The sequence below is a fragment of the Carcharhinus amblyrhynchos genome, chromosome 1 (assembly GCF_965287045.1).
Source record: "Carcharhinus amblyrhynchos chromosome 1, sCarAmb.v2.hapA, whole genome shotgun sequence".
NCBI lineage: Eukaryota > Metazoa > Chordata > Chondrichthyes > Carcharhiniformes > Carcharhinidae > Carcharhinus > Carcharhinus amblyrhynchos.
The window spans coordinates 116165020-116309198 of record NC_137324.1 but is presented as its reverse complement, the minus strand read 5'-3'; the positions used below and the strand labels follow the sequence as shown (position 1 = coordinate 116309198).

Below are 144179 nucleotides of genomic sequence, written 5' to 3'. Positions count from 1 at the left end.
GAACCAAAATGAAGAAGAAACTGTTATCCCAAAGCTTAAGCTGAATTTTATACAAATCTCAGAGGTGAAAGGATTGTATGCTAATACCATCTGTCCACCCAGGTCTCTGCTGCTAATCATTAAAAATGTCAGTACTCTTCCTTTCTCTTACTAGGCACAGGGCCAGTTTGAGCTTATAATAACTATTTTTCAGAAAAGAATGCAATGGTTAGCATTGACAATGTGTGTGGGCTGCTCGCTCCTTATTCCAGCACAAACTTAATCACCCATAAACTATTGCATAATCTTGTTTTGCAACAGTGAACAAAAATGTTAATGATCTGGGTGCGTGGATACTTGTTACCATCTGCACTAGTGCTAACACCAAGAAAAATTAATATATTTCTTTGGTTAATGTCAGTATAATACTAACAGACATTGTTGATTTCCGAAAATAAGTTTATGCTCTCATTTTTCTTTTACATTGCATAAAGAAATTCAATGGTGACTGAGAGAGCATGTGACTGACTCATTTCCAGATCTCTGTTCTTGTGTCACTTATCGTAAAAGAGGTCTGAATATCCTTCCTCAGATTTTGTCTCCTTCTCTGTAATAGGGCATCAGCTAATTGCTCAGTATCTCTCCATACCAGCACATCTGAGATCAATATTTCAGCAAAACTGATGCTCCAACATATTGAGCTTCTGTGGGACTTCCAGTAAAGTGAGTTAGATTGTATAATTATATACGTAGAACAATGTTTCTATGATTGCATCTATTACGTACAAAGTTAAAGTTCAGTAAATAGTACACAGATAATCTGCAAGACTCATTAGGTTAAATTTTGTTTCATAAACCAAATCCAGTATGGGCCACGCAGTTTGCAAAGAAGAAGGTTGGCCTTGACCTGGATTTTATGGAAATATAAGATTACATGTCATCAGGGGTGTACCTGCCACTTGCTTCTACCTTGCAGAGGAAGCATCGGCTCCACTAAAGGCTCATAGCTGCTACCACTCAGAGGGTGGGAAAGGCCAATCATATCCACCTTTATCTCTGCCTTGTCCAACATGCCCCCCCGCCCCAATCCTTTTACCAGTGTAGGCTGCCAGTCTTACCTAGACTCCTATATTAAGTAATTTGCACAATTGCAGCATAACTACGGAAGTGTAAATGAAACCAAAACTGAAATGTGAATAAAACAATCCATTTTTCAAAAACTCTATATAGGGATCTTTGAAAGGTCTCTATTGAGAAGTCCATACTGAATGTTACACAAATTTTGGATGCCAGGTACAAGTAAAATTATCAGTATAATTGCAAACATTATGGAATTAGATGATTTGGGTGCCTTTCAGTGTTCTATAAATGTGAAACCAGTTCAATGCTGAACTATGGGAACCATGGCAATCTAAATAGTATCTACTGATAACAAGACAATGGCTTCCAAAGCATCACAGTTGTCAATTAATACAACATTGAATATTCATTTTTGTACGAAGAAATCATAAAAACTGACATCATTACATCTGCTAATTATTTCAAAATTTCTGTGAGTGAAAAAACATGGGGTAGAATTTTTTGGCCAGTAATGGGACCATAAATGAGTCGGGAATCCATTCATATCTAGAGCAGGCTTTACTGGAGCTTATTGACTGAGCTATAGTATAAGCATCCTGCCTCTGGGTTTCTCTGCTGATCAAGGATGATACACTTTCCTTTCTATTCATTTACGAGATGTGAGCTAAGCAGTGAAACCATCTTCCGAGAAGAAGTGCCGAGAATAGCAGTCTTTCACCTGGTCATGGCTACAGCTTTTAGGGCAGCACGGTGACACTGTGGTTAGCTCTGTTACCGCACAGCACCAGGGACCCATGTTCAAATCCAGTCTCAGGTGATTGTGCAAATTCCACACAGACATTCTCCCCATGACTGTGTGGGTTTCCTCTGGGTGCTCCAGTTTCCTCCCACAGTCCTAAGATGTGCGGGTTAGGTTGATTGACCATGCTAAATTGCCCCTTAGTGTCAAAGAGATTAGCAGGATAAATACAGAGATATGCGGGGATAGGGTTTAGGTAGGATTGTTGTCAGTGCAAGCTCAATGGGCTGAATGGTCTCCTTCTGCATTCTATGGATTCAATGATTTTTCCATTTCACTGATCAAAGGCTTCCCAGTTTATCAGTTTCACTGAAGTAATACTCCCCACTGTGCACTCACTTCAGTGACCCTGGCCAGTTGCTGATAGTCCAAGATGTAGGCTCGTTGACTGTTAGAGACATAATTTTTGGTGCAAGCACAAGTTATTAAGCTATTTGACAATTTTAATTACTTATTCAACAATTGCATGGGAGAATCCACTTCACCTTCAAATAGTGTCCCCCCCCCCCCCGCACTCAAGGTATGAGTTCCTCACAGAGAATATGAAAAATATGAACTATTGCATCCTTAGACAATTGAACATGTCCGTGGCACTGTCTTTTGTACATCTCAATGTATGAGCAGCATCTTCTGGTTGTGTCAAATGTCCTTGTGGATCTGGTCCCTCCTCGTCTGCATCTTGATCTTCCTGGGGTAGCACTGGCTCTTGTTCCTCAGGTTGAAAGTTTTCCCTGATGTGTACCAAATGGTGACAGGCCCTTCTTCTCCTCATTCACATCAAAGCTATCAAGAAGGCAGCACTGCCTGCAGCCTGAAATCTCAACTCCTACTGGTTTCTGTGAACTGATACAATTGAGTAATCAATGTTAGTTCTCATTGATTTGTCTTCCTCAATATACAAGGCCACCTATGCATTCTCCAACCCTTGACTTTTCCTTAGCCTGCTTACCAAGGCCACCCCATGAAAGTTGAAATTATGAATCATAATCATAGAATCATAGAATCCGACAGTGCAGAAAGAGGCCGTTCGGCCCATCGCGTCCGCACCAACCACAATCCCACCCAGATTCTATCCCTTTAACCTGATGCATTTATCCTAGCTAGTTCCCCTGACACTAAGGGGCAATTTAGCATGACCAATCCAACTATCCTGCACATCCTTGGACTGTGGGAGGAAACAAGAGCTCCCGGAGGAAACCCAAAGTTTGCTATTTCTACCGACTGCTTATGCTGCATACAATCTAACAGATTATTAATTTCAAGAAATGAATCTTATTTTTGACCAGTTTTCTTCACTGTAGCCATCAGTGTCTGCCATGAACTTTCCAATGGGACGAAAAAGATAGTGTACCATACTCTGACAGGGCAGTGACAGAGCTGTTATTTTCCCTGGGTAAGGAATCTAGAATATGAAGACCAAGAGAAGGGGTAGCCTGCTTAGGGCTGAGATTGAGAAATCACAGAACCCCTACAGGGCAGAAGGAAGACATACGGCCCATCAAGTCTACACAAACTCTCTGACAGAGCATCTTACCCAGGCCCACCCCCACCTTATTTCCTTAACACCATGCATTTACCCCACTAATCCCACTAACTTGGATATCTTGGGACTGCGGGAGGAAACCCGACCACCCAGAGGAAACCCACGCAGACACAGAGTGAACATGCAAACTCACATTGACACTCAAGGCCAGAATGGAACCTGGGTCCTGTAAGGAAATTTGTACTCAATATGTAAGCATGTTAGTACTTAGAGAATTTGTACTGAACAATTGTACCTAAACTGGGTATGAAATATGGAATCACGGATAGTATTAGAGTGTCTTCCTTGAAGTAGAATTAGGATGGGTAATCAAGTATAGCTGATTTGTAACCTAATATAATCAAGTGTAGCAAATGTGATCAAAGCAGGAGGCCCAGAGAAGCAGTATAGCAGTTACTTATTAGCAAATGCAAACAGCAGTCACTTGGGGAGACAATGGGTACTATACAGCTGTCCAGCTTAATATATGATCGTAACAAGCAAGAAAGAATAAAGTGAGCATGTTTTTCTTCACATTCGGCCTAAGTCAGCTAAACCACTGTTGTTGTACAAGCAGAGTCGTAAAGATAAGGGCAAAGGATGTAACCACCATGGTTTCGAGAGGAAAAGAGACGTAACAATGGGTGACCAATCTCAAGCAAGGTAAATAAGGGGTCAGTACAAAAACAATGGTGGCTAAACGAGGTCGCATTGTAAAAGCGAGATAAGAATCTTGAGATATGGAGCTGAAATGTGCATAAAAAGACTGTAAGCCGAGGGCTCTGTGGAGTGTTCCGGACCTCCCGGCTTTATTTCTCTTGTACTGGAAAATAAAGTCTACTGCTTGGAAGATTACAACTCAGACTCTCTGTTTCAATCGGGTTAAATAAGTTGTCGTCTTGGGGAACCACGACAGTCCTTGGCACTGGGAGACTGCAGGGCTAACTAGTGAGCCGTCCTTAAATCTCTTCACGCAGAAAGTAGTGAACCTTTGGAATTCTCTACCAGTGGATTAAGAATGTTCCATCATTGAATGTAGATATCTGATCTCTCAGATTTGTGAGCAAGTGAGAGAGGGGAGAATGACGGCTGGCTGATTTTTCTCTCAGAAATGAATGTCCATTCACAATGAGGGTGTTCGTTTGAAACTAGTTCTAGTTGGTTGTCCTCAAGTGGCCTTTACAACAGTTGTGGATATCCAGTCTTTGCACTTCTGTCCTGACTGTAGGCATGGCCTTTTGAATGACACGATCAATGTTGTGGGAAGATGAAGGCCCAAACTGTCCCTGTGCAGGAGACATGATTATTCCTTTTTGGGGACTATCCATTCTGACATATACCTGCAAGGATCAGAATCCAATTAAGGCTATGTGCAATGCAGTACCTAAACCTAAAGGATTGCCACCGACACAAAAAGGAGACAGACTCATTCATGTTCCATGAGGTCCTCAAGTCCAGTACTCAGCTGAACATGCTCTCCATGATTTGAGCAAGACAGTTATTGAGGGCTCCTTCAATCAGTTAAGACTTGCATTGCTGAACTCCTTCCACACGCCCTGAAACCTTTCCCCAAGTGATTATTTTCAAACTTTATTTTTGAACTGTCATTGGAAGATGAGTTGAAAAATGGTGCTGCTGGCACCTGTGGGAGACCAGCTTCCAACCACCCACTATAACCCACAAATTCCATCCCATCCTCCCCAATGCATCCTAATTCCTTTTCTTGCTACTGCTATCCAGCCTCCCCCAGAACCCTTAAACCCATCGTTACACACGTAGATATTCCTGTTCTCACACAGAACTCAGTAATGTTGACGTCCCTATGCCCTTTATCAACCTGATTCCTCCCCTTCTTAAGTCCACCTGCACCTTGACTTTCCAGGACAGCCTCCATGAGACATTCTGTAACTTTTCAGTTCTCAATTTACAGGATGTAGATGCCCCCCCGCCCCCCGGCAATTATGACCATATCATCTGCCTCACAGTACCATTCCTCTAATCCCCAGGACTAAATTGCTGAGTTGACTGACTGTGCCCTGCGCACCATGATGTGCACAATTGTCACTGCCTTTTCTCCATCCAAGACAAGAATCAAGACATGCGTGCCATGCAGCATCCTCTGATATGGCCTGCACAGCATCAGGACACTCTGTTCATGCTGCCCCTGAAAGCATGGTTTGGATTCCTGGACAATCCATTCAATATGCCTCCCAAAGTGTGCTTTCAACCCCAGGACATCCTCTGTCTCCTTGGATAGTCTGTTACATTCTGTTCCTTGCCCTCACCATCATTCCTCCTGTCCTGCTTCCATCTTCTACCTTCCGTCCCATGCGCAGCCACCACCCCTGTCCGATCTCGGTCTTCCTCCTGGTCTTGCCTTCTGTGCCCAGTCTTAATGCAACTTATGATGCAAGCACTCAAACTCTCACAACAACATTGATAAGGTAGGCAATAGTAATGTTCATGTATCTCAAAATCATTGATGATGAAGTGAAGCTTATCCGCTGGCGGATTAATTGAGAGGTAGAATGTAATTCCAGCCAGTTGGCCTTTTAACAATCAATCATGAAATGCAAATGTGGTTCCTGACATAGGTCAGTGAAGGCATGCAGCGTTTCAGTGGCTCCTTAATGTAGGGGTTGAAGCAAATGATGAATGTTATGATCTCAGGAGAATCCTAAGAGCAACAATGACAGTCTTGTCCTGCTCTGTAGCTGCAGGCCTGGTTGGGAGGGGTCACCTCCTTGTGAAGTATAGCCGCCGCAGATACTTCTTCAGGTTGAGCTGGAAGTAGGAGGTGCATGGTGAGATCCTTCACGCTGCTAAACGGCTTTGTATATTTGAAAGAGTGCATCAGCAGGATCTGAGTGGTCCAAGATGGCAGATTAGGCATCAAACTAACATTAGATGCTGACCGATGTCATGATCTGCCCACTTTGCTTACAACATACGCACAGGATGACTGCACTTGCCCACAGTCCAAACGAAGTGCTAGTTAGATGCATTGGCCATGCTAAATTGTCCCTCAGTGTACCCAAACAGGAACTGGAGTGTGGCAAATAGGGGATTTTCACAGTAACTTCATTGCAGTATTAATGTAAGCCTACTCATGACAATAAATAGAAACTTAAATTTTCACCCTATCAAAGATGATGATCGGCACATTTTTCAGGCTCTGCTATCAAAATCAGTTTAGCCACTGAACCTAATTTTGCAGGTGAGACTTTATGAATCCTTGCTCACTACCAATGTAAATGGGAAAACTGTGGCAATCCTATCTATGATTTTTCCAAACTGAGTTGCGAGCAGGTGAGGACTCAAATTGTTTATTCCAAATGTTAATTACATAAAGAGGGCGTTGTCAGACATATTAAGTTGTGAAAAATGTGCAATTTGACCACTGACATCCTGCACAATTTCCACAAATATTTTTATCTCCCAGCAACCACCATGGTCAAATGTGAGTTGTCTGCCTTGGTGAAGTTAGTTCCAGCTGTATCCTGTTTATGCCACCTAGAATAGAAGAGTCAATACTTCAAGAGTCACGAAGAGTTACTAAGATTTTTTAAATGTGCAACACGTTCAGCAATAGAAAGTGTCTTTATTTCAGCTGTGCATGGGTAAAATTACAAAAAAGCAGTACAAGTATGCTGTGTTTTCTGGTGCATGTGAAACTTGTTCATACTTCCAACAAAGTGTATTTGTCAGAGGTTGCCAGAGTCAGTCAAATTAAATGTTGATTTACAGTCATTAGCTGGTAACTATTAAGATTTTGAGACAAAATAGCCAAGGGAGTTTAGAAATAAAACAACAAACCAGGCCAATAATGAGCCTGCAACCTAAGTTATAATGAAAATAGCCTTAAATATGAACTTTGGGGCTATTCATTTTTCCAAGTACAGGGTGGTACCTAACTGGCTTATTGTTCGATGTGCCATTTCCCTCATTTGAATTTCTGTTGGTAATTAGTTTCTGGCATATAGAGAAGCATGAACTTCTGGCAAGCAGCGGATGTCTAAACGGGAAAACTCCCTGCAGGTTGCTTTCTTCTTTATAGAAGCCCATTGTGAAAACCCAACATTACTTCCAGGTGCTAAACTGCTGCTTCTGTACCAACTGAAAATAAGTTGAAAATTAGGAACTGAATTAGGAAGTGAGCACAAAAAAGCAAAACTTTTGAAAGAAACAGGAGCCTTAACTTCCTGAATATCTTCTGTTTCTTAATATTTTCAGCATGCATCCTCCAATGGACAGCTCCAAGGAAACATTTTTTAAAAATTAACCATTTGGGATTTCCCCACATCTTGTCCCAATTCACAGCTGTAACTTCAGTGGAAGATTGGCAGGATATCCAAAGAAATGGTGGAATTACCTAAAACCTGCCATTTATACCAATGTTCCTGACATTCCTCTGTTGAAATTAAGGCAGCACATCTAGGAGGACATCCAGGAAAATTCCCACCTTATGTATTGAAATTTTTGGAACAAAATTCCTGATCCTGAATTTCTCCTTGTGGAAGACCCAGGAAATAGTTTGGATCCAGGAAAGTCCAGGTCACGGCCTATGCTCTGTATTTCTGGAAGCTCCACCCCAAAATAAGGATACCTATGTCAAAGAGGCTTGGTGCTCCCAAGTTGGGTGTTTCCTCTGCACTGAACTGAGAACTTCCTGCAAAGTAAGAAAAAGGAGAACAGCCTGCTGGCCTTCAGATGTTAGATCCATCTAAGGTTTTCTAGCCATCACATACTCTCTCTCGCCCACCTGTTTCACCATGGAATGGCATTATACAAGTTAGCAAAGTCATTAGAGCTTTCAGGTTAATTTCTCATTTTTATTTCATTAGCAATAGCTGCAGACACAATTACAAACTATTTTGAACAGTTATCGATCTCCTGGGCATTGTATATGATGTATCAAGACTAGTGCAGAATTCAGATAAAGCAATTAAAAAAAACTGACATTATTGCTCCTAGGTTGGGAGAAGGAAGATAGAAAGGAAAGGATGAGAGGGGACAGAGGCAGATAATGATAAAAGCAGTTAATGATAAAAGAAGAGAGAGATGGAAGGCAGTACGCGGGGTAGAATAGGAAAGGACAAGGGGGTGTAGAATTAATAGGGAGATGAAGGGAGCAACTGAAGACAAGTACGGGGCAATGAATCAGGGTCTGAGGCTGTAAGAAAGGGATGGGGGGTAAAAAGTGGATGAGGAGAGGGAGAAGATGGGGAGAAGTGGATTAGGTAGAGGAAAGATATCAATGATAAGTAAGGAAAGGTCGATATGCACTGCTCAGGAAGGAGGCCGATTCGTATATTTTAAGTAGCATTTAAATATGGATAGGCCATTCGATGCTGGATTCTTCCAGCTCCCAGGGCCTTCCGATCTTTGGGTGCAGCACAAGACCGACGAGAATCACTAGTGGAAGCCAGACGTGATGGCCACATCGGAGGGCTGAGGTCACTGAAATCCACTGGTGGTAGGGACATCTGGCAATGTCTATCTGGCACACTGACAGTGCCGGTTGGGCATTGCTATTGTGACATGGACAGTGCCAAGGGGGTGGGGCCTAACTGGCAGTATGTTGGGGGGCTATGCAGGTGGGTTATGCAAAGAGATGGCCATGCAAGGATGGTTGTGTCAGAGTGGAGCACAAAGGGGGAGTTGTGCAGGGGTGGAGCATGCAGGGGGGGCCCATTGGAAGGCCCCAGTACCCGGATTGCCAGCAGTGTCATGGAGGGGGGGTGGTGAAACATGCTGCCAATTGTGGGGCAGAGGTGATCCTGATATCCATGGGGGAGGGTGGGGGTCTCCCACAGCACTGAGAGATTGGGGTGCCCTTTCAAAATGGCGCCGATCACTATGCAGCCAGGCTTACCAGCATGCTTAGGCTCCCACCCCTCTCCCCTCCACCAGAACTAACATGAAAGTCATCCCTCAGTGTGAGATGATTATTGTCCGAATCTCGCTGGTTTGGGTATGTAGTTCTTTTAACTTTTACTGCTTATAAACATATACTTGTATTGATTTTACAATAAAGACAAAGTACTGGAAAATCTCAGTACGATTGGCAGCATCAATGGAAGGAGAAACAGTTAACACTAAAGAAGTTATATTGGATTTGAAATGTTGGGCTGAATTTTCTAGTCTCACCAGTAACCGGTTTCATGGTGGACAAGAACAAAAAATTTGGAGCAAGGCCAAAGGTCGGATTCCCGCCAATGAAAAAAGCAACTTGGAACTTCCCCCTCACCACTTCATGGCAGGATGATGGCAGGTTGGCTTTCTCACTTATCCATATCAGGAATGCCATTTGCATGTCATAAATACCTATTAACTTGCCAGAATCACATTTCCCCTCCCAATTCATGCCACGCCAAAAGGAAATTAAACCAGTCTAAATCACAACCAGATATAAATGATGTCCAGCTGTCCACCCTCACTTCACTTCAAGGTCAGTGCAACATTCAAATTCTAACTGTAACAGTGCTCTCTGGGCCTGTGTTAGCCCACACTGGTTTTAGGAGATTTCTGCTGTCAGACCCTCACCTGCACTGATTCCGTGGCAGGAAAAGTGGTAGAGTTCGATAACTTCAGTCTATTTGGCATAAATAGACTGAAATGCCTATCTGAGTTAAACTCTTACATTAACATAGCTGTACCTCATTCTCTCTGTTCCTCCCCTTTCAGTTCCAGCCATGGTGTCTGGTGAAGTTGCTCACAATGGTTGCCTCGAGTGTTCAGCTGATCTGCTCACGGTGGTTGTTTTAGGGCTGCTTGCCATGGTTGCCATGCTACTATGGCAGGACAGCCTTGTGTCTGCATGTACCATAGTTCTGCACTGGCGAAAAAGGAGAAAAAAGGAACTAGTCGCTCATTTTAACCCAACTTTCCTGATCCATATCCTTGCAGGTTATAGCACTTTAGATGCAAATCCAGGTATCTTTTAAATGAAATAACGCTGGATAAAGTCAACATGTCTGGTAGCATCTGACATCTGTGGAGAGAAACAGAGTTAATGTTTTGGATTTAAATGATCATTTTACAGAAGTTCTTTAGAAGGATCATTTAGATCCAAAACATCTGTTTTTGCTGCCAGACCTGCTGAGTTTATCTGGTACTTTTTTTGTTTTTATTTCAGAATTCCAGTATCCAGGCAGTATTTTGCTTTTATTTGACCTTTTAAATGAGTTCAGAATTTCAACTTCAACCACCAATTTAGGCAGTGAATTCCAGACGCCCACCAATTTCTGGGTGAAAAGGTTTGCAACATTCTTCTCAGAATGTTCCCGTCTATCTGGAGATTTAAAAAAACTTCTAAACCAGAAAATGTATTCTGATGGAGCCAATCAAGTCTACTGAGCTTTCTTTTCAAAAATATGCTCATAACGTCCTGCAACACGTATATAATTCATGACAAATCCAAAATATTCATGTGTGACGCTCTGCATCTCCTAACCCAATACATTCATTGAAACTATGACTATACCATGACCTGCAGGGTTGCAATCTGTGCTTATTATTTCAAGATTATAATGGGAGGATTAAGTTAAATTATCTGGTTATACTGCTTACTTCCAACAGGGATATCAACATTTTGCAAAAAGTGTTTGGAGGCAAAATATTCATCCCCTGCCATTCCTCCCACCCCCCACATCGGAAACAAAGTTGGCTGGAAGTCAATGAGATCAATGCCAGCCTGCCCTGCAGCCACCAAGTGCTGCAGTGGGACTAAATTGCCCTTCAATAGAAGGACATCCTGTCCTCAGGAGTTTTCAACAGCTCCAGCAGTCCCAGCAATGCCAAAATCTCCTTAGTGGCACCACCAGGACTGCAACCAATCCTAAAAAGGCAGCCAAGTAGATCTTGGAGTATGTTAATTCCACAGTATTGGGCAGGGAGGGTTTGATCAGCTTCAGGAAAGGGGACATGGGTTGTGCTTGGTGGGTTTTGGAGAATATGAAGAATGGAGAGGTACTATTTTAGAGGGGCTGCCCATGAGGCACAAAGGGTATATCCCAAATACAGTATACTTGTTCCTGCCCTTTTAAAATGTTTTGTTTAACATAAGTGGCCTGCCCATTCACATCTGACTGCCCACACCAAATGCATTATATGGGCAGTATAGTATTGCGTATCAATTGGCTTGTTAACCCTTGGTGTTGACCCTTGATTATTTTTTTAAATATGACAGAAGGGCTGCCAATTATAGTGCCTGCTTACCAACTGTGTTGTGGGGGTGAGCTCAAGGATGGGTGGGAAGTTGCTGGGGTAGGCTTTTGCCCCATTTTATAAGCCCCCCTGCCAAAAACATGTCGAGAGGAGCATGAAAATTCCAGCCGAGCATTCTGAGTGATTAGTCATCCCTCAGGTGCAACCTCAGGCCACAATCACTGTCAAAAGATTTTCATGGCAAGAGAATGGGAACAAGAAGGACCTGAATCTGCAGTGCCCTCAAAAATTAATGTGAAGGAGGGTGGAGCTGATCTTCTGGTAATGAAAGCGAGTAGGGCTGCAATACTCAGCATGTGACAGGGGTGGGAATTGGGTGTATCCAGAATCAAGCACAGTCAGAGCTGGAACAGTCGGATTGATCTAAAGAAAGTGGAGGTTGGGTGGAAAGAGTTCAGAGCTTGTATCATGAGGCACTGATAAAGGCAAAAGGAGGAACAAAACAACAAACTTATTGTGGTGAATGAAAATTGGTTAATTTTTAATGGTTGAATTAACCATATTTTCTCAGTGAATCTCTTATGTTGCCAGTTAGTCTCATAATATCATACAATTTTTCAGACTGAAATTTAGTATTGATTGCACTCAGGTAACAACCCTTTAAGTATTGTACGTAACTCATCATACTTTGAAAGTCTTTTCAACAGACTTACTTATGAGGTGAAAAGGAAATGAATCCTAGGCTAGAGAGCTGATAATTGCACTATCCCAGTTGCAGGCAGGTGAAAGTTAAAATGGCCAGTGTGATGCTGCTGCTTTCCCATGGGTTGCAATGTAATCATCTCTTGTGTGGCTTCTCCCCCATTACAATTCAGCAAAGATGGAGTCTCATTGTGAGCTGTGAGAAGCAGGAGCGATTTTCTTGGGTTCTGCGGAGCAACCTTATCCTGGGCATCTCTATCCTATCCGGCTAATTGTCTGCCTTCCCAATAGTCCCTCCCGAAGGTTAACTAGCAGTTCCAGTAAGGAGACTGAGTTTTTGTGGGCAGGGCCAGGCATTTATGTGGCAGAAAATGTCACAGTTTAGCATCGACTTCCACTTTTATGCACACAATTTCTGCCTGGATTTAAAATAAACTTTTAAGAGATTCAGGGATAAACAATTGGCTGGTTCATGCTCTAATTTCCTCTCTTTGCAAGTTGGAATAGGCCAGCTTTCAAACTCATTTGCCAGCTCTCCATGATACTTATTTGCTATGTACTGAATCATGGTACAATCCTAAATCTTGTTGTTGCCATGAGAAAAAAAAACACTACAGCAGTGTGCGAAATAAGTTATCCAAGACTCTTTGTTACATAAAATTCCTGTCCAAGAACATTTTTAAAGGGGGCAATGGATTCCTGAGTATAAAGAGGCAATTGAAGAAGTGGCAGATTTAGAGTTTGTGGGCCCTGTATTCAGATTCATTTTCACCCCTGCTCCTCAGGCTGAAGCCAATGTAGACTGGGTGGTTGTGTGAATGCTGGTATGGTGCAGGTGCACATGGAGTCACATTAGTGTGGGAGTTCTCACCTGGGCACAGATAGACACACAGCAAGTAAGAGCTGCTCAGCATTAGCAATGGTTGTCAGTTATTACAACCCAGTACTTCAAGGAACTTAAGTATGGTCTAGGGGAGATCTCATGTGCAGGCAGCTCCACAATGAAATTATGAAAGAGTGGCCCAAGTCCTCAAAGGTACTTCTCTACAACCTCTGCACATACTTCTCTATGAGAGAGGAGCATTCAAGACTGACTAATACTACATGGCCAGCAATACATCATTCCCATCTCTCTGCAGAGATACTATGCTCAACAACTCCACAAGGCACCCAGGGCTGGAAGCAACCAGATACAGGGCAAAGGGATCCCTATGCAGACACTTGATGTATGCAGACATAGACGGCGAGGTATGTAGGTGTGTACCATGCAATGTGCTTAAGCTGCATCAACCCAAAGAACCACTGCACCGACGTGAGTTCCCAGACCTCCCACAGTCACCCACACCAGTTGATATCTTCAAGTGGAATGGTAAGTAACACTTAGTCCTGGTCCACTTGTATTCTGGTTGGTTTAGAATCGACCACCTGCCAATACAAAGAGCAACACGGTCATTGGCAAGCTCATGACACCTCACCAGACATGACATCCCTCAGAGGATAATGAGGAATAATGGGCAGAATGGGTGGTACGCTCTGCCAAGCACCTATTTGGGATATATACCCAAGTACACATGGATTTTTATGCTGCACTCTTCAGCCTACAAAATGTGCCAAGACAGGGTCTTCCCTCAGCAGCACAGTGAATGTTCTTAACATGCACTAGAACCATAGTCCCTGTTGCCAAGGTGCTATTGTAATCGAAAGTCAAAATCAACGTGAGTGATGTCCTCATCAAATGCCAATGAAGGGAAAAGAAGTATTACAATCAAAATGCACACACACTGCCCCTTAGAACCTTGACAAATGGCCAGGATCCAGACCACACATTGTCATGACAAACTGGTGATGATACACAGCCATGTCCCATAGCCAAACAGCAGTGTGGTTGCCTTGGACAATGTTCATTACATACTGTAGGTATCACCTACTGTAGGTATCTGAACCAGCACCATCAACCACTACAGTACCCTATACATCTGGCCTGTAATCCAACCCAACTACACCAATGGAATTCTCCAGAGACTAACACAGCAAGCCCTGCAGTCACTGGCTACATGGCAAGGATAGCGGATGCAACCACATGAGTAAACCAAATACAAGGTTCAAGGACTATGTGATGAACTAGTCTACAAATGGACTTTGTTTTGTTTTAAATGGGGGGATGGAAGAAGTGGTAATCCACTAGCTACAACAGCTCAGTTAGTGGGCCCGATTTTACCATTGTGATTCTAAGTGCTGAATCTGGACGTAGTACAGATCCGAGTTTGAAATCTGCTTTGCTTTGCGCCCATACGCTTTCAGCCGGCTCCAGTCTGATCCGCGCTGTGGGCGGGGGGTAGCGCTGCTGAAACGGTTGAAGCCCTGAACTGCACATGCGCAGTTTGAAAAAAATTTGAAAAAGCGTGTTGGGGTTGGGAAAAAAAAGCAGAAAGCAGAAAGAGTGGCTCTCTGACACAGATCATCCTCTTGTTTGTGTGTGTGTGCGTGTGCGTGTGCGTGCGTGCGTGTGTGTGTGTGCGTGCGTGCGGGGGGTGCTGTGTGGGGGGGTGGGGGCTGTGTAGTGGGGCGGGGAGAGGCGGGTTCTTTGGGGGGGGGTGTGGGGAGGAGGAGAAGGTGGGTCAGATGTATCTCTGGGGCGGGGGGCGCGAGAGGGCTGATCATTGTCTGCTGGTGGGGGGGGAGGCCTGGTTGCTCACTGATAGGGGAGGGGGGGGGCGGCTGGATCTCTGGTGGGGGGGGCAGGGGTGTCTGCTGACACTCTGCGGGTGATCTCTCCTTCCCATTGGAGGAACGAATCCCTCCTCCTGGAGTGGCCACACGTCCAGTCTGGGAGGAGGGATTCATTCCTCGGGTGAGGAGGAGGGATCGCCCACAGAGTAGCAGTGGACACACCTGCCCCCTCACCTCCCTTCCCAACGACTGCCCTAGAGTTGCAGTGGACCCCCCCGCCCCTCCCCACTAGAGATCCATCTGCCATGCCCCCCCACCCCCAATCAGTGAGCGACTGGATCTCCCCCCTCACCACCAGATAACGATCAGCCCTCTTGCACCCCCCCATCCTCCAGAGATACATCTGACCTGCCTCCTCCTCCCCACCAGAGGATGCTCTGACGCACCCCCTCCTCTTCCCCCCCCGAGAATGCTCTGACCCACCTCAGGCTTTGAAGCTGCTTCGAAGGTTCCCCTGCAAAATAAAAATCGGCTTTATTTTGCAGGTCACTTACAGCTCGGATCTGGAATGGACCAGAAGAAGGTAAAGTGGAATTTGGTGGGAGAGTTGGGCGTGCAGTTCATTAAATCGATTTAAATGCATGCTAATGCATTTAAATCATCAGGCTGCCCGATTCGGGCGCGGACCAGATCGGTAAATTCACAATTTGCTCAGATTTAGGTGCAAATTGCATTAAAGGCCTGATGCCCAAATTTACCGCGATTCCGCACCCGAAAATAGGTGCAAAGTGTTGGTAAAATCAGGCCCAGTGTTTTGCATAATGTAAATACCTATGTGTTGTTAGCCCTGTTCAATTTTGTATGTTGTAAATAGTTAACGCCTTGTGAACGTTCTCCTACATTGTTGTATCTCAGTACTAATGGTTGTCCCAAGTCAAACACAGAAGTTGTAGACTGGGTGGTCATGTGGATATTGGGTACAAAAGGGGGCATATGTCTGGACCACAGGAGCTCTCTCCTGGGCGCAGGCAGACACACAGTATGCAAGAGCTGCATTTTATCAATAAATCTTTATTCAAGTCCCTGGTCACCAGTTATTGCAATGCAGTGCTTCTACAGCAATATTTACCCTTAAGACAAGTTATTCCTTTTACATCTCCAAGTATGAAGGTAGCATGCAATAACACAAATAGGTCTATGAGCAAATAGAGCAGCTGCTAAAGTTACAGTTCCAGTGCCCTTGTACTGATTTCTGCTTCTTATCCTTTACATTATTGACAGGTAGCAAGGTCACTGAAACTGGTTTACATAAACCAACATAAACCTTGCCATTATCAATCAGATCCTCCCAATTGATGTGACAATTAACCACCGCTAAAGGGAAAACATTTAGGTAATAGTATTAACTCTTAAGTATCCAGGTATTATTTATCTCATACCTAGAGTCCCTTGCATTTCCACCTCAACCTCAGGACCCCACTGTGGTGTCCATCCCCCAATGGAGAAGAATGAGAGCCTAATGGGAATATAGCTAAGATTTAAACCACAGCCCAAAGCTGCAATAATATTTCAATGAGAAATGTAAAATATAACATTGATTGAAATGCTTATTTAAAATTGCCCATATGCAGTATGGTAGAATATATGAGAAAAATTTACCATCAAGTGAAATTAAATCAATGACACATCCTTCCTGGCTTGACTTCAGGTGTCAACCAAACTGCATTTTTCAGCTATTTCAACCTTCAAATTCTCCTCATAAATAACTGGCTTAAAAATCAGAGAGCTCGACAAAAAGCAATAAGGTTAACTAAATTAGTAATAAGACACAGTAAGAAAAATGTTATGTTATCATAGACAAGACCAGTGCAGTGATCAGTTCATTAACTGGAACTACCTCGTCCAACCAAGTTACTATGATGTAAGACTTAAAATCAAGCCCACATCCCTGCCTTCTGAATCAAACAGGTCTTGGAACTATGAGGGGAGTAACTCCAGTTACATTAAACCAATCACTAACAAATAAATCATCCTGAAATACCCCCCTTCCCCTCAACTATTGACAAACTGCTTCCAAATAAATTTGCAGTTTGAGTATTGTAATGCAGTAACTCCTGTCACTGAGTGGAAGAGAAATATGAGCTGATACTCCCAATAAACAAATCAGACAGGACCAGAATTTCTAAAACAGAAACATGCTTGGGGCAAAAAGCAACACCAAATACACCTTGAAAATTATAAAACAAAGCTTCTTTCATGTAACTATCACCAAATTTCCAGGAGCCAAATTTAAACAAACTGCTCTCTGGGCTGTTTTGAACTTCATCCAAAAATGTGAGGAGTGATGTTTTTAGCTGGAATTTCATTGACAAATAGACTTGCAATCACTATATTCAAACATGTGCCTACATGTCAACAGAAGCTGCTATCAGCATTATCTCCAATCATGTTTATTACTGTGACACACATAGCATGTTTTATTTAAAAACACAAAAGCATATCTTTAAATTACACAACTCAATTAAAGCTGTACATTGACCCGGAAGAGTGGTTTTCCAGGTTTTTACACGCAGGAGAGTGTTTTCAATGGTATTGCACCTTGATCTCAAAGCAGTGTTACAAGGAAACTAAGGGAGATCTGAAGAGGTTTCATAAAAGAAAATCCATTTTAGATGACTCAGGAACAGGAATGAACTTTGACACCAGTGTCAGAACGAAAACCTTAAAATAGTCAGGTAGACCATGATTTAAGACCGGAGAAGTAGATAAAACACTAAGACAAGCAAATTGCAGAAGCGAAACACAGACAATCATGGAATTAAAATGAGCTTGCTGGCTATAAAAACCTATAATTAAGATTAGCAGTACAATCACTCCAGACAGTCAACAAAATCCATATGGTACACAAGCAATTAAATACAGACCACCACATTAAGGTTATAAAATCAAACTGAAGGATACAAGGACATTAACACAATGGAAGGTATCTAAAGTAGGAATAGTTCAGTTATCTAAGATGAATATCAACAACTCAGGCATCTAAAGCTCAAGCTATCCTTCTTAATGAGAAGAGACCCAATGAAGGTAATCTGCCCTGTATTTTACGGCCCCTGTTGTTTGGGGGACTTTGTGCCTCTGCACATGACATTTCGTGGTAAGTTGGTCACTGAGTTGAAGATTCAGCTATTTGCCATCTCTGTAACAACCAAGGTCATTCTGAAGGCCAAGATGAAACTGCAGGTGGAATTTTGAGTCCTTGTTTATGCTGACAGTAGACAAGGGCTCAAAACTCCACAAGATTCAGGAAACAAGATTCTTGCCAGTGAAATCTTGTTTCCCAACTTTTCCCTCACCCGAGATGTAATGAAGTTCCTGCCCAGGAAAGCTGGGAACCTCAATTTAAAACATTAGCATCCAACGGATGTGCAATGCTACCGGTGCTTCCACCCTCTCTCAATATTTGTTATATGCCAGTGTGGTTCACAACACCTCAATAAAAATATGAGCCTGGAAACTTCATCTCAGAAGAGGAAATTAGAGGCAAGCACACAGATCGCCATTACTCATCATGGAAACCAATGGAGTGGGGGCATCAGAGAAGGTATGGAGGAACCAGTTAAGTTATTCTCTGGGCTAGGCACGTTAGAGTCTTGTCAGTTTGGATGAGAGGGAGTTTGCAAAGAGAGGTTTGCTGTCGCAGGCATTAATGGGCCTTCATTATTGTGGACCCCTAGATCTCCAAAGGGTCTGGAGCTTGGTGTGGAGTTAGTGTTTCTCAGGTACCCTTTGCTAATGTCTAAGTGATAGTTCATCAGAGGGAAAGCCTGGAGTGGCAGCTGGAAGTAGGTGGGAGCGGGAGAAACCACAGGGAGTAGACGTAGCTCCTCCTCCAAGGCTTGATCTTATTTGCATCTTAGCCAAAAGGCCGAGATGCCGCTTTTAAAAATTGCTTCAAATGAAGCTGAAATGTACCCCAATGACTTCAACCAAGCGCAGCATGTCGATATTACACTTGATTTTAGCCCAGACAAACAAAAACTGAGTATAATTATCATAGCTACCTATCCTGACATGGCTAAGTGTTGGTTTTTAGATCTGTCACTTTCTAGTACTTATGATTTGCATATTTTATTAAATGATGTGGGTTGTGTTCATAAAAACTTTGCTGCACTTTTTCTGTGGAATTCTCGAAAAATGTACTTTGTTTGTGGAGGAAAATAGAAAAGCCACAATGGTGTTGCATGTAAGACACAATAATGTCCTTGAATTAGATTACATCATTGCATCTTGTGCTTGTGAGTGAATAAATAAGTTTATATTTACACACATACTATAATAATTAAACTCATGTTACTTCTGAGAATGTTGAAAATTTATTTTTAAGGTAACATGTTTAAAATGAACTAGTTGAGAAGTTTGTGAACTTTTGATTTTTTAGATACATTCAAATTTATGAGGTTACGTTACCAATCAAGAATTCTAAACAATGGTCAGGAATATCTAACAATTAACAGTTTGTTTCAAGTGCAGAGGAAGTTAATTATTTCTAAAACATTTAGATAGCTTTCCTGTCATTGAATTTTCATAACTGTGCTACACCCCATCCTGTTTAACATAGAGGTGTTTACATTTTAGAGAGTAGGACAGTGTTCAAAAGCCAGATGAATATGTTGAGATAATTTGTGAACTTTTCAGATGACTTTCTTCATTTTTTTTTCATTTTCCTTAGTAACTTAATGTTAAGGATTTTCTACTTTGAAATTTATTTGTTGATGTTTTCCAATATTTTAGAAAATGTATTGTTATTTCTATCTTGATATCCATTCCTGCATTATATATTAAAATCATTTGACCATTGGCTCAGTATCACAGTCTCATGCAATAAAAATCTTTTAGAAGAGCAGATTACTTCTACTCAATGCCAATGCATATACTTCTCATGACTCAGAGAGAAAGAAGATGTTGTCAGTTCCACTGGTGATATTCATCACACAGGTGTTAGGCAAGCTAACTGTTGACATAAGAACATAAGAACTAGGAGCAGGAGGAGGCCATCTGGCCCCTCGAGCCTGCTCCGCCATTCAATAAGATCATGGCTGAGCTTTTTGTGGACTCAGCTCCCCTTATTTGACTGCTTGCCATAACCTTTGATTCCTTTACTGTTCAAAAAATGTATCTATCCTTGCCTTAAAAATATTCAATGAGGCAGCCTCAACTGCTTCACTGGGCAGGGAATTCCACAGGTTCACAACCCTCTGGGTGAAAAAGTTTCTCTTTAACTCAGTCCTAAATCTGCTCCCCCTCATTTTGAGGTCATGCTCCCTAGTTCTAGTTTCACCTGTCAGTGGAAACAATTTTCCTGCTTCTATTTTATCTATTCCCTTCATAATCTTATGTTTCTATACAATCTCCCCTCATTCTTCTGAATTCCAATGAGTATTGTTTCCTTAGTAACTTAATCTTAGTAACTACTCAGTCTCTCCTCATAAGCCAACCCTCTCAATTCCAGAATCAACCTAGTGAATCTCCTCTGCACCCCCTTCAGTGCCAATATATTCTTTCTCAAGGAAGGAGATCAAAATTGTACACAGTACTCCAGGTGTGGCCTCACCAACACGTTATACAGCGGCAACAATCTGTTTTTAAACTCCATCCCAAAGTTCCATTTGCCTTCTTAATTACCTTCTGCACCTGCAAACCAACTTTATGTGATTCATTGACATAGTGTCTTTCTCTATTTCTTACAAAAAGCTTTTTACATATCAGTGGAATAGTTGTTAATTATACTGCCAGTATTTTGCTATTTATTCTGAACCTTTCACTAGTCAACAGAGGATTTATACATTTTGTAGTTCTATAAAGAATAAAATCTATTGTACCAGTAATGCAAAACTCTTTTAGTCACTAGAACTGTACACTAAATTCGAGCTGTGGCCTAATACACTTCCATTATTACATCCCTGCTTTTGCATTCAATACCTCGCCTAATAAAGGAAAACATTCCATATGCTTTCTTGACCACCTTGTCTGTTCCGCTACTTTCAAGGACTTGTGGACATGCACTCCATACTTCCTCAACTCATTTCAATATCTCCCCATTTACTCAGTATTGCTTTACTTTGATGGGTTTGTGAGTGTGTGAATTCAGACTGATGAGAAGAATGACTTATCCTAGCAAAAAGGAGATCATTCATCCTCTTTCAGCACTGGATGGCCCTTCAATTTTTTATATCAGTGCTGGATCAATGTCAAAGTTAGCCACCCCAACTGCATTTCCTTGCTTGTTTCTTGTATTCTTTAATACCTTTTCCCTCTTAAATATGATTGATTTTACTTTAACAACCGCCGACAGCAATGCAACCTATATTCTAACAACCATCTGTGTAGAAATAATGGTTTTAACTTATCCCTTGATGCATTTTAAAGACTCCCAGGGAATTTATTAGTGGTATTGACATAATGAAACAACTAGACTGTATACATATGGAGACATTGTTTCAATTAGGTTATGGTGAACCAGGGATCATAAATATAAGTTACACAAGGATGAAATGAAATTTGATGTCTGGAATATGTTGTTATGTTATAATGATATTACTACTGGACTTACTGACTCTACAAGTCAGAAGGCACCAATCACTCATCAGGAATTGGATAAACATGTTGTGAATTCATTTATTAAAGCTAGGCACATGAGAAGAGTTATACATTGATGTAAATCTTGAAGACAACAGGGATGTGTGTTTATGTGCTCTGCTTAAGATAAAAGTGAAACTAAGATTGGATCGCACAACATATTTCCCTTCTATCATGCTGATACCTCTTAAATCCATATTACAACATGTAGACCTACAGAACACATTGTTGGCTTGTGCCTTATGTTTGAATTCTTTAGGCGAGCGCTGGCCTGATATACAAAAGGTAAATGAGATATGGATTGGGGAAGGGGGGTGGTGAGGGATGGAACTTCAATCTAACCCATCAGTCAGGAAAATAACTTGATCAGTTGTAAAGATGATTTTACACCCACCAAATTTTATCCTCTATTGAGATTAGACAGTAGAGTTGTGCAGGCTGCAAAACAGGCATTCCACCAGCTGCCATATGTTTCTGACTAGTTAGGTTGAAGTTACCTCCACTGAATCATATTTCATCATCTGAACCAGTTTTGATCACCTTAAGAGTTAGAAAGGAATTTATTGGATTTTATTGCTCCCCAAATCAGCCTTTTATGCTTCTACTAGAAGATTTCATAACTGTTGAGAAACGGTGTGTTGGGACCCATGGTGCAAAAGACATTGGGCTGAACTCACTGTCGTTGATGGGCTGGAAATCCAAGGGAAACCCCTCCACAGCTCTAACTGAGAGTTTGGACATGATTCTGTGTCCATCAGGCAATTAGCTGCCTGGTGTCTGGCCAACCATTTTGGGTGGAAATCCTGCTTCAAGGGCAGCCTGTCAGCTGGAAGACTGGCAGTTCTTCTGTCTCAGCAGTGCCAGCAGGAACATTGGTTACTCCTGGAACTTCAAACAGTCAAGGGTAGCAAGAAAGGGCATGAAAAGGCAATCTCAGCAATGAAAGTGCACATGGTTGAGATCATTGGGCACGTGAGGCAGGCTCTGAGGAGAGAGAGGGAGGCTCATTGGTCAACATGGGGGTTAGGTGTCTCTCCAAAGTGGTAGACCTAGCTGCTGAGGGATCCTGTGTGAGGGATAGGATGCCCAATCAGGAGATCCCATGTCTGGGCTCTCAGGAGACCACCAGTTCGGTTGAATTTAATTAGGACAAGAACAATGGTTTGGTTGTTTCACTTCTATCACTGATTTGTACTACACTGCTGCCACTGGACACTTGTACTGCAAATGAATAGCATTTGTCAAGAGACTTCAGCTATCTAAACAAAGAAACTTCCAGTATGGAATGAGAATCAAGTCAGAAGCATTCACTTTCAGAGCCCAACTATGATGATTTTAGCAACTCCATATCCAACAAATAGTTGTGTGCGAGGATTGAAGCTGATCCCTACTGGCCCAAGGCTACACTATTATTACCTGCAATCTTACCTTCACCAATTTTTAAATTGGTTAAATAATCCCACTGCAGGTAAACAAGGATCTAATTTAAATTTAAATTCTGCTGCAACACAATTTTCCTGATAACTGTGGGGGTGGCCTGCCCCATATCAAAGCCGCCAGTGATATTAGTTAGCAAGTTTCTTAATATTTAATAAGTTCTTGTATTCCAAAATGGCTGTAGTTTTTTTTAATTTCAGATTGGTATGGGATTCATCCTGAAGTTGTTTTCATCTCAGAAAATCTGTAGGGACACAAGTGGTTTCTGTCAGTCATTGACATGACCCGACCAGCAGGCCAATTGTGGCTGGACTCCAAGAGAATGGGAAACAGTGTGAAAGTTTCACAAAAAAAGACAAAGAATATACTTTGATGATGGAATTAAAGGGGATATCACCCCTACCCTTTACTGCCTTTGAAGTGGTTCAGTGATTATGATCAATGTGCATATCAAGCTCAGTAAATTGTCCCAATCTCCTTGACAATGTAGCTTGAATCCTATGAAATAACATTTTTTTTAAAAAAGCAACAGGAAGAGCTGGGAGGAAACTAACAAACATAATTACTTGCAATGCTTTGATTTTTAAAAAGAATTTTGCCAATAAAGCAACCCTTCAGCATTTGTTAAATGAGCAAATCAGAAAGCTGATATGCTAGATTTTCAGATGAAATCAATTTAAGCTAGTTACATGCAACCATTTTTGATTTGATGCAAAATGATATGAATGCACATCAAGGCAATAATGACAACCTTGTCGGAGCTGGGGCTCAGCTGGTAGCACTCTCATCTCTAAGACAGAGGGTTCTGGATTCAACATCTACTCCAGAATTCAAGCACAAAAACAAAATAGAATGTTGACTGTTCAGAGCTGAGAGCACTGCTCTGCTGGAGGTATGTTCTCTCAAATGAGATGTTAAACAGGGGTCCTGTCTGCCCTCCCAAATGAAGAAAAGGGATACTATAGCATATCCAAAAAGGAACAGGAAATTCTTCTTAGTCTGCTAATCAATATTTATTCCTCAATCAGCATTAGAAAAACAGATCACTTGTTTGCATTATTGTCTGTGAGAGTTTGCTGAATTCAAATTGGCTGCCATGTTTCCTACAATAGGGACTGCATTTCAGAAGTAAGAGATCTGGTGGTCATGAAAGGAGCTGTCTAAATTCAAGCACTTCTATTTTCTTTTTTACATGTCTCCAGAGTGAAGTCTATATTTGACAGCAGAATATATTGAAGCAGGACAGTATGAGTCCCCTCTAAATGGTGCCCTACACCTTCTGGGCTAAGTACCCACTTCAGTATAATTCTAGTAAACAATGAAATTGTGCTTAATTTATGCTCAAGTTGCATCTCTGGAGCATTTTATTAACTTTGCGCTGAGTCGTTTGAATTATATGAAAACGCATATGCTGCTATTTGCACTTTCCTAATATTAAAAATGTCGACAAGGAGTGTAAAACTCTCTTTCAGCGGGCAAAATGCAATTCATAACCTGCAAAGTAATTTATGCTTTTCACTACAGCCAGTAGAGAATAGGCAAAAGGAATGCTCAGGGGCAAGTCAAATGACAAAATTTGTTACACACAAAATTCCACCTGTAATTGGATTATGAATGTTATTGTTTACCCCGCATCAGAGCAACAGAACCACACATGCATTCTAAAGCTGCAGTTTGATTGCACCTCTGACTTGACATTGGTGGATATTTTTGCTTTATTCATGACAACAAAAAATAACCAGAAATACAAAATTGAATATTAAGGGAAAATTGTCTTATCAAAAACACAATGCATTTCACAGGGCACAAAACATTATCCTTCACTAAAATAATTTAAACTCTAAAATACCTGACCTGGACTCAGACCACAAGACTGCCATAGAAACACTCTAATTAGCTGCATGGACATGTCAGGTTGCCAGCTGAGTTAATCTGTCAAGCGTAAAGTGGCGCCAGTCTGAGCCAACTGCTTGATTTACTTGTATCCTGTACAAGAATGTGCAACTGGGTGAGTGTGTGGCAAACATCAACAGCTGAGCATGCCTGCTGATTTATTTTCCCTGAATTAGAGACTGACACAAAACCAGGGATAGCATTCCAATGACATGCTGATTCCGGGCTGAATTAAAGTACAAGTCTTGGTAACCTTGAAATATTTCAATAATTGCAGTCCTCTGATTGGGAGCCTCAATTAAATGAAGAATCAGAGATTGTGATGGCTGAATCCTCATAAAAATAAAATGCCTGACATGAATGGAATGCCCTTTTGAAGCCCTCCACTTAGGGAAGAAAGCCGTTTCCAAACTGAGCAACGTTAACTAAGACCACCCCACAACAAAAACATGTTGATGCTGCAAGTGGCCAAAACAAGCTAAGGGTCGGATTTCTACTCCTCAGTAGGAATGTGTGGGGTGGGGCTGTCAGGTTTTGGAGGCCAGGTGGGGAGGAACAAAGGGAGGTAACATACTGGGGGTTCACCTGATGCACTCTCCAAATGATTTGACTCCCAACTTCCCCCGTCTTCCTGTCTTTGCAAAAACTTTATTTAAAAGATGACTCTCAGTCCTAAATGGCCAATCTCTTCTTTTGAGACATTCTCCTAGTTCTAGACCCCCAATCAAAGGAAACATCTCACTATAAAAGCAAAATATTGTAAATGCTGTTAATCTGAAATAAAACCAGAAAAAGCTGAAAAAAACTTAGCAGGCCTGGCAGCATCTGTGGAGAGGAAACAGTGAATGGTCAGGAATTTACATGCTTGCTCGACCCGAGACCCGTCCAAGGTCAACGGACCTTTCCCTTCTCCGCCCTCACCCGCTCCAATTCCTGTGGTGGGCAACATGGTAGAACTCAGACCTAAAGAGAGAGAAATGTAATGATTTATATACTGTGCAAGAGGGGGTGGAGCAGCTGAAGCAGAGTAGAAAGTCAGTGATCGGTGAGAGCTAGGAAAGACTTCAATGAAACTTTGTAGAGCATGAGATAAACAAAGCTTTGTTAGCAGTATGAATGGCTATAGGAGATCCTGATAGTTGCACAAAGTTAAGATAGTAGAATTTGTTAATAGGAGAACAAAGGTCGGTGCTCAGTGAAAGGGAAATATCTTTCTTGTGTCTATTCCTCCAGTCCTGTGAGAATTTAATGTGCCTCCATAAGAATTCTTATTCTTTTACATTCTAGAGAATGTAGCCATTGATTGCTTAACCTCTCCTCATCGGAGAATTCCATCTTTCCAGGGATCAGTCTGGTGAACTTTTGTTGCACTCCCTCCAAGTATATCCTTTCTTAGGTAAGGAGACCAAAACTGAACTAAAAACTCGAGTTGTGGTTTCACAAACTCTATACAATTGCAGCAAGACTTATTCACTCAAATCCCCTTGCAATAAAGACCTATATACCATTTGCCTTCCTAACTGCTTGCTGCATTTGCATGTTAGCTTTTGGTGATTTATGAAGAATGCCTTGGTTCATGTCGATATTAACACTTCCCAATATCTCACAATTTAAGATATACTCTGCATTTCTGTTTTTCCTACCAGTATGGATAATGCACATTATATTCCACGTCTTATCTTCTTGTCCATTTACTTAGTCTGTTTAAGTCCCTTCGAAGCCTGTTTGTGTCCTCCTCACAACTCACATGCCCACCTAGCTTTGTGTTATCACCAAATCTGGAAATATTATACTTAGTTCCCATATCCAAATCATGTGGATTGCGAATAGCTGGGGCCCAAATACTAATCCTTGCAGTATTCCAATTTTATGGCACTAGAGCTGGATTAATGGACAGTAGTTGGCCACTTAAAGGTCCTCAATAGGTGTAACGGCAAGCAAGCCGGTAGGCGCTTTACCCTATCCCCATATTATGAGGACCAGGTTGGGGGCGGACAGGAACACGTTGGGCTAACATGTTTTATGGTCTCCCAGTCCTCATCGCACCAAAAGTACGATTGGTAGGGTGTCATAAAATACGGCCATACACGCATTCTGATGATCAGCAGAATTTTGGGTGGTGGTGGTGGGGGTGGGTGGGGGGAAGAAAGCAGTTTGAATCTGTACACTAATAGATTAATTAATATGTTAATGAGATATGATGATTGATGACTTTATTGAAGTAACTGATATCAGTAGTCAAATGACCGAGAGGCTCTAAGAAAGCTAGGCACAGCACAGATTGTGTTCTGATTAACTTTGTACTTACTGTGAGGTCTTTGTGAATAGTTTGTAATAAAAAATTTTAAGTTCAATAATACCAACTATTTCAAATCTGTCTAAAAGGAGCAGATCCTTATCAAGGTTAGGTAGGCCAAAGCAGCATAATATTAGTGAAACCTCGCTAACACTTGGTAACAACACCAAAAGCTATCTAGGCTTGGATAAAACAGAATTATTATTCTTCTCAGTAATTTTAAGAATTCAGAAAATAAAGCTGTCCAAAGAATAGAAGACTAATATTATGCAACATAAAATGTTCATAGAATAGTGCATAAGGAGGTCTTTTGGCCCATCAAGTCTGCACCAACAACAATCCCACTCAGGCCCGATTCCTTCAACCCCACTCATTTATCTTGCTAGTCCCCCTGACACTAAGAGGTTATTTATCATGGCCAATCCACCTAACCTGTATATCTTTGAGTGTGGAAGGAAACCAGAACACCCAGAGGAAACCCACACAGGAGTTTGCAAGTTGTCCCCATGCCTGCATAGGTTTCCTCCAAGTGCTCTATTATCATTAAGAATGTAATACAATATAATTGCCTCACCAGCTCGCCCATTCTTTAATAGAGCTGCAAAAACATAGTATTTCACTTTAGCTGTCTAACCCATAAGATCTAGAAGAACATATTTATAATCTTCTCACATAAATAAACACTAACGAGCTCATCAAATGTTTTATTGTGGACTTTAATATTTTGAACCGTGCATCTATGTGAACCAGGCAGAAGCTTCATACCAACTACATAAGGGCTCAACAAGTATCAGCAACAACCAAGAGATTAAGACACATCCTTCCTCTTTTTTGAATTTCAGAATAAAAAGCATAATAATAGAAAGACTGCAAAAGAGAAAAGTATGTGGAGAATGGCAGTCAATGGTGGCGAAGGTGGAGGACAGACTGGAAGAGAAACAAGAGGAACAGTATGTTGTGCTTGGAATCTGGATATACTGTATTTTACCAAGTAGTTTGGGTAGTAGTGGGTGAACGAAAATTAGATTTGGCAGGGATGCTGTAAACCTGTAGTTAAAAGTCAATACATTCAACATCTGTGTAAACAAAGCCTGGTTAAAGATGGAAAAAAAAAACAGGAATGCCTTAAGAAAAGGTGAGTATTGAGAGGATAACTGGAAGCTGAATGGTCAGGAATTGAACTAGAATGGGATGAACTTTTTGGAGGCAGTGAGTCTGATGAAAGCGGGGGAAAGCTTAGGAGATGCCACAGGTAAAAGTCAACTAGAAGGAATTGCAAGTGGAGAGAAGTGAAGATGACCATGTATATGATCTTACTTTTGAAAACAAATTAATCATTTAGCTCTTCTGTTCTTAGGATCAGAGCTGTAGATGCAAGAGATATTTTGACATAAGCAAAATGATACTAGAAAAACGAAAAATTGGTCACAGAAAGGAAAAGGCATTACTACTTGAGCTGGTAAAAGCAGGCTTGGCAGCGAACAGCCAGACTACATACATTGATCAGTTCGCTGCATCCTTGTGTCCTAGAAGGAAACTAATTGCTGAAGTGGCTTCAAGATTCATGCAAGAAAATATAGTACAAAATAATGATTCAAAAGATGTTGATCTATCACCATAAAATTCACAAGTATTTGCTTTAGGAAGTGGGGACAGGTGGAAAAAAGTATCACTCCTGCACACCGGAATTTGACAGTTCACAAAAGATTGCATTTTTGGTACAAATCAGAAAAGGTTTCACTCTTTACCTGCCGTGCACCTTGCTACCAGTGGATCCTGTATGTTGACACTGGAGCTGAATTTTAACCTATTTGTTTGTTGGGTTCCTATACGGGCTACAGGTTAAAGTACCATAAACAGTCAACCTTTCGGAACCTTTAGTTGGCAGAGACAATTTCCACATTTAATTCAAATACATTCATTCATTGGCAAGCGGGAAATACTACGGTACAATTGGGTCTGATATTTTCCTTGGTTGCCATGTGCATATCTTCTGCAATACAAATCCTTTTTCTTCCCTTTCCTATTACTTCAATGGCCGTAGGGGAACCCCTATAGCTTGAGTACAGCTAGAGGCAGGCTACTCATTTTCCTGTTCTGACTACTCAGATGCTTTGGTTGACATGTTTTGGGTGTTGGACCTTGTTTGGGTCCTGCCAAAGTCTGCCGACTTGCATATGTGCAGGGGCAGACTCTGCCATCAAGTCAGGAAGCAACATGTGGGGCTCTGACAGGGGAAAGAAAGACAAGAGACCAGGAATGGGAGCCACTTTAAGCAGAGTTCCCTCTTCCATCCACCCTTTATTCATTTTTGCTCCCCCAAACCCCCAAAAAAGAAAACTGCCTTGCAGGTCAAGAGCTAGAAAACACTTTGCTGCACTTCAGTGAACAGTTGAAGGACCATAATGAGACTTTCCTCTATTTAGGGTGGCAGCCTAAGTATACAGCTAGAATAATTGCCATGTTTGGTGCTTCACGGAGGTGGCCACTTTTTCATGGATGCAGGCATCAGTACGAAGACTTGAAACATCATGGTGCTCATTTGGACTCCTCTAACCTCTCCAGTTGCGTACGGCACTCTGTAAAGGCTAACAGGATCTCATGTATTTTCTGCCATTGCTCCACAATAGTTCTCTTCATTGATCCTTGAGAGGCACCACATTTGTATCCAGGTCAGCAGAGTTTAGAGTTCTGTGCCCTCTGACAGCAGCTATTCACTGCTGTATCTCTCACTTGAGATGCACACTTCAACATGTGATAATCTAACTACTTCTGTTTCTTGCCCATTAAGGTATCCATAATGAAGCTAGTGGAGGGAGCATGATTTTTGTGATGCTGCTTCCTCAGACTGAGTGACCTCCTCTCACTAGTTTTGTGCTTTCTTACTTTGCAAGGAGAGATAGAATTTAAAGTTTTGAAGTTTATTTATTAGTGTCACAAGTAGGCTTACATTAACACTGCAATGAAGTTAGTGTAAAAATCCCCTAGTCGCCTGCGTGGGTACACTGAGGGGGAATTAGCATGGCCAATGCACCTAACCAGAACGTCTTTCAGACTGTGGGACGAAACCAGAGCACACGGAAGAAACCCACGCAGACACGGGGAGAATATGCAGACTCCACACGGTCACCCAAGCCGGGAATTGATCCCCGGTCCCTGGAGCTATGAGGCAACAGTGCTAACCATGTCGCCTTACAGATAGAAGAGACCTCCTGATTCTCACTGTTTTGAGGGGGTGGAAGCACATTTGTGGAGCATCACTGGAAGAATAGATGTGACATCTGAATAAGATCAAGGTATCAGTCAGCGACGGCTGCTTACTTGAGGATGTGTGGAGATGTTTTGAGAGAAAGGCAGGGGTTCACCTTTAAGTGAACCCCTGCTAGTCTGGAGTGATTTGCATGAGAAAGCTGAGAAAGGCAGAGAGGATTTGCGCTTGAACGTGGATTAAACATAAGAACATAAGAAATAGGAGTAGGAGTAGGCCATCTACCCCTTCAAGCCTGCCCCGCCATTCAATAAGATCATGGCTGATCTGTCGTGGCTCAGTTCCACTTTCCCGCCCTCTCCCCATAACCCTTAATCCCCTCGCTTATCAAAAACCCATCAACCCGCGTCTTAAAAATATTTAGCGAGGCAGCTTCCACCACCTCAACGGGCAGAGAATTCCAGAGATTCCCCACCCTTTGAGTGAAGAAGTTCCTCCTCAACTCCGTTCTAAACCGCGCCCCCTTTATCTCGAGGCTGTGCCCCCTAGTCCTACTGTCCTTTCTGAGCGGGAAGAGTCTCTCCACCTCTATCCTATCCATCCCATTCATCATCTTATATGTCTCAATGAGATCTCCCCTCATTCTTCTAAACTCTAACAAGTACAAGCCTAGTTTATTCAGCCTCTCTTCATAGCTCAACCCCCCCAACTCCGGTATCAGCCTAGTAAACCTCCTCTGCACTCCCTCCAAGGCCAAAATATCCTTGCGTAAGTACGGCGACCAAAACTGCACACAGTACTCCAGCTGCGGCCTCACCAATGCCCTATACAGCCGCAGCAAGACCTCCCTACTTTTATATTCAGTCCCCCTCGCTATGAAGGCCAGCATCCCATTTGCCTTCCTGACCACCTGCTGCACCTGCAGGCTGGGTTTTTGCGACTCATGCACAAGGACCCCGAGGTGCCTCTGCACCGTCGCCTGCTGCAGTTGTTCGCCACGTAACTAATAGTCCTTCCTACCATTATTCCTACCAAAGTGGACCACCTCGCACTTGCCAACATTAAATTCCATTTAATGGGCCAGTTCCTGGCCCATTCGCCCAGCCTATCTAGATCCTTCTGCAGACTCTCCACACCCTCCACGCAATTTGCCGTTCCACCAATCTTGGTGTCATCAGCAAATTTCGACACCATACACTCGGTTCCCTCCTCCAGATCATCTATATAAATGGTGAATAGCTGAGGCCCCAGCACCGAACCCTGGGGCACTCCACTAGTCACCAACCGCCAATCCGAATAGCACCCATTGACCCCCACTCTCTGCCTCCTATTTGACAACCAATCCTCTATCCACGCTAACACCCTACCCCCAACTCCATGCCCCCTTACCTTCTGCAATAACCTCTTGTGAGGTACCTTGTCAAACGCCTTCTGAAAATCCAGAAAGACCACATCCACCGGCTCTCCTCTATCCACCGCCCTAGACACATCCTCATAGAACTCCAATAAATTTGTCAGACACGACTTCCCCTTAATGAAACCGTGCTGCATCTGCTCTATCAAGCAATTCCCCTCAAGATGCCTCGCTATAGGGATAGTTTAGAGAGGAATAGAGAGAGGGAAAGTTTGAACTTGTGGCTGAGGGGATGGTGCAGGAGGGAGGGGTTCAAGTACTTGAGCAATTGGGGCTCATTCTGGCGAAGGTGGGACCTCTATAAGAGTGATGGTTTACATCTGAACCAGAGGGGAACAAATATCCTGGGGGGTAAATTTGTGAAGGCTATGCGGGGTGGTTTAAACTGATTCAGAGGGGGGGTGGGATCCTGAGTAGAGGCGGTGAAAGTGAGGGGGGCATAATTGGGGACTGCAATGCACGGCATTGTAGGGGTGGGGCGGAGCAGGGTTTGAAATGCGTATACTTTAATGCGAGGAGTATTCGCAATAAAGTGGATGAACTTGCAGCGTGGATCAGTACCTGGGACTTTGATGTTGTGGCCATTTCAGAGACATGGATAGAGCAGGGTCAGGAATGGATGTTGCAGGTCCCGGGGTACAAATGCTTTAGTCAGAGTAGAGAAGGAGGTAGAAGGCGGGGTGGGGTAGCATTATTGGTCAAGGACTGTATTACAGTGTCAGAGAGGAAGTTTGATGAGGACTTGTCTGTTGAGGTAGTATGGGCGGAGATTAGAAATAGGAGAGGAGAGGTCACCCTGCTGGGAGTCTTTTATAGACCTCCAAAAAGTTCTAGAGAGGTTGAGGAAAGGATTGCGGAGACGATCCTGGTTAGGAGTGAAAGTAATAGGGTAATTGTTATGGGGGATTTTAACTTTACTAATATTGATTGGAATTGCTATAGCTCTAGCTCGTTAGAGGGGTCAGTTTTTGTTCAAAGTGTGCAGGAAGGTTTTTTGACTCAGTATGTTGATAGGCCAACTAGAGGTGAGGCTATATTGGATTTGGTGCTGGGTAATGAGCCAGACCAGGTGCTAGACTTGGAAGTTGGTGTGCATTTTGGTGATAGTGACCACAATTCGGTTACGTTCACCTTAGTGATGGATAGGGATAGGCATGAACCTTGGGTCAGTAGTTTTAGCTGGGGGAAGGGTAATTATGAGGCTATTAGGAGAGAATTAGGAAGCATAGGTTGGACTATGAGATTACAGGGACTGGGAACGTCCGAAATGTGGAATTTTTTCAAGGAACAGCTACTGCGGGTCTGCAATAGGTATGTCCCTGTCAGGCAAGGAGGATTTGGTAGGGCTAGGGAACCGTGGTGTACTAAAAAAGTTGATTCGTTGGTTAGGAAGAAAAAGGAGGCTTATGTTCGGATGAGGCTTGAGGGCTCAGGTAGTGCATTAGAAAGCTTTAGATTGGCTAGGAGGGAGTTGAAGAGGGAGTTAAGAAGGGCTAAAAGAGGACATGAGATGACTTTGGCTGATAGGATTAAGGAGAATCCTAAGGCGTTCTATAGGTATGTCAAGAACAGAAGGTTGGTTAGGGCAAGATTAGGGCCAGTTATAGACAGTAGAGGGAAGTTGTGTGTGGAACCGGAAGAGATTGGAGAGGCATTGAACCAATATTTCTCTTCGGTGTTCACGCAGGGGGACATGAATGTAGCTGTGGAGGACACTGGGGTGCAGGGGTGTAAAATAGAAAGTATTGCAGTTGAAACCGGGGATGTGCTGGATATTCTAGAGGGCTTGAAAATAGATAAGTCCCCTGGTCCAGATGGGATTTACCCTAGGATTCTCTGGGAGGCTAGAGAGGTGATTGCAGAGCCTCTGGCTCTGATCTTCAGGTCATCGTTGGTCTCTGGTATAGTACCGGAAGATTGGAGGACAGCGAATGTTGTCCCATTGTTTAAGAAGGGGAACAGAGACTTCCCCGGGAATTATAGACCGGTGAGTCTTACTTCTGTTGTGGGCAAGGTTTTAGAAAGAATTATTAGGGATAGGATTTATAGTTATCTGGAGAGTAATGAATTGATTAGAGACAGTCAGCATGGTTTTGTAGCAGGTAGGTCGTGCCTTACTAACCTTGAGTTCTTTGAGAAAATGACCAAAGAGGTGGATAGGGGTAAGGCAGTTGACGTGGTATATATGGATTTTAGTAAGGCGTTTGATAAGGTTCACCATGGTGGGCTTCTGCAGAAAATGCGGATGTATGGGATTGGGGGTAATCTAGGTACTTGGATCAGGATTTGGCTGGCAGATAGGAGACAGAGGGTGGTGGTTGATGGTGAATATTCGTCATGGAGTTCGGTTACGAGTGGTGTGCCTCAGGGATCTGTTTTGGGGCCACTGCTGTTTGTAATTTTTATTAATGATCTGGATGAGGGTATAGTTGGGTGGATTAGTAAGTTTGCTGATGACACCAAAGTCGGTGGTGTGGTAGATTGTGAGGAAGGGTGTCATAGTTTGCAGGGTGACTTAAACAGGTTGCAGAGCTGGGCCGCGAGGTGGCGGATGGAGTTTAATGTGGAGAAGTGTGAGGTAATTCATTTCGGTAGGAGTAACAGATTTGTTCAGTATAGGGCTAACGGGAGGACTTTGAATAGTGTGGAGGAGCAGAGGGATCTAGGTGTATGTGTACATAGATCCCTGAAGGTTGGGAATCAAGTAGATAAGGTACTTAAGAAGGCATACGGTGTCTTGGCGTTTATTGGTAGGGGGATTGAATTTAGGAGTCACAGCGTCATGTTGCAACTGTACACAACTCTGGTGCAGCCGCACTTGGAGTACTGTGTGCAGTTCTGGTCCCCACATTACAGGAAGGACATTGAGGCTTTGGAGAGGGTGCAGAGGAGGTTTACCAGGATGTTGTCTGGTATGGAGGGGAGGTCATATGAGGAGAGACTGAGGGATTTGGGGTTGTTTTCGCTGGAAAGAAGGAGGCTAAGAGGGGATCTTATTGAAACATATAAGATGATTAGAGGTTTAGATAGGGTGGATAGTGATAGCCTTTTTCCTCGGATGGAGAATGCTAGCACGAGGGGGCATGACTTTAAATTAAGGGGTGGTAGTTATAGGACGGATGTCAGGGGTAGGTTCTTTACCCAGAGGGTGGTGAGGGATTGGAATGCCCTGCCTGCTGTGGTTGTAAATGCGTCTAGTTTGGGGGCGTTTAAGAGATCTATGGATAGGTTTATGGACGAAAAGGGATTGGTTTAGATTAGTGGGTCAGTGTTTTTTTTTAAAAAAACTGGTCGGCGCAACATCGTGGGCCAAAGGGCCTGTTCTGCGCTGTAATGTTCTATGTTCTATTTCCTCCTTGATGACGGATTCTAACATTTTACCTACAACAGACGTTAAATTAACTGGCCTATAATTCCCTGCCTTTTGCCTGCCACCCTTCTTAAACAACGGCGTAACATTATCTGTTTTCCAATCTTCCGGCACTTCCCCGGAATCCAGCGACGTTTGGAAAATAACCACCAAGGCATCCACTATCACCTCCGCCATTTCTTTCAGAACCCTCGGATGCATTCCATCTGGTCCTGGGGACTTGTCCACAATCAGTCCCTCCAGTCTGTCGAGCACCGCCTCTCTAGTAACAATAATGTCATTGAGACCCTCCAGTCCTACCACCTTTCCATCGCTAACACCCGGCAAATTATTCACGTCTACCTCCGTGAAGACTGAAACAAAAAAGTTATTCAAGACCTCAGCCATTTCCCCATCCCCTACCACTAAGTCCCCCCTCTCATCCTCTAAGGGTCCAACGTTCACCCTAGCCAGCCTCTTCCTTTTTATATATTTATAAAAACTCTTCCTATCCTTTTTTATATTAAGCACTAGCCCAGCTTCATAGTTTCTCCTACCCTTCTTTATCAACTTCTTTGTCAATCTTTGTTGACATTTAAACCTCTCCCAATCCTCTTCTCGCCCACTACTCTTAGCTACTCTAAATGCCTCTGCTTATAATTTAACACTTTCCTTCACCTCCTTCGTTATCCGCGGCTTATTACCTCTCCCCCTACGGTCCTTTTTAACCATCGGAATAAATTTCTGCTGAGCACGAAGAAAGATCTCCTTAAAGATCCTCCACTGCTCCTCAGCAGACCTACCTTCCAACGCGCTCCCCCAGTCAACATTCGCCAATTCTTCTCTCATCCTACCGTACTCCCCTCGGTTCAAACAAAGGACGCGTGTCCGGGAACCCACTTTCTCCTCCTCCATCTGCACCAGAAACTCCACTATACAATGATCACTCTCCCCAAAAGGATCCTTCATCGCAAGGTCCCTAATTCTACCCACCTCATTACATAACACCAGATCCAAGATAGCTCGCTCTGTCGTCGGCTCCAACACACACTGTTCAAGGAAACTATCCCGGCAGCATTCCAAGAACTCCTCCTCGAGCCCACCGCGTCCAACATGGGTCGACCAATCAACATGTAGATTGAAATCTCCCATAATTATGGCCGTTCCATTCCTGCACGCCGCACCTATTTGCGCGTTAACAGCCCACCCCACCTCCAGATCATTATTCGGGGGCCTATAGATGACACCCACCAGCGTCTTCCTCCCTTTGCTGTTCCTAATCTCCACCCACAACAATTCCACGTTCTGCTCTTTGGTTCCTATATCATCCCTTGCTACCACCCTGATGCTATCCTTAATCATCAGAGCTACACCGCCCCCCCCCCCCCACTTTTTCCTCCCGCCTATCCTTCCTAAACACTTGATACCCCTGGACGTTCAGCTCCCAGTCCCTGTCACCTTGCAGCCACGTCTCTGTAATGGCCACCAGATCATATCCATTTGTGCTGATCTGCGCCACCAGCTCATCCACTTTACTCCGAATGCTTTGTGCATTCAGATAGAGTGCCTTCATCCCAGCCTTCACCTGGACCCTATTTGCCAGAATGCCACCAACCATACTCACGCCCCCACTCCCTTTATTATTGGGACATCCTCGGCCTCTTCCCTTACCTGTACCCTCTCCTTAACTTTAGACCCCGTAATGTCACCTACCCTCGCACCCTCCCCCCCGCCAATTAGTTTAAAGCCCTGTCTACAGTCCTATTTACACGATTCGCCAGGACTCTGCTCCCAGCACGGTTCAGACCAACCCCATCCCGCCCGAACAGGTCCCACCTACCCCAATACTGATGCCAATGCCCCATAAATTCAAACCCATTCCTCCCACACCAATCCCTGAGCCACCCATTCACTTCCTTAATCTTATCAACCTTACGATTGCCATTCATCTACTCTGTCCTTGTCAAATCAATAAATCTCTTATAACGCTGAGTCCACATGCAAGGCACGCTCGTGCTATCGACCTCCTCTGACACACTCCCACTAGAGCTCCTTGTTCTCTGTGGCTCCTTCCATCTTGCAATACATGGGGAACAGGTCGTCCCCTCACTGCGTTTGTCGACTCACAGCATGATGTCCAGAGATGCATTTGAGAATTGTGGGCAGGCTTTACAAGTTAACCCTTCATTTGCCAATTTTATGGTTCAGTTTTGTCACTTCTAGAATGCTTCTCTTCACACTATCCCTTCAAGTAGCAGAATTGAAACAAGCAGCAATGGGTCACATCATGCCCACCCATCACAACTGGTTGGGAAACCTGGAAGTCAGATGCAAATACTGTGGCTGAGCTAAAAGTTAATTAACAAGCAGGCTACGGAAATATCTGGGTTCCCAAGCTGGCTTCCTCCAAAGTGGGCAGGTCAGAAGGGTAAAATTCAATTGTGGGTGTCTGATAAGGGAATATTTTCAATTGTCTAGCATTTATAAAAGTCTTGCTGAGTCCAATAACCTTTTGGCCTCACTGAAAAATGTATTGCATTAACCTGGCATTTGCAATAAAATGTTTAAAAACATCCAGTGAAGGTTTTCCTGCAATTACAATGACTACATTTCAATAGTAGCTCATTGCATACATCCTGAGGTTGTGAAAGATACTTTAACTGATCAAAATGAAACTTGAGACTCAGGTTTGGCATTAGCTGCCAATATTACAGATGCGTTTTGTTTTGGTGATGGAATGCCTGAATCACAAAGAGTGTTCTTGGTAATCATAAAAATCAAACAAACTACAGAAATCTAATTTTCAGGTGAAAACAGAGACATTTTGTCAAAATTTGTCAACATATCTGACACAGAAAGAAGTGACAGCATTTATTCTGTGGAGAGTTTCACTCCACATCAACTAATTTACTTTTGTCATACTCAAATAAAATGTGACTGTGACTTTGAATATGAACCATTATGAGCCATTCCAGCACCTCCCCACTTCTTTGATTGGAGGGATCCCTACAGTTTTGGATAAGCTGACATTTTCAACAGGTAAAAGATAAGCGGCTAACCTGGAAAGTGCAGGAAAAGATGAGTGGAAACACCATTTAATTGTTTCAGAGGCAGATATATTGAGGTAGGAGTGGTGACGTGATATTACAAAGGTCCAGGTAGGTGACCTTCCTTGGTTCAGCAGCTGAGCCACATGCTAAAATAAAAAGTATTACAACATTGTCACTGTTGCAAAGATTATTTATCCAAGGCACATGCTCATCGTATTTGATGTATCCAGTACCATCTAATTGGAACCGTGATCTCAGATAGCTATCCATCTGGTGACTTTGGAGGTGATTACAAGTAATTTTTGTGTATATATTGGAAAACAATTATTATGCCTGTTGTCAGAAAGGAAAACTTCAAACTCTCTGTGGCTATGTTCTGGATTCAGTGGCTAAACATATATCTGCTTGGATACAAAACCATTTCTGTATTGTAACATTTCAAGAACAGAAGGAAGCCATTTGGTGAATCAGACACACAACTCTGAAAAAACAGCTACTTAATCTCATGTGCCTGTTTTTCGCTTACAACCTTGTCTATTGATAAACATAAATTGTTTCATTTAAAAAATATTTAAAAGTATATACAAATTAAAATTGTTGAAATTGAAGAAAGCTTTTTTAAAAGCTGTGTTCAAATTCAAATTAAATCACATGTTCTGCTATATAGCATATGTACAGTTTAGTATACTGGAAAAAAGGAAAAAAATGTTTATCAATAAAGTTCTTGACCCATACAAACATCTTTCAACATGAAAGCAATAACAATTTATCTAGAGATAATAATCCAAACAAATTATCCAGCAGGAAGAAGGAGTGACTGCTCTGATCACAGAGATTTCCAATCTTTTTTTTCCCTTCGGCTTGATCTTTGTGTTGCAATCACCGAGGTTTTTTCAACTTGGTTATTATACTGTCAGGGTGCACCCATGCTTTTCTTCAGCATGGAGTGAAGTAGGCAAATCAGGAATTGGTTCCTCATCTCTTGGCAGCATTAGTTTTGCACAACACACAACAGAGAGCACATCACAGGGCAGCATGGTGGTTAGCACTGCTGCCTCACACCGCCAGTGACACAGATTTGATTCCCAGCTTGGGTGATTGTCTGCGTGGAGTTCGCACATTCTCCCCATGCCTGTGTTGGTTTCCTCTCATAATCTGAAACGCATGCTGGTTAAGCACATTGGCCATGCTAAATTTTCCCACACTGTAGCTGAACAGGCACTGGAACGTGGGGACTAGTCCCAGTAACTTCATTGCAGTGTTAATAATGTAAGCCTACTTGTGACACTAATAAATAAACACTTTAAAAAAAACCAAACGCCTGATCACCGTTCTCCTTTTTTTTTCCTATTGGCTATGCAAACGAGGAAGTCATAGTGGCGTGCACACATATCCAAGCTTAGGTTGTACCTAAGACAGAAATTGCGATCCATCCCAGCACCTCCCCACTTCCCTGGGCAAAGCAAGCGGGGCACGTGACCGGACGCAAGCAGCTGGAATCAGGTGGTGGTGACGCAGCGGCGGTGCTCTCGAGCTGGGACGGTTGGATGTGACCGGTGCTTTGCGCCGCCCCGCTCGGAAAGCAGGAGTCTCATTGCATCTTCAGGGAGGGAGCCGCAGAACTGGGGGCGCCGTCAGTCTCCGTCAGCGAGCCAGCCAGCCAGCTTAGGCGACGGGAGAAGCAGGGGGCCGCCGTTTGTCAACTTTTCTTCGTCAACTTTGATAACCCAGCCCCCGAGTTGCTCGCCCACCCGAGTTAAGTCTGTGTCTCCCTCCCCACCTCGCCACCCACTCTGACCTCAAGGAAACATGACAATGAAGGACTGCGGTGGTTAAGAGAAAAAGCCGCCCGATGGGGAGCAGCTGCTTTACCTGAAAGGAGAGGGAGGCGGAGGGGTGAGAGCGCGAGGCACCTGGTAGCCAGCGCGCGGCCGCGAGCTGCTTGGCTCCGCCCCTGATTGTTGTTGCTCGAGCCGCTCCCGGGACAATGGCCTGGGTGAAGCTTCTCCTGAAGCCTGGCAGTAACCTGCGGAGCGCCTACCAGCCGGGCAGCATGTTGTCCATCGCCCCGACCAAAGGGCTGCTCAACGGACCTGGGGAGAACAGCTGCTTCCTCAACAGCGCTGTGCAGGTAAGGGAGGGAGCGGTGCACTTTTAACCAGACATTGGGGCTGCTTGCGCTGAAGTGTGCGGCGACAGCCATAGCAACAGCAATTGGTTCGGCGCACCTTGCAAAAAAAAAGCGCTGTCTAAAGTTGGGGAAACTTTTAACTTGTTGCGGTGCTCCGTCTGAAGGCGCTGTAAACTGTTAAAACTCCACCCTGCTGGCTCCCGATTTGAGGAATGCAGTGACACCCTGATTGTATGTCGTCTTGTGTTTACCACTTCGGATCCTTGTCCAAAAGAATGACTCCCAGGGTGTAACTGACCGCAAAAATTCGCATTTTTTCTTCCCAAAAAATTGTGGAGTATTTAACTTTTTGTTGTTGCAGATCAATAGAGTTGTTACCGTACCTTGTAACAGACATCCTATCAGTACTATCCCGATTGCAAAAACGGCCCAGATTGTTTTCAAGGGTTGACTCTCATAGGCGGTCCTAAGGAGGACAGGAAGAAGTGAAAATTGACAGGTGTGATGGGGACACACTTTGTCATCTGATGTTTTAATGTGGAGATGCCGGTGTTGGACTGGGGTGTCCACAGTAAGAAGTCTCACAACACCAGGTTAAAGTCCAACAGATTTATTTGGTATCATGAGTTTTCAGAGCGTGCTCTTTCATCAGGTGAGGATGAAGGAGCGGTGCTCCAAAAGCTTGTGATACCGATAAACCTGTTAGACTTCATCTGATGTTGAAATGGAAACAGTTAAATCTCAATTCTATAACTCTCAAGAAGTACACTGCAGTGTGGTTTGTTAAGAGTGAAGCATTTTTTCTTCCCAAAATACTACAGGGCAGGTACTGTTTGAGATGAGAGTCAATTTTGTTTTGTTTAATGGCTTCTGATTATACTTGGTTTTAAAACTTTGTTTTTTCCGTGAGAGATTGGCAAGCACCTAATATTATACTTGTCTAATGACACAATTCAGGAGTGTGCATTATTTTGTATTTTGAGGGTCTCTGAAGTGTTTACTGTTCTCCTTTTGGGTTATAAAGTTTAATCAATGTACCCATTAGTTTGCAAATATCTAAAACTGCCAAAAAATCTGGAACTTGCAATTTAAGATTTAGTCATCACTGAATAAAAATAACCTATACCAAATTTACAAACCAGCAGCTTTGAACAAGACACTTAAGCAAAAAGAAATGCTAGCGTATTGATAAACAAGTTATACTTCAAAGTAGAAGTTGCTTATATATTTGAAAGTTCAGACTCAACTAAGACCTTTAGGGTTATCAAAAGAGCAGCAACTCAATTTAGATGGTTGGCAATAATATCGCAAATATCATTTTGGTTGACAGTATCAGTTGTTTGAAAAAGGACAATCAGTTTGAATTCCAATTAAATGAATAGGGTTAGAAATTAAAGATCAAAACCCACATGTGTATTTGTCCCCAATTTGGACAGTATACATAATTTCAAAGAATATGCTTTGATAATCAGGTTTTTAGACATTGTCTTAATTGCTTATCGTGAGCTGCACGTCACAATTTTTAAAGACCTGTATTGAGGCACCTCTCAGCCTTCCCCTTTCGAGAGAATTGAATCTGTTCAATCTTTCCTGGTAGTTTCAATATCATCCTGAAAGATCTTTTTATTTTCTCCTCCACTAGTGCCTATAAATAATTTATACAATATAGAGATCGTGCTGTGGTCTAACCAAGTTTTCATCTGTGTTTAACATTACTTCCCTGCTTTTGTTATTTTCCCCTCATTGAGAACCTGTATTTATCAGTTTACATTTGAGTGAAAGTTCCTTAAAGTTTTTTTGATATTTCCAAGGGAAGGCTTAAGCATGTTAAAAGACTGGCAAAAACAATATAGAGAACAGTGGGGCATAAAGTGTATTTTATGAAATATATGGTGAGTTTAACATATCTCTTTATAATCCAGGTGTAAGTTTTGCCATTTTATAAATTGTTTCAGTTCAAAGGAATTGGCAGTTTAGGTGTAGGTTAATCAACTTGTATTTGCATTTGTATTAAAGCAGTGGAGCCCCATGGACAATGTTCTGGCCTTGTTTAGTAATATTTCAGTTTACTACTTCTGTTTAAATAAAACTACAGAAAAGGTTTCTGGTAATAGAAGTAAAGTATTGTTTTGTATGGCAAAGCATTTGTTGAAAGCCCTCAGTCTGTGCTAGAAAACTTTTCACTTTGTGCTCAGGGGGATGATATATCTTCCATAATAAGCTCTAACTCCCTCGAGTTCACAATATTTTTACAAGCAAAACAGCCTTTGTGTAATTCAGATTTTGACTGCTGTAGTTGGTGCTATTTATGGGTTACTTTTTGGTTAAAAACATTTTGAAGACCTATGCAAGATTTCCGTGCAATTTGAGAGAGAGGCATCACTTGCTGGACAATTCATTGGAAGGAAGCACTTTGTTTAAACAAAAGGGAAGTGCATAAAATTATACTATATTGAATGATCTGTTTTATTATTTTACTCTGGATGAGTTGTGCACTAGAACAATGAGATTTGATGGTACAAATTAATTTTTTTCTGCTCTGTTTATTCCCTTGTGTAAATGTACTGTTTCAGTATTTCTCTCCCATCAATGTTTGACTTGATTCATTTTTTGCTGTGGGGTAGGACAGATTTTTCAGTTTAAATAACACTGCTCAACTGTAATTTTGATAGGTTTTTTAATCTTGGGTGTAATAATACACTTCTTAAACTGTTGTCTATTCAGAAACATGCTGAACTAACCACTTTGTAGCAGGTTCTGACATGAAAAGGGAATTCTGAGCAGGACAAATCTAATCCAGCCAATTAATGTACCCTTGGTCTGTCCCTGTCTATTAAAAAGGGAGATGAATTAAACAATAGTTGTAGCCAGTGATGCCTGCTCACTGGCATTCAGTTCAGGTTCTACCAGAACCAAGCTACTTCTGACCTCATTAGTCTTGAAACGGACATTAATTGAATACCAATGGAAAGGAGTGAGAATAGTTGCCCTCAAGATCAAAGTAATAATCAACTAAGTCCAATACAATGCACTGCCAAAACAAATGTCAATAAGAAAATCCTCCAGTCCCATGTTATTTGTTGCAAACGAACATGTTATGTTTAATAGAGGCTAAAAAACACAACCTTTGAGCATTGTTGTTAGAGTTCCTCAGAGCATCCTTGGCTTGACCATTTCAACAGCTTCATCAATTTCCTTGCCTCTGACCTCAGATGAAAGGAAGGAATTAATCTCAGAATAAGTCAGTGGTTCGGGCTGAGATGAGGAGAAATTACTTTAAAAGACTGAGAGTCATTGGAATTTTTAACCCCCGAGATCTGTGGACACTTGGTTGTTGGTTATATTCAAAGCAGTAATCAACTAACTCCAAAACCAATGCATTGCCAAAACCAAATAAAGGCTCGAAGATCTTGAACATTAACAAGAAAGAATGCATAATGGCAGTGCAATGTTCCTGGCTGTGGCAAAGATGTTTGGAACAATAGCAACCACAGTGAACTGCAATTGAATATTCTGGCAATAAACAATAGCTATCCAGGTGGGAATAATTCCCTTTTGTTGTTCTGAAGGCAAGACTTCACCATCCCCAGTGTTTGATTGTCAGCCCATTCCCTGTTCCTCCTTTTTTGTTAATGATATTTTGGTACTCAAAGATTGTGGCTTGCTCATAGTTTCTTGATGATATCGTAATTTTGTATCCGCTTTGAGTTCAGAAATAATATTTGAAATGCTACAAAATTACATGGGTGCTCTGGAGAAATAGGCCAAACTGTACAAAAGCACAATGTGAGACATTTCCTAAAGCACAAGGAACAGGATATAAAAGTTAAACTGCATCAAGGCCAGTAGGCAGCAGAAGTTCCTGTGCACAATTGTCTAAGGAATGTGGTTTGCTCATGAAATCATTTCAAACAGGCTAGATTGATTTGTGACGTAAAAGCAACATATTGTGGATGCTGCACATACGAAATAAAAACAAAAATTGCTGGAAATACTTGAGTCAGGTGGCATTTGGGGGAGAAACAGTTAACGTTTCAGTTTGAGATGACTATCAGAATAGTTGGTGTTGCTTACAGGAGAGATCAAGCATGTGAATGACATTGAGAATATTTTATATTTTAGGATGCATCTAGAACAGTTTGAAATGTTCTGGATGTCTTGGGGACATCTGTATTTATAGCATGACATTTAGAATTTATGGAATCCATGTGAAATAGGTTGAAGTCAGACACTTAGTGAGAAAGGAAACATGGTTATGGAAATGATTTTTTTTAGATAGCTGATCAAACAAGAGAAGGGAAATGCAAAACCAAAAAAGTGAACAAGAATCAGGGACCTGCCTAGCAACGGCAGTAACAAGAATTCAAAAAGACATGATAGAATGCGATTTGCCCTCCAACAGGTAGAAATCTGCGTCACTATAGCAGTAGTCAGCATTCCAAAGACGTGATGAGATGCAATTTACCCAGTAACAAAATACCAGGCATCTAGACAGTCAGGTGCAAACTGTCCTAAAAGTAGAATCAGATTACCTTAGAATCAGAGTGGATATGCTCATTTCTAGGGTCAAGAGATTTGAGACATCATAGAATCTCTACAGTGCAGAAGGCGGCCATTCATAACATTGAGTCTACATCAACCACAACCCCACCCAGGGCCGATTCCTGCATAGGAAATCTGGGAGGACGCGTGCAATCTCCAACACAGTCACTTGAGGCCAGAACTGAATGTGGGTCTTTGGTGCTGTGAGACAACAGTGCTAGCCACTGTGCCACCCTGCTGCTCTTAAATATGCTTTGTTAGTTCGTTACATAAAGATTGGATTGTTTTCTCACTGGATTTTATGCTGCTCCTCACATTAATCCAAACAAAAATACAACACTATGAGCCAGTGTTCTGAGTTGGGACACTTTAATTCTAACACCAATGTAGATGAGACAAATGGAAATCCTCTTTTAGGTAAGAGCAGAACTTCAAAAGCATTCTTGGAAGAGCAGTGACAATGAATTAAATACTAATGCAATAGCAAAGTGCTGCCAATGCTGTAAATCTGGCGGCATGAAAAATCGACTTGATCTGAAATAACTCTTTTTCGAAGGTGCTATCTGGCATGTTTCTAGTCGATGGGAAATTAAGGAGCAAGTATGTAGGGAGATAGTGCCAAGAAAAATAGGGTGGTGATAGTCGGGGTTTGTAAATTTCCCAATATTGACTGGGAAAGCCATAGTATTAGAGGGTTGGATGGAGAGAAATTTGTTCAGTGTATTCGGGAGGAATTTCTCATTCAATATGTGGATGGCCTGACTAGAGAGGGGCAAAACTTGGACCTCTTGGGAAATAAGGAAGAGCAGGTGACAGAAGTGTTAGTGAGGAATCACTTTGGGACCAGTGACCATAATTGTCTTAGTTTTAAGATAGCTATGGAGAATGATAGATCTGGCCCAAAAGTTAAAATTCTAAATTGGGGCAAGGCCAATTTTGTTGGCATCAGGCAGAACTTTCAAAAGTTAACTGAGAGAGTCTGTAGGAAGCTAAAGGGATGTCGGTAAGTGGGAGGCTTTCAAAAGTGTGTCAACCAAGGTTCAGGGTAGATACATTCCTCTTAGAGTGAAGGGTAAGGCTGACAGAGGTAGGGAATCCTTGATAACTCAGGGTATTGAGGCCTGGTTAAGAAGGAGAAGGCACATGACATGCATAGACAGCTGGGATCAAGTGAATCCCTTGAGTATAGGGGTCATAGGAGTAGAGTTAAGAGAGAAATCAGGAGGGTAAAAAGCAAATGTGAGATTGTTCCGGCAGATAAGGCAAAGGAGAATACAAAGAGCTTCAACAAATACATAAAGGGCAAAAGAGTAACTATGGAGAGAATAGGCCCTCTTAAGGATCAACACAGTCATCTATGTGTAGATCCACGAGATGCGTGAAATCCTAAATGAATATTTTTCATCAGTATTTACTGTTGAGAAAAGCATAGATGTTAGGGAACTTGGGGAAATAAAAAGTGATTCTCGAGGAGTGAAAATATTACACAAGGGGGTACTGGAAGTCTTAAAGTGCATCAGGGTAGATAAATCCCTGGGCTCTGATGAAGTGTATCCCAGGATATTGTGGGAGGCTAGGGAGGAAATTGCGGGTCCCCCAGCAGAGAGATTTGAATCACCGATAGTCACAGGTGAGGTGCCTGTGCCCTTATTTATAAAGGATTGCAGGGAAAAGCCTGGAAACTACAGGCTAGTGAGCCTCTCATCTGTGGTGGGTAAGTTGTTGGAAGGTATTTTGAGAGACAGGATCTACAGGCATTTAGAAACACAAAGACTGATTGGGGACAGTCAGCATGGCTTTGAGTGGAAAATCATGTCTTGTAAATTAGTTTTTTTTTGAAGAAGTAACAAAGAAGGTAGATTAGGGCAATTGCAGTTGATGTTGTCCATGTGGACTTTAGCAAAGCCTTTGACAAGGTATCGCATGGTAGATTGTTGCATAAGGTTAAATCTCATGGGATCCAGGGTGAGATAGCTAAATGAATACAAAATTGGCTTGATGACAGAGGACACAGGGTGGTCATAGAAGGTTGTTTTTCAAACTGGAGGCCTGTAACCAACAGTGTGCCTCAGGGATCAGTACTGGGTCCACTGTTTTGTCATTTATATTAATGATTTGGAGAATATAGGTGGCATGATCAGTAAGTTTGCAAATGACACCAAAATTGGTGGCATAGTGGACAGTGAACAAGGTTATGTCAGATTACAACTGGATCTTAATCAATTGGGCCCGTTGGGCTGACAAATAGCAAATGGAGTTTATTAGATAAATGTGAGGTGATACATTTTGGTAGATTGAACCAGGGCAGGACCTATCCAGTTAATGGTAGAGCATTTGGGCGAGTTACAGAACAGAGATCTAGGGGTACATGTTTATAGCTCCTTGAAGGTGGAGTCACAGATGGACAAAGTGAAGAAGGCATTCAACATGCTTGGTTTCATTGTCAGAACATTGAATACACGAGTTGGGACATTTTGTTGAAGTCATGCAAGACATTGTTCAGTTCTGGACACCCTATTATAGAAAGGATGTTATTAAACTAGAAAGAGTGCAGAAGAGGTTGACTAGGATGCTACCGGGACTTGAGCTTTGAGTTATAAGGAGAGGCTGGATAGACTGGGGCTTTTTTCTCTGGAGCTTGGAAGGCTGAGGGGTGATCTAAGAGGTCTATAAAATAATGAAGGGCATAAATTAACTAGATAGACAATATCTTTTCCCAAAAGTAGGGGAGTCTAAAACTAGAGGGCATACGTGTTAGGTGAGAGGGGAGAGATACAAAAGTGTGCAGAGGGGCAATTGTTTTCACACAAAGGGTGATGAGTATCTGGAACTAGCTGCCAGAGTTAGTGTTAGAGATGGGTGCAATTTTGTCTTTTAAACTGTCTTTTAGACAGTTACGTGGGGTATGATGGGTACAGAAGGATATGTGCCAAATGTGGGTAATTGGGATTAGCTTTGAGGTTTTAAAAAAAAGGATGGCATGGGCAAGTTGGGCCGAAGGGCCTGTTTCCATGCTATATACTTCTCTGACTCTTCACAGATCCTGCTTGATCTGTCGAATGTTTCCAGTTTTTTTTTGTTTTTGGTTTGGTCTGATTGAGTTTTTTGTGGAAAATATGATTTTGTTTGCTCCAAAACTTTGCTACAGCTGTTGAAATCTTTCACCTGTCCAATTCTGGAACCTGGCCATCCAGCCTACGCCATCGAAAGGTAACCACAAATTAAACAGTTTAGAAATAATTTAAAACTGAGCAGAAAGGGCATCACATCTCACACATTAAGCAAAGAGATCATTACCATTTAGACATCCACTTCATATTAAATATTCTGGAGTATTACTGTCAATTCCAAATGTCGATTCAATGCCATTCATTAAGTCCCTATTACGGAAACCTTCAGCCATTGCATATTGCTAAGATCTGCCAGGAATTGCATTTTAAAAATAACTTAACCAGTGCTGATTTTAGGGAGAGTAGAATCCATTGTAGTGTATTTTATACTGTTGGTGGGTCTGCAACAGATAGTAGTCATTTGCAAGACACAACGACAGGATTCTGTATGGATTTATAAAGGTTAGTGAACTCCTGTGCCTCCAGCTTAAATCTGTGCTTGCCACTTGTGTGGCTACTGCATTTATCAAGTGTACACGTGTTTAAAATATACTTGAACATTTCCTCCTCTACCAACATTTGACTAGCTGGTCTGTTTTCAGATTCTGTGTCTGATTTCTTTTGGGATAACATTTGCCTTCCTCCAATTCTTGGCTGCATACTCAAGTTTTTATGGAACTAAAATGATTGCTTGTTTTGAGCTTTTAGGATGTATTCCACAAGTGACTTGTGGACATTTTGTTTGTTGAATTTCTGAATGCTTCAGTAACCTCTGCATAGTTCTAGATTGAATTAAAATGAGTACACTTACAAGTTTGTTCGTTTAATTTTCCACAATTTATTGCATATTTGTAGTTTTTGGAGCTTCTCTACGTAACTTCTAGATCCTTGAAATTTTAAATCATAAATTTTCTATATTGGTTGGACAAAAACATGTTTGTTGGGTTGCACTAGCTGGAGAAAAGAATGTTTGGATTTGTACATATTCTATCAGTCAAGGGTCAACTGTGTCTCGGTTGATGGCACTCGTTCCGAAGAGCGCACAAGTAATAAGAGTAAGCCTCGAGCCTGATCCATCATTCAGTGAGATCATGGCTGATCTTCTACTTCAATGTCATTTTCCTGCTCTATCCCATATTCACTGATATTTTTAATACTGAGCCACTGCAGCCTTCTGAGGCAGAGAATTCCAAAGATTTGCCACTCTAAGTGAAGAGATTTCTCCTTTATTTCAATCCTAAAATACCTGCCCCGTACGCTGAGACTATGTCCCCTGGTTCTTGACCAAATAACCAGGGAAACATCCATCTTGTATCTGCCCTATTGAGCCTTGTAAGAATTATGTTTTTGAATGAGATCACATCTTATTCTTCTGCACTCCTGAGAATAATGCCCAGTCTATTTAATTGTACCTCATTCCAGGAATTAATTTAATGAAAAGGGCAAAGTACTGTGGGGCTGGAATCTGGAACCTAAACAGAAAATGCTGGAAAATCCCAGCAGGTTTGGCAGCACCTGTGGAGAGAAAATGGAGCAAACGTTTTGAGCCTGGTTGACCCTTCAGGCTCTGACTTGAAACATTAGCTCTATTCTCTCTGCACGTATGCTGTTAGACCTGCATCAACTTAATAAATCTCTGTATACTCCCTCTGTAGCAAATATGTAAACACATAAGTCTAAGCTGACACCCTAGTTACTGAGGGAAAGCTGCACCTTTGGAGACGCTGTCTTTGAATGAGGCTTTAAACCAAAGCTCCACGTATGCACTCAGTTGGATGTAGATTGCATGACATTGTTTTGAGGAAGAGTAGGTTTGTCATCCTTGGTGTTCTGACCAGTATTTGTTCGTCGGTCAACATAATTGAAAATACATTACCTGGTCAGTATCACATTGCTATTTGCGGGCGTTTGCTATGCACAAACAGATGTCTTGTATCCTATATTATGACTGTGACACTCCATTAACTGTAAAGCACTATAATATATCCCAAGGTTGTGAAAAAACACTATAAAAAGAAAGTCTTGCATTCATATCAACCTGACACACTGCTGCAGTGGAAATGACTTTGTTTTGGTGTTGCACTATATCTCATATGTGAAGCTGCATGTTAATAGCTATCATCTTAGCCTGTTGGATGCAGCTATACCTCTTCATGTGCACGTTGACTGAAATGTATGTGCTTTAGAAAGTGAATGTATATTTAAATAAAAATATTTGAAACGATGAAAGATTGTTTTTTTTTGTCTATTTTCATGGCATGAATAAATAATGACTTGAGTCTGAGTGGTACTATTTAATTTGTACATGTAGTTGTGAAGGTTGGTATACTCCTAGTCAGTCCTGCAAGCTATATTCTATGTTTAGCTTCAAATTTGAATCGAATGGTTGTAGAAATTCTTTATTTTCTATTTCTTTTGGCAAAAAGTACTCAGGCAAAACAGTCTTGGATCTCCAATCATCAGCCTTATTCTTGATAAAGCAAAACAAACTGTTATCCAAAGTGACATGACTGGTACTTCAAGGGTTAAGGGGCATATCTTTTTTTATTCTAACTAGCTAAGAATAGAAGTGCAAAGTTTAACTGCAATTTAATTAGTCAATTGGCATTGATGCACAACATAATAAATGCCACAAGGTTTAGAACATTAAGTTAAATTGGCTGATGGGGAATTAATTTTTTGTTTGAAGGTTTGAAAATTTTTTGGGTATCAATTTATAAAATTCCGACTGACTATGGAATAAGAACTCATAATTTCTTGTCCATTTTATTCCTTTTTCCTTTATTCTAGTGCTCTTTATGGATTTAAAAAAATCACGTATGCCATATTAACTTTGTGAACCTAAGCTGAGTATTGACAGGCTATTTGGGTTGGCGCATCAAGGCTGAATTATAAATGTGATATTAAAATGAGCTTGCTTCTAAGAGAGCTTTACTAGACATCAATCTGATGCTGCAACCATTGTTTATCTTTGTAATTTATTGCAATCTTATTGAAATGATTCAGAAGCTATACTTCATTAAATGTATGAAAGTATTCTTCATATGACACACTGTTCATACACATTATTTGTTTAGCATGGGTGGGAAATGTTCTACTTAAATATGCTGAAACCATTAAAATTCAGCAACTTAATATACTTACATAATAGATTTGCTGTAATGTTACACAGTAAATGGCTTGAGTATCTGTTTGTATTTCTCCATGAAAATGCAATAGTGACTTCAATTCCAATAGTTCAATTTAATGTTGCCACCTCCTTGAGAGTCTGGTATTTGCTCCCACATGGAAATAAGTGGATGTATTAGCAAGAGGCAACATGGTTTTGTGAAGGGGAGGTTGTGACTCAGTAACTTGATCAAGTTTTTTGAGGAAGTGACAAAAATGATTGAGGATAAGGCTTCAGTAAGGGCTTTGATAAGGTAGACTGGTACAGAAGGTGAAGTTGTATGGGATCAGAAGTGAGCTGGCAAGATGGATACAGAATTGACATGGTCATGGAAGACACAGGGTAGCAGTGGAAGGGTGCGTTTTTAAATGGAGAGCTGTGACAAGTGGTGTTTACAGTAAGATGTCTCTCAACACCAGGTTAAAGTCCAACAGGTTTATTTGGTAGCAAACGCTACTAGCTTTTGGAGCACTGCTCCTTCGTCAGGTGAGTGGGAGACCTGTTCACAAACAGGGCATATAAAGACACAAGCTCAATTTACTGAATAATGATTGGAATGCGAGTCTTTGCAGCTAATCACGTCTTAAAGGTACAGACAGTGTGAGTGGAGAGAGCATTCAGCACAGGTTGAAGAGATATGTATTGTCTTCAGACAGGACAGTTAATGAGATTTTGCAAGTCTTGGGGGTTTCAGATAGCGTGACATGAACCCAAGATCCCAGTTGAGGCCATCCTCATGTGTGCAGAACCTGGCTATCAGTCTCTGCTCATCAGCTCTACGTTGTGTGTCGTGAAGGCTGCCTTGGAGAATGCTTACCCGAAGATCAGAGGCCAAATGCCCGTGACTGCTGAAGTGTTCCCTAACAGGAAGAGAAAAGTTCTGCCTGGTGATTGTCGAGCGGTGTTCATTCATCTGTTGTTGTAGCGTCTGTATGGTCTCCCCAGTGTACCATCCCTCGGGAGATCCTTTCCTGCAGCGTATCAAGTTGACAACATTGGCCAAGTTGCAACAATATGTACCATGTATCTGGTCGATGGTGTTCTCACGTGAGATGACATCTGTGTCGATGATCTGGCACGTCTTGCAAAGGTTGCTATGGCAGGATTGTGTGGTGTCATGGTCAGTGTTCTCCTGAAGGCTGGGTAGTTTGCTGCAGACAATAGTCTGTTTGTGGTTGTGCGGTTGTTTGAAGGCAAGAAGTGGGGGTGTGGGGATGGCCTTGGCTAGATGTTCGTCTTCATCAATGACGTGTTGAAGGCTCCGGAGAAGATGTCGTAGCTTCTCCGCTCCGGGGAAGTACTGGACAGCGAAGGGTACTCTGTCCACTGTGTTCCATGTTTGTCTTTTGAGGAGGTTGGTGCAGTTTTTCACTGTGGCGCATTGGAGTTATCAATCGATGAGTCGAGCGCCATATCCTGTTCTTATGAGGGCATCTTTCAGCATCTGGAGATGTCTGTTGTGATCCTCCTCATCTGAGCAGATCCTGTGTATAGGGTTCATGTCACACGATCTGTAACCCCCACACGACTTGCCTAGACTTGCAAAATCTCACTCTGTCCTGTTTGGAGACAATACACACCTCTTTAATCTGTGCTTAATGCTCTCTCCATTCACGTTGTTTGTACCGTTTAAGACTTAATTAGCTGTAAAGACTTGGATTCCGATCATTCTGTAAATTGAGTTTGTCTTCATATGCCCTGTTTGCGAACAGAACTCCCACTTACCTGATGAAGGAGCAGCGCTCCGAAAGCTAGTGGTGTTTGCTACCAAATAAACCTGTTGGACTTTAACCAGGTGTTATGAGACTTCTTACTGTGTTAGACATGGCTGCCACCGGGGTTCTGCCCTTCATCAGAGGCGTAGATTTAAGTGGAAATGATTTCAAAGATGGATATTTTCCAGAACACATTAAATGTGTGACCAGTTTGAGATGGCTGAAGCTGAACTGGACAGGACTCTGCCACTTACCAGAGGAATTAGCTTTTCTTCAGAAACTGGAACACTTGTCAGTAAGTCACAACAGCCTGACAACGCTTCATGGGGAGCTGTCTAGCCTGCCACACTTGTGGGCCATTGTTGCTTGAGCTAATAATCTAAAGAATTCTGGTGTTCCTGATGACGTTTTCCAGTTGATCTCTCTGTCCTGGACTTCAGCTAGAATCAGCTGACTGAGATTCCTCGGACTGGAGAATGCAAAAAACATGCTTGTGCTTGATTTGAGCCAAAGCAGTATAGACAACATTCCAAACCAACTGTTTATAAATCTGACCAAATTGCTTTAACTGGACCTGAGTGATAATAACCTGGAGAGTCTACCTCCTCAGATGAGGTGTCTGGTTCATCTCCGGACACTGATTTTGAATAACAACCTGCTTATGCATGATCAACTGTGGCAGCTTTACAGACATTGCATCACCGGAATACCCAATGCACATGGAGCAACCGGCCCACAAGCTTGGGAAAGCCTTTCCAATTTGCTAGATGTGGACTTATCCTGTAATGATCTTAGCTGGGTGCGTGAGTGCTTGTATACCCTTTCATCTCTATGCCGGCTGAACCTCAGTACCTCCCAGATCTCTGAACTTTCACTTTGCATTGATCAGTGGACACAACTGGAGACGCTGAATTTGTGCTGTAACCAGCTGACTTCCCATTCCTGTATGAATGTTAACTTCAGTATTGATGTTTATTTTATTCAATGCCTGTCTTTTGCTCTGGCTGTTTGCGGGAAAGATAACCTCAGTCCAACGTCGGCATCTCCACATCATGACAAGTGGCATCCCTCAAGGATCAGTGCTGGGACCTTTTGCTGTTTGTAATATATGTACGTGATTTGGAGGAAAATGTAACTGGTTTGATAAGTTTGCGGACAATTCAAATGTTGGTGGAATTGCGAATGGTGATGGGGACCATGAGAGGATACAGCAGGATGTAGGTCGGTTGGAGACTTGGGTGGATAGATAGCAAATGGAGTTTAATCCGGACAATTGTGAGGTAATGGAAGGTCTAATACAGATGGAAAAAATGCAGTAAATGGCAGAACCCTTAAGAATATTGATAGGCAGAGGGATCTGGGTGTACAGGTACACTGGTCACTAAGTGGCAATGCAGGTGGGGAAGGTAGTTAAGAAAGCATACGGAATAATTGCCTTCATTGGCCAGGGCATTGAATTTAAAAACTGGCAAGTCATGTTGCAGCTTTATAGAACCTTGGTTAGGCTTCACTTGGAACATAGCATTCAATTCAGGCCGTTGCACTACCAGAAGGGTGGGGAGGCTGTGGAATGGAGACAGAAAAGATTTACCAAGTCTTTGCTTGATATGGAGGGTATTAGCTATGAGGAGTGATTGGAGAAACTTGGGTTGTTATCGCCAGAACGATGGAAGTTGAGGGGCGGTCTGATAGAAGTCTACAAGATTGAGGGGCATGGGCAGAGTAGGTAAAAGTTTTTTCCTAGGGTGGAAGAGTCAATTACTTGGGGGCATAGGTTTAAGGGGCAAGGTTTAAGGCAGATGTCGAGGCAAGGTTATTACACAGAGGTAGGTGTCTGGAACTTGCTGCCGTGAAAGGTAGTGGAAGCAGGTATGATAGTGACTTTTAAGGAGTGTCTTCAAAATACATGAAAAGGATGGGAATAAAGGAATATGGTCCCCAGAAGGGTAAGGGGTTTTAGTTCAGACAGCATGATCTGCTGTAATTTTCTTTTTTCTTCTATTTATCAGTGCTAGCGCAATTGATGTACAATCTACCTTATTGAGAATTGCGGGCACGATTGTGTTCATTGAAATGGATGGAACATGAGGGGAAAATTGCTCATTCTGGTTTGTTTACAATGGAAAGCCTACATGATGAAATTGAAGAGAGACACTTGAAAATCTATAACCTTTAAGCAGTAACTTTGAGAGCTTTAGTTGGTGAGTGGAAAAGTATTTCAATGGAACATAAATTCTTACTGTAAAAATGTAAGAACAAGAGTAAGCTATTCGGCCTCTTGTGTGCTCTGTCATTGAACTAACTCATGCATGACCTCCTACTTCATGCCTTCTTCCCACACTATCTCCATATCCTTAGACGTCATCGGTATTTAGAAATCTATCAATCTCTGCTTTGAATTCTGAAACTGTATCCCCTGGTTCTAGTATGTAACCCCGCACAAAGAAAACATCCGTCCTGTAGTGTTGAGTCCTGTTAGAATTGTTTAACTTCAAAGAGATCATCCCTTATTCTTTTAAACTCTAAAAAAAATACAGGTCAAGTCTCCTTGATCTTTCCTCATAGGTGAATCCTGCCATCCCAGGAACCTTTGTTGCACTCCCATTATGATCAGTATATCCTTCCTTGGATAAGGAGACCAAAACTGCACATGCTACTCCATGTATGATCTCACCAAAGCTCTATACGTTTACAGCAATGCTTCTTTACCCTTTGTACTCAAATCCCCTTGCAATAAATGCTAACATACCATTTATATTCTCATTTGCTTGTTGCACCTGCATGTTGGCTTTCAGTGATTTAGGAACAAGAACATCCAGGTCCTTTTGGATGTCAACACTTCCCAATTTCTTTCCTCCATGGAAGAAATACTCCACATCTGATGAAAGTGGATAACTTTGCTTTTCTCCGTATTTATATTCTATCTGCCAAGCTCTTGCCCATTCGTTTAGTTTGCCTAAATCTCCTTGAAGCCCCTTCACAACACTCATTCCTGCCAAGTTTTGTCATCAGTAAACTTTCTAAATATTGCTTTTGGCCTCCACATTCAAATCATAGATATAGATGGTGACTAGCTGGGGCCCAAGCATTAACCCTTACAGAACCCCACTTGTTATAACCTGTCAACCTGAGAATGATCTACTTATCCCTACTTTCAAATCGTATGTGTCATTTTTCTCCGATTTCATTGGTCTTTCATTGACAGGACTGTCAACCAATGGGATATGAGATGTGATAGAACCCAGCTACCAGTCAGCTAAGGCATAGCCACAAACCCCGAACCAATTGAATGGGAAGGGCACCTACCAAAAATCAGCCATTTTCTCCAGGTAGGTACTGATGTACTGAATTATCTTAGCTCCCATTACTTCCAAATAACTGCCTTTTCATTATATCAGCCTTTGTTACCCTGAGTGTCATATCCTGGATCTGTCTGTCTGATTCTTTCATCTTGTGCTTTATTCCATTTCTTGCAATATTCAATAAACCATCACCATTTTTTTTCTTATTCATTTGGTCTTATTTCTAAATCTGATGCTGCTGAATTAAAATTGTGCTAAATAAATTTCTTCAGTTTATATGGCTTCTGAAATGTAGAATAAAAGATAGTAGACGGATGTAAAAGGGATTGACAAAAGTGCTGTAGAGGAGAGAAAGGAACAGGTAGAGAGAAAGATGTCTTTAAGAGGAAGAATTAAGTTACAAAATGATGTGGAGGTGAGAGAGAGGCAAATAAACTATTGAGGATAGATGGACGAAAGATTGAGATGTTTTTGAAGAAAAAGACTTCCGTTTGATCTCAAGTCCAAAAATGACATCTCTTCCAATGTTGTAGGCCCATCTTGTTTAAGTTAGAGGCATAAATTACTGAAGAGCAATTAGTTTATCATATTTGTTGAGATTTGCTACATATGAAAAGGTTACATTTGCAGGTTTCCTGTGAGGAATTCATTTATGAAATGCCAACAGGAAATTCTGGAAATACTTAAGTCAGGCAGCATCTGTGGAGAGAGAAAAATAATTAACGTTGCAGATCTGTGACCTTTCATTGGATGAATTTATGAAACTAGTTAAAATATTACCTAAAGTGTTACATATTAGGATAGATTGATTGTTAGCATTCATAAGTTACCTCTGACATTTTAAGGTACAGATGAAATGCATTATATAAACTTTTTAAAAAAAAAATCAATCATATAAATTTAGATATCGACTTTCCATTTTCCTGGAGAAAAGCATTTTGATGTTTGAAATGAACTGCTAGTGGGTTCAAGTTGCTCACTAGTGATGGTAATACTCTGAACAGTTTGAAGTAAAGAAGGATATTCTAAAACTTTAATTCATATTTGCTTAAGGGCAACTTCCCCGAATTTTTTTCACTGCAGCAAAAACAAATGTAAATTTTTTAGTGATTGTAAGACTTGAATGTGAAGAAGAAAAAATGGAAACAGAACTTCTGTACTTTATGAAAAAGGAAGCCTGCCCATCTTCGGACTGCACAATTCCGGTAAGTTTTAATCTTTATGAAATTATTTTTGTTTCTTAGTTTCAGCTATTAGCAATTCATAGAATGTAAATAATATAAAATGCAAGTTGTTTGAATTTTATTCAATCAGTAATAAAATTTGTTTTTATTCAGTTTATGTACTTTCCATAATAATTTAAGCTTTGGCATTCTCCACAGGTGGATTGCTCACATCACCTTCTTTGGGTTGCAGTGACAGCAAGCCATTCTGACTGTGAAGAAAAACATCTCTGTTGTATGACAAAATGAACCTGAGACTGAAGAAGACTTTGAAATGAGTGATAAAGTATTTGTGGAAAATCCACATTAGTGTGTACTTGGGAAATATAGCAGCAGAGGTGAGGGATTTATCTGAGCAAGCCATGAGTGGTGTTGATTTTTTTCTAAGTCCCAGAACATGCAGAAGGCTGATGTTTCATTTTCTATGCTTGTTGTATGGTGAGCTTAGTACAATGCATAGATTCATAAAATGTATTGCAAAATCATTTGTATAGTGCAGCTTAGTTTTTACAGAAGATAATCTGTTTAATGAATGCATTACATGAACAGAGGGACTCTAAACTTGTACTATTGAGGATAGATGGACGAAAGATTGAGATGTTTTTGAAGAAAAAGACTTCCGTTTGATCTCAAGTCCAAAAATGACATCTCTTCCAATGTTGTAGGCCCATCTTGTTTAAGTTGGAAGGCATATTATAACAATGAACAAAATTACTGAAGAGCAATTAGTTTATCATATCTTCACTAGAGTTGACTGTATCCTTCACTAGAGTTAGCTGAAGTTAATCTTGAGGGAGGAATATGACCCTGTGGTTGATGTGCTGTTCCTACTTGAGTGACCCTGTGGAAGGTAACTGCAATGAGGATTTTTCCCAGAGGTCCTTTTGCGAGGTGCAAAACACATGCAGAATTTCATTTAAATACAAAATACATTTTTAACTTGGAAATAAATTATATTCTATTACATTAGTAAAGCCATTGCAGATTGTATTGCTGTAACATTTTAAAAGGCCTATTATTTCTGAAGGTGCTGCACTGACTGGATCTTTATGTAACTACTGATCCATGTCAATGTGTATATGTTTTGCACCCTGTTTGTATTTTATGGCAATAAAAATCTTGTTTTATCCACTTTTGTTTATTGTTGCAATAGTTTTCCAGTTATATATTTTCAGTAATTTTGAACCTGGGCTTGGCATGTTCACAGACTTCTTGACTTGTGCACACATTTTGCTGGGGATTCGTTCACATATAAATATTTGTGATTGTACCGTTTCACAAATGGTTATTTATTGTGCAGTTTTTATGCTAGTAATCTCGATGTAAAGATATTTTGTACAATTGTAGTGCAACCATAGTATTGAGACAGTTGATCATAAAAATGAGAAGACTTAGATGTCTTTGATAACCCCAAAATATTTTCGAGGAATAACATTTTGTCATGGACATTCTATGGTCGCAGGAATTGCAACTTGATTATGGTTCCAATCTTGCATAACATAATTCTTCAACTTTTATTTATACTTTCAATATTATTAAAGATACTTTAATTGCTTGAGTTCCTGATTGGAGGGGTATCTTGTATTTCTTTTGGATCACATGTCTTGAGGCATTAACTACAAAAGCAATTGATGGTATTTGGACAACTGCCTGGAAGTAGTACTGGTAATTCAAGATAACAGGAGATCCGTCAGGAACAATCAGGGCCAAACAGTGGAAGGAGGGATAAAAATGACAAAGAGCAACAGTGAGAAGTACAGGGACAACAAATAACTTCAATTTCTGTGGCTAAGGGACATCTGGAAGCTATTAGTGGTGGATATCAAGAATTTAAAAAAAGGATTGAAATTTGAATTTAAGTTCAAAGGAAATGGGTTGGTGGAAGCTTTTGAATTCAGAGGCAAGTGATGGAAAGAAAGTAACAAGATGGGTTTGAGGTAGTTGGTTCTGAGACCATGGTTCTGAGCCTCAATAGAGGTACTTATGGTATGAAGTACAAACTCGTTATGATGGACTGGGAAACATTACTGAAAGGAAGGAAGTGGACAGGTGGTGGCAGGAATTTAAGGAACAAATAGGTGAACTCCAAAAGTTGTATATATCTGTTTGGTGTAAGAGTGGTAAGGGAACAATGGCCAAGCCATGGCTTACAAGAGAAAGTAGATATTGTGTCAGATTCAAAGAAGCAGCATACAAAATGGCAAGGAAAAGCAATAGATCTGAGGATCAGAAGCGGTTTAAAATTCCACAAAGGAGGACCTGGGAGATTGATTAATAAGGGGGAATAGAGTATGAAAGTAAGTTAGTGGGGAAACATAAAGAAATATTTCCTGTCAGTTTTTAGGTATGTAAAGAGAAAAAGATTGACAAACAAATGTAGCCCCCTTACAGTCAGAAGCAGGAGGGTTCATAACTGGGAGCAAAGAAATGACTGAGGAACTAAATTCGTACTTTGCTTCTGACTTCACAAAGGAAGACATGAATAATACACCAGAAGTTATGAGAGAAACAAGTTTTAGTGAGGAGCTGAAGGAAATTCATATTAGTAAAATAGTTTTGGGGAAACTGGGATTGCAGGTGGATAAATCTCCAGGGCCAGATAATCTTGATCCCAGAGTAAACTAAGGAAGTTGCCCTGGAAATAGTAGATCCGTTGGTGATCATTTTCTAAAATTCTTCAGACTCTCTGGACTGGTTCTTACAGATTGAAGGGTAGGTCATGTAAGCATACTATTCAAAAAGGGAGGTAGAGAGATAACAGGAAACTAGACCAGTGAGCCAAACATCAATACTGGGGGTATTGCAAGAGTCTTGTTATCTAGGATTTCATAGCTCAGCATTTGGTATAATCAGACAATCTCAGCATGGATTAACAAAGGGAAATTGTGCTTGATGAATTTACTGGAATTCTTTGAGAATATAAGTAATAGCGTTGACCAAGGAGAACAAGTGGATGTGGTTTATTTAGACTTTCAGAAGGCTTTAAACAAGTTCTCTCATAGGCTACTGTGAAAAGTTATTGTGAGGTTGCAGGTAGTCTCTTGAGATGGATAGAAAGCTGGTTAACAGACAGCAGACAAGGTGTTGGCATAAGTGGGTCTTTTTCCGATTGGCAGGCAGTGACTAGTGGGCTACCATCGGGATCTGTCTAGGACTCCAACTGTTCCCATTACATATTACTGATTTGGAAGAGGGAAATAATTTGTAGATGATGCAAGGTTGGGTGGGAGGATGAGCTGTGAGGAGGAAGGGCCAAAAGATAGGGTGGGAATAAATATCGTTCAGAAACATACTCAGGAAACTAATAGAGCTAGCTAAAGGTCAATCAGTCCTCTGGACTTGATAGGTTGCATCCAGGGATGTTATAGGAAGTACCTACCAAGATGGTGGATGCACTGGTAGTAATCCAAAAATCCTTAAATTCTGGAAAGGGCACAAAGGATTGGAAAACTGTCGATGTGAAAGGGTGCAGGACAGAGCATAAGTAACTATATGCCAGTTAGCTTAACATCTGTCATTTGGGAAAATGTTAGTCCGTTATAAAGCATGTAATAGAGTATTTAGAAATGTTTAATATAATCGATCAGTGTTAGCATGGCCTCAAAGGGGAAGTAATGCCTGACAAATTCATTAGAATGCTTTGATGTGGCAACGAGCAAGGTATATAAGGGGAAAACAGTAGGTGCAGGCTGGAATTCTCTGATGTCGTAAGCCATGCCAGTGAGAATGGAGGATATGGTGATCAGCCAAAACTCCATTCACTGTAGCAGAGAATCCCAACCATGGGTGAGGTTGGAGAATTCTGGCCGTAATATACTTGGATTTTCAAGAAGTGTTTGATAAGGTATGGCACTTAAGGTGGTGCAGCTAGTACATTAGCATGGAGAGAGAATTTGCTAATTATTAGAAGACAGAGTATGGATAAGGGGGCATTTTCAGGATGACAACCTGTAACTAGTGGAATGTGACAGGGATTGGTGCTGGGGCCACAATTATTATTATATATTAATAACTTGGGTGAGAGAGGCAAATGTACTATTGCCAAGTTTGCAGATGGCACAAGAATAAGTAGGAAGGCAAGTGATGAGGATGACAGTCTGCAGAGAGATATAAACAGCTTCAGTGGACAAAAACTTGGCAGAAGGAATATAATGTAGGAAAATATGAAGTTGTGCACTTAATATGAAGCATAAAGAAGCTGAATATTATCTAAATGGAAAGTCTAAAAAGCTGCAACACAAGGATTTGGGTGTTCTCATGTATAAATTACATCGTGCTAGCATGCAAGTTCAGGTAATAGGGAAGGCAGGAATATAAGGATTTATTCAAAGGGAATGGAGGATAAAATTGGGGAAGTCCTGCTAAAATTATATAAGGCATGAGTAAGACTACAGCAGGACTACTGTAGGCAGTTTTGGTTCCTTTATCTGAGGAAAGATATTCTGGCACTGGAGGCAGTTAAGAGAAAGTTCACTTGGTTGATCGAGAATATGGAGGGATTTTCTTTTGAGGATAAGGTGAGTAGGTTGGACCTGTACTCATTAAGTTCAGAAGAATAAGAGGCAACCTTAATGAGACACATTGGATTCTCAGTGGACTTGACAGGGTAGCTGTTGGTAGGTTGCTCCCCTTGTGGGGGAGTCTAGGACCAGAGGGTATAGTCTCAAAATAATGAATTAGCCATTTAAAACAGACGACGAATTCTGTTGGAGGGCAAGAAATGGAATTCTTTATCGCAGAGGGTTGTAGAGGCTGGATTGTTAATTATGTTCAAGGCTGCGAAAGATTTTTAATCACTAAGGGGATCAAAGGGGATAATGCAGGAAAGTGGAGTTGAGGACTATTGTACCAAATCGTTCATTATCCCATTGAATGGCAGAGCAAAGTTGATGGGCCACATGGTTTACTTGCACTACTACATCTTACGGTCTTACTCTTATCCCATTTCTTATAGTGTTAATTCCTTTCACCCTTACTGATGGTTGATTTCTGTATGTCTCTTGGTTGGATTATGTCTGTGTAAATTGATGGAAAAGGCAAACGTATTTGTTGGAGAATGGTTCTTGTATCGCCAACTGATCAATCTTGTGATGAATCTGGAAAGTAATTGTGAGGAATTTTTTTGACCCTGTTGTATGCAATTGATATATTGACATACTGAAGACAAACAGTGTTTGCCCCAATTGTCTTGACAGTGATTATCTAACTCAGCAAAGAATAAGGATTGAATCTGCAATCTAGTCATCAGAAAGAAATGTTTGATCAGTGAGCCATCGAGTTTTCTCATTGTATGTATTGATGTGTAGGAAATATTGTTGTATCCTTTAAAACATGTTGATTAAAGGATTAATAAGTGATATTTTTAACACTGGAGCCTATGGAGCAATAGCCAGAGTATTCCCATCTGAAGGCCTGTGTGAAAAGTTATGATGATTACACTTGAGGAGCATGTTTAGAGTTTTATGTGTAAACAGCAGCCCTAGTGATTAGTGGGTGTATTGGTGTGGGGCGTGGGGGTGGTGGGGAACAGTTGAGGTGCTGCACAGGGGTAAAGGAGAAATGTGTTCATAGAATCCCATTGTGCAGAAGGAGACCATTCAGCCCATCAAGTATGTACTGACAACTATTCCACCCAGGCCTATCCCCATCACCGCACATATTTACCCTGATAATCCCTGACACTAATGGACAATTTAGCATGGTCAATTAACGTAACCCGCTCATTTTTGGACTATGCGAGGAAACTGGAACATCTGGAGGAAACCACGCAGAAATGGGGAGAATATGTCGGAGGATTATCAAGGTAAAAATGTTTCGGGGTAGGCCCTTTGCCTCAATTATATTTATACACCAGTTGTATTTTTGAAGGCAGCCTTTTTAATTGATCATTTTTATAACTATAACCTGTCTCTCCCTTCAGATTCTATGGCACCTGGACATTTTCCGCCGCAGTTTGAGACAGCTGCCTGGACATGTGTGCTCAGGAAATGCTTGCATTTTTTGTGCTTTGAAGGTAAATCAACTATCAACATTTAGAGATTATTACAGCAGTACAGCCTGTTAGAAATTGTTAATTGTCCAATGTGATTGTGTTACCTATTCCTGCAGTTAGTTAATTTTTGACTTTATTTGAGCATGTTAATATATATTTTCTTAGATTGGACATTTCAAAAGCTGCTGTTTAAATGTTTACGCACATTTTATTAATCTTTCATTAATTTGTAATTGATAAATGACTGAGAATTAATGGAAATGCTATTGAAAAAGGTCAACTTAGCAAATTGCTGAAAGATTTTTAAACTTTGCTTTTATTGTTTGTGGATATTTGTCTGTGTCTTAGCGATAGCTGCATCTTATATCCGTGGGGGCCATTTTACTTCCCCCTTTTCCTCCTTTTACCTGCTTTTGACTCAAATTTCACTACTGACCTAATAGGATTTCCACATCGCCATTGTTAAAGCCACTTCCATTGTGACAAACATTGTCTTCTGCTCAACTAATTTTAGTGATGTAAAACACCAAACCTTTGCCTGTACCTAGGGAGACGGGAATCCTGTATCATCTTTCACAAGAATGCAAGAAAATGCTCTTATCTGAGGCATTCACCCCCTCTGTTACAATGTTGTTGGACCTTGATTTTATCAGTAGTGTTGTGTTCCTGTGAACTTTCATTTCTTGTTCCCTCTAAGATCCAAACATACAAACTTCCCGTTTATTCGCCCTTGCCCTCTGGAAATCAAGATTTCATGTAATGTCTTCTGTTCTCAATCATTAATTCCTCAAAGTTGCTTGTTTATTTATTTCCACTGTTGCAAATTATTGTTTTCAATTGTTTACTTACAGAATATTTTTGTAGAATTTCAAAACAGCAGGGAAAAAGCCCTTCCCTCTGATGTTTTGCGCAATGCTTTAGCTGAAAGCTTTAAAGATGAACATCGCTTTCAACTTGGTTTGATGGATGATGCGGCTGAATGTTTTGTAAGTATTCCATTGATTTTGGCCTGTTTATTCATAGCTTTAAAATTGTATTAATTGAAAGAAGGCGATCGTTTCTCCCCTCATATTTGTATTCTCAAAGCGCATTTCTTAGCTATTTTACATTGAATCTCATTGCCATGCTTGTCCCCAGTTCATCATCCCGCCTATCATCCTACAGCTGTTTTCAATATTTACTATGTTGCTTATTTTTGCATTCTTCCAGATGTTGATTCTTACCTCTTCATCCTCAAGGACCTGCCCCAGTTTCTTTTTTTAATAATTTATGTAGTCAACTGCCAAATGCTCCAGGTTCCAGAAATTTTGAGTAGGGTGTAAAATTCCCACTTCTTGCCGTTAAATCTATTGCATGAGGCTATCGCTCCAAATCTAGAGAGAATAGCCTCTATTAAAACGCTATATAAACTCTTGAAACTGGCCTTTATAAAGTGACTTCAAAAGCGGAGATACTAAAATAGATTTAAAAAAAACTACAAACATGAAGTGATTTTGATCAATCAAACACAATGGAAGCTATAAAAGAAATTTTCAAAAATTGTGCAGAAAAGAATTATTCAATGACACTAAATGACCTATTACCCACCAATCCACTCCCTGCATTGTGATGCACCTTTTGATTTTCTCCTTCAAACTCTGCTTTCACTGGCCATCTGCTGTCAATTCGTATGGTTCTATCTGTTGACCTCTTGCACTTTTTCCTTTGAGACTCATGCCACTCTCTCAAATATTGGACGTCATTCGTTTAATTCAGTATTGCATGTCTGATCGAGCGAGGGTGGAATATGCGTAAAGCATGTCGGCAGAAGAAACTTTGGAAACAAGTAGCTTATTAGTCACAAATCAGGCTTACATTCACACTGCAATGAAGTTAATGAAAATTCCCAACTTGCCACACTCTGACACCTGTTTGGGTACACTGAGGGAGAATTTAGCATGGCCAATTCACCTAACTTGCACATCTGTTGGACTGTGGGGAAGAAATCAGAGCACCCAGAGGAAAACCCACGCAGATCCAGGGAGAAGGTGCAAATGCCACATAAAGGGTGACCCAAGCTGGGAATTGAACCCGGATCCCTGGGTGGTGTGAAGCAGCAGTGCTAACCATTGTGCCACCTTGCTGCCCCTAAAACAAAATATGGGGAAAATCAAGATTTTTGTGGCATAATGGACATAGGCCAACAGTCAAAGGGAATGAAGGTTAAAATGAGTACAAAGGATACATAACCAGAAAAGTTAATTCAAAGGAAATTGAGGTAACAAGGTTATGTGTTTAAAGCAACCAGATTTAAAAGGTGACAGAAGACAACAGTAAAATGTAGAATATTTGTAAATTGTAAAAGATGTGGACATTTTTCTACTGATCAGTCATCTTAAAAGTTACGAAGGTAGAGAGGGAGGTTATAGAAACTTAGAAGAACAATCACATGAAGGGGTTATTGAGGGAAAATAGAAATTGTTAGACACAGTAAGTGAGTTATTGCAGGTTGGTGAATGTTCTAGTATCAGCCTGTACTATCGAGATAGCTACAAAGAATCATTAAACTACTGGAGGTTGATTTGGTAGGGTCAGTGAAAAATGAACTTCAGTGAAATGAGGGAACAACTAAGAAAATAGGAGGCCGGTTGCGGCGTGTGAGCATCTGCTTCATAGCTGATCCCTGGTAATTTGTGAACTAAGTTCATCCGAGTTTATCTTGGCTCAGTATTTGTCAAATATAATCTGTTGAGACTATAATCCAAAACCATTTCAGGATAATTTGGAAAATCTTTGCCCTTATTTACCCCTTGATATATTGTCATGTTGAGACATAAACACCCAAATCATATTCAAAAGTAGAATGTATTTAAAAAAGAACTTTGTTCAAATATAAGCAGTTAACAAATGAGAACAGTTGACCTATTTGGTAAAATTTCTTCTTATTGGCTTTTAAATTAAATCAATAAAACTGAATTTCTTGTCAGGTGAGAAAAGCTGCCTGCCTTGCAAAGAATTTGTGTTCAGACAAAAATTGAAATATTGCATTTGACTTCTGCCTAGGTTATCTTAACTGTCAGTTTGTTCTAGTTGCCGGTCATGATTCATGTTTTCAGCAATTCCTTGTCATCATAAAATCTCATCAAAGGATTGATCAGCTTTGAGTAAATTTGGGCAATATTTTAGTCTTAACCAAGTTCGCTATTGATGCCTCAAGACCTTGCCATTGAACTCTTTTCTCTATTAGCTGTTGATTTTTTAAAAAAATTTCCTATGTGGACCTGTTGACAACTTTGTATTCACCTTGTGTTTTCTTAGCCATTTTATTTGTTACCTCTTAAATGTGAATTTGCTTTCTGTCTCTATTTTCATATTCCAGAAAACTAGTCTGTGAAGGATAGAATTGAAGCTATTCTTTACAGTTTTATAGACATTTGTTTTCAGAGGTGCACATTATCAGCATATACATAACACAACCACCACAGTTTCAATCTGTATCTAGTTAAAGGAATTCAAGTGAATCACCAGTTAATGCCTCCACCACAATTAATATACACCCTTTTAACAGGGAGATCCAGAGCCACCCTCTGCATGGAAAAAAAAAACTTTTCAATTCCTGTCTAACCCATCTACCAATTGCTTTAAATCTATGGCTTTTGATTTTTGATCCCTCTGCCAAGGGATAGGTCTATCCTACCTAGGCTGTCTGAAACTTTAGACAGCTCAAGTAGATCTCCCCTCAGCCAAACAAAACCTCCAGCCTGTTCAATCTTTCCTCATAGCTAAAATTTTCCAGTCATGACAACATCCTTATAAAACTTCTCTTTTGACTGTGATTACATGTTTTCTGTAATGTGATGATTCGTACTGTATGCCATACTCTTATCTGTGGCCCAGCTAATGTTTTATATAGTTCTAGAACAATCTAACATCTGTTCTCGTATGTGATGCCTTGCTAATAAAGGAAAGTGTCCTTTATGCTGCCATTCTATCTTATCTATTTGCACTGCTAACTTCAGGGATCTGTGGACATGCACTGCAAGGTCCCTTAGTTCCTTCATATTTGTAGAGTCCTATTAATTGTGTATTTCCTTGCCTTTCTTGAATGCATTCCATTATATTTCTTTGGAATGAATGTTATTTGCTATTCTACCAACTTGATCAGTCCATTGATAAAAGCAAATTACTGTGGATGCTGGGATCTGAAACAAAAACAGAAAATGCTGGAAAATTGAAAACTGTCATTGATACCTTCCTGCAGGTTTCTTCCTCCCTATCAAATGCACACTAGCCTCTTTGACATTCATTTTCATATTTTGTGTTTCACTTTTAGCACGGTCTCTGTCATCTAGTTAATATTAACTAGAGCAGCATGTTCCTTGACCTCTGAACATAAGGGTTCAGAGGTATGGAATCTTGCACCATGTGTACATTCATATCATCAATATTTAATGTTTGTTTATTTTTCAGCCTTCATTCACAGTTCCTCATTGAACTGAGATGTTATAGCCTCTAGAAACTTTTACTTCTCATCACTCAAAACTAAAAATCCAAGGATAAGGGTAATATACCCACTTCTTCTTTCCTAGGTTATTGTATATTCTTCTGCCTTGACTTTCAGCTTTTGCTGCCTTTGCATTTGCTTGGCCTGCCTTTCGCGAATGAATATAGTGTGATAGCCCTTGTGTTCCTTAAAACCATAGTTTACTTTAAATGTTAATATATTTCTGCTTTGTATGTTTCTTTGACCGGCATGGTGAATAGTTAGGTAGCTTCTTCCCACACGAAAGCACATGATTAAACAGGATAAAATACATCCACGTGACACTTGAGGATAAAGAAATAAATTGAACAGCAGGTCAAAACAAAAATAGAAAGTCTGATCGGAAAGGTTCAGAAAATAATGTAATATGGTCAAGAGCAGCAGATTTGTCATACAACGGTAGCTTAAAAAGTGTCAAGAATATGAAGATGAAACATGATGCAAAGGAGTTTTAGATGAGGAAAATAGCAAAAACTTTTAAAGAACAAAATGGGAACTGCTTTTAGATTCTTTCAATGGAAAAAGAAAGACTGAAACAGAAATAATCTTGCACGGAAGTATCTTGAATGAAATACTTATTTCTATGAAATTTGTTCCTAAAGTTATCAGGCAGAAAGATGCCATTCAGATAATTGCCCAGATTTTATAGTAATAAATAAGGGCCAAACTGTCAGATGTTTGCTGTCATTACTCATCTGAAGCTGTCAACAATTTGTCGGTTTCACGTGTGTAGTTTGTTGTGTTAATCCAGAAATTGGTGTTAGTGAGTCTTGTTTTATAGAGTGCACTGCAGTTTCTCCCTCTTCAAACACCCATTCTACCACTGCCTCACAGACTGCAATCAGTTGACAATCACAGAACTGACAGGAACCTGCCTTTGTACACTGTTAATCTTACTGTAAAAATGCCTGAAAATGCTGCACCTAATTGAATGAGGTGTAACTGGGTCCTTAACAGCATCATAGGTTCAGAATTGCTGCTGAAAGACATTTCTGGCTTTGGATAAACTGATTCTATATTTGTAGAATGTCAAGCTTTTCTTGGTGAAGTGAAGTTTATTTATTAGTCACAAGTAGGCTTACATTCACACTGCCGAGAAAATTATTATTGTGAAAATCCCCGAGTCACCACACTGGCGCCTATTCAGGTACACTGAGGGAGAATTTAGCATGGCTAAAGCACCTAACCTGCACATTTTTGGATAGTGGGAGTAAATGGAACACCCAGAGGAAACCCATGCAGACGAGGGGAGAGCGTGCAAACTCCACACAGACAGTGAGCCAAGCTGGGAATCGAACCCGAGTCTCTGGCGCTGATTGCTATCCATTGTGTCACCATGCTGCCCCAATAGATACAGATATATTGGTATAATATTTTTATAGATGCAGTTCTATATTATTCTTGTTCGGTATTTCAATTTCAATTTAAACAATGTGTACATACCCCAATCGTTTATTTCATTTTCTATTAAATTAAAAGTGGAGGACAATTGGTGCATTTTACTTCCTGGTTTGCTGTCTTTGAAAAGACTTCACTGTGATTGGCTGTTTACCCTGCTTGATGAGCATCACTTGTTTGATGTCTGGAGTTCTTTTGACTTTGAATCAAACTATAGAAGGAAAGGAGAAATCACACCACAGGGATGGTAGAACTTTATAGGTAACATTTTTCGAGGTCAGGAGTGGGAGCTGTTTCTTTGTTGCTGACTGACAAATTCAGTAAGAAGTCTCACAACACACTTGATGTCTGTCAATATGCACGATCTTCTTGGAGATCCTCTCCACTTGAAGCCGGCAGTTTGTGGTGTCGATGGTAGCCATGATGTGAAGATGATGTCTTACTGTGTTTACCCCAATCCAACGCCAGTATCTCCACAGCATGAGAAATTCAGGCCAATGGTTTATCTTTCAGCATTTTAGAGTCCATTTTTTCCTCTTCATCTCAGGTCAAGTGTTTTTTGTTTCTCATCCTATAATACATTACGTTAGAGGAATCTGCAACATTTAGTTCTATGATTAAACCTTACACCTTTGCACTATTGTTGCATCTTTCTGCAACTTCAGTGTTTCCTTGCACTCTTGTGTCTTTGCATTAGCTATACTTTTGGTTGTTGATTTGTCCAGGGCTGCTGCCCGTCCTAAATTGTAATCTCACACTTTCTGCCTTTTGACTTTATAGTTTATGGCAGACTGCACATCAGTCTGGGCCCAGCTGGTATAATTGATTAATTTAACTTTTTTTCTGGCTGAATTTGCTGTCTAAGATAATTTCCTTGGGCATCTTTGAAACAGCAATCCAATGCCAAATAGGTTAAACTGTAATGTAAAACAGCCATTTTCTTACCAAATGCTTTCAGGATTAGTTATACTCTTATGTGAGGGGGGCAGGGACCCAAAAGAAAATTAAGCTGTTAAAGTGCTGTACAATAAGATATGGTAGGAAAGTCTGTGAGGAGTTAACCAGATCTTCTTGTTGACTTGGCTGATTGGAAACTACTGAATTTCATTTAATCTGTTTGTGAAACACCTTGGTGTTTTTTTTGTATTGATAATAAACAATATGGGTGAGATTTCCCTCCCACCCCCCCTCGGCAGTGTTTTGTGGTGGTGGTGGGAGGCAGCATTCCATTCGCTGGCAGCGGAATCATATGGTCCTGCCGTTGTCAGAGTTTCCTGTTGAATGCGCCCCTCTCCATTGGGAAACCTGCGACAGGGGTGTGCCATTGACAGGACCATAAGATCCTGCCACAAATTTTGACATATATCATGCTCTGAGTGGCCCAAGCCAAATCTGCAATCACTCTTATATTCGTGTTGGGCGTTTTTCTTTCTGGTATGAAAGATTGGTGTGGGTATGCCGGCGTTGGACTGGCGTAAACACAGTAAAAAGTCTGACAACACCAGGTTTTAGTCCAACCTATTTATTTGATAATATACTCACAAGCTTTCGAGGGGACTGCCTCTTCGTCAGGTGAATGGAGAGTTCTGGCCTCAGACAGAGCATATAAAGCACAGACAGTTTAGAGATTACTGATTAAAATGCGAATCCTTACACCTAACCTGCTGTTCAAGACCTGAAGTGGCTGATAATGTGAGTGGAAGGAGCACTGATCACAGTTTAAAGAGATGTGTATTGTCCCCGTGACTTGCCTGGGTTTGCAAAACCACACTTACTGTACTGTCTGGAGACAATACACATCTCTTTAAACTGTGATCAGTGCTCCTTCCACTCACATTATCAGCCACTTCAGGTCTTGAACAGCAGGTTAGGTGTAAGGATTCGCATTTTAATCAGTAATCTCTAAACTGTCTGTGCTTTATATGCTCTGTCTGAGGCCAGAACTCTCCATTCACCTGACGAAGAGGCAGTCCCCTCGAAAGCTTGTGAGTATATTGTCAAATAAATAGGTTGGACTAAAACCTGGTGTTGTCAGACTTTTTACTATGAAAGATTGGCACAGGGCTATCTTAAGGTCTTTGCTCTTCCAAAAGTATCATCTTTGTGCAAGCTGTGTAAACAGAAGTTAAATGCAAAGGCTGATGTGTGGAAAAGATTGATATGTGCCCACAAGTGGTTGGTTAATCAGTAGGAATTTTAACAGGACCCTCAACTGAAAAGGGCCTGTTACTCAATTTGGTGTCACAGTGAGTGGAAAGAATATGTGAATTTGGCTAAATATATTTTTTTCTATATTTTTATTGCTTTTAATTGTTACCCAAACGTATCTCTGAATCTTGTGAAAAGAATCTTTCAGTGAATCTGATGCTCAAACAAAATGAGAAGTTTATGTTCCCCTGAATTCAATAATATGCTCTAACTAAATAGGGCTGGACTTCTAATCATGCCCATAATTCTGATGCTAGTATCACATTGCTTTGCTTCTCGTTTTCGTTTAGGAGAATATTTTGGAGAGAATTCATTCACACATAGTCTCAGACACTGAAATGGATACATGCACTGTTAAGGCTTGTATCACCCACCAGAAATTTGCCATGACTCTTTATGAGCAGGTAAGATATAGAACACTTTATGTAAAATACCTAGAGTAACTAAACATATGATTTAGTTGTTGTATATTTTGAAGAAATATTGATTGCTTAATTTCATGATAGCGTGTGCTGACAGAAAGCATGTGGGGCAGAAAATATATAAATTGAAAACCTTTCCTTTTGGAGAGTTATGGATAATATATGGAAATTTTTTTATTCGCTCATGCGATGTGGCCATTGCTGGCTAAGCTAGCATTTATTACCAAGTAATAATTGGTGTTGAGAAGTGGTTGTGTGCTGCTACCTTGAACTGCTACAATTCATGTGTTATACAAACACTGTTGTTACGGAGGCATTTTCAAAATTTTAACCCTGCAATCGAAGGAATGGTGATATAACTCCAAATCAGGATGGTGTGGGACTTGAGGGGAACTTGATGGTGTTCCTAAGCATCTGCTGCTTTTGTCCCTCCAAGTGGTAGAGGTCATGGATTTTGAAGGTGCTATCGAAGGAGCCTTGTTGAGTTGCTGCAGTGCATTTTGTTGATTGTACGTTTTGCTGCCATCGTAAACATGCGGTAAAGTTGCCATAGTCCAGAGAAAGGGAGAGCTGCAAGGGGAAGAAGGCACTATCTGGGACATTGGGTGCACCACCCAAGAGTCAGCTACTCGCAAATGCCAGTGCAATAGGAAACTGGATGGTTTTGGACATTTGCAGTTTGGTTTACTATGATTTGAGGCCTCGTTGCCCCCATAACTGCCTCTTATTGCAACCATTAAGGACAGCGTCGCTGTGAACCTTTATGCATTCAGGCCATTCTGGGGACCAGGGTGACATCTCAGTCGGCAGCTCAATACACCATCAGATGATTGATTGCTGTGTTCTGGAGGATAGGAATATGTATTCAGTTTGAAGCAAATGTGCCACTCAGATGCATTGGAGTTTGATGCCACCAAAGGATTCCATCATGGCCAGGGGGTTATTGTTTGTGGGCATGTAGTTATCAAGACATTGATCGATCAGAGACATTGACCAATCAGCCACATTGGCTTTCTGAACACGCAAGGCTTCCATTCATTGAATGTTTAGCTGGTCTGCGACTGCTCATTTGTGATGTGTGACTAATCCAATGTTCCCCATTCCAAACTAGATTGAGACCCAATTGAGGTGAGTGTGTTTGTGCTGGTGTGAAGTGTTGAGGTATGATGTGACATTGCTGGCTGTGAGGAGACAGGCGGTGGCTGTGATGTGGTATATTGCTGTGTCTTGGCAACTAAACCTGTGAGAAACAGACGGAGGTGGTGATGAGAATTCTGGTGACTCAGCAGCTGCCTCAGCACAATTAACCCCAGCAGTGTATAGGGACAGTACTCATTGGACAAAAATATTCTCCAAGCCCTTTACCTGAAGATAGAGCTTTCAAATTTTTCTTTTATTCACTCACTGGGATGTGGGCATCGCTGGTTGGACCAGCATTTATTGCCCAGCCCTAATTGCCCTTCACCTGAGTGGCTTGATAGAGTATTTCAGAGTCAGCCACATTGCTGTGAATCTGGAGTCACCTGTAGGCCAGACTAAGTAAGGATGGCAGATTGTCTTCCTTAAAGGATATTAGTGAATCAGATGGATTTTTATAACAGCTGACAACAGTTTAATGGTCATATCAGACTTATACTCCCAGATTTGTATTGACTTCACCATTCTCCAGGATTCGAACCTCGGTACCCTGAATATTGCCTTGGGTCTCTAGATTACTTGATCAGTGACAATACCACTAAGTCATCACCTCCCTGCTCTTGATCCTGCTCTTCATGATCTTCCATTTTATCACCCATGCCTGGTGTAATGGCAATTAGTTTCTCTATCACTGCCTCCTCCACTGGCACATGGTGATTCCAAGCTCCTCCTCATGTGGATAATTGGGCATCAATCTTACCCAAGGCTCAGTTAGGCTATTTGCATTTCAAAATCACGTTACCTCAATGACACTGATACGATACAATGTTGGAACCTGTAAATGAGCTGATCATTGGGTTCTTGACACCAGATTGAAAATTAATTTCCTCCTATCTAAATATAAGCAATAAAAACAGAAAACGTGCCAAATCTGGCATCACTTGCGAAGTTAGCATTTCAAGTCTGATCTAGTTCAAATGAAAGGTCATAGACCTGAAACTTTGGGACGAATTTTCATGTTCTGCCTGCTGCAGGAATCGTACTGGGTGAGTGGTGGACCATGAAAAGGCCCATTGACCTTGGGTAGGATTCTCTGGTTTCGGGGGGTGGGGGGGTAGTGGGCACATGACTGGAAAATCCCATCCAAGGTGTCTGTTCCTCTTTGCACAGGTGCTGCTAGATCTGCTATGTGTTTCCAGAATTTTCTGTTTTAACTTCAGTTTTCCAGCATTTGCAGTATTTTGCGTTTAAATTAGTTGACTGACCAACAGGTTGTGTTCAGTAGTCCTGAAGCTCCACAAATGATTAACCTCCTGAATGTCGATTGAGCACTTGCCAAGTCTAGTGCTCAAATCAGTTTATATGATTTCATCGGGATGCTATCTTAAAGAAAACAGTTGCAAGGGTTATTAAATAATATGATGTGAATAACTGTTTCAATGAGGGTGTGGTTTCAAAAGTACATTAATGAAGGCAGTTGAAAAGAGCATGGAAAGGAGTGAATCAGTAGGTGACAAAAATTAAACAGATTTTTCAGTGGAAGAGCAAGTGTCAAGTTTCACAACTGAGAAGTGATAATTTATACATTACATTGGTTGTAATCTTAATTACTGAATTATAGCATTTTACAAAGCAGGTGGGGTTTCAGATATTTCCAGTTTGAAGTGATCATGACTTTTTGAGAAATTGGAGCTGCATCTGTGTACACTGACAATATTTCTTAATTTCTGAACAGAGTGATTTCCCAAGTTTATTTCTGAGCTACATTGTTGTAGTATTACTAATGCAAGGCTTGATATTGAAAACGCTTATTACAGCACAATCTGAAAGGCAAAATGGGTATTATAACAATGTAATAGGATTTTTCAGAAAATAAAGCTTTCAAGGCATTGTGCATTAGAATGTCGTGACACCAAAACATGTTCAATATCTAATACATTATGTTCAAATCTTAAACCATCTCCCATGCCTTTTTTGTAGTGCGCAAAAACTATTTTAAAAAAACAACTTGGGTGATACTGAAATGTTTATCGTGCTATTTAATAACCACATATACATAAATGCTTAGGCAACACGTCAACCTTTGTCTATCCTAGCAGTATGTTATGGTATGATTATGTGCAGAACATTGATTATCATTGGTTGCAATAATATAAAATATATTTGCATGCTATTTTCCTTGGAGAGGCATCATTGCCCTGAATCTCTTTCCCCACCCCCATTATTTGAGCGAGAAAAGACATTTTACGAGCTGATTATTATTGTAAAAATCTTGTTTTAGAGTGTGTGCCATAGCTGTGGAGCTACTTCAGACCCTTTACCTTTTACTGAGCTGGTACACTACGTGTCCATAACAGCACTGTGGTAAGTAATATTTTCTCTCTTTTTGGATAAATAATTAATATATTAATGAAAAATGAATCAAGCAAGACATAACAGTCACTGTTTAAATTTAGTAATCAGGTAGACAGGATGGTGGAGAGAAATGAACGTCTCAGGCCAGAATTGTTTGCGGAGCTACTTCGGGCAGCAAGTACTATTGGTGACTTTAGGAATTGTCCGGTAAGAAAATTTAAAGCTTTTACACCAGCAGGTCCTCTTTTTCTGTTATCATGAAATTATCTGACTTCTGTAGTTGTGCATCATAGTGTTCCATGGGCTTTAACTATTGGAGATGAGTCTGCAAACATGCATTCAGCTGTCAAAACGATGTTCTGTGTCATGATTTCTTTCAAGCATGTGTTGCACTGAAATAATGCTGAGATTTAGCAGAGTCCATTTTTAGTGTGTACTTTATTTTGGTTAATTAATTATTCCTGCTGATGAGAAGTAAGCCTGCAAAAAATAATTATTCAATAACAAGACACTGGCATTTTTGGCAATATGCTTTGCAATATCCATTAAGCTACCCAGATGTTCAGTGTAGTTTGGGTTTCAAACTCATATTACATGGTGGGCCAATCTGACACCTTGATTTTGACATAAGTGGCTTTCCACCAGGCCATTTACCCTTCCATATTTTAGTTTCAACTTAGAGACTGCTCTAATAATCCAATGAGCAGAAGATCAAATTACACCATGTCAATTTGAGAGTTTGAATTTAGTGTTTAAAAAATCTGTACGCAGCGTACAATAGTGAAAGAGCTGTTGCAGTATTGTTAAAAACTCAAGTACACTAAAACAGATTCTACTAAATCTCAGTATTATCTAAGTGCGACCTGTGCTTGGAAGAAATTATGACATAGGACATCATTTGACAGCATGTACAGACTTCGAAATCCTACAGATAAAGCCAATGGAACACAATGGTGATAGGCAACCACAGAAAGCAAAGCTGTTGTTCTTGTCCTGCCCATTTAATTTTTGGCACTACTCATCTGATGAAGGAGCAGTGCTGCGAAAGCTTGTGATACTAAATAAATTTGTTGGACTTAAATCTGGTGTTGAGACTTTTTCTGTGCCCATCCCAGTCCAGCACTGGCATCTCCACATGTTTAATTTTAACCATCATACTCCAAGATTACTGATGTCTGACCTATGATTTTGATATTTGATGTGGAATCCTTAGTGCTTATGTGTAGAAAGATGACGGGTATGATTTTCCTGGCCCACTGCGTCGCTCAAGTAGCGCAGCAGGCTGGAAAATGTCAGCGGGAGAGCTGAAGACGGACGCTAGTCATGACTTTCCCACATAATCAGTCTTGAGCCAGGTCACAGCACTAGGCAAGTCACAATATTTAAATCACAATTTCCATATCATTAGAGAGCCCCAGGACGGTATCACTAATGTTTCCGACCCTGCGTGGTAGGTTGCCACTAGTGGGGACTGAAACTGGTCCCCATAACAGGGACCAGGCATGACAGGCTCGCTGATGGGAGCAGAGGCCATTGAGGCCTCAGGAGGTCAAAGGCAGGAGGGGGTGTTCCTTTGGCAGTGCCTGAGAAGGACAAGCGGATTGGTAAGGGTGGGTGGGGGACCACTGTACTTTGCTACAGCGATGGATTGGGGGGTGGGTGGGGCAGGAGATCAGAGGTTTGGGGATGTTGGTGATCGTGGGGGTCAGGGAAGCCATCAGTAGGCTAGTAGTAGGGGAGTGAGGCGGGGGTGGTGGTGGGGAGAGTGCACATGTGCCGATCTCCTCCTAGGAGATTGATGCACGTACAGTGGTCCATTCAACGTGCTGATGCCGACTCCTCGGGCAGGATAAAGAGTTCCATTTAGCTTGTGCTGCTGGTAATGTTTGAAACAGCGATTCAAGATCCAGAAGGTTGTTCCCTCCCTGCTGCATTCACCAAGATTTAAATGATTTTAAACATTTTCAGAAATATTTGTGTTCACTGACATACAAATTGAACGCATTGGTAAATATCTCCTATACAACAACTATGGAAACACGTTGAACATGATTGCTGGTATATTTCAGATTTTCCTTTTTTTTCATTCAGAGTAATTGTGGACAGAAGATAAAGATCAGACGTGTGCTAATGAATTGCCCGGAGATAGTCACCATTGGTTTAGTATGGGATTCTGAGAATTCAGATCTCACATTGGATGTGATTCGATATTTAGCACCACACCTTTGTCTCCCTGGAGTAAGTCAAGTCTTTTACTTTGCCTTATTTCTAACTATTAACTATTGTTAAGTATTAATGTACTGTAGAACCATGTCCAAACTTGTACAGTCTTTTCAAAATAATTGTCTTAAAACAGGTTTAATCCCAAGTCTACAAGATGCATGTAATTTTGAGTGAAACTTCTGTTGCAAATGGACTGAAGATTCTTTCCTTGACCAAGGATCTTCCCCTGCACTGTGATTGACAGACACTCAATTGTGTTCAGCCATCCTGCATTTCTGCCCTCTTGTTCTCACTTTTTACCCCACTAGTCTCTGCATTCAGAGGATCATAAGAACATAAGAAATAGGAGCAGGAGTAGGCCATCTGACCCTTCGAGCCTCTGCCATTTCTGCCAACTCCAGCATGATGCCATGCAAAGCACATCTTCCCTCAGCCCTGCATACCCCTCCTCCAAAAAAACATTTTGCAGGGATCGCTCCTTCCATGACACATTAATCCACATCTCCATTGTCCCGACCTCTTCATCCTCTTCCTAAAACAGCTTCCCAGGCAGTTGCAGAAGATGCAGCACGTGCCCCTTTTACCTCCTCCCTCCTCTGTCTGGGTTCCAAACACCTCTTTCAGGTGATGCAGCATGTTACTTGCACCACCTTCAGCTTGTTCTACTTTATTTGCTGTTCCCAATGTGGTCTGCTTTACATTGGGGAAACTAACCAAAGACTGGGTGACTGCTATGTGCAACATACTTGCTCCATCCGCAAGCATGACTCCAACCTTCCGGTCACTTGCCGTTTCAACTCAGCATCTTTCCCTCGTGCCCACATATCTGTCCTAGCCCTGCTGTCCAGGGAAGCCCAGTGCAAACTGGAAGAACAACATCGCATCTTGGATTACAGCCTTCTGAACTCAACATTGAGTTTAGCAACTTCAGATTGTGACCTTTCTCCTCCATCTTAACTCCCTGGCTTTTGTAGTTTGCAATTTTAAGTTCCCTTGGTTTACCCCAACATAAGATAATCTGTGACCTAATTTCAGATACTTGTCATTGTCCCTTATCTTGAAATACCTCTTGTTAACAAATCTACCAATTCCAGATTTCAAATTAATAATTGACTTTGCATTAGCTGTGCTTTGTGGAAGAATTCCAAACATTGGTCATCCTCTGGGTGTGGCAGTGTTTTCTAATTTTGCTCCTAAAAGATCTGACTCTAATTCTTAGGCTGTGTTCTCTAGTCTTAGATTGTCCAACCATCAGAAATAATTTCTCCCTATCGAATAACCCCTAAATCTTCTGAATTGTGTGGAATAGAACAATGGTTTATGTATTTTCCTTGGAGTCCAGTGTGATGGCAGAGAGCTTTTTGGGGAAGGGGGTGGGGGGAGGGGAAAGCTTATGTTTTGTGTTGTAGTGTGGTCCCTTCAAGAATATAAGGTCTCTGAGATGATTTCTGGTTTCTTAAAAAAGCTTGCTTCCAGTGAATGATCATGTGACCAAGTAACCTGTAAGATAAACAGTGAAAATGGGTCAATAAATTAATTATGGTGGGGAAGTACATTGTGTGCTTGCGTGTGCGTGCGTGCATGGTGTTGTGTTCAAGCATTTTTGTTTTGAGTTCAGAACAAGCTGGCTAGGGAGAACATTTTTTTCCAGTAGAATTCAGTTGAAATTATGTTGCTAAAAGAATTAAGAACTCTTACTAACTTCATGAAGGGGAAATTATGTCTGACAAATTTATTAGAATTCTTTTGAAGTGGTAACAAGCATGGAGAGAGTATTGACTAACTGATAGAAGGCAGAGAGTTGAGATAAGAGGGACATTTTCTGGATGGCAACCTGTAATTAGTGGAGTGCTACAGGAATCAGTGCTAGGGTCACAACTATTTACAATGTATATTAGCAATCACTTGGACAAACCAAAATCAATGTACTGTTGCCAAAATGCTAAAGACACAAAAATAGGTGGCAGGGCATGTGGTGAGGATGACACCAATGAGCTCACAGAGAGATATGGTTGGGTTGATTGGGCAAAAATTTGACAGTTGGAATATAACGGAGAAAAATATGAAGTTATGCACTTTGATAGGAAGAATAAAGGAAGTGAATATTATTTAAATGGAGAAAGACTAAAAGCTGAAGCGCAGAGGGATACAAAAAGTACGCAAATTCAGTGGGTAAAAGGAAAGGCAAATGGAATGGAGTATTAAAAATAGGGAAATCTTGCCAAAACTGTAGAAGGCACTGGTTAGACCACATCTGGAATACTGAACAGTTTTGGTTTCCTTGTATAAGGAAATCTATACTGGCACTGAAGGTATTCCAGAAAAGATTCACCAGTTGATCTCGGGTATGGAGTGATTTTTTTTTTTAATGAGGAGTGGTTGAATAGCTTGGGCCGCTATTCATTAGAGTTTAGAAGAATGAGAGAGAAACTTAGAGACATACAAGGTTCTCAGAGGGCTTTATAAGGTAAATGATGAGAGGTTGTTTCCTCTTGTGGGAGAGTCGAGGACCAGAAGGCATGATCTCAGAGTAAGGATCACCCATTCAAGACGGTGATGAGGAGGAATTTCTTACAGGGTAGTGAATCTGTCAAATTCTTTATTGTAGAGGGTTGTAGAGGCTGGGTTGTTAAGTATATTCAAGGCTGAGGTAGACAGATTTTTAATCAATAAGGAAATCAAGAGTTAAGGAGATAAGGTGGTAATGTGGAATTGAAGATTATCACATCAGATCAGTCATGATCTCAAGGAATGATAGAGCAGACTTGATGGATTGAGTGGCTTATTTCTGCTTCTATGTCTTATGACTTTATAAACTTAGGTGTCCATTTACACATTAAAAATATTATGAACAGGATTAAAAAAATAATCAGGGGCTGATGAAATACAAACCTTTATATCTGGAACACTAGAATGAAAGAGGAAACATCTTCTCAGTGTCCATCCTGTCAAGTTCACTGAGAATCAATCGTTTGTACTGACTACACTCAGCCACCACTCCTTTGTCTATTTTTCTAACCTGCTGTAGATTTATGGTGGCCATCATTTGCATTGAGCACCCTGGGAGTTGTTCCCTTTTCTGTATAATGCAAGTTCTGTACAGTGTTGACATAATACTGGACTTGGAAACTCAGAAGAACTGAAAATAGTTTCAAGCAAATATATTTGAGTGCTGAACTTCAGTTAACTCTTTGCTCATTCAGTTGCCTTCTCTGGGATTTTTTTCCAACTTGTAGGTCCAAGTCTTTTTCCTATCTTCTCTTTCTAACCTACTTTTCATGTTCCCTTCAATGAGAAATTACTGATCTGCTTTCCTCAACGTGACTGTGCATTGTAGTCAGTAGTTGTGTTGGTGGAAGAAAGAAGGCCCAAGCTTGGACGTTGGACCCTTAGAGGATGAGAAGGGGGACTTAGTGGTAGGGGATGGGGATATGGCTGAGGTCTTGAATAACTTTTTTGTTTCGGCCTTCACAGAGGAGGACGTGAATAATTTGCCGGGTGTTAGAGATGGAAAGGTGGTAGGACTGGAGGGTCTCAATGACATTACTGTTACTAGAGAGGTGGTGCTTGACAGACTGGAGGGGCTGATTGTGGACAAGTCCCCAGCACCAGATGGAATGCATCCAAGGGTTCTGAAAGAAATGGCGGAGGTGATAGTGGATGCCTTGGTGGTTATTTTCCAGGCGTCGCTGGATTCCGGGGAAGTGCCGGAAGATTGGAAAACGGCTAATGTTACGCCATTGTTTAAGAAGGGTGGCAGGCAAAAGGCAGGGAATTATAGGCCGGTTAGTTTAACATCTGTTGTAGGTAAAATGTTAGAATCCGTCATCAAGGAGGAAATAGCGAGGCATCTTGAGGGGAATTGCTTGATAGAGCATACGCAGCACGGTTTCGTTGAGGGGAAGTCGTGTCTGACAAATTTACTGGAGTTCTATGAGGATGTGTCTAGGGCGGTGGATAAAGGAGAGCCGGTGGATGTGGTCTTTCTTGATTTTCAGAAGGCGTTTGACAAGGTACCTCACAGGAGGTCATTGCAGAAGGCCAGGGGACATGGAGCTGGGGGTAGGGTGTTAGCGTGGATAGAGGATTGGTTGTCAAATAGGAGGCAGAGAGTTGGGGGTCAATGGGTGCTATTCGGATTGGCGGTTGGTGACTAGTGGAGTGCCCCAGGGGTCAGTGCTGGGGCCTCAGCTATTTACCATTTATATAGATGATCTGGAGGAGGGAACCGAGTGTATGGTGTCGAAATTTGCTGATGACACCAAGATTGGGGGAACGGCAAATTGTGCGGAGGGTGTGGAGAGTCTGCAGAAGGATCTAGATAGGCTGGGCGAATGGGCCAGGAATTGGCAAATGGAATTTAATGTTGGTAAGTGCGAGGTGGTCCACTTTGGTAGGAATAATGGTAGGAAGGATTATTACTTATGTGGAGAAAAACTGCAGCAGGCGATGGTGCAGAGGGACCTCGGGGTCCTTGTGCATGAGTCGCAAAAACCCAGCTTGCAGGTGTAGCAGGTGGTCAGGAAGGCGAATGGGATGCTGGCCTTCATAGCGAGGGGGATTGAATATAAAAGTAGGGAGGTCTTGCTGCAGCTGTATAGGGCATTGGTGAGGCCACAGCTGGGGTACTGTGTGCAGTTTTGATCGCCGCACTTACGCAAGGATATTTTGGCCTTGGAGGGAGTGCAGAGGAGGTTTACTAGGCTGATGCCGGAGTTGAGGGAGTTGAGCTTTGAAGAGAGGCTGAATAAACTAGGCTTGTACTCGTTAGAGTTTAGAAGAATGAGGGGAGATCTCATTGAGACGTATAAGATGATGAATGGGATGGATAGGATAGAGGTAGAGAGACTCTTCCCACTCAAAGGACAGTAGGACTAGGGGGCACAGCCTCAAGATAAAGGGGGGGGCGATTTAGAACAGAGTTGAGGAGGAACTTCTTCACCCAAAGGGTGGTGAATCTCTGGAATTCTCTGCCCGTTGAAGTGGTGGAGGCTACCTCGCTAAATATTTTTAAGACGCGGGTTGATGGGTTTTTGATAAGAGAGGGGATTAAGGGTTATGGGGAGAGGGCGGGAATGTGGAACTGAGCCACGACAGATCAGCCATGATCTTATTGAATGGCGGGGCAGGCTCGAAGGGCTAGATGGCCTACTCCTGCTCCTATTTCTTATGTTCTTAAGTCAAACCACCTATACAAGAAAATATTATTTTCCATCTTTTAATGCTAATTTTCTTAATTTTAGTTGAAGAATTGAGAATAATAAATTGGGTTGAAGGGGTGAGGGTGGTTTATATTACTTAATTGTAGAGTCTGATCATGATTGAATGTTTTCAGTTGAGCATGTGATTAAACCCACTGCATTTTCTGTTTGTCTCAATTTAGTAAAATGGTGAAAATGTAGACAAGCTCAATGTACATTATAATGGAACTTGTGTTATTAAGTTTTCCTGCTTAAATAATATTTGTACTAGTCAAAGATGTGAAAGGTTCATTTGGAAGGATATTGCATTATTTAAATAGAATAATGACACAGCACTGAGCCAAAAAGCTCAAGTTTAAAAATATAAATCTCTTTTTGGTGAGATGTATATTATTCCCGATATATGTAATTTGTGGTTAGAGGAGGAAGTTATATATTAAGTCATGCAGTACAGCAATCCTTTTAAAAGTAAACAAGGCATGAAAATTTGTCAATTAAATTGTGACTTGTAGTTACAAGTTATGTGTGATGACAAATCTTAATGTGCAATGCCTTTTTTCAAGCTTTTCTTTCAAGTAACTGATGAAGGGGCTAAGAGAAGTGAGTTGGTCCTTGTTGGAATGGTTTGCTATTCCAGCAAACATTATTGCACCTTTGCCTTGCATACTAAAAGCTCAAAATGGATTTTCTTTGATGATGCTACTGTTAAAGAGGTGAGCTTTAAATCAATAACTTGTAAATATGGCATGTAAAAATGTGTACTGTATACATTCCTGGTCTTTGCATTATTAAAAAGTATTTAAGGGCACTGAAAAAAATGCATGCAAAGATATTCAAGGATTCAGGAACAAGATTATTGATATCAGCAAAGATTGAACAAGATAGTGCTTTCTTCTGTAGAAAAGGGAAGTTTGATGAGGCGAATGATAAATTGGGCAGGCGGGGGGGAAAAAAAATTGGCCTCTCAAGACTGCATCAAAACTTTGTCTTTAAGATTGGGTTTGATGGGGTGGATGAGGAAAAGGCTTTTCAACTGCAAGGTTTTTCAAGAGCGGCATGGTGGCATAGTGGTTAGCACTGGTGCTATGAAGCAGCAGGACCTGGGCTCAATTCCAGCCTCGGTCAGTGTCTGTGTGGATTTGCACGTTCTATCTTTATCTGCGTGGGTTTCCTCCAAGTGCTCCGGTTTCTTCCTGCAGTCTAAAGATGTGCAGGTTAGGTGGATCGGCCATGATAAATTGTCCCTAGTGTCAGGGGATTGGCAGGGTAAATGTATGGGGTCACTGGGAAAGGACCTGGGTGGGACTGAGGTTGGTGCAGACTCAATGGGCTAAGTGGCCTCCTTCTGTACTGTAGGGTCCTATGAACTTATTGGGGAGCCAAACTAGGGGTTATAAGTCTAATACAGTCACTAATGGGGAATTCTGGAAGAACTTTTTAAATCCTGAAAGTATTTAGAATGTGTTATTTGCTACCACAAGGGGCATTTGAGCGGATAGCTTAGATACATTTAAGGGAAAGCTGGGTAAACACACAGGTTGGAATTTTGAGCCTCCATCCACTGCGAGTATAGATGGCAAAAGTCGGGAAACAATGTTCTAGCCAACTAGTCCTTGTTTTCCGATTTTCCCCACTGCACGCCAATGATGTAATGAAATTGCAGGACCTCATTCACATATTATATGATTTCCCTACCACATGATTTCCCCCCTCTTTCGCCCCACCATTCACTGAATAGTCCTAAGTTTACAAAGCTTTATAAGAACAGGATTCAGTCAAGGGAAAGTGCCTAGTTAACTATAGCCCCTGGAGGAAGAGGGGCATCTCCACAGGGAGGAGAGTCCCTGATACTTCTGGGGGAGGGTGGGGGGGACAGGAATTCAGTTCCACTGCTGATGATCTGGGTGCCCTTTACAGTGCCAGAAAACCTGGTCTGAAAACGCAGTTGTGCACCTGGACAGTTACATGTCAGTTTTTAGTTAGAGCCTGACTCTGACAAGTTATGGTAAAATTCCACCCAGCATGGAGAAAAGAACCTAACTTTATGCCAGTGGGGTGAAATGATGAGTGTGGGAAATGTTTATGCGGAGCATAAACACCAATATTGAGTAGGTGGGCTGAATATCTTGCTTTGTGCTGTCCATTCATTGTATGTATTTCTATTTAAAAAATAATAACATTTTGATTCTTTTGTAAACTGTTTTTGAAACATATTTATATACTGAGAAACTAAAACTGTTGGGGATCTTACATTCTTTCTTCAGTGCTCCTTACCCATCATTCCGGCTGTAAGCTTGTAACATCAGATAATAATTACAAACAGCACAACATTTGAGAAATATATTCAAAAGATGGACAATTCATGAAACCTTTATTGCCATGCTTTCGTTATTATTTGCAAGAAGCTAGAATAGTATTGGGTATCAAAAGTTTCTACTTGTTACAAAGCATAGTTTCCGCAGTGGTTAAAAAGAGCTAATGGAAGTTACAACTGCAGATTCACTAATGGATATCAGGTTCGTGTCTTTCCCATGCAGCAGTTAACTCCAGTGTTCCTATGCCAGTGTTGGAAATATCCTAGAAATTCAGTGTTGCAGTTAAAACAGGCACCTAAGCATGTGATATCATAGCATGTGGTTCATTCTTGTTTTGTTTGCCAAAATGAATAGGGTTTCTCTGTAGATGCCCAGTATACAAGCTGAAACTATTTAAATTGATGATTAAAACATATAATTAAGGGCCATAAACTGCTTCAAAGACCTTTTATATGATCTTTGGCTGTCTCAGCACGTGACTCACCATGTGATAAACTTGCCTAGCAACTTGTAAAACTAATAGACAGGAAGAACCTTTTAGCAGTGATGTTTAAAGAGCTCATTCACTACATACAGGTTATTCTCTGGTTTGTCATTTAAAGTTAGTTGCTAACTTCTGAGGGAAAAAGAAACAGTAAGAAGTCTCACAACACCAGGTTAAAGTCCAACAGGTTTATTTGGTAGCACAAGCCATAAGCTTTCGGACCACTGCCCCTTCATCAGGTGAGTGGGAGTTGTGTTCACAAACAGGGCATATAAAGATATAAACTCAATTTATCAGATAATGGTTGGAATGCGAGTCTTTACATGTAATTAAGTCTTAAAGGTATAGACAGTGTGAGTGGAGAAGGGGTTAAGCACAGGTTAAAGTGATGTGTATTGTCTCCAGCCCTGTTTGTGAACACAACTCCCACCCATCTGATGAAGGAGCAGTGCTACCAAATAAATCTGGATTTTAACCTGGTGTTATGAGACTTCTTACTGCGCTTACCACAGTCCAACACTGGCATCTTCATATCATGGAAAAAAACAACTAGTTTGGCAAACTATTTCAAATCTTTTTCTCTGACCAATGCCACTGGGAGTTTTTTGGATTAGTTAACCAAGTCAACATGTTTCAAATCCAACCTAATTTAAAAAGAAACACTAATTGTGTTTTCTATAAACCAATGAAAGGGAATGAATTATGTCTTTTAAAAAGTTTATTTATGAGCAAACCAAATACAGTATTTTCCTTGTTCAATTGGTGTGTCTTTTGAAAATGATGATTGTAAGGCGGCATTTGTTAAGGAGTTAGTTACTGCAGTAAGGAAAGATGATATCTTGGAGGATGCATTGAATGCAGAGGGACCTCGGGGTCCTTGTGCATGAGTCGCAAAAACCCAGCTTGCAGGTGCAGCAGGTGGTCAGGAAGGCGAATGGGATGCTGGCCTTCATAGCGAGGGGGATTGAATATAAAAGTAGGGAGGTCTTGCTGCAGCTGTATAGGGCATTGGTGAGGCTGCAGCTGGAGTACTGTGCAGTTTTGGGCGCCGCACCTGCGCAAGGATATTTTGGCCCTGGAGGGAGTGCAGAGGAGGTTTACTAGGCTGATACCGGAGTTGAGGGGGTTGAGCTATGAGGAGAGGCTGAATAAACTAGGCTTGTACTTGTTAGAGTTTAGAAGAATGAGGGGAGATCTCATTGAGACGTATAAGATGATGAATGGGATGGATAGGATAGAGGTGGAGAGACTCTTCCTGCTCAAAAAAGACAGTAGGACTAGGGGGCACAGCCTCAAGATAAAGGGGAGGCGGTTTAGAACGGAGTTGAGGAGGAACTTCTTCACTCAAAGGGTGGTGAATCTCTGGAATTCTCTGCCCGTTGAAGTGGTGGAGGCTGCCTCGCTAAATATTTTTAAAAAGCGGGTTGATGGGTTCTTGATAAGAGAGGGGATTAAGGGTTATGGGGAGAGGGCGGGAAGGTGGAACTGAGCCACGACAGATCAGCCATGATCTTATTGAATGGCGGGGCAGGCTCGAAGGGTTAGATGGCCTACTCCTGCTCCTATTTCTTATGTTCTTATGTTCTTATGAAGCTTTGTGGCTAGAGCTTAGAAGTAAAAAAGGGCACCACATTGCTAGGTGTTTATTATAGATCCTCATAGTTAGCAGGAACTTGAGGAGTAAATTAGTGGACAATTCACCAAGGTGTGTAAAAACAATATTAGGTAATTTCAGCCCTCCAAATATTAAATTGGGATAGGCATGGTGTTAAAGGCTTGGCTGGAGTGGATTTCTTGAAATGTGTACTGGACATCGTTTAAGGTCATTATGTAGAGGACCCAACAAGGGACGATGCAGTTTTGGTCCTAATTCTGAAAAATGAAGCTGGACAAGTGGTTGAGATGGTGGTGGGGGAGCATTTTGGTGATAGTGGCCGCAGCACGGTATAATTTAAGCTTATGGATAAAGAAATAGACAAGGTGCGAAAAAGAAATGTTTTGTATTGGCGGGGGGAAAGCAGATTTTAGGAAAGTAAGTTAGGATGTGGCCAAGGTACACTGGGTCGCACGGTAGTTAGCACTGCTGCCTCGCAGCGCCAGAGACCTGGGTTCAATTCCCGGCTTGCGTCACCATCTGTGCAGAGTCTGCACGTTCTCCACATGTCTTTGTGGGTTTCTTCTGGATTTCCTCCCACGGTCCAAAAGGCATGCAGGTTAGGTGCATTGGCCATGCTAAATTCTCCTGCAGTGTACCTGAACAGGTGCCGGAGTGTGGCTATTCCAGGATTTTCATAGCAACTTCACTGCAGTGTAAATGTAAGCCTACTTGTGACACTAATAAATAAACTTTAAAATATCTACTTGTGGAGAAATCAACAAGAGCATTGGGCTGTTGCGGGGGGTGGGGGGGGATCAAAAAGGAAACGGAGGAGTGGGGGGAGTTCAGAACAGAACGTGGGCAGGTACAGGCTCAAAATCTAAAATTTTATTTAAGATTAAGTGACAACTGCACTGCAGTTTTAAATATACGGTTTGATATTCCAAACTGGATGTTTTATTGAGATTAAGATTCACTTGCTTGTCTCTATGCCAAAATCATCTTTTGTCACTGCTGCATATTAATGCCATAAGATCAAAATGCTCAAAAATCCATTGGAAAAATATGCAAAAAAGGTAAAGAATTCAAAAAGGAAGAAAGTGATTTACAAAAATACAAAATAATAGGATAGAAACAAATTGTGCATTAATTTTGCCATATTCATTTGCTCATTGTCTAAAGGCTGTATTATAAACAAAATGGGCAGCATGGTAGCACAAGTGGTAGCATTGCTGCCTAACAGTACCAGGGACCTGGGTTCAATTCCTGGCTTGGGTCACTGTCTTTTTAAATTTGCACATTCTCCCCATGGCTGCGTGGATTTCCTTCAGGTGATCTGTTTCCTCCCACAGTCCAAAGATGTCCAGGTTAGATGTATTGGCCATGCTAAATTCTCCTTCGGAGTACCCGAACAGGCATCGGAGTGTGGTGACTAGGGGATTTTCAAGTAACTTCATTGCAGTGTGACTGTCAGCCTACTTGTGACTAATAACTAAATAAATTTTATCTGTCATATATCCTTGAATCCATCTGATTTGCATAGCTAATACATTAAAAAAAATTCATCTAATAGGTTGGATCGAGGTGGAAAGATGTCCTCTCCAAGTGTGTTCGTGGTCACTTCCAGCCCCTGCTGCTGTTTTATGCTAATCCCTATGGTATGCCAGTCAATACAGAGGATGTACCAAGACATGTCTTTCACTCTGCTCATGGTAAAGCAGATGGAGAGGATTCAGGTGAGTTTTACATCTTTAAACTAAAAAAAAACTTTGTTTTATCTTTAAGTTTTAATAGGTCACTTTCTGATTCCATTTGCAAATTATCAAAGCTTATATGTATGTACTTTGTTTTATGTTGTAGATTCATCTGTAAATGTATTCTCCTTTTAAGCAATTGTACATTTTTATTTATTTGCATTCTGCCTTGTCAATTGCAATGAAAAATACTCCGTAACTTCAAAAATGCTATTGATGAAATGCTACCCGTAGCATTTTTGTTTGTATTTGTTGTCCTAAGTGTCAGCTTCAATTTGTGTTAGCGCTGTTGCCTGAGTTAAAGGATCATGGTCCACTCTGGAACTTGAGCACTTAATCAGTGCTGATACTTCAAGAGGTGCCATCTCTTTTTTTAAATCAAAGCTAACCTCCCTTTTTAAGTTGATGTATTAGATCCAGTACGTTTTTTCTGAAGATTAGTTTCTCATTTCCTGTCCAAATTTAAAAGCCCCAACATCATGAAAACAGATTTGCTGGTTATTCTTCTCGTTGTTCTTTTTGATCCCAGTCAAAACTCTCAATTTGACTTGAAGTAGAAAATGCAACCCAGATTTCTGACTTCTAATTATAAGTGTTATTGAGATGTATTTCCAATCTAGACCAAGTCTACTCATTATTTCCTTATACAGGTACATTACCCAAAATCCAGTTTCTTCCAGAAGATCTGGACATACTGATTCAACATGTTATCTCTCCTTCAGCAACTCCATCTGCGCCCTTTCCCCAACATGAAACACACTTTCATGTGTAACCCTTCCCCCAAAAACATTTAATGGAATCCCATGATAATTGAAATTGTGTATATTTGGAGTGAGAATACAGGATCTCTTGTGGGCCCTGAAGGTTTACAACGTTTATGTCATAAGCCCAGATGTGTATCTGTTAAACAAATGATGACTAAAGTCCAGTATCCTTTTTCTGTTGTGCTGTAAAGTGGTCTTGTTCACAAGCTCAGACCTGAGTCGATTGCAGCACTTTAAAGATATGCTCCTTGTGGCCCTCCCTTTTCTTTGGACATAAACCTGTCTCTTTCACCAATGGGTAACCCTAAATCTGGAAAATCCAAAATCCGGCAGGGTCTCAGGGTGCCAGATTTTTGACATCAGAACTGTAGGACAGTCCCCTTCTCTCAAGAATCGACCTAGTGAATTTGCACCCCCCAAGGCATGTATATCGTTCCTTGGGCGAGAAGTCCAGAGCTGTATACAGTGCTCCAGGTACAGTCTCAAGACCCATACAATTGCATTAAGATGCCTTTTTACTATTTTCTTCCAGCCCTTTAAAATAAATGGCCAAAAGACAATTTACTTTGCTAATTGCTTGCTATTTGTATGTTAGCTTTCTGTGGTTTGTATCCAAGAACATCTCTTTCCTTCTGATTGTTAACATTGTCTAGTTTCTCACCAGTTTAAAATTATGCTGCTTTCTATAATAATTCCATAAGAATAAGGATAGGCCAGCCATTCAGCCTATTGACTCTGCTCACCATTCCTTTAGATCATGGCTCATTATTGATCTCACCTTCCCACACTATCTTCATTTCACATTTCCTCACATTGTATTTTGTCTGTAATTTGTTGAGCGACACCCGTGCTTTTTGAAAATATGAATGTAACGCAACCACTGGTTTCTACTTTGCTCCTATCGGTTATATCCTTGAAAGAAAACTCTACAAATTTATCAAAGGCAATGGGTGGAATTACCTAGCCACATTCACCCCAAGACCTGAAATTCCCACTCAAGCTCAACGAACATTTAAATGGTCTGTTGCATTTACTGGCTTGCCCATTACAATTCCCGTGTTGGGCAAGACAAGAGAATTTTGGCCAATTCTCCAGTCTAGTTCACTCTGCCCTACTGCCAGCGAGAATGGAGAATTTGGTGCTCAGCCAAAACTCTGTTCACTAGTAGCACCGGAGAATCTCTGGTGCAGGCAAAATTGGAGAATTCTAACTTTTTTTAAATAAAAGCAGAAGAGTCACATTGGATTCAAAACATTCACTCAGTTTCTCTCTCCGCAGATGTTGTCAGACTGTGAATTTTTCCAGTATTCTCTTTTTATTTGTCCTTCTTAAATCTGTGTTAACACAGCCCGTTCAATTGTTATGTTATCACATCCCTAATAGCAGATTATGACATTTTCCATATTGCTGATGTCAGACTTACTAGCCTGCAGTGTCCTGTTCACATTCCCTCTCTTGAATTTCCAGGTTACAGTTGCACTCTTCCAATCCACAGGCACTGTTGCAGAATCTGAGGAATACTGGAAGATGAAAATCAATCTGTTCACCGTCTCTGCATCTGATTGCCAGTTTTTTGTCTTATTAATTCATCTGTACTATTTTATTCATATCTTTAAGTTTCTCATTTTCATTAGACTATTGGTTCCTGACCCCTTTTTGAAAGATTTTGTCTTGTATTATGAAGACAGATGCAAATTTATCTTCATGATTTCTCCTGTCTGCCATTTAGGGATCCATACTTAGCCTTTATGGATAGAGTAGGGACAGGAATGGTTGTTGCAGGTTCCGGGGTTCAAATGCTTCAGTCGGAGTAGAGAAGGAGGTAAAAGGGGGGGAGGAGTAGCATTATTAGTCAAGGACTGTATCACAGTGACAGAAAAGAAGTTTGATGAGGACTTGTCTGTTGAGGTAGTATGGGCTGAGATTAGAAATAGGAGGGGAGAGGTCACCCTGTTGGGAGTCTTTTATAGACCTCCTAAAAGTTCTAGAGAGGTAGAGGAAAGGATTGCAGAGACAATCCTGGACAGGAGTGAAAGTAATAGGGTAATTGTTATGGGAGACTTTAACTTTACTAATATTGATTGGAATAGCTATAGCTCTAGCTTGTTAGAGGGGTCAGTTTTTACACAAAGCGTGCAGGAAGGTTTCTTGACTCAGTATGTAGATAGGCCAACTAGAGGTGAGGCTATATTGGATTTGGTGCTGGGAAATGAGCCAGACCAGATGTTAGACTTGGAAGTTGGTGAGCATTTTGGTGATAGTGACCGCAATTTGGTGATGTTCACCTTAGTGATGGAAAGGGATAGGCATGAACCTCGGGGCAGTAGTTATAGCTGGGGAAGGGTAATTATTTGGCTGTTAGGAGAGAATTGGGAGCATAGGTTGGACTAGGAAACTACAGGGTCTGGGAACATCCGAAATGTGGAGTTTATTCAAGGAGCAGCTACTGCGAGTCCTTGATAAGTATGTCCCTGTCAGGCAAGGAGGAAATGGTCGAGCAAGGGAACCGTGGTGGACTAAAAAAGTTGATTCGCTGGTTAAAAGGAAAAAGGAGGCTTATGTCAGGATGAGGCTTGAGGGCTCAGGTAGTGCACTGGAAAGCTATAGATTAGCCAGGAGGGAGTTAAAGAGTGAGTTAAGAAGAGCTAAAAGAGGACACGAGAAGACTTTGGCTGATAGCCTTAGGATTCTCCTTAATCCTTTCTTTAGATATGTTAAGAATAGAAGACTGCTTAGGGCAAGATTAGGGAGATTGGAGAGGCACTGAACAAATATTTCTCTTCGGTATTCACGCAGGGAGACGTAAATGTCGTTGTGGAGAACTCTGGGTTACAGGGTTGTAAACTGGATAGCATTGCAGTAGATAAGGAGGATGTGCTAGGTATTCTTGAGGGTTTGAAAATAGAAGTCCCCTGGGCCAGATGGGATTTACCATAGGATTCTCTGGGAGGCAAGAGAGGCGATTGCAGAGCCTCTGGCTCTGATCTTCAGGTCGTCGTTGGTCACAGGTATAGTGCCAGAAGACTGGAGGATAGCGAATGTTGTCCCATTGTTTAAGAAAGGGAATAGAGACTTCCCTGGGAATTATAGACTGGTGAGTCTTACTTCTGTTGTGGGCAAAGTATTAGAAAAAATTATTAGGGATAGGATTTATAGTTATTTAGAGAGTAATGAATTGATTAGAGATAGTCAGCACGGTTTTGTGAAGGGTAGGTTGTGCCTTACTAACCTTATTGAGTTTTTTGAAAAAGTGACCAAAGAGGTGGATGGGGGTAAGGCAGTTGATGTGGTATATATGGACTTTAGTAAGGCGTTTGATAAGGTTCACCATGGAAGGCGTCTGCAGAAAATGCAGATGTATGGGATTGAGGGTGATTTAGTTAATTGGATCAGGAATTGGCGAGCTGATAGAAGACAGAGGGTGGTGGTTGATGGAAAGTATTCGTCATGGAGTTCGGTTAGAAGTGGTGTGCCTCAGGGATCTGTTTTGGGGCCACTGCTGTTTGTAATTTTTATAAATGATCTGGATGAGGGTATAGAAGGATGGATTAGTAAATTTGCTGATGACACCAAAGTCAGAGGAGTGGTAGACAGTGAAGAGGGGTATCATAGTTTACAGAGAGACTTGGACAAGTTGCAGAGCTGGGCCGAGAGGTGGCAGATGGAGTTTAATGTGGAAAAGTGTGAGGTAATTCACACTGGCAGGAATAACGGATGTGTAGAGTATAGGGCTAACGGTATGACTCTGAATAGTGTTGACGAACAGAGGGATCTAGGTGTATGTGTGCATAGATCCCTGAAAGTTGGAAATCAAGTCGATAAGGTTGTTAGGAAGGCATACGGTGTCTTGGTGTTTATTGGTAGGGGGATTGAATTTAGGAGCCGCAACGTCATGTTGCAACTGTACAAAACTCTGGTGCGGCCGCACTTGGAGTATTGTGTACAGTTCTGGTCCCCACATTATAGGAAGGATGTGGAGGCTTTGGAGAGGGTGCAGAGGAGGTTTACCAGGATGTTGCCTGGTATGGAGGGAAGGTCCTATGAGGAGAGACTGAGGGATTTGAGGTTGTTTTCGTTAGAAAGAAGGTGGCTAAGAGGAGACCTTATTGAAACATACCAGATGATTAGAGGTTTAGATAGGGTGGACAGTGATAGCCTTTTTCCTCAGATGGAGAAAGCTAGCACGAGGGGACTTAGCTTTAACTTAAGGGATGGTAGTTATAGGATGGATGTCAGAGGTAGGTTCTTTACCCAGAGGGTGGTGGGGGAGTGGAATGCCCTGCCTGCTGCAGTTGTAGATGAGCCTAGTTTGGGGGCATTTAAGAGGTCCGTGGATAGGTTTATGGATGGAAAGGGATTGGTTTAGGTTAGAGGGTCATTGCTTTTTTTCTTAATTGGTCGGCGCAACATCGTGGGCCGAAGGGCCTGTTCTGCGCTGTAATGTTCTATGTTTATAATCTTTTTTATAATTTCATTGCCCCTTATTGCACCTTTTGATTAATCCACTTCCTGGTCATTCTTTGTTGAATTTTAAAATCCTGCCAAGCCCTCAGGTTTTTCATTGTTTAGCAGCATTATAAGGCTCTACTTTAATCTAATACTATTTTTAACTTGTCCTATTGGTCATGGTTGGATCAACTTTTCTGGTGGGGTCTTTATCCCTGAATTGAAAATTATAAATTCTTTGTGCGTTTGTCATTACCTGTCTATAGTCATATCTTTTAACCTAATTTTCCAATCTAGGTTAGCCAGTTAGACCCTCTAACTTTTGTAGTTAGATTTGCTCAGATTTACTCCCGAGTTTTGGAATTAGACTCCCAAGTGTAACAAAATAATTCTTCAGATAATCATGTTTCCCCAAAGACTTATTCTTCATTTAATCATGCTTCCCCAGGGGTTTATTTGCTACAAGTACAATCTTGTCTCATTGCATAAAGCTATAAAGCCTGTTGCCTGGTTGGATCCTTTACCTATAAACCTAAAGAACTAGCTTTAATGTACTCCATGAGCTCATCTTCCACAGTTTTGCTGTAAATTTATTTTGTCCAGTTGATATGTAGGTTGAAGTCCACATGAAGCTTTGCCCATGCACCTCCTGATTTCCTGACGTACAGTGTATTTGATGGCCTAACTACTTTTAGTCGGCATATAAACGACCATAGTTTTCTGCCTTTTGTTGTTGATTCGTTCTACCAAAGCTAATTCTGTGGCAGAAATTTTACCAGCCCACGATAGGTTGGGAAGTGAGAAGGCTGGCAAAATGGCTCAGGAAGGTGTTGGGATGTCTGTCTTTCCATCACTATGTCAATTTGCCAGTAACAGGACAGTTGGCAAATTGGGTGCCAGCTGGGAGCAGAGTTAAGCCACGTATGTGTCCTTGTAGATTGCAATAAGAAAGATCCTGGAGAAGTCTGTTTCAGTCCAAGCATGCCGTTAAGCAAGGTCCTTGCTGATCTACTGGTTGCTCATTTCCCATTATCCTAGTCGATATGGCTAAGATCACACTGCCAAGGAATAACAGCAGAGACCCTGTGCAGCAAGAATGGAGTTAACACGCCACCATTAAAAACCGCTTCCTCATCACAGATCCCGCAGCCTGCTCACGCAGCTTCAACCTACCATGTCAACATTGAGCATTCCTCAACTGTTTCTGCCTGGCCAAGGCCTTTGTGCTACACTTGGGCTTTGCTGGGAACCTAGACTGCCACTGTGGTGCATACCAAAAAATGACCCACGTCATTGAAGACTGCCCCCTGACAAAATTCAGTGGAGGGTTCAGGGAGCTCCACTTAGCCACTGCAGAAACTATTGCCTGGCTTGGTGAATACTGCAGATGCTTAAAAAAAAAACTTGTGGCCAAATAAGAGCAATTTTCTGTTTCCCTGGGTGTTTTGCTCATGGTGGAGGATGTGGTTAGACGATGTTGGGCCTGGTATATGGAAATAAAAGGATGTTCTTGTTGGCATATTGGTCATATCTTGGACTGACATAAAGATAATTTTATCTTCAGGCTTCTCATTCGATAAACATGCAGCTTTGAGTAAACAAAAGTATGATTTGATGATTTTCAATATCGGTGCTTTGCTGCTACATTATTCCATCAAACATCATTACTTCCCAAAGGTGATCCAGTGAAACAACAATCTATTTATCCACTGTTGAATCCAAGCTAATTGCATTCTTGAATGCTTTGTCTCACTGCTGATTTTTGTAGTATTAAGTACAATTCTGATGGTACATGTGAAAGTAAGTTAAGAGAGAATGTTGGATCACTTCCATTTCTCCCTCATTTGAGAGGGATTCAATTTTGAAATAGAAGTATTCTATCCTATCCTTTCTTGATTTAGTTTTGCTGAGAAGTGTTACCTATTTTATTTGTGCATTGCCATGTGAAATAATTGCTACCTCATTTAAAGAACAAAAATTAGAGCTGAGAATTCGACCTTGTTTACAACCAGAGAAGAAATTGATGTAAATAGTTTATTGAGGTTGGTTTTCATCACTATCTTTGTGTGGCACTAACAGAGCAACAACTGCCTTAAAATAAGGGCAGAAGCCTTTCATTAACACTGGCAATGTAGGTGGCTCCGTTTGAAAGATGTCTCTTGCCAGAGGCCTAAAATGCTTGTTTCAGATGATGAACCTTTTTTAATATGGATGTTGAACTCCTAACATGTAAATAAAAGCCCCAGTTATCAGTTGGGCTACCCAGAAGTTAAATTGATCCTGTTTTTCTTGTTGATTTTCACTTATACATTGTAGTTCAGTTAGAAATACCACCAAGCATTATCAGCAGTGCTATATTTTTTGTGAACTGTTTGTATCTTGTATGAAAAGTGACTTGGTTTGTGCATCTACATCTGAATGATTCCTACATTTTTTTATAATCAGAAAAAGAAATCCAAGTTTCTGCTGCCAGAATGACTGATTACATGAGGGAAAATGAAACTGAAGGACATTCTTCAAAAACCAGTGGTCCAAAAATGCCTCCAAAACAACAGTCTAATACCAAAGGAGGTTTCCAGAGAGGATATATTCAAGATAGTCGAGGTCGAGGGCTTAGTAAGTAATTAATTACCTTGTGGCACTTAATTTAAAACTTGGCTACTCTTATTAATGTTAATAGACAGGGCTGCTAGAATTCTGCAGCAACTCCAAAGTGAATGATATCATTGCTGTAATAGAAACTTAATAGAAACTCCACTTAAGAAGGGGCAAAAATGTAGTTTAGGTTTAAAATGCTTGTTCAAAAATGATTATATCTTCGTTTGGTATATAAATGAGGCACTTTGTGATTCTAGTCCCAATTTTAAACTAATCTACTTTGTTTTAATAGTATCAGAAAGCAGGGGTTTCTGTGTGCCATGCTACAAGCTCCATCTCCAAATCTTTGATATACACAAGGACAATAAAGTCAATTGAATAAAATAGAAAATAGGGCCACTAACCTCAGCTTTGTGTGTTTTGATTTTCTCATGAAGTATAAGTTCTTATTCTAAGTTAACTCTGGAAAAGTAATCTTTAGTGATTCATTTAATAAAAAGGTTTGTGTACTTCTTTCCATGGAGTGAACTGAAGTTATTGCAAATGAATTATGGTGTGTTGCTTGTATTTAGTAATAACACATGCTATTATTCTTGGACATGATGAACCCTGCCTTCTTTGCTTCCCATTCCTGTGAACTTCTTAGCTAAAAAATAAATAGTGCCAAATTCAAAGAGCTTAACAGAATATGTGCAGCAAATGATTAAAAAGTTGCCAATTATGTTACTTGTTGGACAAAATTTAGGACATTATGAATTTGCATCAACCACAAAAGTTCATGAACAAAATCTTTGTTCAACGTGCATGTATTTTTATACCCTTTAACTTCTGACAATAGAAAACAAATGGAAATCCAACTGCAATATCTTTGGAAGTTGGGAAGAAGAACTTTTCTGTTTCTTTTTTTGTTGCATAAAACCTATTTGATCTATCACTGTTGAACAAAAAGTGCACTTTTGTTTTTACAGTTAAAGTATTTCCTGATGAAAATCCTTTTCGATTGCGAGACCGTTCAAAAGAGCGTGCACAAAAGACACACAACGCAAGAAACTCATCACATCCCCAGAAAATAGAAAATGACAAACCAACAAGAAGAGCTGACTATGGCAAACAGAAAGGTTAATATTTTTGTGCTTTTTGTTGTGGATCTTGACGATCTGTACGTTTTTACCTGCTGTTATGTGCTCCCATGAAGTATAGTGAATATTCTCATTGTGAAAATATAATATTTAAGATGGGTGGTTGATATGGACTACTACTAATTTGAATTTGCTGGAGTGTGAAGAATTTGCACTGTGTAGAGCAGCTGCAACAGAGGGGATTTAGTGTGAAAGTACCTTGTTTTGCTGTGTAATGTTTTCTAACTGTTCAGGAGTACATACTGTAGTATACAGAAATTGTCAACTCAAAAGTTATTGAATTGCTCATGGGTCCCAGAAAGCAAAAAAGCCTTATTTTCCAAATAGACATTTTACAATAGGATGGTCTTCCACTTCCCACACACATGCAATGAAAATTACTCAACAAGTTTGTATGCTAATCCAGATAACATTTTAAAATTCCTATCATACTAAATTATTGAATATTGCATGCACAAAACAGTACAAAATTATATTCCATTCGGACGGGATATCTGTTATTTGTTAGTTGTACATGCCTTGGACAATTCCGTTGAACTTGGAAATGTTAAGAGGATAATGTGTTTAATTGCAAACAATGTTATGTTAATATTACAAAGTTTCAAGTTATCCTACAGATGCAATGACAAAACTTAAAGCATAACTGAGAAATTGCCTAAGTATAGAATTAATTATAATAAGGAACAGGTGTTGTCTATGATTGTAGGCCAATACAGAAAGATGAGATTTACATTGGAAACAAGGAGGGATGAAATGCATGGAAATTCCCACAACACTCTGAAGTAATGAACTCTTACTCTGGAAATTCCTGGTAAAATAGGAATAGGAATGTTAGGAGCTTGAATGGGAGATGCCTGTTTTATCATTGTATAGCTGAGTAGATGAATATTAATTTTGTCCAAGAATATATTTCTGTGAAGTAAATTATATGCATCTCAATTGGAAATATTCATGGTAATGAGCAAATGAAATTCAAGAACAAGTTCCATGTCAGCGTAAATGCTCTCTTTATCCAGTATATACACACACTTAGAGATGCATTTCCCCAAATATCTCATAATTTGAAGGAACCAGCAGACAGGCCTATACAGCCTATACTTAAGCCTAAGAACTATGGCATTTTAATATCATAGCAACAAGCAGATCCTACTAACATATCTAAAAGGAAGGTTCAGCTCTCTGGGGCACGAATACTGCTTCTGAATCTGGAGACTTTCTGGTTGATTGATTATAGATAGTTACTGATAGACGTTGTTTCTTGCTCCCCTTCTCCTCAAGTCTAATTGATCTACTGCTGAATATTTACTACTGGGGTAATAACAATAAGAAAAGTTTACATTGTAGTATCTTAGTTAGCCTGATCTAATCATGTCCCATGTTAGACATCTTGAAGGGAATTGCTTGATAGAGCAGACGCAGCACGGTTTCATTAAAGGGAAGTCGTGTCTGACAAATTTACTGGAGTTCTATGAGGATGTGTCTAGGGCGGTCGATAGAGGAGAGCCGGTGGATGTGGTCTTTCTGGATTTTCAGAAGGCGTTTGACAAAGTACCTCATAAGAGGTTATTGCAGAAGGTCAGGGGACTTGGAGTTGGGGGTAGGGTGTTAGCGTGGATAGAGGATTGGTTGTCAAATAGGAGGCAGAGAGTGGGGGTCAACGGATGCTATTCGGATTGGCGGATGGTGACTAGTGGAGTGCCCCAGGGGTCGGTGCTGGGGCCTCAGCTTTTTACCATTTATATAGATGATCTGGAGGAGGGAACCGAGTGTAGGGTGTCGAAATTTGCGGATGACACCAAGATTGGGGGAACGGCAAATTGTGCGGAGGGTGTGGAGAGTCTGCAGAAGGATCTAGATAGGCTGGGCGAATGGGCCAGGAAATGGCAAATGGAATTTAATGTTGGCAAGTGTGAGGTGGTCCACTTTGGTAGGAAGAACGGTAGGAAGGACTATTAGTTACGTGGCGAAAAACTGCAGCAGGCGACGGTGCAGAGGGACCTTGGGGTCCTTGTGCATGAGTCGCAAAAACCCAGCTTGCAGGTGCAGCAGGTGGTCAGGAAGGCGAATGGGATGCTGGCCTTCATAGCGAAGGGGATTGAATATAAAAGTAGGGAGGTCTTGCTGCAGCTGTATAGGGCATTGGTGAGGCCGCAGCTGGAGTACTGTGTGCAGTTTTGGGCGCCGCACCTGCGCAAAGATATTTTGGCCTTGGAGGGAGTGCAGAGGAGGTTTACTAGGCTGATACCGGAGTTGAGGGGGTTGAACTATGAGGAGAGGCTGAATAAACTAGGCTTGTACTCGTTGGAGTTTAGAAGAATGAGGGGAGATCTCATTGAGACGTATAAGATGATGAATGGGATGGATAGGATAGAGGTGGAGAGACTCTTCCCGCTCAAAAAAGACAGTAGGACTAGGGGGCACAGCCTCAAGATAAAGGGGGGGCGTTTTAGAACGGAGTTGAGGAGGAACTTCTTCACTCAAAGGGTGGTGAATCTCTGGAATTCTCTACCCGTTGAAGTGGTGGAGGCTGCCTTGCTAAATATTTTCAAGAAGCAGGTTGATGGGTTTTTGATAAGAGAGGGGATTAAGGGTTATGGGGAGAGGGCCGGAAAGTGGAACTGAGCCACGACAGATCAGCCATGATCTTATTGAATGGCGGGGCAGGCTTGAAGGGCCAGATGGCCTACTCCTGCTCCTATTTCTTATGTTCTTAGACCATCACTGTGAAACAGTTTTAGATAATTTTAAAATGTTTTGTTTGGATTAATGAGGCAGAGACTCAGCTGAGCTCAAGGGATGTTATTTGTATGAAATATCTGATTTTACCTTCTGAAATGGGTATAATTACTATTTGTACAATCAGCATAAAAACATTTAACCTCTAATCCTTTCTCACCGTTCAGGTGAGATCAAGGCTGATCTGTGACCTAACTCCACATACCCACCTTTTCCCTATATTAAAGTTTATTTAATAATGTCACAAGTAGGCTTACATTAAAACTGCAATGAAGTTACTGTGAAAACCCCCTGGTTGCCTATTTGGGTACGCTGAGGGACAATTTAGCATAGCCAATACACCTAACCAGCATATCTTTTGGACTGGGAGGAAACTGGAGCACCCAAAGAAATCCATGCAGATACAGGGAGATTGTGCAAACTCTACACAGACAATGAACCAAGCTGGGAATCGAACCTGGTTCCTTGATGTTGTAAGGCAGCAGTGATAGCTACTGTACCTGTCTGTGCCATTCTGGAAGACCTCTGCTTAATAAATATCTATTAGAAACTAGAAGCAGGAGTAGGTCATTTGGCCCTTTTTGAGCCTGCTGTGCCATTCCTTTTGATCATGGCTGATCATTGAAATCAATATCCTGATTTCTCTACCCACTCCCCAACCACCACCACCATACCCCTTGATCCCTTTATCCCCTGGAGCAATGTCTTATTTCTTCTTGAAAACAGACAATGTTTTGGCCTCAACTGCTTTCTGTAGTAGTGAATTCCACAGATTCACCACACTCTGGGTGAAGAAATTTCTCCTCACCTCAGCCCTAAAAGGTTTATCCTCTTATCTCAAACTATGGCCCCTAATTCTGGCGTTCCCCACCATTGGGAACATTCTTTCTGAATCTACTCTGTCTAACCCTGTTACATTTTATAAGTTTTATGAGATTTTCCCACACCACCACTCTCTCTCTCTCTCTCTCTCTCTCTCTCTCTCTCTTCCCCCCCCCCCCCCACCCCCGCCAACCTTCTAAACTCCAGTGAATATAATCCTAACCAATGTAGTCTCTCCTCATATGACAGGTTTTGCTGAGTATCCATCTTTCTTAATTTGCACCCATTCAAATAACGATCTGTCTTCCTAATTTTGCAACAAAGTGGATAAATGGATAACTTCCCATTCAGTTTTAAAATTAGCCATCTATCTAATGTCAATGCCATTTGCGGAAGAGTTCCAAATTTCTACCACCCTTTGCGTTTCCTAATTTAACCCTTGAAAGGTCAAGCTCTTAATTTTTAGACCATGGCTGCTATCTCTGTTGGTTGGAGTTCCCAACCAACAGAGATAGAATAGATAAGCAAAGATATCTGTTCCCCTTATACCTTGACAGCATTCTATTATCGCAATAGTTAATAAATATGGTGTGTGGTTGAGACCAGGGCACCATTCATTGTGCCTAACTAATTAGAATATCTATCCCTACTATATTTCCTGCTCCTCAGCCAATTACCTACCTTGGCTAATAGTGTCTTCTGAAAAACTTTATCAAATGCCTTCTGTAAGTGTATGTATTTGCAGAATGAAGAAGTAGAAAACGATTGAACATTGCAGTGGGATTTGTATATGCCTCCTGGTATCAGTTTTAAAGAGGTAGATTTTATAAATGTGGAGATTTGCTATGTTTAGCAAAGGCAGAATGGTTTTAAAGGGGGATTCAACTTTAGACATAAAAAGCAAGATAGAATGGCATACAAAAAATCTTTTAATTTCTAAATATATCTATCGATAGTCATGTGTCTTGACATTGTACGTGTATGATGTTGGTGTGCATTATTAATGTTGTTAATTAATAATGTTCTATTCTTCACTCACGCTGTGACAATAATATTTCTTCAGAGGACAGGTCTCCTTCAAAATCTGGAACACCACCTCATGGAAATGGTCTGAAGCACTTCTGGGATCAGCACGTATCTAGTGGTCACAGAAAAGGACCTTCAAGTGAAGGTAGAACTACTCCACAACCCAAGGCAACATCAAACAAATTATTTTATGCTTCTGATGGTATGCACCAGAAAAACAAAAGTAGCAGCTTCACCGGATATGACACTGATAGCAGTCAAGATTCAAGGGACAAAGGCCATGGTAGAAATAGAAGTAGAGTTAAGGTTTGGAAACCCTCACGGGAAACACTGAATGTAGACAGTATTTTTGAGGAAGGTAACAGAAGACAGGGGAGTCCAAAGCACAAATCAAGCTCATCAAGCTCTGCTGACCAACCACTACATAGCAGAGGACTAAACTCTAATGATAACCGAAAGCCCAAAGGATTATTGACTATATATGAAGATGAACTCAAACAAGGAAGTGGAAGTTCTTCCTTGGAAGTTGATGGAAAATCAAGTCAAGAAAAAACCAAAAATAATATCACTGAGAACTTAAAAATTCACAGTTCCAGCCGTCAAATACAGAGAATTGAACCTGGGCATGAAGGTAATGATCGACTCAGCAATGGTGCTTCTAGTCATGACACTTGGAATATGGATGCTTTCAATGGAAAGCACATGAAGAGCACCCAAGATGCATTTTGCAACAGGTAACTTTTTTGCTTTCATTTTCAGACTGGCCTGCTGCTTCAATTCTAATTTTATAATGTACTATAATTCTAGTAGTAAAATTGTGGTTTTTGTATTCTTTTTTAAATAATCCATACTTTTTCAAGATCTCTCACTACCTGGAATATATTTTTAAAAAATTGCAACTGTGCACACTTCCTGTCTGCACCGAGCTATTGCTTGCCACAACTTGTGTTAAACTTTTTTATCCTTTCTGATTTTCAGTATACACATTGATAATGGGATTCTCCTGTGCAATTTTGGTACATGAGGAGAAAGTTTTCTTGCCACCTATGGCAGCTCAGTTACTAGGTTTCTCTGGAACAGTTTGTCTCCCTGGGTAGTTGCTTTCAAAATTAATATTTTAAACTTGTTGCTGTTCTAAAATAAAATCATTTACGGGCTATCAGTGTCACTAGCTAGGCCAGGATTTATTACCTATCCCTAGTTGCCCTTCAGAAGGGTTGTCTTCTTGAGCCACTGTAGCCTGTGACGTGTAGGTAGGAATATCCAGGATTTTGACCCAGCAACAATGAAAGGTTATATTTCCAAGTCAGGATGGTGAGTGATTTAGCGAGGAACTTCCAGGTGGTGGTGTTCCCAAGTATCTGCTGCCCTTGTTCTTCTGGATGGTAATGGACATGGTTTTGGAAGATGCTGTTTAAGGAACCTTGGCAAGTTCCTGCGGTGCATCTTGGTGCATGTGACTGCCACTGTGCATCGGTGACGGAGGGATTGAATGTTTGTAGAAGGAGTAGCAATCAAGTGGGCTGCATTGTTCTGGATGGCGAGCTTCTTGTGTTCTTGGAGCAGTATGCATCTAGGTAACTCTCCTGACTTGTTCCTTGTAGATGGTGGACAGACTTCAGTTGAGGGGATGGGAGGGGGATTCTTTGACATGCTGTGGTGGCGCAATATTTATCTGGCTAGTCCAGTTCTGTTTTTGGTCAATGGTAACTTCCAGAATGTTGATAAGGGGGATTCTGTGATGGTAATACCATTTGAATGTCAAGGGGGGGTGGTCTTTTGTTGAAGATGGTCATTGCTTGGCATTTGTGTGACATGGATGTTACTGGCCACTTGTCACCCCGAGGCTGGATATTCGAGTCTTGCTGCATTTGGACATGAACTGCTTCAGTGTCTGAGGAGTCATGAATGATGCTAAATATTGTAACAAACATCTGACCTAATGATAGAAGGAACTGAAGATAGTTGGGCTGAAGGTTCTGGGAACGGTAAACTTTATCAATCACTTGCTGCTTTATGCTGTTTGGCACACAAGTAGTCCTGTGTTGTAGCGTCATCAGGTTGACACTTTTATTTTTTGGTATGCCTGGTGTTGCTCTTGGTGTGCCCTTGTGCACCCTTCATTGAACCAATGTTGAGCTCCTGGATTGGTGGTAATGGTAGAGTGGGGGATCTGTCAGGCCATGAGGTTACAGGTTGTGGTTGAATACATTGCTGCCTCTGAGCACCAGGGATCCGGGTTCAATTCCCAGATTGGATAACTGTCTATGTGGAGTTTGCACGTTCTCTCTGTCTTCATGGGTTTCCTGTGGGTGCTGTGGTTTCCTCCCACACCTGAAAGACATGCTGGTTAGGTGCAATGACTCAAACGGGCACTGTAGCTTGGCAACTAAGGGAATTTCACAGTAACTTCATCACAGTGTTAATGTAAGCCTTATTTGTGACTAATAAATGAACTTAACTTAATTCTGCTGTTGCCGCTGATGGCCCACAGCTCTACTTGGTTGCACAGTCTTGAGCTGGTAGGTCTGTTCAAAGTCTATCCCATTTAGCACGGTGGTGAGGCCACACAATACAATTGAGAGGCATCTTCAATGTGAACACCGGAATTAGTCTTCTCAGGGACTGTGTGGCAGTCACTCCTACTAATACAGTCATGGATAGATGGTTTGTGACAAGCAGGTTAATGAGGATAAGATCAAGTATGTTTTTCCATCTTGGTTCTCTCACCACCTGTCACAGCTAAGTCCTTTAGGACCCAGTCATTTCTGTCTGTTTGGTACTACCAAGCCACTCTTGGTGATGGGCATTGAAGTCCCCCACCCAGACTATATTCTGTGCCCTTGCCACCCTCAGTGCCCCCTCCGCCTAGTGGCCAACAGAGAGGAGCACTGATTCAGTTGAGGGGGAATGATCTGTGATAATCAGCAGATTTTCTTGTCTATGTTTGTCTTGGTGCCATGAGTTAGAGTTGATGTTGACCCCTCAGAAGAATGTTAACATTTACTTAAATTTCTCCACCTGCCACATGACATCATTTTGTCATAGTCATTGCTTAAAACCTTCCTCTTGCTTTATAGGACCTTGCAACGAAGGTTGGTGTTGTGGATAGTTTGGAGGGATGTCAGAAGTTGCAGCATGACATAGGATGTAAGACTGGGTGGAGAAGTGGCAGATGGACTTCAACCCAGATAAATGTGTAGTGGTACATTTTGGCAGGTCAAATGGGATGAAGGAATATAATAAGGGTAAGACTCTTAGCAGTGTGGAAGATCAGAAGGATCTTGGGGTCTGAGTTCATAGGACTCTCAAATAGACGTTGCAGGTAGAGGATGTGATTAAGAAGGTGTACTGGCCTTCATCAATTGAGGGATTGCGTTTTGGAGTCGGAAGATAATGCTGCAGCTTAATAAGACCCTAATCAGACCCCGCTTGGAGTACTGTGCTCAGTTCTGGTCGCCTCATTACAGGAAGGATGCGGAAGCCATTGAAAGGGTGCAGAGGAGATTTAGAAGGATGTTGCCTGGATTGGGTGGCATGCCTTATGAGGATAGGTTGAGAGAGCTTGGTCTTTTCTCCTTGGAGAGACAAAAGATCAGAGTTGACCTGATAGAGGTGTATAAGATGTTGAGAAGTATTGAACGGGTGAATTCTGAGGCTTTTTCCCAGGGCTGAAATGGCTGCCTCAATTGGACACAGGTTTAAGGTGCTGGGGAGTAGGTACAGAAGAGATATTAGGGGCAAGTTTTTCACTGAGGGCGGTGGGTGTGTGGAATCGGCTGCCGTCGGTGGTGGTGGAGGCAAATTCGATAGGGTCTTTTAAGAGACTTCTGGATGAGTACATGGGACTTAATAGGATTGAGGGTTATAGGTAAGCCTAGTAGGTAGAGATATGATCGATGCAACTTGTGGACCAAAGGGCCTGTTTGTGCTGTAATTTTGCTATGTTCTAAACGCTCAAATCCAACCTACAGTCCTAATTTCAAATGTCACCTTTGGCTGCACTTTTTTCCCTTTGGGTTGAATGTCTCCAACTTATTGTAGTCTTTCCTTTACTGTTTCTGTTCCTCATGCTTGTATTCTTTTTGCCCCCTGCATTTTGTTATGTCTATACTTTTTTTGTCTTTCTCGTAATGTTTTGGTTTATGCTGTAACTGATTTTGCCTTTTGTTAATCGTAGTACTTCACATTTGGATCTGCCACGGTTACGTGCTCAGTTCACAGGAGAAATCACTCCATTCTACAGTCTGAGCATGTCACTCAGATAAATAAAACAAAAAATCCTGGAAGTACTCAGCAGGTCTAGTAGTGTCTATGGAGAGAGTAAGAGAATTAATGATTAATGGAAACTAGAAGCAGGAGTCGGCCATTTGGCCCTTTGAGGCCATTCCATCATGCATTTTGATCGTGGTTGAGCATCAAATTCAATATCCTGAAACCGCCCCCCCCCCCCCCCCCCCCCCAATCCCCTTCAGCTCCAAGAACTATATCTAATTTCTTCTTGAAATCCGACAACTTTTTGGCCTCAGCTACTTTCTGTGATAGTGAATTCACCATTCACTGTGAATAAATTTCTCCTCACTTTCCTCCTGTAAAGTTTACCCCTTATCTTCAAACTATGACCCCTAGATCTGGACTCCCCCACCTTCTGGAACATTCTTTCTGAATCTACCTTATCTAAATCTGCTAGAATTCTGTAACTTTCTGAGATTTCTCTCTCACTCTTGTGGCAAGCAGGAATAAATGACTTCTGAAGTTCACCTATTTGTGCTTTAAATGCCTGCCATTGCCTGTCCACTTTCGTTCCTTTCAGTAATCTTTCTCAGTCTATCATAGCCAATTCGTTCCTCATACCATCATTGTTACCTTTATTGAGATTCAGGTCTCGGAATCAATTACATCACTGTCCACTTTGACAAAGAATTCTGCCACATTATGGTCACTTGTCCCCAAGGGTTCTCTCACAACCATCAACCTGAAATGTTAACTACTGCTCTTGTCATAAATGCTGCAATACCTGTTGAGTCAATTTTTTTTTTAATTTCAGATTTTCAGCATTTTCATTCTCAATTTTAAAAGAACTAGTTCATACTACCCTGAAGGTGTTTTGGTGGGAATAGGAGTGTAACATTAAAACCCCTGTTTAACCAAAACCCGTTGTACCTGCCCTATTGTGCTTGTATTTCTTTAGCCTTCAAAGATTAGGTGACGGACAGTTGTGTTATTCCACAATAAGGTGAATGTGAAGAGTGATACTTAATAATGAATCGTTTAATCAGTACAGTTTATCTCCACCAAATCACACAAATGTTATGGCAAAGAAGCAAGACCGTCGGCCCATCGTGTCAGCATTGGCTCTCTAAACGAGCATCATGACGTTGTGTTGCGCTCCTGTTTTTTTTCCCACACCTTTGTGCATTGTTGCTATTTAAATAATCATCTAATGCCCTCTTGAATGCCTTGACTGAAACTGCCTCGACCACACTTCCAGGAAGTGCATTCCAGACCCAAATTACGCTTTGTGAACAAAAGTTATCTCTCGCATCACATTTACTTCCTTGGCCAATTACTTTAAATCTGAGCCCTCTTTAGGAGCAGGAACAGTTTTCTTCCATCATGATTTTGAACACCTCTATCAAATCTCCTCCATTCTTCTCTAAGTCCTAATCTGTCCAATCTATGCTCATAACTGACGTTTCTCATCCCTGGAACCATTCTTGTAAACCTCTGTGTGTTCTCCAATGTGTTCACGTCCTTCCTGTAGTGTGGCACCCAGAACTGTACACAGTACCCCAGCTGAGGTATAACTTGTGTCTTGTATAAGTTCAGCATAACCTCTTTGCTCTTGCACTCCCCACCCATATTAATTAATGCTGTATGCTCTATTAACCGCTGTCTACATCTGTCCTGCCACCTTCAGCAATCTATGAACCTGTACAACCAGGTCCCTTTCCTCCTGCACTCCCTTAAGAATTGTCCCTTATTTTATCATGTTTTGCATACCAAAATGTACTACCTCTCACTTCTCTGCATTCAGCTTCATCTGCCATCTATTTGCACACTCCACACTGTCCTTTGAAGTTCTCCTCACATGTTACATGTTACTTACAATTCCACGTTTTGTATCATCCACAAACACTGATACTTGTCTCCTGCACATCATAATAGAGGTCATTAATATGTCAGGAAAAGCAAAGGTCCCAATCTTGCAAAACCTCTTTCGTGGATAATTTGCGTGACTTAAGCAGACCAACTTCTGTGTTTACTGGCCTTTCCCAGGATTTCTTTATTTCAGCTGAAGCTTTTGTTGCAAAGGTTAAAAACTTTTTTCAATTTTTGTTTTTATTTCAAGGCTGCATCAATAACATCTCAAATACTTGATGTCTGCACTCATTATTTATGCACTATACTATCAAAATTAAAAGTAACTTTTTTTCATTTTTGTGGCAGAATGGTCACAAAGTCCTGAAACCTAACTACTGCTCCAAAGTATTTTATTTTAAGTACAACTTTCTAGTACTTCTGACTTTGCCAATATGTGTTTTAATCATGTTCCACCCAACGTTTTTTTTTTCATTTCCACTTCCACTGATACTCTTCTGGTCCTGTTCCCTGATGTGGGTTTTTAATCAGTCTGCAATTAAATGTTCCAAGATCCATCCTCCAAATTATTTCTCTATTTCATGTTTACCCTCACCATTCTCTTCAGTCTTACTCCACCCTTTTCTCCTTGAAAAGACTTGATCCCACTAATCTTTTATGTGCTTACTGTTTGAAATAATCTCCATGATTTGTGGACTCTTGGCATGGTTCTTGGTTACTGGTATATGTAACCTAACTTCCCTTAGCGTACTGTTAACCGGTTTTAAACAAGTACTGAATGACTACAGTCTAAATGGGTTACAGAGTGGGTATGTTGTTCTGAGCACTTTTCCAACCCCTCTCGAATTTAGCACATGATTGATATCAGTGAAACATCATCATCTACTCGACTCATTGGCATATCCATTCTGATAACCCTTTATGCTTCAACTACTACCAAATGTCTCAAAACTTCTAAACTTGCTCTCAATTTATTACAGTCCACTTGCCACCATAACTTCCCTTTGTTACTCATCAACTCAATTCCATGGCCCACTTTCCCTTGCAGCATAAATTTCATGGACCTGCATTCCTTCACGTTATCACACTTGCCGATATTTCCAAATATTAAACATTCTTTAATTGTTTCATGAATATAAAAACAAAACACATGCAAATTATGTTCAATTTATATGTATATATCCATCTGTTTACATAGATGTTGTATACACACTATATATAAGTACATTTGAATTGCAATTGTTATATTTCAATTTTATTTTGTCCCTTTGCTTCACATCTTTTAGCTGCTGAGTCTGTATTGCAGAGAATTCCTTGTGCTCACATTTCTACTGTGTTTCTTGTATTATTATAAATGTTTCTATTTAATCAGAAATAATACAAAATAAAAGTACATAGGTGGGATTCTGTGGCTATGCTTGCCATAAAAGTGGAAAATCCCACCTGAGGTCAATGGATCTTTTCATGGTCCACTCACTGTCCACTAAAATTCCCATTGCGGGCAGGACAGGAGAATTCCAGCCCCTATTTCTCTAAAATGCAGAATGGGTGATCTGGATCTGTTCTTGAATGAGCAACAATTTCATCTAGTTAAGCTTTTGATATGTGAAGCAATGAGCTTCTATTCAGTGTCACAACATTTGTATTCTTGTCACTGATTGTACACCCTCATCATGTTCCCTCCCCAGCCCCAGTCATTCCTTCAGTTGAACTAGACCGTTCATCTGAAGAATCTTTTACGATCCTTAGCTAAACTCCTAATGGCGTATACTTTTCCTTCCTCTCACTACATCACCTGCTTCTGACCCTATCCCAGTCCATAATCTGAAGAAACGGTTACAAACGTTCTTTTCACCTTTGGATTCTGCTTCTAGCTAGCTCCTCACCTACTCTTTCACCTTTCTCATCAAAGCTTTGTTGCCTACATCATATTCTGTGATCTATCCCTGCTCATCCATCATTCCACCCTTGCTGTGTTTGAGCTCATTTGTATGTTTAACTTTCTCGTGGCCATAATCTTCGTAATTCCTTCCAGTTTACAGCTCTGATCCAGAACTTGCTATTCCTTCGACTCTGATGTTTCGCAGCTCTCCCTCTTTTTGTTCCATGATCGGTGGCCTTGTCTCAGCTACCTAAAGCCCCCACCACTGGATTTCCTGCCTTGAAGCCCTATACCTTTCCACATCTCTTTTTTTTTAAGTCCCTTCTTTAAAACTCACCTCTTGAATTGAGCTGTTATTTACCCATCCTAATGTCTTCTCCTTTGATTCGGTGTCCATTTTTTGCTTGACTGTCCAGTGAAGCATGTGGGTATATTTTCTATGTTAAAGGCATTGAATAAGTGTGTGTCCTAGTCTAATTTTGGTCTGTTTTATAGTTGTGCTTCACTTGAAAGACTGTTCTTGACTCATTATGGGAACTCCCTCGGAAATAAACTAGTAACAACTTTATTCTGTGCACATCTGCTTTCAACCTTATCATTTTAAATTGTTTTGCCCATGCTGTAGATGGGAACTGACTAGGCACTTTATATTGCAGGTACATACTTCTAGCAATGAAGTTTTCATTAGTGCCACCACTTGTTGGAGAGCGTAATTACAGAATGATGCACAGCAGTGGGCATTTCCTACTGTAAATCTGGATTTAGGAATTTAGAATTAAAATAAACAACGTTGAAGAATATATGACTTGAAGCATTTAAGTGAACATGCCTGGGCACCTGATCCAAACCTCAACTGCCTTCTAACCCTACTTTATCTGTGGATTGCAGTTTTTCTTGACAGTGTGCATCTTGAATGTTGTCACAAAACAATGTATAATATATTAAGAATTTTGTGCCTGAACTTTAGTGATTTTCTTTTCAATCCTTGGGTAAAAGATGGGACCGTTGTAGTTTTTTTCTAATCCTGACACAAATTGGGGGTGAGATTTTTGTGACTTACTCCTATTTGGAGGTGGATTGAGATTAGAAGAATTTCTTTTGGAGCCTTGCAGCTAACAGCAAAAGTGTTGTGTTCTATACCATTTAAATAGACTTAAGTTTGAATTTCAGTGCTGTTTGTTCTGCTAGTTCCAGCTATTCCTAAACTTGCATCAGTTCTGTTGCAAAATTGTCAGAAACTTTTAATTGAGATACAAATGTAACTGCAAACTAGGAAAATCACAATTTATGAATTGCTTTATAATATAATATTTTTTGAAACATCCTTACAATTAAAATAAGGAATGTATGATAGCATGTTAAAATGAATTGTGTATAAATGTGAGTACCTTGTACATGGAACTCAAAAGGGTGAGATCAATTCAAATTGCTGCTATAGTGAAGACTGATGTCAAAGTTGTGGACTGTTTCAACAAATAAAATATTCTTAAGAGTTTGCATTTAAGTTTTCTATTTTGTGTATTTCAGGAATCAGCAGGAACTGTATAAACCTGATGTATATCCCAGTGTGTCAAACTGTAGATTTCCAGTTAATGAAGGTAAGGTTTGCCCTATCATTCTGTGTATTGCATAATTTGCAGTCATGAATTTTTATGAAATATTTTGTGAATTATAATTAGGAGCACGTACAATGCCTGTAAAACAGAGCTTAAAGAATTTGATTCATTGGCAGTTGGAATTCCAAAACATTCACATTGAAGGAATTGAAGCAAAAATTAAAATGACTAAAGTTAATGAACTCTAATTATAATTTTGATTTAAGTGCAATATCTGTACACTAGTTCTTTTCATAACTCTGCCCAGTAGTTATTGCACTCTTCTGTTGATTCTTCCCTACACGTAGCAACCTTCTGCAGGTGCATTTAGAATTAAGTTTTCTCTGTACTATTGTTAGTGATTAAAAATCTTCTGATATTATTACAAAGACGCACTTTCAGTTTCACATGACGAAGTCTCTCTTTGAAACTGTTAGAATTCTCTCTCTCTTTCTCAGTCATTGAAGGAATTGCTAGTTTTTTTTCAAAGTTGTTTTATTTATGCTCATGTAGGCTTCATTGGATAATGTGGGAATAGCTGTTTAAGATAATAGGACTATAAGGTTTTGAGCTTTACTTGTCCCATTGTTGACTTTGCCTTTGAATTATTTGTTTTAACCCAACTACCTTGCACTCTTCTGTATTTTTGTTGTAAAGTGATTTATCTAATGTAGTTTTAAGTAATGGACTCTTAGTAACTCACGCATATCACAAATTTAAATAATCCTTTGGGTGAAGGGACAGTTCTTCTAACCTCATCTTTTGTCCTCCTATTATTGATTTTAAGTTTATACTCCACTGTTATCAACCCTTAGAAGTAATTTTTCATAATACTGAACACTGTCTTCCCTTTCCCCATCACCTTTGTGTTCAAGCATCTCCAGATGTGTCTCTTGCATGATATTTTTAAAAGTTATATTATTTAGCGAGTATTGTCTCTTCCTACCAAAATGTATTCCTCAGACTTCTCTGCCTTAAATTCCATCAGCCATGTGTCTGTTCATTTGTCAATCTGTCCATTTGCCAACTTGGCCATCCTTTTCAATCTATATCCTTTTCAATCTAGTCCAAAGATGTACAGGTTAGGTTGATTGGCCATGCTTAAAAAAAAAATGCCCCTTAGTGTCCTGAGATGCCGTAGGTTAGAGGGATTAGTGGATAGATGTGTAGGGATATGGGGGTAGGGCCTGGGTGGGATTGTGGTTGGTGCAGACTCGATGGGCCGAATGGCCTCTTTCTGAACTGTAAAGTTCTATGATACTACTAACTTCCTCATTGTTTACAACATTTAAATTAACTTTTAAAATTGTGCCCTTTACCACCAAGTTATTAGTGTGTAGAAAAAAACAGCAGTGGTCAAAAACTGACCATAAGGAACTCCACTTTGTATCTCCTTCCAGTCTAAAAAGCAATTACTCACATTTTAAAAATTCTTCGCCAATTTCAATATCCTGTTACATTTATGTCAAATAGAAGAAGGTATCAAACATACAACAAGGATTGGTAAAACAATAATATGGATTCCTTTTTTATAAGGCTATATACAAGTGATACTTGAGAGATTGACCTCTTCATCTGTATTTGAGTAGAGTCACGGGACTACAATATCAAATCCCATCTTTGTGGTACTGATTGAGAGTAGTTTTAAGATTCATTTTTTTTAAAGGTAAATGTACATCATATTGCTACACCCACCTTTTTTCTTTGACAATCAAACATGAAAGCAAAAGAAAGTCACTGTGTCTGACTGTACTCTGTTACAAAGTAATAAATTTACAAGTATCTGAAACGTATTGGTGGTTTACTTAGGTACCGACTTAGTTACGATTCTCTGAGTTGCAGGCTGCCATACGTTTTCAGAATACTGGTTAGGTAAGCAGTGTTTTTTTTTGTGTCTTAGACATGTTCTAGTCACAATAGATTATTTGGTGTATCAGGTTTTGGTATTGTTCTGATTTGGCATCCATTTGGTCTCACGGTCTTATCATTTTAACCTGGTACTTGAAATGATCTTGGTTATGAGTGGGGTGGCTGGGGGAAGGGGTCAAAGTGAAAGGTGCTGTAAATCGGCGCTAACCTGAGATTAGACTTGAATGTTGTTATTTTGTGCTGATCTTTTGAATCAACCTCTGACTGTCAAACAATGGAAAATTGTCTGATTAAAGTGCATTAAAACAAAAAAAAGAGTATATGCTGCCATTTTCTGCTGAATACCATGTGGCTTTCAATGTCCCCTGTTTTTCAATAAATACACCTTTTGACTCCTGGAACTACCAGCGAGTGATGACTGTGATGATGAGTTATCCGCGCTTGTCTGCTGAATACTAATCTTACATCGGTTCTGCGTGGCATGTATGTTCGGAATGGGCATACGTATTTGGTTCAAACTGTTGCATGGCTTGTTGACTAATGATCTACACTGTAAAATAGCATGGTCTTCTCCTGGTGTAAGTGGGATCCTCAGTGCAGTCCCTTTGATCAGTGGGCCTTTTCATTGACGATATCACGAACGATGACCAAGGGCAGATCCCTGCATACTTGTAGGCCTACTATCACCAGACCAATGATGTCCATAGCAGAAATAACCTGGGATGACCAGGTGTCATCTGGTCCCAGTTTGGTTATACCATCTGCTTATATCAGCTATTGTATTGAGTGTGATGGAACTTCTGAGCCCTTCTATGTGGGCAAGTTTGGTTGTCGTTGATTGAATCATCATTAGCCAGTTCTGTGAGTACAAGTATTTGAACCCTGCAATCTGGAAGGATGTTTGCACCTGCACCAGTATCCAGTTTTGTGTACAATTGGCACTGTCCCTGCAACTGTGGGCATATAATCTGGATAGCAGTAATTGCCAATATGTTCTTTAATGTTCACCTTGTGGGATATCTGTTCACTTTTTATGCTGATGTTCTGGTTATCCTCATCTGATTGGCTAAATAGTTCATAGATCGTATTTTGCTGATGGCTGTTGTATGCTCCTGGTTGATAAAGTTGCTGTAGCTGTCTAGTCTCTGGTTGTGGCTTCCAGCTTTTGCCTTCTGCATTTATGCTTTCAGTGCCCTCTGATGCCATGTGTCTTGTATATATCATTAGAAGCTTGGTAATTTCTGAGGTTGCGCCGCCCATGTAGCCAGTACAGGCAAGTCAGTAAGCAATTGTGCGAATAATGGATGAATAGCCTGTAGATTCTGTCTGTCCTCCCAGTCGGATAACTTTGTACTTGCATCCACTTTGAATGTTTCCATGCTGTAACCTTTGGGTTGGTTCAAAAAGTATTTTTCAGAAACTTCTTTTGGGATGGGTGCTATCACAAGCTTGACTATTCTGCTGTCTAACCCTGATGCTATAAAGTTGCAATCATGCTCATTCTCCTTGACTCTACTTATGAATTGATCAAAAGTCTCTTAGTTGTTTTCTAAAAGACATGAATACCAGACAATGTATTAGTAAATTGAGCTTCACTGGTTATTGAACTTTACATATTGGCCAGAATTTATCTGTTTTTTTAAGGCCCAACAGACCTGAAGTTCAGCCTGTAAATGCCTGCATTGTCTATAACAAATTTAATCTTAATGGTTTGTTAGTGTGGCTTGGAAATATCAAGGTCCAGAAAACACAGCTCTGCATGTTGGCAAAATTAAGTGAACTCAGATATGAGATCCATTGCTGTCTGAATGTGAAAATTTTTGTGGCTTTTTATAGAATTATTAAAAATACGTATTGGGAACAAATATTCAGGATTTTGACAGTTTGGCTTCTTGAGTTGCAGTACCTTAAGTGGCCACAGTCTCAGCTGATCATAGATTGTAGTTTGACTGCAATGGTGGTGCTGTTGAGCTGTTGTTGGTTTCCTGGTTTGGGTTAAGCTCTGTCCACAAAATAATGATCTGGTGTGAAAATGAGCAGCAGATTTCAAAGAGAAAATTTATCAGATGATAAAATACTTTTGCATCCTTCCTCTTACTATTAGGCAATGTTGGGAACTAGTATAGGATGGACTGTCCTTCCCTAGCCCAATTTTCAGAGTTTAATCAGCTCCTGGACTTAAGGGATAGAAAGCAGCAGTAATGGATTCTTTCTCTGTGGAGTATTGCTTACAGCTTTAATCTTTGTTCATGCACAAACTTCGCAGGCTTATACAAATTAAACTCTTTCAAATTTGAATAATCTTAGAAGGACCTGGTGCCTGCTGGCTAAACTGAGGTGTGATGTTCCAGAACAAAGTTATAGTATGCAGGATCCCTTACACATGATGAGTTAGTAATTAATGGTTGTTTCAATTCCACGCCAGTTCTTTTGCAGCAGATGAAAGAATTGAGGCTTGTACGTTGGTTAAATGCTGCTACTGTGTTACATTGTTCTAGGTTAGGTTCATTGACCCGAACAGATGCTGGTCTGTGGTGACTAGGGGAATTTCACTGTAACTTCATTGTTATGTTAATGTAAGCCTGCTTGTGACTAACAAATAAACTTTAGTTTTTTTCTATTCGACATAAATATATCAATCATATGACGAGGACTGGTAAAACAATGGTGGGGGGTCATTATTTGAGGTTAAGACTGTGTTGATACAGTGTTAACTGGAATGAAAGCTTTGCATGCATCTCTTCTACATCTGTTGTTGTATTCTGAGTGCAAAGTCATGGGACTGAATCATATCCTGCCTCGGTGGAAATGATGCGCAGTAGTTTAAGATACACTTCCTCAAAGATACGTGTATGTCATATCACCACAGTTGTTACCCATTTTATCGCATGGAAAAAAAAAATTAGCAAGTTTAACATGTAATGCTTTATCAAAGGCCTTTAAAAGACCATGTGCACAAGATCATCTGCAGTGTCCTCAACAATCCTTTCTATTGCCTCATCAAAAACTGTCTCAAGTTACTCAGTCTGATTTGCCCTTAAATCCATGCTGGATTTCATTATATTTGTTCATGCTTATCCAAATGAGTTTTAATTTTCTCACTGATTATTGTTCTGAAGGTTTACCCACCACTGATGTTAAACTGACTGGTCTGTAAAGCAGAGATAGAACAAAGAAAGGTACAGCACAGGATCGGCCCTCCAAACCTGTGCTGATTGTGATGCCCTAACTAAACTAAAAAAAATCCTGCTGCCCTTATTTAGTCCATATCCCTCTATTCCCTCCCTATTCATATACCTATCCAGATGTCTCTTAAATGTTGCTAATGTGGCTGCTTCCACCATCATCTCTAACAGCACGTTCCAGGCACCCACCACTCTCCATGAAAACTTCTCCCTTAAACTTTCCCCCTCTCACCTTGAACCTGTGCCCACTTGTAATTGACACTTCCACCCCAGAAAAAAAACCTCTGACTATCCACCCTGTCTATGCTCAGAATTTTGTAGATCTCTATCAGGTCTCCCCTTGGCCTCCATCTTCCTGGTGAAAACAATCCTAGTTTATTCACCAAAAAAGAAAATGCTGGAAAATCTCAGCGGGTCTGGCAGCATCTGTAAGGAGAGAAAGAGCTGACGACCCTTTGTCAAAGTTAAAAGGCATAGATATTGGAAGATATTTGTACTGCAGGGTTACGGAATGAAAGATGACTCATAGCCACAGAAACCAGCCAATCCATAGAGAATAAAGAGTGTGAATGGCCAAACAAGAGAGAAGCTAAAATGAAGATGTTGGTGGTGGAGTGGAATGGATGGGACAGAGGTAGGATTTAGAAAAGGAGAAGCAGAGAGGGAGAAAAGGTAAGGGAAGGTGCATAAATTAGGGGGAAAGAGTGGGGACAGGAAAGAAAAATGAAAAGATAATAAAGAAATAAAAGGTAGAGAACAGTAAAAACATTAAAGAAAATAGAATGAAAACCATAGGGGTCGAGGTTGGATAGAGCAAATCATCTGAAGTTGTTGAATTTGATATTGAGACTGGAAGGCTGTAAAGTACCTAGCCAGAAGATGAGATGCTGTTCCTCCAGTGTGTGTTGATCTTCACTGGAACATTGCAGCAAGCATAATAAATCTCAGCAGGTTTATCTGGTAACACAAGCCACATGCCTTTGGAGCACTGTCCTTTCATCAGATGAGTGGGAGTTGTGTTCACAAACAGGGTATATATAGGCACAAACTCAGTTTACAAGATAATAGTTGGAATGCGAGTCTTTACAGGTAATCAAGTCTTAAAGGCACAGACAGTGTGAGTGGAGAGAGGGTCAAACACAGGTTAAAGAGATGTGTATTGTCTCCAGCCAGGACAGTTAGAGATTTTGCAAGCCCAGGCAAGTCGTTTGGGTGACAGATAGTGTGACATGAACCCAAGATCCCGGTTGAGGCCGTCCTTCTGCATGCAGAACTCAACTATCAGTTTCTGCTTAGTGACTTGCCATTGTCATGTGTCATGAAAGCTGCCTTGGAAAACACTTACCTGAAAATAAGAGGCTGAATGCCCTTGACTGCTGAAGTGTTCCCCAACAGGAAGAAAACACTCTCTTGCCTGTGATTGTCAAGTGGCGTTCATTCATCCGTTGTTGTAGTGGTCTCCCCAATGTTATGACAGACAGAGCTGTCAGACCCCTCTACTGCAGGCAGCCTCAAGTACCCCCACCCCGCCCTGCTGCTCAGACTGATTGTAGACCTCTCCCTCTCCCCACCGATCATGCCCCTACTGCTCTCCCCTACCGATCAGATTCAAAATGGCAATGAGTCCCACTGCCTAGCATTGCTGAGTGGGCATTGCCCAGGTGCCAGATTGCCAAGGGATACTGCCAGTCTGGCACTGCCGAAGGGGCATTCCTCAGTCTCCCCGGGGACATCAGTGGCCTCTGGTTCCACTAGCGAGGCCAATACAACTGTTCTCCGTTCGTGGGGAGCAGGTGTTTTCCTTGCTGGAGAGAATCTCTCCCAGCAAGGCCATAAAGGCAAATTAACCCAAGGATTGAGCGCTGGGCTTGCAAAATACATGTTATAGGGATTTAAATATATTAACCAGCCCCTCGCCCATTTCCAACGAGAGAGAGGCTGATCGCGCTGGAAATGCGGCTGCCCTAAAATCCTGTTGGTCATGAAAACTAGCACCATTCAAGCTAGCTGCTTTACGCACGATTTTTTATGGCATTTTCCCGCTACAAAACAGGCATAAAGTGGCAGTAAAATCCCGTAGTCATGACTGCAATTGATAATGCCAAGGGGCAGTAGGGAAAAGGGTTGCCAGGGATAAATTTTTGGACGAATCGGGGGTATAATGCAGGGATGGTAAGATAAACTAATGATTAGATAATTTGAGTGAAATCAAGAGGAGGAAGTTTATTAGGCAGATCAATGTAAGAAAGTTATTTGTAGAGGATGGTTTGGTTGACTATGTCCTGAATCACAGAATAGCTATGACATTGAAAGAGGCAGTTCAGTTCATTGAGCCTGCACTGACACTTTGCAAGACAAGTTTAGCTAGTTCCATTTCTCTCTGCACTTTCCCCAGAAACCTTCACTTTTTCTCCTTTCATTTACTTATCCAATTCCTTTTTGGAAGCCCTGATTGGATTTACTGCTGCTTTCATGCAATCTATTTTAGATTATGACCACTTGCTGTGTAATAAAGTTTTTCCTCCCGTTTTCTTTGGTGCTTTTCCAATCACTTTAAATCTGTTTCTTCTGGTTTTAGATGATTTTGACAATGGGGACCACTTCTCTCCTTATGATTTTGAAAGCCTCCATCAAATTTCTTAATCTTCTGTAAGGAGAACAACCCCAGTTCCAGTTAATCTGCATAACTAAAGTCCTTCATCCTCTACCATTTCCAGGTCTTTTGTGAACTCTTTTTAAAGCCTCTACATCCTTATTAAAGTATGATGCCTGGAAATGGACACTGCTCTAGTTAAGGCCAAATCAGTGTTTCATAATAGTTTTATAATGGGAGATTATAATCTCCCTGCTTTTGTATTCTCTGCTTTGTCTATTATGCCCAGTTTATATGCTTTTTGGCCACTTTCTCAACCTGTTCAATCACCTATGATGGTTCATACCCTGAGATGTTTTTGTTCCTGTGTCTGCTTTGTAATTGTTGCCTTTAGTTTATATTGCTCCTCACATTCTTCCTAAAAACAATTATCACTTAGCACATGCATTAAATTTCATCAACTGTGTGTCCACCCATTCCACCAGTTTTGCCATGACCATTTGAAATCCATTAAACCCCTCAGTTCATAATGCATCCAAGTTTTATGTCATGATCAGATTTTAAAGTTGTGCCTTGTACATCCACATGTCATCAATATATATCAGGAAATGTCTGTTTATCACAATCACTATTTGATGTCACTCAGCCAACTTCTCGTCCATGCTGCCAATAACCTCACTTACTTCAATATCTTTGTCTTTACTAGAAAACCTATTATGTGGCTGCGAGAGCATTGGTTCTGGCTTGAGGTCGAACCTTTCCATTCTATACAGGTCTTACATCCTACGAGCTAGCCTCAATGCCTTAGAATCTAAAGCCTTCATCTTGCATCATTCACTAGCCTTAAGAGCATAGTGATCATGGAACAGTGTGCTTTGTGAGCTATGCTAAAGTCAGAAATTCAGTGCAGAGTGTTAAGGAGATGCTATGCACTGACAACAATCCCACCCAGGCCCTATCTCTAACCCTGCAAATCCCCTTGACACTAAGGGTCAATTTACCCTGGTCAATCAACCTAACCTGCACATTTTTGGATTGTGGGAGGAAACACGTGTAGACATGGCAAGAATGTGCAAACTCCACACACATGCAATGGCCCAAACTGAGAATTGAACCAGGGTCCCTGGCACTGAAACAGATGTGCTAACCATTGCCACCCTGACGCAGACATTGTGTGGTGTTAGGGAAGGGAAGGCAGTCACACCACCTTAGATTAAGTAGAACTTCAAGTTGGTAGTCAGAGGCAGGGAGATGATCTAAGATGCAGGGATGGTACAGCCTTCAAACTTGAGTTTGACCAGTCAGGAGTGATGGAATACTGTCCATTTGCCTGGATGAGTACAGTTCCAACACTCAAGCTTAACGTCATCCAAGAAATTGCATTTGACTTGATTGGCATCCCATCCACTCCTCCACCAATGCACAATGGTAGCAGTGTGATGAACTATAGCAACTCACCAAAGCTCCTTTGACAGCACCTTCCAAACTCTCAACTGCTGCCACCTAGAAGGGCAAGAGCAGAAGATGCATGGAAATGCCACATCCAGCAAATTCACGTGCAAAGCACTCACCGTCCTGACTTTGAACTAAATTGCCCTTCCTTCACTGTTGCGTGATCAAAATCCTGCAACTCCCTTCCTTGACAGCACTGTTGGTGTATCTCTATGGTTCAAGCTGGCTCATCACAACCTTTGAGGGCAGTTTGAGATGGGCAACAGATGCTCATCTTGCCAGCAATGTCTATGTCCCATGAAATTTTGGGTAAGGACCTTGGTGCCCTTGGGCTCTTCTCACTTCTTTAAAGATGTTCAAATGAACCAGACAGTAGACACAAATATAGTCAGTTTTTAGTGGGATTGTCAGCTGATTCTTCTACGCTAACTACAGAATCCATAACATCATTGGCCTAACTGCATCAAAAAAATCAACAGATTTACTGTTAAAAACATTTTTACTTTGACACCAAGATATAACTCTAGCCAACTGTAATGTGTAAGTGCTAAAAGCCATGGTTAGTTTATACTAGCATCAATTTTCTTTGACTTAGTGTTAAAGGATGATCTGTTATAATTTGAAGGACATTTTTAAACAGCATCATCGTTCGAAAACTTATGATCTATGAACAATATTGTTTATCCTGACCTAGATGTTATGACGTCTCAATTTTAATTCTGGGGCAAAAAGTAGATCAACTGTGTAAACTGTGCAACATATTAGTCAGTGAGTTTCTATCAAGACTCGTCCTGATATTTTAGGGGTTATCCAAGCAGCAGACCACATTTCCCTATAAAAATTGTTTGCTGTTTTTAGCCATGTGTGGTTATCCATGTCAGCAGAAGAGAAAAATAACGCGTCTATTTATAAAGGATGGAATTCCATGTGCAGTCATCTTGGCACTAAACAAGGAGGGCATGCAGTTTGCCAAAGTGCTGTTTTTTTTCTAAAGTGTTGGCAGGGCTCTGCTGCCTCCATCGGTTGAATATATGCTATTGCTTTCTAATGAAATCTATATTAATGTGATTATGTTGTTCATAAGTTGCAATTGTTTACTGACTAATTAAAAACATTGTGCCAAGAGTCGGTGGATTAATGCTAATCTTTCAAACCGTCCCTGAACACCTTCAGAAACTAGTAACAACATCCTAAAAATGAGTGAAAAAAATATGTTTGTAACCAGTTAGTTGAATACAACCTTGTAATTTGCGCAGCTGTATGTAACTAGTTGGAATTATTTACAAATACTCTCGACTCATAGTTTTAGCAAAGGTTATTTTGAAGAACTGGCAATTGCCTAATAGATATCATGATTATTTCATTTGATTTTAAAAACAATCAGTGATTAGTAATTGAAGAAAATTGTTATGACATCTATCATTTGAGTGAATTCACTAAATTATTGGCAAAGAATCAGTGCTGTTTGCGTCATATTTTATCTTCTGCACCAAGGTTAGTGTGTTCCCGTTCCAAAATCTCCATGGTACTTATGGCATTTTATTTCCGTGGTGACTGAGAATGTACTCGTGCTTTGATGATGATATTCTTTGACAGTAAATGTTCACTGACCTGAACCTAGTCTGTAACATAATACTTTAGTAGGAATATATAGTATCTCGCTGATGAGGGAGTTACAGCAAATATTCAAAACTATATAATTGAGCAATTTTTAGTTGGGACCAGAGGAATAGTTTGATCTAAGGTGCCGTTTATTGTTTAATTAAGATTTTGACACATTTGTCTAACCTGAGCAGATAAGTGTGAAAGATTAATAGTTGGAAAAAAATTAGGGATGGTAGATTCATAGTGCTCACAGCACAAAAGGTCATTTGTCCCATCATATCTGTGTAAGCTGTGAGAATTCAGCAACTTCTTCCCCATAGATCTGCTAACTTTTTTTTATCCTGTTTGGATAATCAACTAATTTCCTTTTGAAAATGTTTGAATCTGTTCCACCAAACTCTAAGGCAGTGCAACCCAGATCCTAACTGTGAAACGTTTTTCCTTGTTGCCTTTGGGTCCAATTTTGTTGCTACACAGCATGAGAACAATCTGATGTACTTCACAAAAAAAACAATGGTTTAAGAAGCAAAAAATACAAATCATTAACTGCCTTGATGAGTTTTTTGACTAATAAATTTTGAATTTTGGCAGATTTTCTCTTAAGTGTTCTGAACCAGGATAAAACATGACTGATGCTAAAAATATTGTTTCTTGCAAGGCCTCTATGCTAATTCCATCTGGTTAAAAATAAATTGTATTGTCAAAATCTTCTTAAATAGAATATCAAGAAGATGGAAGCTGTCATTTTGACCTTTTGCCATAAATTATGTTCATTTGCTACTGATTGCATACACTAACCACTTGTTCTGGCCAAAGTAGATCATATGAAGTTTGAGCATATTCTTTGACTCCAAACAAACTTAAAGGCCTACATCACAAAAACTTTGTTTCCATCTTTGCAATATGTCATGCCTTTGCTTCATGCACTTCACTGCTAAAGCTCAACCTTAATTTCCCTACTATCTTCCTTTGTGATCTTCTACTTTTCACCCTTCCTAAACTGCAACTTCTCAAAGCATAGTCAGTCATATTATGTCAAATAGAGAATCCTAATTGCAAATTTCTTTCCTCCCATGTTCGTTGATTTACAGTCATCTGCGAAGTGATGGAGAGTGCTGCTACCAGGTGACACTTAAAGGGTAATAACCTGCTTACTGATGTTCAGTTTGCATTCTGCCAGGGTCAGTCAGCCATTGATCCAAGCATGGACAAAGTTTTTGAACTCAGGTGCTGGTGAGAGTGATTGGCCTTGATACTAAGGCAACATTTGTCTATTTGTGGCATCAAGGAGCCCTAGAAAAATTGAAAGGAGGAAAACTTTCCACTGGGTAGAATCCTACCAAGCATGAAGGAAGATGGTTGTTGGAGATCAGTAATGTCAGCCCAAGGACATCGCTGAAGAAGCTCCTCAGGGTACTGGCCTGGGCCCAACCAGCTTCAGCTGTGTCACCAATTATCTTCCTTACATCATAGGTCAGAAGTGAAGATGTTTGCTGATGATTGCACGACGTTCAGCACCATTTGCAATTCCTCAGATGTTGAAGCAATTTTGTCTGCATGCAGTAAGACTTGAACAACATTCAGGGTTGGGCTACGAAATGCTAAATAACATTCGTGCCACACAAGTGGCAGGGAATGACCATCTCCAACAAGTATATTTATCCATCTCCTCTTGAAGTTCAATAGCATTACTATAGCTGAATTCCCCTATTATCACATCCTGGGGTTACCATTGACCAGAAACTGAATTGAACCAGCCATACGAACACTGGCTACAAGTAACTCACCTGTCTCCCCAAATCTGTCCCATCATCTATAGAGCACAAGACCAGGAGTGTGACGAAATGTTCTCCATTTGCCTGGATAAGTGTGGCCCTAGTAACACTGAAGAAACTGAACATGATCTAGAACAAAATAACCTGCATAATTGACACCCCACCCAGCACCTTAAAAAAAATCACTCCCTCTATAACTGCTGCATACTGGCAGCAATGTGCACCACATACAAAATGCACTGCACAAATTGCTGTGGCTTCTTCTAACAGTACTTTCCAAGCCTGCTATATCTACCACCTAGAAAGATGAAGGCTGCAAACCCATTGAAAGACTACGACTGACAAATTGTTCCCAAGCCAAACCATTCCTTCACTGTTGCTATGTTAAAATCCTGGAACTCCTTTCATAATGGCACTGGGTATATCCACACTACATGAACTGCAGTAGTTTGAGAAAGTGGCTAATCACCACCTCCTTGAGGACAGTTAGGGATGAAAACGTGCTGGCTTTATCAGCAGCACTTGCATTCTGTGAAGTAATGAAAGAAAACCATGTTCCCATTGGCATGTCTTGAAATTGTTCCATTGTCTTGGTCAAAACTCTGCAATCTCCTCCAGCCTTGTATGTTCATCTGCTTTCTTTCTCTGATCTTTCTGTGCAAGTCTTCCTCTCTCTCCCTACTACTGATGGCATTGCCTTCTGCTAATTTGCTCTGACTGCTTTTAACTCTTTAGACAAATTAATTTAAACCTCTTTAATTTTAACAGTCTTTGAAAGAAGTTTTGTGACCAAGCTTCCATTCACTTTTCCTTATTTCTCCCTGCACTAGACAACATCTGTTGAGTTGTTTCCCACATTGAAGTTATATAAATGAAATTTGCTTTTAAAACAGCTTTTACAGGAATAAATGGTATCGCTCTATCAAGATAGAAAAATATTTGTAATGCCAGCAGCATGCTTGAGCTTCCTAAAGATAATACTCTCAACTTTGAGGATGTAAAAGGAGAGAGATACCAGATCAGCCTCCTGTTATGCACCATGATTTTCCTTTTCATTGAAGTCAATGGAACTTCACAGTTCTGCTTTATGTTGAAGAAAATCCATCTAAGTTGTTAGTAACTCAACAAAAATCATGTTTGTACACTATCTTTGAGTAAACAGTGATGTTTAAAAACAAACTACAGTCAACATTCAGCACAACTTCTGAAAATGTTCTAGTAAAAATGCGTAGAAAGTTTGCAGCTTCTCCTTAACCAGACATTACAAATTGTAATATTTTTTAGGTTTTAATGTTTTGTTACCATGGGCACAAATTGAACGTGAAGCTGGATATGGCATCATAAGAAGAATGCCTTCGTTCTAGCCTGCAAGTGCTTAACAATATGCTTAACATGAGCTAATTGTGTGATATTTGATTTATCCCAAATTGAACTGTGGTCTCTCTTCACCTGTTTTTATGCAGTAACAGTGGCAAACCAAGAAGTGGGAAGTGCTGATGTGCTTTTGAAACTGGATTTAAATTTACTTATTTTACTTAGAATATGTGTGCAAATATATTGCATAATTTAATTATTAATTTATCAGAGAACACCAGCAATAATTTCAAAGCTGCTTTTGTCAGTGTTTTATTGGTCACTTTCAACAGCATAATATTATAAATGTTGAATTTTTGAGCATTTTATTAACGCCGTCAAGGGTAGATTTTTATGATTTAATTGTTTGTGAAATCAACTAGCTGTAAAAAAAATTGAAAAGCAGCTCTTCAAATTAGTATTTCTAGAACGCGTGAATGTTAATAACAAATGTGAAATTTCGATTGGCAGATGATCCGATTTGTTTAGTCTGAATCCATATTATTTGATCTGTCATGGTGCAAATCTCTCATTAGCAGCAATTGCATAGTGTTAACCTGATTCCACTGATGTGCCCCTACCACAACCAGACCATTAGGAAACTCCTTGTCCTGCCTTTTGTCACTTCTATACAACTCTGCTTCCGTACCTCTTTCCATGCTTACCACTTATTCTGTTCGGCTTGTCTAAATTTGTCAACACTTCTGATCCTGTTCTCACTTATGTGCACTTGTCCGTGTCCACTCAGCATTTCAGATGTAAAATGTTCATTTTCAAATCAATTCCTTATCCCATCATCATCTAATCATAAAATGTACATAATCTTCAATATGAAGTGTAAATTTTAAAATAATTTCCATCTAATTTTATTGTACAATTAAACAAAGTTCATCAGTTCTATGTAAACTAAAAACGTTCCTCTTTTGCTGGTTTTCAAGATTTATTGTTAACAGCACTCTGTTTTCAATAATTTATCTCTGTAGATCATTTTTGTTTGAGGTTAGGCCAAAAGTAAATGACTCTTAAAATGTTCCTCTTGAATATTTAAAAAATAATTCATTTGTAGCATATCCTGTTTCAAACATCCCAAAGTGTTTCACGTATGACAAATTCCTTTGAAATGCAGTCACTAGCTTTTGGAATAGCATGGAATCAAATGCTGTAGTCTTGAGATCATCCTGTGTCTGGTACATTGTGAGATGTGTTGATGAGCCTTATAACAGCTGTTCCTGTACCAAATGCGTCATGAAAAGAGAGTCTGGTTGCAAGAAGCTGTATTGCATGGTGGTTGTGCTCAAGGGCTGACCAAGATCCAAAATGATAATCAGTGCAGCTTTTTAAATTTCATCTGGCTTGCAGTTTATTTTTTGTAGTAATGACAGACAAGTTTAATTTAGAAATCTGTTTAATGCCACAATTTAGTCATAGTTCCTGCAATAAAAGTGTTATTTTTTGACTGATGGCATTAAGCCATGGAATTACTATTTTCAAATTTTTTTCATACTGTATCCTTTGATTAATTGCAATTTGTTATGGCAACTATCGAATCATAGAACCTGTCCAGTGCAGAAGGAGACCATTCAGCCCACCAAGCCTGCACCGACGACAATTCCAATCAGGCCCTCTCCCTGTAACCCCACATATTTACCCTGCTAATCCCCCGACACTAAGGGGCACTTTGGCATGGCCAATGAATCTAACACGCGCCTCTTTGGACTGTGGGAGGAAACCGGAGGAAACCCACACAGACATGGGGAGAATGTGTAAACTCCACTCAGACAGTGAAGACTGGAATTGAAGTCAAGTCTCTAATCGCTGTACCATAGTGCCACCCAGAATAATTCTACCTAGACCACTTAGTAGTAATTCATCTGTCCTGTTTTAATATTAGTATCCAAAGATATTCAGTACCCGAAATTAGATTAAATCTTTAAAATAACCTATTTCCATTTGCAGTCAAATGAATTTGTGATCCGTCCTTATTTGATGGTGTTGATGGAACCTCCAGGTGGATTTGATACTTTATGAATGACCAATCAAAAGATCAAGATCCACCTTTGCTAATCCAAGTAATGAATGGATATTTTGTCCATAGGAAAATTCACACTTTCTTATACAACATGATCATATACAACATGAAGACACAACTTAGAGGTTCATGAATTTTCCTTGACTAAAAGTACTAAAAATATTATCACACTGTTAGCAAGACAACTGATGTAACAAGTAAACAAATCTTAGTACTTTTAGTCAAGGAAAATTTATGAACTTCTAAGTTGTGTCTTCATGTTGTATATGATCATTACAAATAGTAAGGGATTCAAAAACATTCTGACACTATAGTTATAGTTTTAAATTGATTGAACAAGTCACACTACCCTGTCTATACCAATTACAGTTGTAGTGAAATTGCTTTATTGTCAGTTCTTCTATGACCATACAAGAATATATTTCATAATAACAGTAAGTTGCCTTTATAAACATGAAATTGTTTAATAGATATGCTATTCTCCTCCATCCTGACTGACATTTTTGAACCATGTATCAATCAGATATTTTACATTAAGATTCAGTTTTCTTGGCAATGAATAGCACATGGACATAGCAGGCTTACATCTACCATTGAACGCAGATTGTTGAGGTTTCAGGATGCACCAAATTTGAATGCTTATTCAGCTACTGAAAATTCAAATTAAATTTTAGATCTTGTAAGTCTTCAATACATTTATAAAGTGAGTATGGATGGAGTGGATGCTGAAATGTATTTTACCTAAATTTTGTTGGAAGTTTTGTTTCTGTTCTCCTCCTCTCTGTTAGCTGTCATTCACCATTGTAAAATCTCTTTTTGCAACTGCAGTATCATATGACTGTTAGAGCAGGTTTTTCTTGTTTGCAATACTTCAGCTCAGAACATTTTTCATACCTGAAATTGTAAAGGTAAGCTTTCAGATATAAAATAGATTGTTAGGTTGAGTAGGGTAATATTTACTTTTAAGGACTGGAATGGTATGCATGTTTTAAAATGAAACCCCGATGGCAACTAAAAATGTATTAAGCCAATGTATTTTTTCCTAAATATTATTAGAAATGTTCACTGTATGTCACTTGCCAGTCTTGGTGAAATAGTCCAATTGTCACTTCTTGAGCCAACAGAATCACACTTAAGTGCTGAACTGAGGCAGTGTGTCACTGGAAGAGGTACTGGCTTTCTGTTTCAACAATAATTTGAGGCTCCTTGTCCCCTCTTATGAAGATGTAATTATGGAAGTTTTCATGATGTCCTAAACCAGGTTCATATTGCAAAGAACATCTGATCATTCATCTCATTGCTGTTTGAGTATGTAAATTGGCTGCTGCATTTCCTAAGTTAAAGTACGTCATTGGTTTTGTGCCTCTTAGGATGTCCTGAAATCATGTGTAGTTATTGAAATCAGAAGGATTTCGCATTAAAATATGAAATCCTTTAGGAAGGATATGAGGGTCCTTGAGAAGGTACAAAGGAGATCCACCAGAACGTTCCAGGGATAAAGGATTTTAGCTATAAGGTTAGGTTGAAGAAGCTGGGATTGTTCTCCTTGGAGTGAAGGAACTTGAGAAGACACTTAATGGAGGTGTACAAGATTATGACTGGTTTACTTAAGGTAAATCAAGAAAAGTTGTCCCCATTAGCTATTGCATGGACTAAAGGATACAGATTTATGTTTTGGGCAATAGATGTGGAGATGATGAGAGGAAGAACTTGCAATTCTTCGGTGTGATAATGACATGCTGTCTACAAGAATGGTGGAAATGGAGATGATTGATTTTCAGAGGAAATTAGAGGGCACTTGAAGAAAATGAACTTACAGGACTATAATGGGGAATGGAAGTGACTGAATTGCTCTACAGAGAGCTGGCATGGACTCAAGGGGCTGAATGATCTTCTTCTGTGTTAATATGGCACTTAGTCTGTTTTTCTCTAATTCCCCTACTTTTACCTGATGCATACTATAACATTACATTCATGTCAATATTTGGAAAAAATAAAGATTTAAAATGGGTTGAGAAACAATTCTGAAGTTGATTGTGACTTAGTTTAGCACAGATATCCACATATTGCTTTACCCTGCCCAACAAGCATTACATTGAAAGCTGCCCATGATTAAAGAAGGAAATAGCTCTGTGTACACTATGGGTGAAGGGAGGCAAAATCTTCTCAGTTCAACAATGAATTGTGAATGAAGCCAATTTAATGCCATTGTTCCTTAAACCTATTCACTTTCAGTGCTTTTACTTTAAGTTTTAAAGTCTTTTGGAATTCTCTCTCGTATCAACTCCATGGCTGGAATTTTCCCAAAAAATTCGAAGTATTGAATTTAGTGCTGAGATAAGCACATGCGCAGTGCCCCCCACCCCCCAATAGTTTTGACCCCCTCAACTGAGTGAACTACTCTGGCAGTGGGGAGGAGCTGCTACTGGGCCCGGAGACTTCAGTCCTGGGCCCACAAATCAAATTTAAATTCTATGCAAACGACTGTTTTCATGGTCTTTGCGCCTCCCTGCCGATTTCTGGCATCGTCCTGACACTGCCGGAAATCCGGCGCTGGGAAATGCTAGCAGGGCACAAACCCCGCAAATAGGCTGATGCGAGAGTCTCTTAGCCTGCTGCGCTGAAAAAATTAATGCAGCAAGAGGGGAGAATCATGGCCCATACATGCGATGTCCATTGAGTTTCTAATGTAGACTTCAGTTGCAAAAGGAGTGTAAGATCAAGTTGTGGGGCCCTTGAGCATATGACCATAAATATAAATGATAACAGCTTTCCTGATAAAGCAAATCACAGCCAATTTTGTGGCTTAGGCATAATACAAAGCCTTCAAATTGCTGTATCCCAAAGCTTCATATTTGTAAGGCAAAAGAACTATGATTTTTCTTAAAAAAAAACAAAATTGCATTAGTGATGAATAGTCTAAGATGAATAGCAAAGGAATCAAAATGAATATTAGAAATTACATTTCATGTCCCATATTATCTATGAATACTATTGAGATCATTCCTTTGGATAGCTAATCTAAGAAATTCGTGTAGATAGACAATCTTTCATGGAAGCCCATTGTGCATCTGCTTTATATTTCAAACAGATATGTATACCAGGATTGTGTATCATTTCATGTGGGAGGAGGATAATTTTTAATGTAATTCCCTCCCTTTCCTAAGATATTTTGGTGACAGTATTTCTAAATTATTGTTGGAATAAACTGAAAATAGTGAGATGAATGTTGCTGGAGATGGATGGTAAACTTTTAATATGGAATCCTACTGAAAGAGGCTGTTCCGTCCATCAGGTCTTCACTGACCACAATCCCACACAGGCCTTATCCCCATAACCCCATGCATTTACCCTAGCTAGTCCCCCTAAATACTAAGGGGCAATTTAGCATAGCCAATCCACCTAACCCACACATCTTTGCACTGCTTTTCAAATATCCAGACACTTGAAGTGAGACAGCAGGTGGATGCATGCAGTAAATAGGAAAGAACTCATTAACCACATCTTGGATTACTTTACGCAAGTAATTGGATAATTAAATATACTGACTACTTTGATTGGAATTACGTAGTTGGTCAAATGATAGTTGCATTTGATTTCCCAATAAACACCCATGAAGAGAAGGGGTGTTATCCCTGGTGACCTGGCCAATATTTATCCCTCAATCAACACTAAAACAGAATATCTAGTCATTATCAAATTGCTGTTTGTGGGTAATTATTGTGCACAAGTTGGCTGGTGCTTTTTCCATATTGCAGTAGTGAGTACACTTCGGAAGTACTTAATTGGCTATAAAGAAGCAGCTTGGGGAGTCCGGTGGTCTTGGAAGGCACTGCATAAATACATGTATACAAGTTTCTTCAAACTGAGAAGATTTGAGAGGAATGGAGCTGTTTATATCGTCAGAGGTTTACTGCATGGAAACAGGCTCTTTGGTCCAACCTGTCCATGCCACTCTTTTTAAAAACCTCTAAGCTAGTCTAAATTCATTTTTTGTGGATGTGAGCATCGTTGGCTGAGGCAGCATTTATTACGCATCCTTTACTGCCCTCCATTTTAGAGTCACGTGCAGGCCAGACAAGGACGGAAGATGTTGGTAAAGGGCATTATTGAACTTCCTGGTCACCACATGATTTCTATTTCCAGATTTTAATTGAATTCAAATCCCATCAACTTTCTTAGTGGAATTGAACCCGCGTCCCCAGATCTTCCTCTAGATTACAAGTCTAGAGACAATACCACTGCCTCCCTTGTGCCTTAAAATGGCTGAAAAATAGTATAGCCTAGTAAGAGAGCAGGTGAATAATGTTGCAAAAGCAGTCCAAGCATTATTGAAATTCAGCATAAATTAGAGGACCAAATAGTATGAACATTTCTGTTCCTATATGGGACATGAAAGCATTCATGTTTTGCAAAATATAGCTTTTCATTATCTTTTATTTCCATGATGAGAGTATGTTTTCTGTGGTTTTACAACCTTTTCATCCATTCACAACTGCACAAATGATGACAGCAATAAACAGCTTCTAAGTGTGTTAATTTGGCTATAAAACATTCAGAAATCAAAAATGTTGTATTTATTTTGTCTGACTGCACCATAAGAGTAAAATCTAGCGATTATTTGCAGTTTCAGTTATGTGAACTAACAAAATAGCTTTTGCTCCTCTTTAATTGAGGAGGAACTTCTTCACTCAAAGGGTGGTGAATCTCTGGAATTCTCTGCCCGTTGAGGTGGTGGAGGCTGCCTCGCTAAATATTTTTAAGATGCGGGTTGATGGGGTTTTGATAAGCGAGGGGATTAAGGGTTATGGGGAGAGGGCGGGAATGTGGAACTGAGCCACGACAGATCAGCCATGATCTTATTGAATGGCGGGGCAGGCTCGAAGGGCTGGATGGCCTACTCCTGCTCCTATTTCTTACGTTCTTATGTTCTTAATTACAGCTGAACTGCAAGAAAAAGTGATCAAATCAAAAGATGATATTGCTGAAGGACCTAATGTGCAAAGGTAATTGGTGTTGCAGTATATTCAAGTAAGAATTTCGATTTTAAACTTTTATGGTGACCCTTCTATTCTAAAGAGGAATACTTTGAATATACTGGGGGAGAATTTTAACCTGCAATGTTAAGTTAACCTTATTTTATTTTTAGATCACAGTTTGGTAAAGGCCAAGCATCACCTTCGTTAGAAAGAGGTAGGAAACCTGCTCTCTCCCCCAAGCAAAAGACATTGTTCCAAGAGTGCAGTAAGGAAAATGCAAATCTACCACAGCAACAATTGAAACAACCCTCCACAGTCAAACCTTGCCCAAGCATTTTGGCCAAGTTTGCCAACGAAGATATATCTGTGCCACATAATCATGAATTTCCTTGCAAAGACTTCAAGAAGGTTGCTTATGGGAAAAATTCTGGTCACAGTTTTCAAATCTCATCTAATTCTGCAGATCATGGATTTCCTTCCCAGTCTCAGCATGTGGAAATAAATGCAGCAGCAGCACTTGAGTCATCAGCATATTTCCATCCAATCAGCAGTTTCTCTGATAATTCTCAGCCCAACAAATTTGGGGGACTAAACTCGTACCACGGTTATGGAACAAGAGATCATTTCCTAGAATCTCCCCATCAAGAAAGGTCGTCATCACCACCACCTCTGCCTCCAAAAATGTATAATCGGAGAACCCAACCAAGTTTGGACAGCAATGCTTCAAATATCAAACCAGCAGATGAACTAAGGGAGCAAAAGGAAAATGTTTCTATTTTGACTAAAGTAGCTGCATGCGTAAAATCCAGGTTATCAGATGATGCAGCGGTGCCTCTGAATGAGGCGTCCAAAAGGATTTTTGATCAAGGGCAGGTTTCAAGTCCTGCAGAAAACTCTAGTTATGAGTTCTCACATGACTGTCCTGATGATTCTGCAAAGCTTGAAACCAGTGCTTCTTCAGGTCTGGATAAACATGTTGCTCCAACAACTTATTTTTCTGTGGATGGTTGTATGACCGATACTTATAGAGTCAAATACCATGAGAGACCTAAACTCTACTTTGCAGATACAAAAGCTAATGAATCCCAACAGGAAGCAGGAAATCCCTTTCAAGGTGAGTTGGATTTAACAATTAGAACTAGCTACATAACTGAAGTTACCCTGAAATATTAATACACATTTCTGCTTCAGATAATGCTCAAACTGCAATGTATTTCCAATGTTTTCTAGCTATTAACCATGAAGTATGTGTGTGCAGGAATATTCTTCCAGTTAATTATATATAATTTAGTTAGAAACATTGCAGGCAGGTATTAATTTCTTAGATTCCATTGATTGTGAATAAACTATACCCATAAAATAAATTTAAATAAATGTTTGAGGTGTAAGGAGGCCCATATCTCAGTGGATCTTCATAAACTTTATGGATAGAAAATATTGCTCGATTAAAGGATGTCACCTACATCTCATATGGCAGGAATTTGTATTTATAGGAGTACATAAAATAAAATTTGGCATCAAGCCACTTGAGGAAATATTCAGTTTGGAAAAAAATGTAGGTTTTAAGGAGCGTCTTCAAGAAAAAGAGAGGTTTGGGGAGATATTTCCAGAGAAGAGGCCCAAGCAGCTGAAGGTATGTCCATTCATAACAGATTGAAATCTGTACACCAGCAACTCTGGCCTCTTGCATAGCCCTGAGATTTTGCAGGAGTTTATCTAATACGGGGTTTGGGGGGGAGCATTTTTATGGAGGGATTTATGAGAATTTAAAAACTGAGATGCTGTCAGATTGGGAGCTAACATAGATAAGTGAGAATAGGTGCACTAAGTAAACAGAACTTAAAGATATGAACAGCAAAGTTTTGGATGACTTCAAATTGTTGAAGGGTGGAAGAATGGAGATGATTAAAATGGTCAAGTCTAGAGGTATCAGACATCAATGTGGGTTTCCTCAGATTTGTCGAAGCAGGGGCACAGATGGGGGATGTTGCAATGACACATCAGTTTTGGTGATAGAGTACGTACCTGATTTGCAAATTCTTTGAGAACATTACATGTGCAGTGGACAATGGGGAACCTGTGGATGTGGTGTACCTGGATTTCCAAAAAACATTTGACAAGGTGCCGCACCAAAGACTACTATGTAAGATTAAGGTGCACAGCGTTACAGGTAATAGCATGGATAGAGGATTGGTTAACTAATAGAAAGCAAAGAGGGGGTAAATGGTGTTTTTTCTGGTTGGCGATCAGTGACTAGTGATGTGCCACAGGGATCAGTGTGGGGAGTGCAATTGTTTACGATTTACATAGAAGATTTGGAGTTGGGGGTCAAGTGTAATGTGTCAAAATTTGCAGATGACACTAAGATGGGTGGCAGGGCAAAGTGTGCAGAGGATGCTGAGAGTCTGCAAAGGAATATAGATAGTCTAAGTGAGTGGACGAAGGTCTGGCAGATGGAGTACAATGTTGGTAAATATGAGGTCATCCATCTTGGTAGGAATAACAGCAAAATGGGCTATTACTTGGTAAAAAATTGCATCATGCTGCTGTGCAGAGGGACCTCAGTGTCCTTGTGCAGGAATCTCGGAGTTGATTTGCACGTAATTAAGAAGGCAAATGGAATTTTGTCTTTCATTGCTAGAGGGATGGAGTTTAAAAACAACAAAGTTATGTTGCAGCTATACAAGGTGCTGGTGAGGCCGCAGCTGAAGTACTGTGTACAGTTTAGGTTTCCTTACTTGAGAAAGGATATACTGGCACTGGAGTAGGTGCAGAAGAGATTCACTAGATTGGTTTTGGAGTTGAGAAGGTTGGCTTATGAGGAGAGACTGAATAGACTAGGGCTATACTCATTGGAATTCAGAAGAATGAGGGGAGATCTTATCGAAACATATTATGAAGGGAATAGATAGAGTAGGGAAGTTGTTTGCTCTGGGGGCATAGCCTCAAAATAAAGGGGAGCAGATTTAGAACTACGTTGAGGAGGAATTTCTTCACATAAAGGGTTGTGAGTCTGTGGAATTTCCTCCCCAGCAAAGCAGTTGAGGCTACCTCATTGAATGTTTTTAAGGCAAGGATAGATAAATCTTTGAACGGTAAAGGAATTGAGGGTTATGGTGAGCGGGCGGATAAGTGGAGCTGAGTCCATGAAAAGATCAGCTATGATCTTTTTGAATGGTGGAGCGTGCTCGAGGGGCCAGATGGCTTGCTTCTGCTCCTAGTTCTTATGAATGGTCAGGTTTCATCTTGGACAGTGACAGGAGAAGAATGGAGTTGGTGATGAAGGAATTGAGTTTGTGACAGCGACCATCTTCCAATTTTCAGTTAGAGGAAATATCTGCTCACCCAGGTCAAAATGTCAGACAAGCTGCATGATAAATCATTGACCTTGGAATGTTTGAGAGAGGTATTGCTGAGATAGATGTGTGTTTTGTCAGAATGCATGGATATGTTTTCAGGTAAAGTCACTGAGGGGCAGCGTATAGGTGAGAAATGAGAAAAGGCCCAAAGCTCAGATCCTTGGGAGAGGCAAGAGGCAGTTGCACGGTAGCAAGAAGTGAAGTCATGATAGGTAATTCTTTGACTACATCTGAACAGCTGATGATGGAGTCAGGCTAGGGAGATCCCATCCAGCTGAATGAAAGTGGAGAATCTTTGGGAATAAATGATTTGGTTTCAAATGTTGCAGATAGGTTAAAATGAATGAGATGGGATAGTGCACCATAGTCACAATTATAGAGAGCGTCATTTGTGATTTTGATGTGGGTTGGTTCAGGGCTATGCAGAGCTGATTGAAAGCATTCCCACAGGGTGCTGCAGGAATATTGAGCACTGATTTGAGGTGCAATAATATGTTCAAGAATTTTGAAGAGGATAGCGAGATTGGAGGTAGGCAGTATAGAGGAGTCAATAGTGGCAGTTTTGAAGGGAAGGAAAACAGTAACTGAGGAGAGAAAACCATTAATATAACAGAAATTGTGCAAGAACTGTTCTTTTTGAATGAGAATGTCTGGTCTTGAAGATAATATCTTTTGATACAATGAGATACATAATACAAATTTAGAAATACATATCTTCTAAACTGAGCATAATTATTTTATGTTGATTCCATTTATAAAACATGTTTCAAATTTATTCAAACACGGTTAAAATTTAATTTACTTTGTGCAGTTGATGAGATTTTATCATTCTAAACTTTTCCTACTGCAGATTCATCTGTGAATATATCTCAAATTATGCATAGCCCTAGAAAAGAAAACTCCCATTGATAATTGGTAGTATGAAACTCAACCAGCTATTTTCCAACAGCTTAACATTGTGTAATGTAAATATGTTGCTATATTCAGTACCTATTGTTGACTAGTTATGTTTGTAAACAAGGAACTAGATTGTGGGTGTAGAAGGATAAATATTTCTCAACACGATGTTCGGTAAGATAAGTTTTGTTAAGATGGATGTTTGCTAGGATGAATGTTTACACTGGAGATGTTTAAGAAAGAACTCTTTTGCAATGCATAGATAGTGGAAATGGTATTCTGAAGGATATGTTTATTTCTAAATCACAAAACAACGTTAGATAGAAGACCCATCTTCATTTGGGATTATTTTGTCATCTTGAGTTTCTGGAAAAGTGTGTGCCATGTACTCAGCCCTAAACATTTAAGATCATTTCATTATATGTGTTTTATAGCTGTTCCCCTGGATAATACTAGGACAAAATACTGCTTCATAAATTATAGACCAGGTACTCAAATTAATGTCTAAAGTACGTAAATAATAATTTTGCATTCAGATGCCATACCTGACTGTAACATCGGGAAGGTAATGTTATCTCGTGTCTGTTTCAGTGGTGCTGTGACCTATTTTATACCGAGGTAAATGTTTGTACCCATGATTCCCAAAGCAGCGCATGCTCAATTTTGCTGTTTCATTTGAGGATATAGTGTGTGGTGAAGAGGGAAATCTGGTAAATCATATGAACTAATTCACCAACATTAGAACAAGTTGGTTTCTGTTATCTGTCATGGAGTGATAAAGATTAAAAATTGGCCGATGTGCTGAAGATAAGGCTGTGTCACTTGTACTGTTCCTAGCATCTTGGTACAGCATAACATTGTTAACTTGAGAGTTCATCGTTCACTTATCTTCTTTTCTATGGATGGTACTGACTGAAAGTGAGGTTGATCAGAGATTCACTGTAGATCAGGAACAGAGGTAATGGTGAAGAGGTGCCAGTTTGCTTAAAGGCAGTGTATGAATGCGTGAGATCAACCTGGTGAGCTTGGAGTTTTTTGAGTCTACCGACAGGAAAAGTACCGATAGCTGAATTTGTGGTAGAAACAGGTGATATAATGAAATTGGAAGAAGATGGCCTTTGATTCAGAAAATATATTGCATGAATGTTGCAAACAGCCTAGTTCAGCTTTGAAAAGTGTGGCCATCTTATCTAAATTGCATTCCAGTATTGTTTTTAATACCTAATTTTATTCAGTACTTTAAACGTGATGCTGTGATATGACATAATTTTGCCTAATTACTTCAACTTATTCTATTTTAAAATAGTCATTGTTAAAATTAAATAGGGGAACTGTGCATTAAGTGTGTACCCAAAAATACCAGTGCATGTAGTATCCATTTTCTGAATCCTGTCAAATTCCATAAAACAGTTTTAACTTCCAGGTCACATGTTTTGGTAACATTGTGCATTGCATCAATCAAGACTTTTCTTAATAGTTAAGGTTTTCCAATTACCCCAAAATACAAGGCAGTTTAATCAAAGTTCAGAGAGAGAGATAGGACAATAAACACATGCCAGAAATTTGAATATGATTTGCATTATATAAATATTTGAAATTGAATCCAGTTAATACTGGACAAGTGTAAATGTGATTTTTTTTTTAAACCTTGTCAGTTATGGTGTCAATTGTTAACATACTTATTTGCAAGTCAGTGCCAGGTTCAATTTTCACTCTAGGACTTGATCACAAAAATCAAGATGACATTGCAGTGCAATGCTAAGCAGAACACTGCACTTTCAGAGAAGCCGTCTTTCAGTTGAGATGTTGAGCCAAACTCTCTCTGCTCTCTCATGTGGACATAAAAGATCCCATGGGATTATTTGAAGAGGAGTAGAGAAGTTATTTTTGGTGTCTTGGTTGGCATTCACCCCTTGGTCAAATATCATAAAAACAAACTGACCTCATTGAGTTGAAGAAGTCATATTGAACTTGAAACATTAACTCTTCATGGATGCTGCCCGACCTGCTGTTTTTTTTTCAGCACTTCCTGCTTTTATTTCAGATCTGCATTACCCACAGTATTTTGTTTTTAATCACATTGACATTGCTGTTAGTGCACAAATTGACTGCATTATTGCCTGCATTACAAGACAGACTTCAAAATTACTTCATTGACTGTAAAGTGCTTTGAGATGGTCATGCTGTATAAATGCAAGTCTTTTTTTAATGAATGGTGTCAACGTTTAATAATGCCCCATGTAAGGAAATGGAATATAAACAGAAATAGAATGTCAGTGTGTAGTTGTTAGGCTCTTTGTTTCACTAGAGGCAATGCTAGAGTCAAATCGCAACAAATAATTTCTGCCAAATGATGTGCAGTTATCAGGGTAACCAACCATCCCAGATTTTCTCTGACTGTCCCAGAATTCTGCTTTCTTTCCAGGACCTGGGTTTTCCAGATGCCGCTGCCCTGATCCTTCCAGACAGTGCAGAAGGTTTTTTTCTTGCTGCTGTACTAGTACCTTTGGTATTTGCGCATGTGTGATCGAGAGCTAGTGTAGTGTGCATGTGCAAACACTTGGCCGCCAGGGAGCATTGGCCTGTAATCTCCAGCTTCAGCATGTGGCGCTGAGAATTGGGTTGTCAGGCAATGGGGGAATGTCGAGTCTGGGCCAATGGCAGCAATACTTGAACTTGACTCTCTGGGTTTGGGGTGATGGGGGATGGTAGGGGTTTTGTACATAAGTAGAGTCAATCAGCAAATGCTAATATTCTGGCTGGGAGGCGGGGAATCCAGAAATCCTGAGATGAAGGAAGTGATGGGCAGGTATGAGCATGTATCCAAGAACACTCAGAGGGAGAAGCGGGCAGTCGGTCAGGCCTGAGGTGAGGTGGGGAGGTTCAAAAAGGGCTGAGGGGGGTGGGTGTGATGAAGAGGGAAGATAGATGTACGCTTGGTTGAGTCTTCCCCAACCTACATTCCTTGGGTCCATGCCTATGCTCCTCTAGCAAAGTGTCCCTCATGTTTTTATTCCAGAATTGGTCAACCTGGAAATTACAATGATCCAAAAATGGCATGCTGCTTTAATTTGTATTGAATTTTATTCATAAAATATCCTCATTATGATAAATAGTGAGACTGGTGGATTTTTTAAAAATCTTGCATGTATAAAGTTTTATAAATGTATTTCTGTATACGGTATATTAACAGTTTATGGAGCATGACATTGGAATGTCCAATGCACTTCACAGCCTATAAAGCACTTTTGAAAATGTCATTGTACTGTCGGGAAACGTGGTGTACAGCAAGGTCCCCAAAAAACAATGAGAGAAATTGTCAGATATTTTTATGTAGATTGAGGAATTAATATTGAACAAAATACCCTGGAGAATTCTTAAATTTTGCCACACAAGAATCTGTGTCCACTTGAGAAAGGAGACAATGCTTCATATTAATTTCCTATCCAAAAGGTGGAATCTTAATTAGTGCTGCACTCCTTCAGTTCTGCCATTTTACAGTCAAGTGCTAATCCGGATTAGGTGGAACAGGGCTTCAGGAGAGAAACTACTACTAATCTGTGCATGTTCCAGTGTTTACCTTGCTATTCTGAAATATCATGAGCTTTAATAATTCTATAGACCAACTATAAAACTGTTTGAATAAAAATGTTGAAATGCACATGTAGGGTAGCATATGGGGAGAGAGAAAGAGTTTCACATTGATGATCTTTTGTCAGAATGTGAAATTAGTTTGTTTTAAATTCTGAATTCTTATTCAGCTGGGAATTTCTAATATGTCTGACAAATTTAGGAATATCTTTGTGTTTGGTAAATGAGTTTTAAAAATGCTGTGTGTTTTAAATGGGTTGTATGCTATGTACTATTATTTTTATGCAGCTCAGAAAGGATCTGTTTAATTTTGATTTTGTTTTTCCAGGCAATTGAAAGATGTTATGCTTTGTGCACTATTTGGCATACGTGGATTTAAAGATATTGATTGAATCCATAGCCTTGACAAGCGAGATAAACCATGAAAAAAATGGTCACAGAACCTAGTTCTACTCTATTCCAAGTTGGTTTTAAAGACTGCATAATCAGAGGACAACAAATGAGAAAAAGACTTCCCAACTGAAATTTCCATGAGAATGATCGATGTTGCAGATATTGTCCAGCAGAGGGTATTTGTCATTCATAAAGCTGGGCAAAGTCAAATAAAAGTTGTTATACTGATCCTTATTGTATAGACTCAAGTACTGTGCATAGTGAGGAAGTGCAAATATTTAAATATGTCAGCCAAAAACTTGTTTTCTAATTGTTAACACGACTGTTTTATATTACTGAACCTTTTTGTATCAACCAATTTGAGTTTTCACGTGAAATAATTTCAAATATTCCTGTCTTGAATCCTATGCCAAGAAAATGTTAAGCAAAGTTGATTACTAATTGCAGATGAAAAGTTAAAGCAGGTAGAGTCTGTCTTTTTTCTCATAATTTTTTGAACTTATTTTTTGAAAAATGTTTTTTTAAGTTTTTATACCAGAAGAAATTGACAAATTGCTGTAAAAGGAAAGATTGTTGATAGGTGCAGATTAATTTCAACTTAATCTAATCTTAAACCTTTGAGCAAAATGTAGTTGTGCAGGAAATGAAAATACCTTTAAAGCTGGGAGGTTTATCCACTGAACATAACAGAACATTACATAATCAATTAATTCTTTTCATGGTTGATGGAAACAGTGACAGCAGAAGAAGAGTAAATTACCTGAATTGAAATATTTGTGGTTTCAAGGAGCTTTTTTAAAAAATATCAGCTGTTAACAGTTTTTTTTATTTGTGCTAATAATGATACACTCCCAGAGATTCCTGTTCAAATTTCCAGGACATTTTCAAGTATCCAAACAATAGCATGAAACATTTTTACTGATACGAAATATCAAAGCATTATTCCAACAAGTTAACAAATACTGAATCACCTATAATAAACATAAATCTTTTGGTGCTTTTGAACACTTGGCAAAAACAAACAATAGTTTGTTTTAAATTGCTGAAACTTTAAATAAATTTATCGTTTTCTGTATTTGTCAAATGAGCTTGCAGAAACCAGTTTTATTGATTAAAATGTATGATTTTGGTCTAATTATGTACAAGCTATAGAATCAGTCAAACATTTTAAGCAAATAGTACTTCCCCTGAGTGTGCAGTTTGGATTTTTTCAAATCATTATTACTGTACAAATTAACCTTCAAAACTGTAAAAGCTGAATCACTCTGAAGTGATTTATTGAAGGTTAATTATGACTGTAGATAAGTATACAAATACTGGACAGTGAAGATACATGGAGATCTCTGGACACACATGCCAAAATTCTGAAAAATTGCTTTAAACATTTTCTTGATAAAGCCTTATATTAAATATGTTTTTATGCAGCAAGAATTTATTCTATGCAGGCTGAGATTTGAGGTACTGTAACTTATTATTTTTGACTATACTAATGATATCTGCATATAGGTATTCTCCAATTTTTTTCATAAAAATATTTCCTTTGCAGTATCTGAAGAATACTATGTATTAACAGTAGACTTCTGTTTCTCTGTTACTATGCACACATGTTTATGGCGTTTGAGTTCCACTCTTAAAAATTACATCTAACACGTCACCTAAAGAGCAGAGCAATTATTAAAAAACATTATTTCAATTTGTAACAAATGCTACTAATGCACTTTTGTATCAAAATGGATTTTCTTGTTCCAACTTGTTTTCTTTTCAAAGTGTGCTGGTATTCTTTGGGCTAAAATCCCCTTGGCTTCAACACAGATTGAGGATATTTAAATTATCTTCTGAATAATGTTGAATTTTGGTGCGCACTGAACTGTTAGTTTACTATCAAAAGTGTTTTTGCATACAAGTATTTTACCAGTTTCTTGCACAAATATTCTAAAACAAAGCCTTAAGCATTTTAGGATCATTGTGATAGACCACACACAATCCTAAATGTATTTTGACTATAAAATAATTTTATTGTGCTGTAAAAGTACTGTATTAAAAATTCTTGACTCCAAACACCTAATTAATACAGCCTATGGAACAATTAAATACAAAAGGACCAATTTAGATTCAAGGCCAAACTGTGGCTAGTACAGAGTGTCTATTTATTTTTCTATGTAAAATGTGGGAATATTTGTAGCACACTGATTTTATTATGCTTTGGATATATATTGTGGAGTAACAATTTACTTATTTGTACAAAAAGGTTATTTCTAGTTTCATGTACTAATATCTCAGATAAAAGTATTAAAATCTGGAGTAAATAATTTTCATCCTAATTTCTCTTTATTTATGAGGGCATGCAGTCAAGTATGGAAGATGAAATATACAAAATGATAAATAGAAGATCTATCCATCACAAACAGCATTTAGGGTTGCAAATATTTTTAAGAATTAATTAAAAGTTTAATGACATCAAAGCACACAAGTACAGCGCTTAGAGATTTGAAAAATATGTGCTTTTCAGAAGTGTTACTTTCAGTCAATACCAAGCAAAAGTAAGAAACATTAGGTGTGGTCAAAGGGGAATTTAAGGAGTGAGTTGCAAGTAAAAGAAAACAAAGGCTTGGATTTTCAGTTTTTGGAGGCAGGTTTTCTGGTTCTAGAGGCACCAAAATTTCTGGCCATTTACGTTGCTCGTTGACGGTGCTGAGACCAGAAGGTCCTGCCAATGGGAAGGGTTGGAAAATCCTGGCTAGAGGATTAGGAAGTAAGTTCTTGAAAGCATAGCCACCAAAAATGGAGGAAAGGTAAGGATGATGTACACGGTGGAGAGTATGGGTTTACTGGTTGGAGAAGTCTAGATTTAGAGGTGGGACCATGAAAGGATTTAAACATGAGGTTGTCTTTTAGATTTGAAGTATTGTAGGACCAAGAGCAGGCATAGGCCACCACAGATAAGAGTTCTGAGAAAATGGAACTTGGTGTAAACACTTTTTTACA

The 144179-nt window shown here is 40.4% G+C and overlaps 1 protein-coding gene across 1 annotated transcript; it reads left to right on the top strand.

The window, feature by feature from the left end:
• Positions 1 to 39700: 39700 nt before the first annotated feature.
• LOC145344297 (ubiquitin carboxyl-terminal hydrolase 53-like) lies at positions 39701 to 143503 on the top strand. Its single transcript, XM_080191371.1, has 16 exons — positions 39701 to 40335; positions 63317 to 63409; positions 64240 to 64374; positions 71807 to 71920; positions 75357 to 75439; positions 75532 to 75637; positions 77522 to 77668; positions 83418 to 83567; positions 88824 to 88986; positions 96660 to 96830; positions 97781 to 97930; positions 102573 to 103269; positions 112047 to 112117; positions 132918 to 132981; positions 133125 to 134068; positions 141130 to 143503. Exons 1-16 carry the CDS (start codon positions 40192 to 40194, stop codon positions 141135 to 141137), a joined length of 3240 nt encoding a protein of 1079 aa, XP_080047497.1. The 5' UTR covers positions 39701 to 40191; the 3' UTR covers positions 141138 to 143503.
• Positions 143504 to 144179: the final 676 nt, after the last annotated feature.

What these genes read in the sequence shown, in the direction of transcription:
- LOC145344297 (XM_080191371.1), top strand. Translation starts at nt 40,192, where the DNA reads ATGGCCTGGGTGAAGCTTCTCCTGAAGCCTGGCAGTAACCTGCGGAGC. An exon ending in ATGATGCTACTGTTAAAGAG is followed by an intron (nt 83,568 to 88,823) that starts GTGAGCTTTAAA and finishes TTCATCTAATAG; the next exon opens with GTTGGATCGAGGTGGAAAGA. An exon ending in AGCAGATGGAGAGGATTCAG is followed by an intron (nt 88,987 to 96,659) that starts GTGAGTTTTACA and finishes TTTTATAATCAG; the next exon opens with AAAAAGAAATCCAAGTTTCT.